We start from the raw sequence: 134,734 nt of genomic DNA, 5'->3' as shown, positions 1-134,734 counted from the left end.
GATGATCTGTCTGCACCACGAAAGGCCTCACTGGATCTGGATGCTTCAGGATAGGGTCCGAGGTGAAGGTGGCTTTTACAGCATAAAAGGTATCCTGCTTCACCTTTTATTTTTTATTTTTGTTTTATTTGGTTTGTCAATTGCTTACAAGATAATAGGTATAAGGCACGCTGGTGCACTTATGCACGCCATAATTATGCACACCTTATTAATTATTAATTATACCATAATTATTAATTAATTGTTAATTATATTAATTACAATTATTAAAATATATCGATTATTAATTATGCCATCATTATTAATGTATTAATTATATTAATTATTAATTATGCCATCATTATTGATTTATTAATTATTAATTGTATTAATTATTAAATATATTAATTATTAATTATGCCATAATTATGCACACCTTGCCCCAGTGGACTTTCACCCCCCTTCCAAAACACATTACATGAACCTGTGATTGTACTTCATAAAACACAGAAGCCATTGTACACCCTTCACCCAGCGTAGGGGCTGCCACACGGCTGCAGCACCTCCAGTTTTGCGACGTTCATTGCTAAGCTCTTAGGGGAGATATGATGGCTGAGGCATTCAATGGTTGTTTTTGCAAAGTGCCATTTCGAAGTGTACATCAAAACAAACAAATGTCCCCAACAAGTATACCTTCCCCCAGCGACTGGTTATATCAATTACCCTTCTCCAGCTATTCCTTGAAAGGAGGGACAAGACTGTTTCCTCACATCAGCCTTGATGACCTTCTCTGCGCCACTCTCCACTCTGCTCTCCTCACCCATGGATTGGGTGGGGAAGTGATCTGTTCCTTGTTGGAAGTGATCTGGAGCCTGTCATTCTCTGCCGGTTCTCTGCAGCTGCTCTTCTCCTGCAAGCAGCGCTCTATGCAGTCAACTGTCCCCGCTCCCTGCCAAATGGCTAGACAGCCCTGGGACTGCCTCATCTTCAGCCCTTGGACTCTGCACTCATTTGGAGAGGATCTTGTCTTCCACATTGTATGGTCCCAGTTCCAATGCCACCTCCTCCTCCTAATCAGGATCTAATGAAGCCATGTCAATTGCTGTTTGTTGTTAATGATTCTTTTCTCGCATGAGTTTTAGATTTTTAAAATGTGTTTCTTATTTTAATATTGCAGGATGTCCAGAATCATTTATTTGAGATAGGCTCTTATATAAAATTATGAAATATAAACACACATACATGCATACACACACAAAAATACATACATACGGAGGGCGGAGCTGGCGGAGCGGGCGTCGCGGCGGTATAGCATGCAATCTTTAAGCTCTAAGATCGCTGCTGATATCTCCATTGCAGGACGGTCCCAGTGGACCTAAACCATCCCGTAGAGATGGTTACAGAGGAGGGCACATCCTGTTGATCCAAGGAACATCACAAAGTCCCTGGTAGATCCAGGAGAAGCTCTTTTTTCCCACAGCGGAGAGGCAGCCATAATGAAAATTAGAATATCTTGTATAAAATGATGAAAAAATATTTTAGTCAAATGAATGTTTAATAATTGATATTACATAAGCACAAGCTATATTGATAAGGTGAGAATTTATATAACTTGTGAGTAATGGTAAAAGAAAAAGGATAGCACAAAAGATTGTAACCAACTGACACACTGTATGTATATAATTGAAAGAGGGTTTTATGTTTTTATGTTTTGTTTATATGTTTGTTGTAAAAAATAAAAACTTTGTTTTTAAAAAAATGCATATATACCTTGGCATCATCCAAAGAAGGTAAGAAATTATAGTTTGGCATTATCACAAAGAGTTTCCTGAGAAAAATTAGACCGAATCAAACCGAATTAAGAACTAGCATACACAAATACTAGATTTCTACTTATTAATGTGAATTAGCAGTTCAGTGCAGCTAGAACAAAACAATCCTATTTATTTAATTTAATGTTCCTTCCCCTCGGGTAGCCCTGTAAAAACTCAAGCAGTACATAGTAATCCAGATTTTTGACTATTACAAGCAAAAAATAATTTTTTTCAACTCCAAAAGATAACTTTAACTTTCAATGCAAGATAACCATGCTTTCTCCAAATAGGAGGAAGATGATTTGTATATTGAAGCTGAGGTACAGACATCTAATGTGGAAATTCCAGAAGGAAACAGATGGCGGTGGTCACGACTACATAAAGAAGTTGAGTTGCAAACTTCCGTTATTTCAGTACCCATTGTAGAAGCAGAGTCATCATCTGAGGCTGATGTTCAGATCCAGAGTTCATTTTCAAGCATACCTACAGAAGCTAATGCTCATGAACAAACTTCATTTGTCTCCCTGCGGAGCCCAACCCCAGTTGATACTGATGCCCAAATCCAAAGTTCATTTGCAGAATTAAGAAGACTCTGTGAGGCTGAAGCTCATGTGCAAAGATTGCTGCATTCTTTAGCAGAAGAAAATAAAGCCCAGGTGCAAACATCTTTTTTGTCATTACATGGAGAAATGGAAGCTCAGGTGCAAACTTCGCTGATAGCATTACCTGAAGAAAAGGAGGCCCAGGTGCAAACATCACTACTGTCTTTACCTGATGAAAAGGAGACCCAGGTGCAAACATCACTGCTGTCTTTACCTGAAGAAAACGAGGCCCAGGTGCAAACATCACTGCTGTCTTTACCTGAAGAAAAGGAGGCCCAGGTGCAAACATCACTGCTGTCATTACCTGAAATAATGGAGGCTCAGGTGCAAACCTCACTATTGTCACTACCTGAAGAAAAGGAAGTTGAGGTGCAAACCTCATTTACTTCTTTATCAGATAAGGAGCCTGAAGAATTTTTGACAGAGTATATTCAGACCCAACCTTTGTATCGAGAATTGTTAGAGAAGATTGCATCTTTGCCAATATTAGTTGAGGCTAAAGTGCAGACTTCACCTACTGATTTCTGCATTCCTTCACAGACAGACATGCAAGTACAGACTTCATTTTCAGACTATATGTTAGAAAAGAAGGATGTATCCTCTATTGAGAAGGAGCACCAGAGTAAGTTGTCATTTCCCCAGCCATTACTGGTGAAACCAAGCAACTTATACCCGGCATATATTAATGCTGAAGTACAGACTTTACCTGTGGAGGCACCTCCTGGGAATGATTGGCGTGCTGCTCGGTTGAATGCTGAAGCCCAGGTTCAGACCTCATTTACTTCAGTAATAGAGTCACCATCAGAGCTTGAATTAGAAAAAGAAGAGTGGGGAGCTCCGTTGCTCAATGAAAAGAAATCTCTCCCATTTCAATTGACTGAAACTTCTGCACAAACATCTGACACTTTGATTCGGCAGTGGGACAAGTGGCGTTTATTACATCCACAAGCTAGTGCACAGGTCCAAACCTCAGCTGTTGAATTGTTAAAGAAGCTTTCTTTACTATCACAGATTGAGACCATGGAATCACTTTCTGATGCTGAATTTCTAAAGGAAATTTCTTCACTATCAGTGGCGGAACCCCTGTTGCAAAAGTCAAGTCATGAGTTAATGCGGAAGGCTTCCTCTTGGTCAGATATTGAAACCCAAAACAGAATTTTCAGTGATGAGCATTTGGAGAAGCGTCCCTTGTCAGCACAAGAGTTATCAACCTCAGAATATGAATCTACAACACCATTTTCTTCTTCATCATTCAAAAAAGAAGCTCAAGTGCAAACATCTGATTTAGAACTAATAAAAAAGCTCTCTTCTTTGTCACAGACCAGACTCCAGGAGCAGGACTCCTCTTTGTCCTTGATTGAGGCTGAGAATGAAAACCAAGAGATAACAGAAGGAAAGGAGTACCTTATTACCCCACAAGTAATAGAAGCTCAGATCCGCAAGTGGTATCAGGAGCTTCCAGACGTTCAGACATCAGCTTCTCAGACTCCTCTCCCAAAAGACCATCTTTGGTCTCCAGCAGTTGACAGTGAGGTACAAACATCATATGTTGAAATACCATTTGGAAATAGGTGGCGGGAATCACGCCTGCAGGCTGAAACTGAAGCTCAGACTGCAGGACTTGAATTAACTACAGAAGAAATAGAATCTCTTTTTCCAAAACAATTGGAATCTCGGAGACAACCCTCCTTGCTTGAAATATGGCAAGCAAGAGACTTGGCTGATGCCAAGATGCATACTTCAGTATCAGACTTACCCAAAACAGTAGAACTTCCTCCTCCATTAGTAGTTGATAGTGAGGCACAAACATCACTGTTAGACATCTGGAAAGTAAAAGAACAAATGGATGCTCAAGTGCAAACTTCTGCAAGTGAATTGTCAAAGCAAGGAATTACATCTTCTGCAGAACAGGTAGACAATTCAGCTCAGACTTCTTTTATTGATATATGGAAAGCCAAAGAATTGGTTAACATGCAGCAGCAGACATCTGACACTAAGTTAGAGGAGGCAAAAATGGAGCATTCTCACCAGTTGAAAGCTGATTTTGAAATGCAGACATCTTTAACAGATATATGGAGGAAAAAAGAACAACTGGACACCCAAGCACAAACTTCCTTTATTGATATACTAGAGGGAAAGGAAGAACCGTCTCTGGTCTCTCAGACTGGTGATGCTCAAGTGCAAACATCAGATATTGATATTCCTTCAGATTTGTATGTTGACTTTCAGCAGGAGACTTCACTTAAACTAGAAGAGCCAGGCCTACCATCACAAATGGATATCCTGCCACAAGCCTCTCTACTTGACCTATGGAAAGCAAAAGAAGAGCCTCATCTAGTGTCACAGATGGATGCTCAGATGCAGACCTCAGATACTAAGGTGCCTCAGGAGGATTTGTGGCATCCATCTCATAGGTATGCTGATTTTCAGCAACAAACTTCACTTGAACTAGAAGAGGCAAAAACTGAAGCACCACAAATGGACACCCAAATACAAACCTCTCTCCTTGACATATGGAAAACAAAGGAACTGAATCATGCACAACAGCAAACATCTTGGATTGATTTGCCAGGATCCACAGAAAAAATTTCTTTCCCCTCTGAATCTGAGATTGAAGTTCACCCATCCCTGGTTGTAGAGGCAGAACCTCTTCCTCCAGGTCAAGTCACTACCCAGGTGCAAACCTCCTCCCTCGATATATGGAAGACAAAAAATCTAACAGATACTGAAATTCAAACTTCCCTATCCTATTTGACACCAACTACTGAGGTATTTCCTGTCTCACAACAGATTGAAAGCTCAAAGCAATCATCTACTCCTGAAATATTGAGAGTGACAGAGCCAATGGAAGAACAAATAAAAACCTGTATGACTGAATCTCCAGATATCAGTGCTCAAATATTCCTGCCTGATATGCATGCTCCAGAGGACCTTCCTAATGCCCAGAAACAATTTCCTGAGAGCCCTCTACTAAGCTCCCCATCATTCATAGATGAATCATCCACCCAATTACATATGGATGCATCTCATGCTCTTTCACACACAGAGGTGTCTTCTCCTCTATTGCATATGGAGGTACCTCTTGCTACATCATACATGGAGGTATCTCCGGCTCTTTTACACACAGACGTATCTCCTGCACCTTTGAGCATTGAAGAGTTTCCTACTGTGTCACACATAACTGAGTCTCCCTTTCTTCCATGCGTAGCAGAGTCTCGGGTTCCATCACAAATTTCCAGTCCAAGGAGACCGTCAACTCCTGCATCAGGATTCACAAAAACTGAGACTTTCCGCCTAGAACACAGTAGGGCTCTGGTGCAAAAATCATTGCTTGAGTTATGGACCATGAGAGAGGAAGCAGTGCTCCAAATGCAAAGTACCAATTTTGGCCTGTCCTTTGAGGAAGATTTGAGATTATTTCCAAAGTTAGTAGAGAGTCCAATGAAATGTGCAGATGTTAAAATACAAGATAGGGAAAAATTAGATCAAATTTCCAGAGTGGAAAGGAAACCAAAAACTCCTCTATTTACTGAAGCTCAAGTTCAGACCTCATATGTTGAGATACCACGAGGAAAGAAATGGCGTTCATCTCGCATATGTACAGAGGCACAGGTGCAAACCTCTTCACATGAAATCCATGTGAAAAACAGGATTCCACCTATATGTGATCATATAGCAGCTAAAAGGTAAGGAAAGGGGGACTGTTCTACTACAGCTTTATGCCATACATTATATTTTTTTACCTTTTTCTAGGACTAACAGATAAATAGATGAACATAAGCTGTAGTGTAGCTTGATTAAGTTATTTGAGACTGCAGATAAAGGATTTAATGTTAAGGGCTCCCTTGTAAAAATTACTCTCAGTGCACATCAAGCTAAAGATAAATATTTTAGATATACTTTCTTCTGACATTTTTGTTTTGAATGTGCAGACAATTTTATATAAGATGTAGAAGACTATATAGACCATATATTGGACTATATATGGCATTGGATTTTCCTTCATTGTGCTTTGACTTTAGAGAAATTAAGGAGTTTGGAACTGGGGAGGAAAGCAGAGTATTATACCTGTATTTGAAAACCTCATCACTCAATTAAGGACCACATTCGGTGATCCAGAATTCTTTCCTATCCACCAAAACCATAGAGAGTCAGGTGCACTGAAGGCATCAGACTAGAAACCGGGAAACTGTACTCTCTAGTTCCACCTTAAGCACATGGGGCCAGCTGAGTGACCTTTGCTCAGTCACTCTCTCTCTCAGTCTTAGGAAGGAAGTAATGGCAAGCCACTTCTGAAAAAACTTGCCAAAAATACTGCAGGAGCTTGTCCAGGCAGTCTCCAAGAATAGGACTTGACTGAAGACAATTTTATATAAACTGTAGAAGAATATATACATTTTATATGGCATTTGATTCCCCCCACCCCACCCCGGCGCCCATTCAGTCAAGTCCTATTCTTGGAGACTTCCTGGACAAGCTCCTGTGCCTAAGGTAGAACTAGAGAGTACAGTTTCCCGGTTTCTAGTCTGATGCCTTCAGTACACCCAACTCTCGATGGTCTTGGTGGATAGGAAAGAATTCTGGATCACTTAATGTAGCCCTTAATTGAGTGAGGAGTTTTCCAAATACAGGTCTAATACTCTACTTTCCTACTCAGTTTCAAACTCCTTAATTTCTCTGAAGTCAAAGCACATTGAGGAAAAACACATATCCCTTTATCTTCTGGAGAAAAATAATAATCTTCCCAGTAACTCTGTATTACTATGCGGTTGGGATACCATTTGTCTTCAGAAGTCTCATGAGAAAGTTGCTGACCACTGTCAGCTGTTAAGTAGATTGTATGATCCCCGATTCCCTTTTCTGCAGTCTTAATTTATACAACCAAGTATCATATTCAAATGTTGATCAATGCTACATGTTGATATAACAAAAAAATACTGTGAAAAATTCCTGTGAGGTTTTCTCCATTCATATGTTAGAGCTGATCCAACATTTCATAATTCATAGTTACTAGATCAGAATAATGGATAATTTGGAATTTAATTCAGGTCTTTCTGGCCACAGTCTAGTATTCATTAATTCTATGGGCTATTTAATAAGTCTGCTGAATTATTTTTGAAGAAATTCAATTATCTCAATAATGAAGGATACTAAAAATGCTAAGAAAGCATATTCTAGTTTTAATTATTGATATGTTTTTTTAAGCTAAAGCAATAGAATAATATTTATACCTAACTAAATATGCAATATGGAATCCATTGATGCAAGTTAAACAACATAATAAACTGGATACACTTTTGTGGCTCTTTAAGCCATTAAAGTTAATATATTCTGTACTTATTTTTATTTATTAAATTTATACACCACCCTTCTCATTTAAATGAACAGTTTACAACATTAATAACACAAATTAATTATAGCACAAATAGCACAAGTAACACAAGTAACTGTCAAGTTGTGGAAATCAGGAGATTCAGGCAGTTTAAATGAGAATAAAGATTTTTTGCAAGCTTAAGCTGTCTATAAGTCTCTGATATGGTCAAAGGAAATGAGCATAAGAAGGTGAGCCAGACTTAGATCTCTTGTGGGGGTGCAGGACCTCAGGAGTTATGGTCATCTCCTACAGTAACATTACAACAGTTACTTGTGTTACTATTTGATACTCATTTCAGAGGGATCCAAGAACAATAATGTAATCTATACTCAGACTAATAATTTATTCTTAAGAGTTCCAAGCAGTATGATAAATCAGATGCTTACATTATATGTAGGAAAGTTTTGTTCAGAAACAGGTTTGTTGAGTGAGGTGATGTTTCAAAACAGACAAAACTTGTTTGATTGAAGATAAGAAATGAACATAGAATAGAGGAAAATAGATTCACTCTAATCTAATTTTAGATTTACTGTGCAGTGTTTTTTTCATTCTAAGACATGAGGGGGACTAAACATTTTCTTTTTTTTCCCCCATTTCTGGAACAGCAGGGTACCTAAAGGACCAAAGCGAGCAGCACCACTGTCTGTGCACTTACACATAAAGATGGCTCCAAAGCATTGACCTAACAGTGAAAAAAATAGTGAATACTTGAATTTAAAGAAATAAAATATTACAAAATACCACAAACATAAGCAGTGATTATGTCTGTAGGTGTGAGATTATACCAAAAATAAAACAACAGACTGTGATAATCAGAATCCAGGATTTATTGATATTGCAATATCGGCCCCCTTTAGCATTCAGACTGCAGTGTGAGAGAAAGGAGACACCCCTATCCAGTAAATACAACCTTATATTGGATTATCACAGTTAAATGATTACATAACACTTCCTGTTTTTCACACACAGCAGTTACAGAGAATCTCATAGGAAAGTTCTGGGTATTTTTCATAAACCCCCCCCCCATGCATCCCTGGAAATTCTCAATTTTCTTCACTTCACCACTTATCCTCCACATCAGCCTTCACCTTCAGCGACCATTTTCAGTGACCAGAACTGTCTCCTGGTTAAATTAAGGGTTTTTAGGAATCTAAAGTGGCCAGCTAGCCTGGAGTCATGGCTGTGTTGTAGGACTTGGAGCATCAGGCTGGCAGAGATATATAATTTGGACCCTTTCCAGGCTAGTATATCCCTTAGGGTCAGGGTGTTCTTGTCACCAAACCACTGGTCAGCTGGGAAGGCAGAATTCAGTGCTGATATAATTTAATTTCCATCCTGGCATTTAGCTTGGCCTCTGGTGGTGATCAGAGGTTTTTGTGATTTGGCCATCCATTTACTCAGAGCCAAGCTGCACTAAAGGCCTCCAATAAAGGAACACAATGTTGCCAGCCAATCAAGACACAAAAAGAGCCACAAAACAGACAGAAGATATTAGAAACACCAATCAAGCAGAACACAGCAAACTCCAAGACCAATAAATAGACCAAGACTCCCAACCAATCAGGATGAAGAAAAAAACATTCTGGCACAGCATAGGCTAGCACCAAATTTAAAACAGAAATGGCTGTGAAAGTCTGACTCACAGACAAACACAATACAGAAGCCTGATGATGGCAGATGAGATTCTGCCAAAACGTTGCTACAACTTTAAAAGCACAACTACAATGACGTGGGAAAATACCCGAACAACGCTGAATACCATACACACACACACACACACATATATATGTGTATGTGTATGTGTATATGTATATGTATGTATGTATATATATATGTTGTGATTCCGGCACCAGCTACAGGTTTTTTGAATGAAAGCTCCAGCGAGGAGGACTTGTATGAATCAGCAAGTATTAGTGATTGCAATGATGAGGAGGAGGCGAATATTACAAGGGAGCTCACATTTGATTTGCAGGACCGGCCTGAACCTTCAACCTCCTCGGCTTCTCAATCAGGTTATCAGCCGGGAACGGTTGTTAATGAGGAACTTATGGAGTCTTCAGGTGAAAGTAATAATTTAGATAATCGCTGGGTGGATGTCAGAAGCAGGCGTCTCCTTACGAGAAGAAACCAACGGGAGCACAGGAGGAGGGCAGATCAGTAATTAGCCTAATTAGTTGCTGCTCAATAAAAGAAAGAGAATGACTCTGCATTCTGTCGGGAACAAATTGTCTGCAAGGAGAGCTGAAGACTTTGACTTGGAGGATTTGGGTCTGAAGTATTTTTGTTGGAATTGAATTTGTTGGAACTATTATTTTGGATTGTTTTGTGGAGGCTGGCCACAGCTGTGATCGGTGGAGACTCCTGGTTGCTGCCTTTGTTTGCGAGGACTGCTACTTTCAGCCTTATCTGTTTATTTTTGAAGGTGGGACATAACATATATATATATATATACACACATACATACATACATACATATACACACACATGCATACATGATACACACACGCACACATATATATACACACACACTTATTTAATTACAACAAAAATGTAAATGCTTAATGATAACAAAATAAAACGTTCCGGGCTGGAAGCCTCCCCCCACCTGGCACCTTCAAAAGAGACAGAAGAGTGGGCAGGGTGTGTGTGTGTGCGTCTGAGCTGAGGGGCCTGGGGCAACTGCTGCTGGGAGAAACAGAGGCAGAAAGGGGGCTTTGCTCTCCTTGGGGGCAGTGCCCCTTGGCTGCCACTCCAGGGGCTCCTCAGCAGGCATCTGCCTGCAGAAGGACTGTTGCTCTTATTGATTAATTGGGGGAGGGGAGGGGGAGAAAGTGGGAGCTCCTTTCAGATCCCAGGTGGAGGATTGAGAGGCTCAGATCTGCACCTGAGGAAAAGCTGGGGGAGCTCTTCGAGCCTCACCTGGTGACAGGCAAGGAAAGGTGTCCCTGGGGGCACTTCTCTCACTTTAGCACTTTGCTGCCAAACCCAGCCACAGCCAGGGATTATTTGGGGGTGCGGGAGGGGAGAGAGAGAGAAAGCATCTCTCACATTACCCGGGGAGGAAAGGAGATGAAACAAAACTTACTCTTTCACTGAAACCTACAAAATACCAATCTACCGTATTCCAGGAGTTCTTCGAAATCATCAAATGCTCCCACTTGCAGTTCCTGTGCCTCCCAGCTCAGGTCTCTGAGATGCACGCTCCCACACATGGCGGTGGCGGCAACAACAGTCCCCTCCCCAGCTCTCCCTGCCAGCTCTCCCCATTAGTTTTCTAGCTTTGAAATTCCTCCCAGCTCTCTCTCTCTCCCCCCCCCCACGTGCAGGCAGGAAACGAAAGGGAGACGATGAGACACTGAGTATTTTATCTATCATTTTAATCACATTTGTTTCATATTTTTAAAGTTCATTTCTATTTCTAATATAACAATACTATCTTATGTACCCTTGCAGAATCCCCCTTTCAATTAAGTTTTCATGCATTATCTCTGTGTCTTGTACGTTTTCCCTGTTTCTCTATGTCCTGTTTCTGTCCTTTATAATTTCTTTTCCTTTCCCTCTTTTCCCTCTTCTTTTCCCTTCCCTTTTTGACCCATTTTCTCTCTAATTCTGATTCTCTCTTCTGTAATTCTCTCTTCTGTTTCTTTCTAATGTTGTAATTACTTTTCAAACTATTCTTTTTTTGAGTTGTGTTTTCAGATCTTAAATTTTTCACTCTCTTCCCCCCCCTTCCCTTTCTTTTCCCACATAGAAATACTTGGTCATTGAAAATGGCTTCTTCTTTGTCCTACCCTTCTTGTTCTACAGGCAATTCTTGTTGTTTCTCATAGTTCAGGATCTCCATTTCTAAAAATTGAAATATGAAGCCAAAAGAACCTCTTCCTTCTTGTGCATCTTCTTTCTGTTTTTTAAGTTCCATTCTTAATTCTTCCAAGAGTGATACCATTTTAAAAACTTTTAAACAACCACCCGATTAATTTTAGTCCTTCAAATCCAATAGCCAATAATCACCACGTAATCCAAGTAATCCAAAGCTGTTTCTTCTTGGTTCTTTTTTCCACTTTCTTTTCCCAGGGTTCTCTTATCTTGTTACAAAGTTTCAGTTAAAATGTATCTTTTAGGAATCTTGTTAAAATGGACTGTTAATTCCTTTCACTTCCAGGTAGTCTCCTCCATTTTTCCAGATACCACCCTTTTGTTTTTTTCCTTTTTTAAAAAGTTTTTGAGAATCCAGAAATCTTATTATCCCTTTGACATTTTATTTTCTGCTTAAATACCTGTTAATGTTGAAGTGGATTTTTGCTGGTTTCTTGCTTAAGTCTCTTAGTTGTCAATATAGGGAAGAAAAGAAAAAAAACCCAAATCCTTTCCCTTCCCTCTCTCATTCGCCGCTTCAAAGTCTTCTTTGGGAACAATGTTGTTCTTTATAATTCAAATTCCAGGGTAACTTGTATTTTTGTTTTTCCAGTTCAACCTGGTCAGCCAAAACTTTCTCTTCTTATCTTCCTCCTGCACATTGTTTTCCAGTGAGTTCTTCTTTGAGGTGGCCATTTCTGACCACCACTGCAACCGCCTTCGGGAAAGAGAGTAAGGCCAGCTAGGGAGGAGAGATATGACTCTCCTCGACCCTACTGGCAGTCTCCCCCCTCTTCACGACCTCTATAGGGTGGCTTAGCCCCGAAACGAGGTGGCTCGGGGTGCTCCAGGAATGAGCACAGATCAAAACTGCGCACGATCGCACATTTTGGTCTGTCGCCAAAGAAGCTCAAACTGGAAGGGCCAGCTCTCAATAGTTTTCTGTCATTCCCTGATGACATCAGCCTCAGCGCAACTGTAACCTAGTGGGCGGGACTCAGCTGGCCTTCGGGAACCTCACCACAGAATCACAGAACTGCTTTGGAATATGCCAAGCCAGCGCCAAATCAGGTATTCACTCTTGCTGTGTTGGAGGTAGGCAGTAGGTCTTTCCACCACCAGACATTGGTGTTGGGCTCCAGAGAATGTGTCTTGGCATGCCCAGAGCCCTCGGTGCACCTGGAATCCAAAACAAAGTCTTTTAAGGATCACTTGCCTTGCTTCATTTCCATTATTTTGTCTTCACTCTCCCTTATTCTGTCAGGGTTTTCAAGCCTAGGCCTGAACAGCTCAAAAAATGCATTGGCATCTTGTAGTTCAGGGGCATCCTCATAGTGTAATTGAGCCACCCACGTGGAAGTGTCCCCCTCATTCATCCTATCTGTAATTGCAGAAACTAGGTCGCGATCTGTTGCATAGTGGTTTCCAAATTGATCTATATGTTTATTCTTTTTATTTATTTATTTTGATTTGTCGATTGCTTACAAGATAATAGGTATAAGTATATACATAGTTATGAATACATGAAATGGGTACATATAAGAAAAATAAAAGAAACAATAGGACAGGGAGGGTAGGCACATTGGTGCACTTATGCACGTCCCCTACAGACCTCTTAGGAAAGGGGTGAGGTCAATAGTGACAGTCTAAGGTTAAAGTTTTTGTGGTTTGGGGAAGAAACCACAGAGTCAGATAGAGTATTCCAGACATTGACCACTCTGTTGCTGAAGTCATATTTCCTGCAATCAAGTTTGGTGCAGTTTACCTTGAGTTTGTATCTATTGTTTGCTCTTGTGTTGTTACAGTTGAAGATGAAGTATTCATTGTCAGGTAGGACATTGCAATGTATGATTTTATATACCATACTTAGATCAGACCAAAGATGGCATAATTCAAGGTTTTCTAGGTCTAGAATTTCACGTCTGGTGGCATAAGGTATTCTACAATGAGTAGAGGAGTGGAGAACTCTTCTTGTGAAATATTTTTGGACTTTCTCAACTGTGCTAATATCAGATATGTAATGTGGTTTCCAGACTGATGAGCTGTATTCGAGTATTGGTCTAGCAAATGTTTTGTATGCTCTAGTTAGTAGTATGATATTACCAGAGAAAAAGCTATATAGGATTAGGTTAACAACTCTTAATGCCTTTTTGGCTATGTACAGTAGTTACAGTGGGCTCTAGCACTTAGATCATTAGAGATGAGTATTCCAAGGTCCTTTACAGAACTTGGGTCATCAACAAGGTCTTGACTATTCAGCTTGTATTTTATTTTCTGATTTTTTTTGCCAATATGTAAGACAGAGCTTTTATTTGTTGAGATTTGAAGTTGCCATTTGTTTGACCATTTTGATACATAGTCAAGATCTTTTTGAAGGGTAGCAGTATTGTCTGTGGTATTGAACAGCTTTACATCATCAGCGAAGAGAACACAGTTGCTCTTAATGTGATCACAGTCATCCAAGTTACCCAGGAGCTTGCTCTTCCTTCCTGAGACCATCATCTGTGAACTCTCCTTAAATATCACATTTTGATTCTTACTATGTTACAGAGCACCTGATTATGACATCGACCATGTAAACAAGCTAAGTTCACTACTAACATGGGCAACATCCTGCCCACATGCTTTTATCTTTCTTGGTGATTTCAATCTACCTCATATTAGCTGGACTCTAAACGAATGTACAACTGAACTCATACATGCAAACTTCTATAATGCTGTTACAAATCTGGGACTGGAACAACTAGGTACCAACAACTGCCTCGATCTCATCTTCTGCAATAGTTTGAATTTAATTTACGGAATACAAACTAAAGAACCCTTTTCCAACAGTGACCACAATATGATTGGCTTTTGTCTCAACAAATGCCCACACAAAAATCTTTAAATCTTGTTTTAAAGAGTTCTTATTGATTGTTAATATGGTTGTATGCTTTCAATTAAAATAAAAACTAGGTCCTTTTTAAAATTTTATGCCAGTATTTTTTTAAAAAGTAATTCTGCCTGTAGCAGAATGATTGTATATATCTTGTGTATGTGTACTTGATAATAAATATTTATATCCCAGCTTTTTATCTTCATCTGCTGGATTTGGGAATTTGGATGGGAAGGAAACTTCAATTGAGGGAATATAACTATAGATAGGTTTGGGTTTTTTTAAAAAAAGTTTTATTGTTTTTTTAGACAAACATAAACAAATACAGCATAAAAACATCAAGCCATCTTCCACATATGTACATACAGTGCGTCGGTTGGTTTACAAATTGTTTTGTGCCTCCACTTCATAGTCATCACTTACAATTACTTGTATATATTCTCATATTATCCATCAAATATTCCTAAGTACATTGATATCATTATTAATCAATCATTTGACTATACTATTATTCATTCATGTTTTGCAAGATAATCCATATTTTAATTGATTTATTTTATGACAATTCATATTATCATCCCAAATCTATCCTATAATTATGATTATGCTAAAAATAATACATCTTTATATATTCTTTATATTCTAAAAATCTATATATTTCATTACCATGTTTTATTGTCTAACCATTGATAAAATAAATCCCAAATCCTATAAAATTGTTTATCTTCTTGTTCTCTGATTTCAAATGTCAATCTACTCATTTCAGCACATTCCATTTTCTTAATAACTTCCTCCTGCGTTGGTATTTTCTCATTTTTCCAGTTTTTAGCAAATACGATCCTAGCCGCTTTTACATTTTTTACATTTACATTTACATTTTTTTTTACATTTTTTACATTTACAATCAAATATTTCAATTCCTTACTGTATGTTTCGGGTAAGATTCCCAATAAAAATATCTCTGGTTTCAAGTCTATATTTTTTTGTCATTTTTTCCAACCATGTGTGGATTTTAGTCCAATATCTTTTAGCATCCGCACATGTCCACCACATATGGTAATATGAGCCAGGTATCTGATGACATTTCCAACATTTTTCAGATTTGTTCTTGAACATTCTTGCTATTCTTGTTGTGGGAAAATGCCACCTGTAAAACTTCTTATACAAATTTTCTTTATATGCCATTTTCTTTATTGTCATTTTATAATTTTGAGACCACAATTTTTGCCATTTCACTAAATCAATCCCATATCAAAAATTTTCCCCCAAGCAATCATTGTTTCTTTGACTTGTTCTTCTAGCTTAATTTCTAATAAATATCCATACAATTTTTTAATCACCTTTTCATCAGTACCTGTCAAGATCTTATCTAAATCAGTCACTTTATCATAGAAACCTTCTGTTTTAGAATCTTTATCATACCTTGAATGTATTTGCGCATATGAAAACCAATTCATCTTTATACCTTGTTTCTCTAATTTTTGCATAGATTTAAGTTCACCCTTTTCATTCAATAGTTCACCATATCTAACTGTTTGTTCCTTTTTATATATTATAGGATAAGAAAATGCTTCAATAGTCGATAACCAGACTGGAATTTGCAAGTAACATTGTCTTTTAATCTTTTCCCAATTTAACCACAGAGCCTCCCATATATAATGTCTTCTAAAGTACCCCTGTATTATAGTTACTTTATACCAGGGGTGGTCAAACTACGGCCCGCGGGCCACATCCAGCCCATTGGTCTGTCCAATCCGGCCCGCCCTTGAAAAAAAATCGCTGGGCGTGGCGTATTGCCCTGCGCCGTGTGGCCCCCAAAGCTGCAAAACAGTGCGGAGAGCTCTCGGGGTAGGAAATAAAAGAAGTGTGCAAAGGCCTCGGCTGGGAATTCAAATCACCTTCGAGTTCGACCTCTCCGAAGGTGAGTCCCCGCCGATCCCCCTTTTTTTCCCGGGGCTTCCAGGCTTAAACTTTGCAAAGGCAAAGTTTGCAGGCGGGAGCGTCTTCCCACCGAGGAGCGGGAAGGGTTCTGCCCGGCGGGCAGGCTGCTTGGAGCGGGCTGCTTGGAGCCACCTAAAGCTAGGCCACTGCTGGTGGAACCTTGCCCTGCCTTGGTTCCCCGTTTCCTGGCTCGGCAGTCCTGCTCGGGCGGCACTTTAAAAGCCTGCTCCCAGCACCCGAGCAACTTCCCAGCAACTTACTGCTTTGTTTTTCCTCATGGGCGCTCGCGCCTGGCCCCAAGCTGCGCAGCAGAGGGGAAACCCGGAGCGCCACCGGCTTGCCTTCTCCAAGCAGCCCGCCCGCCCGCTGGGCAGAACCCTTCCCGCTCCTTGGCGGGAAGATGCTCCCGCCTGCAAACTTTGCCTGTGCAAAGTTTAAACCTGGAAGCCCCGGAAACCCAAGCAACTTCCCAGCAACTTGCGGCTTCCTTTTAACTTGTGGGTGCTCACTCCTGGCCCCGAGCCGTGTGGCGGAGGGGAAGCCCGGAGCTCCGCTGGGTCGCCTCCTCCAAGCAGCCCGCCTGCAAAGGCAAAAGTTTGCATGCGGGAACATCTTCCCACCAAGGAGCGGGAAGGGTTCTGCCCGGCGGGCAGGCTACTTGGAGGAGGTGCTCTGGGCTTCCCCTCCACCACGCGGCTCGGGGCCAGGTGCGAGAGCCTGAGAGGAAAAAGCAAGCTGCAAGTTGCTGGGAAGTTGCTCGGTTGCTGGGAGCCGCCGTCGTGGTGAGCGGCTCGTCAGGCACGTATGCAAGGAGGAGGGCTTTTAAAGTGCCACCCGAGCAGGACCGCCGAGCCGGGAAACGGGGCACCAAGGCAGGGCAAGGCTCCACCAGCAGCGGCCTAGCTTTAGGTGGGTTTGGATGCCCCTGAGGACAGTTTGCTGTTTGTTCTCTCCTGGGACTTGCGTTTGGAAAGCGTGGAAAGTAGCAGCAGGAGCAGCCGCGGTGTTACTTTTTCTTATATATTATATATATTCTTATATACCGGTAAAATTTGCTGCATTTTATAATGGGCCCTTTATAATGGCCTTTTATAAAATTGGCTCGGCCCTCGAACGCAGATCTGATTTTCCATGTGGCCCCCGACAGAAATTAATTGCCCACCCCTGCTTTATACCATAGAAAGGCATGCCACCCTCATGTCCTCCTATTGTCAACAATCTAGTATTTCTTAATGTTATCAATTCCTTAACCCACATCAGATTTGTAGCTTGATAGTACAACTCCCACTTAGGCAAACCAAATCCTCCTCTTATTCTGGCATCTTGCAAGAGAAGTTTTATTCTCGCTTTCTTACCCTGCCATGTATATTTCAACACAATTTTATTTAAATCTTCAAAGTAATCTTTTCCAAGCCTAATTGGAATTGTTTGAAACAAATATAAAATTCTGGATAATATATTCATCTTGATTGTTGATATTCTCCCTATTAATGATAATTGTAAGTTTTCCCATTTTGCCAAATCTATCGCTATCTGTTGCTTGAGTTTAGTATATTCTCTTTGAGTGTGCTACATCTTGCTGTCAAATGTATCCCCAAATACTTGATCTTATTTGTGACCTGAATTTTCAGAACATCTGCCAATTCTTCCTTTTGTCTTGTGGGCATGTGCTTATTTGGCCAACAGAGGCCAGTCATTGGCTAAATATTAAAATAAATTCAGGAACTAATAAACAGAGATCATCATGTCAGCATTCTGGTTCTGACAACATCTCTCTTTATCACACCTGGAGATATTGCAGCTGCCAATTTTGAAGTATTTTCTGTTCCCTTAACAAAGGAAGAGTTTAATTCTTTGATCACAGATCTGATAAAGTTGTGGTGGAATAACAAACCATCGATGACAACCTTTTATAGGTTTTATCAGAAACTAGGAAAATTGATGGAAAAAGCAAATAAACTCAGTAGGCAAATGTGTGAAGCAGTTCTATCGAATCAAGAACTCGTGTCTAAACTAAAGAACGCAAAATATGATGTGCTTCTTTCTGATCCTGTGACGCAGTGTGGTGATTTGATTGCTTTGAAGCTGAACATCCCATTCTTATACACTCTGAGGTTCTCCCCAGCCTCAATAGTAGAGAGACATTGTGGGAAAATGCCTGCCCCTTTTATTTATGTTCCAGCTGCTTTATCTGGGTTCACAGACAAATTGTCTTTTGGAGAAAGGATACAAAATATTATCTTTTACTACGTTCAAGACTATGTTTTCCAAAAATATAGTGGGGAATGGGTTTCCTATTATAGTCAAGTTTTGGGTAAGTCAGTTTTATTTATTTATTTATTTCCCTATCATTGGTGAAGCTTTCAGTACTGAAAGAAGACAGTTGGATTTGAAAAAGAATTTTCATAAAGCAGAATTAGAAAAGTCTCTTCTGAAGATATAAATTAAAAACATTGCTGCAGGTTTGAATAGATACAGTATGCCTCTGTCAATCCTATTTGTGTTATATTGGCTATGATTGATGGAATTGTAAAAGATGGGGGGGGGGGGAGTTGTGTTTTTTTTAAAAAGGAAATGATTTTTTTTCCTGCCATCTGTTCCACTTGCTGTTTCCTTTTTAGGTTTATCCATATTGTCAATTGCCCCATCACCAGAATAGACAAACTGCTTCACGAGAGCAGAAACAGAGGGCATCACCTCCTAGTAATTCCTCATGTATTATGAAAGTGACTTCAGGGCATATTTTTACTTATCCCTTTGGAAGAACACATTTCATTTTGGGCTACCTTAAATGTTAATGTTTGCAGAGAGAATATGAGTCATCTCTTTAAAGAAACCAGTGCTTAGCATGATCTTTGACAGCTTTCATACTTTCCTATAGTATTTAGCATTAATAAATAGCAGAAAATCTTTGCAAAGCACAGAGAAAATTTTTGGTTTGAAACTCAGCAGGATTTTTAATATTTTCCTTGAGTGGTTAGTTTCCAAAAAAACTTTTTTGGGGGGGTCTAAGGCAGGGGTGGGATTCTACAGGTTTGCACCTATTCTCTAGAACTGGTTGTTAACATCCCAAGCAGTTCAGAGAACTGGTTGTTAGGAGAAATTACTGGCCTAATCCTGTAAGGAAGGCAGAAAGGAAACATTCTGGCATTGCTTACAGAAACTGCCTCTCTATTAACCCTTATACATTCTTGGCAGGACTAGACTTCCTGTCTCAGGAACGTCTCTGAAGTTTTTCCCCCCTCCTTTGCTGGTACTTTGCTTGTGTGGAGTGACCATTCAAAGTTATAATGGCACTGAAAAAAGTGACTTATGGCCATTTTTCACACTTATGACTGTTGCAGCATCTCCACAGTCATGAGAGGCCAGGCAAGGAAATGCGTGCCTCGATGTGAGTGATGTTGAATTGGCCATGCTCAGCCAGTCACATGACTACTAAGCCACACCCAACAACTAAGCCATGCCCACAGAACCGGTTGTTAAAAAAATTGAATCCCACCCATGGTCTAAGGACTTACTGTTTTTATTAATCTCAGAAAGTAAATTCCACCCCCAGTACCCAGATAGCCCGAAACAAACATTATTATTTTTAGCTGCTCATTGTTTCTGTACTATATGCACATTTGAAGTTACGCTTTATGATTGCATCACTTAGCAATGGAAATTCCAATTCCAATTGCTGTTATAATCTAAGGATCACTGATTAACTAGCCCTATCACAATTATGGTTTTTCTGTTCATCTTGCTGAGTGGACCATTAACCTGCCTTCAATGTTCCTGAATACTTTGTTTTTTGCCTTTTGTGAATAAGACTTCAGAAATTCCTAGTTTTGGAATACTTCCATCTATATGTAGAAAGAAGAGCTGAAATTAAGAAATTATAAGAGATTTATAGGAGTTATCTATATAAAAATGCCTTCTTCACTGTAGAATGAATGGGGATTGTTCCTTCCATGTTTTCCCACCTGTCTTAAATATTATTCTTCACAATATTTTTTCCCTCTTGTATAAAATTAAAAAGTGGTTCAGCATAACTTCTTCCTACTGAAACATATGCATCACTCAAAAGTGCCAAATCTTCAGAAATAGAATCTAATCAGTTCCTAGTTATATGAATTCAGTATGCTCATCCTAGAAGATTGTTTTTCAAAAATTACCCAATGCTAGTGGAAGATTCCCCATCAAGAAGGTTGGTCTATTTTGGCCTCCAGTGAACAAATGCATATTTTTGGGAAAGTACAAGTTTTGCTCAGCCTTGTTAAGATGCTTTTTTAAAAAAACCGTTGAGTTTACCTGAAAACATAATGTATAGATTTGAATATTTCTGAAATCAGCATCATTAAACCTATTAAGTACTAGTGCAGGAAAAGCAAACAGTGCATGAATGTATTTGAATATAAGCAGTATATAACTTCAATACTTTCTATCTGTAGGGAGACCCACAACACTGTGTGAAATAATGGGTAAAGCAGAAATATGGTTAATCCAAACCTACTGGGATTTTGAATTTCCACGACCTTTTCTACCAAACTTTGAATTTGTTGGAGGTTTGCACTGCCAGCCAGCCAAGTCTTTATCTGAGGTAATTATATCCTTCACCATTGATCTGGTGATATCATGTTTCCTTGAAAATAAGACCCTGGCTTATATTTTTTGCCACCAAAAAAGGCACCAGTCTTATTTTCAAGGGATGTCATCCACTGACTAACCTCACTTTCACGCATTGCCCCTGCTGTCAGAGGCCTTCAGGAACTTCTGCGACCAGCAAGGCTTTCCTGAAGGCCTCTTGAACAGATAACAGAGCTCTGGATCAGTCTAGATCTTTGTTATCAACTACAGAGGCCTTCAGAAAAGCCTTGCCAGCTTTGCCAGCTGCAGAAGAAATGGACCAGCAAGGCAGGTATCGGGGTGTGTGAGGCCTGGCTACAAGTATCCAAAGGTAAGTAGTAAGGCGGTTCCACCTCCCCATTCCTACCCTAGCTTAATTTTAAACTGTCCACTCTGGTGTGGGAGATATCTTAATTAGGGCTTATTTGAGGGTAGAGCTTAAATTGGGCACTTGTGTAAAGAAACAAACTAGGACTTACTTTCAGGGTAGGTCATGTTTTTGGAGAAACAGGGTAACAAAGCTTTTTCAAAGGAAGTACAACAGGAAAAAATACCTTAGAAACAGCATTTTTTTTCTTTAAATTGTGGGCTTTCTTTCAATATAGGGAGCCATAGAATTTCAGAATCTGAAATTACATTAAGTTTGGGGGACAGACAGATATGTATTCTTGAACTGCAGCTTACATTGTAATGATTGAAAAACAGAAATGGATTGTAAAAACAGACCTCGGTAGGGAATCAAAATGAAGGAAGGTCTTGTTCATTAAGAGTTCTTGAAGACCTGAAAAAAACATGTTAGGGACAGATCATCATAGAGAAAATATATTTATATGGTTGCTAAGAGTCAATACTGACTTGACAGGACATAATCCCCCCTTTGCTTAGATTCAAAGACTAACACATTCTTTGTGTTAGTAAATCCCATTTCTTCATATAACTCAAACTCTGATGCATTATTATTTACTGATAAATCAAATAGGATGACCTGCATGTAGTTCTGCATTACATGTAGTTCTTGACTTACAATAGAAGTTCATTTAGTGACTGTTCAAAGTTACAACGGCACTGAAAAAAGTGACTTATGACTACTTTTCACACTTACAACTGTTCCAGCATCCCTATGGTCATGAAATCAAAATTCAGATGCTTTGCAAGTGACTCATATTTATGACAATCGCATTGTCCTTGGGTCACGTGATCCCCTTTTGTGACTTTCTGACAAGCAAAGTCAATGGGGAAATCAGATTCACTTAACAACCATGTTGCTAACTTAACAATTGCAGTGATTAACTATGGCAAGAAAGATTATAAAATGGGGCAAAACTCACTTAACAAATGTTTCACTTAGCAAAAGAAATTTTGCGTTCATTTGGGGTTAAAAGTCAAAGACTATTTGTGTTTACTTAGTCTGCTTCCAAAACTTTTTTTTCCAAAGAAGCAAGTGATTTATGAACTGTCTTCAATTCAACACAAATGAAGAACTGATATAATGTACGTCATAGGATGTAAAATAAAACCAATCAAAAATCCCTCTGAAAAACAGCTAAGTCTATTTAAAACTATTTCTGAATGAATAAAGGGTTATTGAGCTTGAGTCAATAGTAATTAAAAGCTAATTGCTTTAAATTTTAGTAGGGTTGAGCTGAGTTGAAGTCTCAATAGCCTTAGATGACCTTTAATTACTGTATATCAGATAAAAAACAGCCTACTGCTGTCACTCCCATATCTAGGAGTTAATTATACAGATCTTATGAATTAATTCTCACAGAGTTAATGAAGAATAGGATAAGAGAAAATTGGGCTTTTGCAGAAACAAATGAGTGATAGAGGTAGTCTAAGGCAGGGGTGTCAAACTCGATTTCATTGAGGACCACATCAGGGTTATGTTTGACCTCGGGAGGCTGGATGGGCATGGTTGGGGTGGCCATGGCCAACTCAACAACATTCATGTTGTGGCCCTGGAGGGCAGGGGAATCCATTGTCTCCAGTGGAAGAAGGCGAGACCAGGGAGAGCACCAAACCCTTGTCTTCCAGGGGAGTCTCGCCATCTGCTGGTAGCCAAGTGCTAAGGCAGGACTTACCTTCCTTCCTTCCTTCCCTTCCTTCCTTCCTTCCTTCCTTCCTTCCCTCTTCATATGGTGGTTAGGTCTTGAACCTGGGCTACTGGTTGTCCAGCTAACAAGCACAGCATCTTAACCGCAGAGCCAGAGTGCCATCATTAGATAGGCTAGACGGGGATGGGTGTCCAACCCACCTTGATTGCAGCTGAATCTTATCTAACAAGTACTGATCATTAGTTGAGCATATTCCTGTGCATGGGAATGGCAATAAATTTATAATTAAAACTTCAAGTGTGGACATGGTCTTTCACATCTGACATCAATGTTCTCAACTTACTCCCACCTTTCAGTGAATGTAACTGAAGAAAACTGGAATGGCCTCTGAACCACAGGCTGGAGCAGCAGCTGACCAAACCCTACTTAGGCTCTGCTCTGTGCCACCAGGGTGGTTTGGAAACCTAAGTGCAGTATATGCCAGCTATGATGCTGCAGTTGGTCCCAACAGAATTTGGTTCAATCTTAGCCTCCATTATCAGTAGCCCAAGTAACTGCTCTGACAATGCCACCGCTTTTACAGATAACTTATGGCAGCTTGCCAAAAAGATTTGGAGCAGAGCCAGAAAAAATATTTTTTTTCAAAGTGCAATGTGAGTTATTTATGGGAATACAAGTGCCAGATTTATGAATTACAACAAAACTATAGAAGAATCCGGTAATGCATAGCAGAATTTGACCTGTTTGCTGCAGACTTGGTTTGGAATAAGACAGGAGTCTGAAGGACCAAATTGCTGATGAGCTCATCAGGCAAGAAGTTCCACAGACTTTAGACCAAGCCTACAGAGGTGCATTATTAGATTTGAGCTCAATCCAGCCATTGCCGACAGTCAGTCAGCCCCTCTATCCTGCTTTCAGTCCCTTGATGCTAACAAGACTGAATGAAGGGGGAGAGGAGCCATGCAAATAGGAGTAGCTAGATCCTTATTGGCTGCAGAAGAATGACAGAGATATAGAGATTTGGACCTCTGTTTTTACTGTGTTTTGGCACATGGCCAGAAACTGCCTTCCCAGAGCTTCCAAAAAAGGAGAAAGGCATCCCAGTCACAACTCCAGAGGTGGCTTCCTGAATGCAATCTTCAAAGCCAAGAAAATGGCAACAGCCCCTTGTGAAAGCTTGCAGAAGGTTCTTCTTTTTTTTCCAAAGATTTTTTATTGTTTTTTGACATACAAACAAACAGACAAAACATAAAAACATCAGCTCCCCCATATTTATATACAAACAGTGAGTCGGTTGGTTCATCAGTTTTGTGCACTCATCTCATAGTCACAATTACAGTTACCTTGTATAATAACTCTTATTGTCAATACAAACTTATAAATCATAATATCACTATTAAAAAAAGAAGTTTGACTAGACTTTTGTTCGATCATGCCTTTGTGAGATAACTATATTTTAAGTAATTTATTCTAAAACAAATCATATAATCGTGCCAATTCTATCCTAAATAAGAGAGAAAAAAAGAAACAGAAAAATATTATATAAATATAATATCCAGTACCAAAAAAGAGAAAAGAAAAATAAAATCAATATTATTCCTTATTATCTAACATTTCTATTTTTGTATTTCATCATTCAACCATTGATAGAAAAGATCCCAAACTATATAAAATTGTTTATCTTCTTGCTCTCTGATTTCAAAAGTCAATCTACTCATCTCAGCACATTCCAATATTTTCTTTATGACTTCTTCCTGCAATGGAATTTTCTCATTTTTCCAATTTTTGCAAATACAATCCTAGCCGCAGTCAATACATTTACAATCAAATATTTCAGCTCTTTACTATAAGCATCTGGTAAAATTCCCAGTAAAAAAAGCTCCGGTTTCAAGTCTATATGCTTCTTTGTCATTTTTTCCAGCCACATGTGGATTTTAGTCCAATATTTTCTAGCGTCCTCACAAGTCCACCACATATGGTAATATGAACCAGGTTTCTGATGACATTTCCAGCATTTTTCGGATTTGTTCTTGAACATCCTTGCTATCCTCGTCGGGGGAAAATGCCACCTGTAAAACACCTTATACAAATTTTCTTTAAGGGCTGTAGACATTGTCATTTTATAATTTTGCAACCATAATTTCTGCCATTTCTCTAAGTCAATCCCATATCCAAAATTCCTCCCCCAAGCAATCATAGTTTCTTTAACTTGTTCTTCCTCCAACTTAATTTCCAATAAGTAACCATATAATTTTTTAATCACCTTTTCATCAGTACCCATCAAAATCTTATCTAAATCAGTTTGTTTATCATAAAATCCTCTGCTTTGGAATCCTCATAATACTTTGAATGTATTTGCAAATATGAAAACCAATTCATCCGTATACCTTGTTCCTCTAATTTTTGCATCGATTTAAGTTCACCCTTTTCATCTAGTAATTCCCCATAGCTAACTGTTTGTTCCTTTTTATAAATTATAGGGTAAGAAAACGCTTCTATCATCGATAACCAAACTGGAATTTTCAAATAACATTGTTTTCTTGTCTTCTCCCAATTTAACCACAGAGACTCCGTATATAATGTCTTCTAAAATACCCTGTGTTTTGGTTCCCTTATACCATAAAAAGCATGCCAACCCAACAACAAATCATGACCTTCTAATGTCAACAATCTAGTTTTCCTTAATGTTATCCATTCTTTAACCCACATCAAATTTGCAGCTTGGTAGTACAACTCCCAATTAGGCAGGCCAAACCCTCCTCTAAATCTAGCATCCTGTAAAAGCTTTAACTTTATCCTTGCTTTCTTGCCTTGCCATATATACTTCAAAACAATTTTATTTAAATCCTCAAAATATTCTTTTCCAAGCCTAATTGGTATTGTTTGAAACAAAAATAAAATTCTGGGTAGAATGTTCATCTTGATTGTTGAAATCCTTCCTATTAATGACAATTGTAGGTTTTCCCATTTTTTCAAGTCTTGGGCTATCTGTTGTTTAAGTTTAATATAATTGTTCTCCTTTAATGTACTACATCTTGACGTCAAGTATATCCCCAAATACTTAACCTTATTTGTAACTTGAATTTTTAACAATTCTGCCAGTTCTTCTCTTTGTCTCAGCAACATATTCTTTGACAAAATCTTTGTTTTATCTTTATTTATTTTCAGACCGACCACCTCCCCATATGCCTCTATCTTTTCCAACAGCTTCAAGGCTATTTCTATAGGGTCTTCCAGAATAAAGACTAGGTCATCTGCAAAAGCTTGTAATTTAAATTCTTCCTTTTTAATTTTCATTCCTTTTATAGTTTTATCTTCTCTGATATTTCTATTCAACACTTCCAAAGTCAATACAAATAACAAGGGAGAAAGAGGGCAACCTTGTCTTGTGCCTTTTCTTATATTAATAGGATCTGTGAGTTCTCCCTCCATCATTACCTTAGCTGTTTGTTCATTGTAAATTGCTTCTATTGCTTGAATAAATCTTCTAGCAAAGCCCATCTGTTCCATTAAAAGTAACATAAATCTCCAATTTACGTTATCAAATGCCTTTTGAGCATCTAGAAATATCAAAGCCATTTGCTTTTCAGGATGCGCCTCATAATATTCCAAGGTGTCCAGAATTACTCTCATATTATCTCTAATTTGTCATTTTGGCAAAAATCCATTTTGATCTGAGTGGATAAAGTTATTCAGATATTTTTTAAGTCTTTCTGCTAATATTGAAGCAAAAATTTTATAATCTGCATTTAATAAGGAAATCGGTCTATAATTCTTGATTTGAAGTAGGTCCGCCTCCTCTTTTGGAATAAGTGTAATATAAGCCTCTGACCATGTTTTAGGTATTATCTTTTTAGCATAACTTCATTCATAACTTCTAACAGTGGAATACACAATGATTCTTGAAAGGTTTTATAAAATTCTACAGGAAACCCATCTGGACCTGGTGCCTTTCCATTATTTTGTTTCTTAAGTGCTTGGCTTAACTCCATTATTGTTATATTGCTTCCTAACATTTCTTCAATCTCTTTAGGTATCTTAGGTAAATTTGCATTCTGCAAGTATTGTTTAACTTTCTCCTCATCAATATCTTCTTTCTTATACAAATGTTTGTAAAAGTCATAAATAATTTCTTTTTCTCTTTGCTGCCATGACAAGTTTTACCTTGGTCATCTATTAACTGCAATATTTTCCTCGACTCTTTCTCTTTTCTCAGCTTATATGCTAGCCATCTACCTGGCTTATTTGCATCTTCAAAATAATTCTGTTTGGCACTCCTAATTTTCTGTGCCAGTTCTTCTTTGTCTATTAAGTCCATTTTATGTTTAATTATATCCAGTTTCAATTTAACGTCTTTTTCTGTGGCATTTTCTGCAGTTCTTTTTCGAGTCTTTTATATTCATCCTCCAAGGCTTTGAAAGCTTGCCTTTTCCTAATATTCTTTTTCTTGTATAGTCAATTATCAGGCCTCTGGCATAAGCCTTCATTGTATCCCAAACATTCTGTATTGAAGTGTCTTCTTTTCTATTTTCTTTAAAGAAAAAGGCCAGTTCTTTTCTCCATCCATTGTGTAAATTCTTTCTCCTTTAAAATAGTATTATTTAACGTCCATCTCGATCTTTTTTTTTGTCCCTTCCATTTAATTGTCAATGGGTTATGATCCACCCAAGTACTTGTTTCAATATTTACTTCTTGAACGCTAGATATTAAGTCTGTTGAGATCCAAATCATATCAAGTCTGGACCATGATAAATGTCTATTTGAATAGAAAGTATATTGCTTAAGTTTAACATTTCTTTCTCTCCATATGTCTTTTAGAGTTAATTCCTCTGTCATTTTAAAAAAAAGATTTAGGAAGAGTTTTTTCTATTATACTTTGCTGCTGTTGCAATATAATCAAGTTTATTATCCACAATTCCATTAAAGTCTCCCATCATAATTATATTAGCATAGTCCAGTCCAGCCATCTTGGTATGTAATTTTTATAGAATTCTTCCTGTTTATCATTCGGGCATAAATTGCAGTCAAAAGTATCTTTCTATTATTGTCCATTATTTCCACCATTAATATTCTCCCATCATCATCTGTATAAATCATTTTTGCTGGAATAACCTTTCTTTAATATATAAGACCACCCCTCTTTTCTTACATTGAGTCAAAGAGGTAAACAATTTCCTAATTTTGGTTGTAATAACAATTGTTCATGTTGCTTTTTAATATGTACTTCTTGTAGACAAATTATATCAAACTTTAGTTTCCTTAATTTATGGAAAATCTTCCTTCTCTTAGCAGCTGAATTCAGTCCATTTATATTCATTGTAATCAGTTTTTCTCTTCCATGATTATATTTTATATTTAGATTTAACCACTCTCGTGGGTCTTGATTCACGCTGATCTTTAATATCCACTTGTCCACCTACTGCACCTTCTTCTTTTTCCAATCTCCATTTGTTCCTCTTGGGATTCAGTTAATGGAACCTCCTTTTCTGCCTCTCCTTCTCTCTCTCCAAAGACTTCTGCATAGAACAGTTCTGCTTTCTCAATTGAATCAATTCTATGTCTCTGTTCCTGCCACGTAAACATCAATCCTTCTGGGATCAGCCATCTGTAAGTCACCTCCTTTTTCAATAACATTTTGGATATTCTCTTCTCATCTCTCTCTCACTCTTCTGGGTATTTGTTTTAAAACCAAAATTTCTTTACCTTTGTGTTTCAATATCTTCTCTCTGCCACTTGTAATATTTGTGTCTTCATGGATTTTTTAGTAAATCTAATATGGACTTCTCTGGGCAGATTATTTCTCATCGCATATCTTGTAAAAACTTGATATATCTCATCTATTCCATCCATCATCTTCTTTCTGTTATCTCCAACGCATCCGCCAAGATTCCTACCATTATCGCAGCCAAATCTTGTCCTTTTTCTTCTTCTATATTTTGAAATCTAAGATAGAATTCTGATCTATCCAACTCCCACTTCAACATCCCACTTTTTTCTTGTTCAATCACTGTTAGTCTATTATCAATATTTCCAATCTTCTCTCTCTTCGCTTTGCCCCCTTTCTTTGACTTTTGAAGTCTCTCCTCATATTTTGTCATCATCTGTTGAATACTTTCCACTTTTCCTCCGTCCTCCCTGTTCTTTGTTCAATGGTATCTATTTTTACCTTAAGATCTTGAATTCCTTGCATAATCATCTGAAAAGATGCTCTTTCTTGTTCTTTTTCTTTATCTTGCTTTAACATTGTCTGAATTGAACGCTATCCAGATGGTGGGGAGGCAGAGAGGTAGACATAGAGGCACCGAAGATATAAGTTTCTTACTCATTTTAAATGGTTCCAGCTCTTCAAATTCTTTCAAATTTTAATCCAAAAAGAGTAGCCAATTATAATCCAAAATGAGAAGGCCAATAATAAAAAAAAATCAATAATGAGAGAAAAAGAAGAAAAACATGAAAAGAAAAAGGAAAAGAGCAAAAGAAAAATTCTTCAAATTCTTCCTGACCTTAATCCAATTAAAAAAATAGTCCACAAAAGAGAATAAAAATAAAAATAAAAACCCAGTAAAAATAATAATAAACAAAGTCAAAGCCAAAAAGAAGGAAAAGAGAAAAAGAGAGAAAAACAAAACAAAAAACAAGAAGAATAAATTTCTTCAAATTCCACACCTTAATCCAGCCAAAAAAAAATCTCAATTGAAAAAGAAAAAAAATAGTCCATTGATATACATTAAAAAAAAAGCAGAATCCAAATAGAAAGGAGAAAAAAATAAAGTAAAATAAGTCAAAATAAAGTAAAAATAAAAAAAAAATTCAGAGGCTTCCCTTTGAAAATAAATCAAACTTAAAAATAAAAATAAAGACCTTAATGCTGGTGGAGGGGGTGGCGGAACTAAAAAAAAGAATTAGAAAAAGAAAGTAAACAGCAATACACTGCACTCTATTTAATTGTCCAAGGCTCTAATTATGACTCCCTAGCTTGCAGAAGGTTCTTAAGCATTCCCTTAAAGTTACTTTGTTGTAGATTTATGTTGCCATATCCCTATCCCACCAGAGGTAGGAAGCTATTGCTGTGTTGGTAGATTAAGGGTCAATGACCAATTTTATAGATTTATTGACTTTCTGATGAAGTGACTTTCTAATGCAAGTCAAGACAATTGACAACCAGCGTTTGAAAGCAGATATGATTGCACCCTTCTGCAAAAATTTTGGCTAAACCGTTTATCTTACATGCGTATAGACTACATGGTGTTCCTGAGCATATAATTTCAGATGGGGGGGGGTTCAATTTGCTTCAAATTTCTGGAAGAAATTCTTAAAGTTATTAGGCTCTGCCCAGGGCTTAAACTCTGTCCAACACCCCAAAACCAATGGGGCATGTGAGAGAACTAACTCGGTATTGGAACAATATTTTAGATGTTATATAAATTATCAACAGGAGGATTGGTCTGACCTATTGCCTTTTGCAGAGGTGGCTTACAATAACTCTGTTCACAGTAGCACTGTTTCACCTCATTCAAGGTAGCTACAGGTCAGGATTTTGTATCCATCCCAGAGGTAGCACAGGAGAAACCCAAAATCCCATCATTAACAGAGTGGATAACCCAACTCTAGCTTACCTGGCCAGTTACCCATAAAGCATTGGATGATGCTCATCAAGCTCATAAAAAACAAGCGGACAAGAAGAGAGTTCTAAAAAAAACCATACCAAGTGGGTGATAAAGTCTTCTTGTCTACTAAGTATATACGAACAACCCAGAAATCTAAAAAATTGGGACCTAAATATGTGGGACCTTTCCCAATTGTACAGGTTGTGAATCCTTTGCTGCAATTGCCAAAAAACCTTAGAAGGATCCACCCTGTCTTTTATGTTAGTTTGCTGAAACCTGAATATATGTCCCACTTGTGACCTGACCAGGCTGTCCCACCAGTTCCTCTTCTGATTGAGGGCTAGCAACATTTTGAAATCAAGGAAATTCTAGATTCCAGGAAATAGAGAGGAATACTCCAATATTTAGTTGTTTGAAATCATTGCCCTTCTTCTCAGTTGGAATGGGTAAATGAATGTGATGTTAGGGCCCCTAAGCTTATACCAGTGCTTCATTCAAAATATCCTGACAAGCCTTAATTTTGGGGGGGTATATAATATTGTGTTATGACTCGGAGGCTTTAGCCTGCTCTGTTAGAAGACACAGGCTCGAGTAATGAGGAAGAGGAGGATTTGGCCTTGAGGTTTGAGCCTGCTTTACTGGAAGATTCGGAATCATCTTCCCCCCCCCTTCCTCCCTGGTTGTGCCTCAAGTGTTGGCAGATAATCAGGAGAGAGTGCCGGAGTCCTTGGCTGAGGATCAAGCTGAGGAATGCTGGTTTGATGCAAGGCAAAGACGCAGGCAGAAGAGGGAAATGCAACGTAAAAGGAAATGTCAAATCAGGGACTGACTTGAGAGACTGACACGCCCTCAGGAAATAAAAGAGGGCGTGTTAGCTCTGAATACTCGTTCGGGACAATTTGTTTATTCGGAATAGCAGCTTGACAAATCCTCTGTGAGGCGTTCGCCTTTTGATTTATGGTCTTGTTTGTTATCGGACTTGGCAGGCAGCTTCTGGAAGACTGCCAAGGACTTCTCCAGTCAAAGGAATTTAACTCTATCGTTCCTGGTCCTGTCTGTTTATTTATATTCCTTTGGAGGCTTGGACTCTCACCTCATAGTCACAGGTGAGACAGAACAATATTGTATGTGGAATGTTTATTTTCCTATTGTTTTATTCTCTTCTCTTTTCTAGGGCTAACACCTGTTTTGCAGGAGGGCCGAATGTCAGCCTCCAAGATTCCTTCTTCTGCTTGACTATTTGCAGCTGCCATAGAAATGTGTGTGTGTGGGGGGCAATAATTGGGACTCGTGTGGGGAAGAGTGCTGGAGGTTAAAGATGTATGAATTGTAAAAGTTGGGATGCTTACTTGCTAACTGTGCCAATGCAGCCACTTATCTTTTCTAGGCCAAGGTCAACCCTCTTGGCATAACAGATGTGTGAGACACCACCTGAAGATGTAACCACATGACATTATACACACCTCAGATTGGATGTCCAGTTTGAATTGTTGGGGTTGAGAATAATGGAATAACTTCCTATATGTAATTTCCACACCTTTTGCTTCAGATCTTGTATTTCTGTTGCTACCACTTCATATTCAGTAAAAGTCCTTTTCTCTATAAAAATGGAGTCTAAGGTTTTCTTTCTTGGATTTTCAATGGAGCCACACGTGACATTGTGCTTCCAGCACCTGACCTCACTGCTAGTGATTGTGGAAAGAGAAAAGGAATGTGAAGTGATAGAAATTATAGACTCCAGAATAAAGGGCAAAGGAATATAGTATCTGATGCATTCGAAAGTATAGTCAGAATCTGAACACTCTTGGTAGAAAGCCAGATATGTCCATGCTCCTGAATGGATTCAATAGTTTCACTATTTTCCTGTTAACCTTGATTAAGTCCTGGCCCACCGCCCTACCCTAAGAATCAGTAACTGAAGGGGTTAATCAGCCTCTATGGACCTATTCAGGGAAGGTTGAATGGCTGAATACGCCTTCACTTCTGGTCTTCACATCCCAAGGGGTGGATGGGAGACTAATAATTTTTTTCAGCAAGCACCAGCTGGATCAAAGTTTGATTTGTACATGGGAAAGGAAGATTCCTTTGGAATGGCTTTACTGCCTCCCCTGCCAAGTTCACATGACAACTCAAATTCCGAAGAAACCATACAAGAAGGGGAGGGCAGCTATAAAGATGACATGGAAGAAGGGGTGATTTGAGAGAGAAGTAGTGGAAGAGTGGAAGTAAAAGAAGGATCAGACTCACTATATAGCCACAAATGCAATCAGTACAACCCACTGTAAATTCTGTTGACCCTTATCATAGCAGGCTCTAACCATTAGTTGAGAATATTCATTAGTTGAGAATATTCTTGTGCATGGGCATTAGCAATAATTAGCAACAATCTATTTAATTGGAACTTCACATGTGGTTCTAGACTTTCATGCCTGACTCTGGGTCATGAATTATACCAGTTGCAGGAATTCTATTGTTTATGAATTCCTAATTTTTTCAAAACTTGTTACTTATCGTACATTCTTTGATTTTTTTTTTGTGAGCTTGCCTGCCTTGAATCATAATCTGAATAAACCAATACTGTATAATGGTTAAAATTGTAAAATGAAAGCCGCCATGTTTCTAGTTCAAATCTTTATCTAATCCAATGTACATAAATATAAATAAGTGCTCTTAGTTCACCCTATTGGGATGTCTATGGAAATTCTCAGTCATCCTGGTCATGGTTGTCCTAAATGTTTTTTTCCATAGGCAACTGGACTTTTATGATTTTCTTTGAAGACATTTCGCTTCACATCCAAAAAGCTTTTTCAGCTCCGACTGGATGATGGGGAAATGGAGTTATATTCCTTTCAAACAGCTGACTATTTGCATTCTTTTAGAGAGTCATTGAGGCCCCTTGGAGGTTTATCTGTGTTCTCAGGGTCACCTGCATAGTGCAAATGGGTGTGGAGCTTTCTTGGAACTGCTGAAAGGACTGTCTTGTAGGCTGGACATAGATGATGACATATCCCTCTCCCTCTGTTGAGAGAGGGCTGTTTCAATTTTGACATAGATGATCTCTTTGACCCCCTCCCCTTTTCAAACCTGCAGTCCTCTCTATTATCTAAATGTGAAATTTGCTGTCTTCAAAAGAGTGGTCTTTGCTTTTTAAATGCAGATGGACTGCTGAATCTTGTCCTGATGGATTTGTTCTCCTATGTTATGCCATGTGTTTATGAAGTGGTTGTTTTGTTTCCCCAGTGTAGAGCTGTGCACGTCTCACTGCATTGTACTGCAATATACCAGGATGCTCAGTTTGTGTCTGGGTGTTTTATCCTCGGGGTGAACAAGCTTCATTAAGGTAGACGCCCATTTGTTTGAAATGGTACAGTCTTCTCTTTGAGCAAGGAGTTGGATTAGAAGATCTCCAAGGTCCTTCCAATTTATTCTGTTATTCCATTTCTTCTGCTTCCTTCAAATGCAAATTACTACATGCAATTTTTTTTCCTGGTCCATCATCTGCTTGCATTATGATTAAAAAGTATGTGGTTTGAGCACACCAATCATGGCCAACCAAATAAAATGTAACATTTCTTGCAATGATAAAGAGGTCTGATTCTTTGCTTTTAACAGGAAATGGAAAAATTTGTAGAGTTCAAATGAACATGGCATTGTAATATTTTCCCTTGGTTCACTGGTTCAAAACTTAACAGATGAAAAAAATAATATAATTGCATCAGCACTCAGCCAGCTTCCACAAAAGGTTAGTCTCCTATGTGTTAAGTCACACGCACAAATTTCTGTGAGGAAGAACACTTTATGGATATTCCAGAAATCTGTTCATTTTCTTCTTCAATAAACTGCTGATTTACTGATTTACAAAGGATGTTTATATTTCATAATTTTCATTTAATTGAACAGTGTCTAAAATTTCCTTATCCTGATAACTTTAACTTGTTTAGAGTTTGACAATTTAAAACACGTGCATTTTCAATTGATTTTATGTAACTTCTTTCTGAAAATTCCCATGCTATTAGGGAAGGGATTGTAAATATTTTTTGTTAAAACTCATGTTTTTTTATGGACTTTATGATAAAAGACACAAGAAATACAATAAGCATCTATTAAATTTTAATTATGCAACATAAATGTTGTAAATGCAAGTAGAATTCAAAACAAGAATTACTAATAAAATGATTTCATTATTTTATTGTCATTAAAAAGAATGGCATGTAATTTTATTTATTCATTGCATTTAAATTATCTTGTAATCTCTTGGAATTTCAGCAATTTTACAAGAATGCAACATTAAAAGATCCATGACCCAATTCAAACCCAAAACCCAGACTAGAAAATCAGAAACTCATGAGTCAGGAAAAATTCTAACATTGTTTGCAATTTGTATTACATGGAATAGCATTCCAATTATTTTTACCTTAGGTTATTTGGTGGTATAAGGGGGAAAAGCTAGAAATGCTTGGAGCCAATACAAGGACCTATGATTGGATACCACAAAATGATCTTCTTGGTAAGGCACTTTTAGCTCTTTTAGATTGAATAAAAGTCATTTTGCTCATATCCTAAAGGATTTTGTGAGAACATTTTCATCTTTCTCTTCCAGGTCATCCAAAGACCAAAGCATTTATAACAGGTGGAACAAATGGAATTTATGAAGCCATTTACCATGCAATTCCCATAGTAGGGATTCCCCTATTTGCAGACCAGATTGATATTACCGGTATGAAGGCAAAGGGAATGGCCGTGGAACTGGACATCCACATAATGAAAGCAGAGTAAATGCTTTGAATACTGTCATTCATAATGCTCTGTGAGTTGTTTATAAACTCTCTTCAGAAATTGAGATACAGATTGTGTCTAAGATATTCATAGTAATCAATTTGCTGGTTTTTCTTTGATGTCATGACTATTTTTCCAAAAATAGAATTCTGATTACTTTTCCAGTTATGATATTTTATCTCAGGTAGGCCTAATTTTTGTCTGTCTATAAAAAGAGAACAGTAGAATATGTACTTTGAGCATTTTACTGGATTGGGTCCCTTCCAATTATCTGTGCTACTTAGGACTATATGGAATTTGGAGCATCATCCTTCCCCTGATATAGAAGGCATTTGTGCTTTGTTCAGTATATCTAAATGTATTGTTTAGAAAAGGATATTAAAATTCTAGCCAACTTTTTGATATTTTTTATACATGAAAATGAGTCATTGTCACAAGTGTCATTGAAGATAAAATAGTATTTGACTAGAGTATAAATAAGCTAGCGGTTGGTTGTGATAGCAGTGGAACTTATTTTGAGTGAGAAACTACTGTGTTTCTCACAAAATAAGGCCGGGCCTTATTTTCCTTTGACCCCTGAGAAAATGGCTAGGCAGTCTTTTTGGGGGTGACTTAATTTCCTCCCCCACCTAGAGCGCCCCATGCGCACTTACTTCTCCACAAGGCTGTTTCTATTGGCCAATGAAAGCTCCCCAAAGGCAGAGTCACCAGCCGCTTTTGGGCAAGGTGTGGCTGCCTGTGTCCCCTCACCATGAGGCAGTGTCTTTCAGGCAATGGAAACTCCCCAAGGGCAGTCACCAGCCACTTCGATCGGCTGGTAGAAGTGGCCTCAGGGCGAGCACCCACGCACGTTCCCCTCATAAGGCCACTTCTATCGGCTGATGAAAGCTCCCCAAAGGCAGAGTCACCAGCCACTTCGGGGTGAGGCGTGGCTGCCTGTGGGGCACTCCTGACAGGAGTGCCGATGCACACTCGCCTCGCCATGAGGCAGTGTCTTTTGGGCGATGGAAGCTCCCCAACAGCAGTCACCAGCCACTTTGATCAGCCGGTAGAAGCGGCCTCGGGGCGAGTGCCCACACTCCCCTCGCAGTAGTTTCTCCTGTCAGGAGCCATGCCTTGCCATGAAGCAGCTGGTGACTCTGCCTTTGGGGAGCTTTCATCGGCCGATAGAAGTGGCCTCACAGCGAGGGGAGTGTGCGTGGGCGCTCGCCCTGAGGCCACTTCTACCGGCTGATTGAAGTGGCTGGTGACCCTGCCTTCAGGGACCTTCTATCGGCTGATGTTCTATGGGTAGTAGATCGGGGTATTCTAGCCTAGGCTACCTGCAGGGCGCTTCTAAAGGCAAGTTTTCTCCCCCCCCCCATTTCTCTTCACCTCATGTAGTTCTAACAATGTGAGAAATGGCGGGGAAACGCATGGTTTAAATAGGCCTAAATTTTGGTGGCGGGGCTTAATTTCACCTCATGCCTAGAAATCATGCTGGGCCTTCCTATTGGTGGAGGCTGTATTGTTGGAAAAACACAGTATAACAGGCGCTAAGCCAGTTTGAATTTTGACAAATCAGTAGATTGTTTGATGTAAAGTCCGTTAAGTGCTTGAAGACTGAAGTTCTTAAAAACAATAGAAAGCTGATTTCTGACTCTTTTCTAATTTGTTCTTATTCTTTTCCTTGTCCTTTAATTTTTCCTGTTTTAAGAAAAATGCGCTTAAAGTATCAGAAATCCATCATGCTCAACTAATAAAGCCACTGGACCGGGCTATCTTTTGGATTGAATTTGTCATACGTCACAAAGGTGCCAAGCATTTGCAAGTAGCTGCCCATCATTTGACTTGGTATCAGTATCACTGTCTGGATGTCATAGCCTTAATTGGCTGCACAGTTGTTTTTGCATTCATCGTTTTTAAATGCTGTTCATACTGCTTTGAGAAATGTGGCAACATTTTACAAAAATAAAAAACAGAATAATTTTTCAAGGAATCAGTCTCCAACTCCTGAGTTTATGCGTATTATTAGTATGCTAAGATTTATATTGTTTCCATATAATTAGATTCCATTCATAACGTTAATTTTTTTGAATAAATGGTTAACAAATTTAATTAGTTTTGATTTAGTTAAGTGATTTTGAAGTGGAAAATTGAGCTATGAGAAATAATTTTTTGCAAGTAGTATCTTCTCTATATAATTCTTTCTCCAAATCATTACTTTATTTAGACATTCATATGTATATATTTTTTTTCCTTAAATGCCAATCACTTGTTTAAAAATGTTTATGGAAGTATCTAAGAAAATTAGGTAAAACTAAACTAACTTCAGTTGTCATAACACAAACATAAAGAAAAGTCACATTAAACAGTAATTTATATAGAACTTTTGGTTCTGTGTTGTATTGTAGCTCTTCAGATGGACAACATCTTTACTACTGTATTAAGAGTAACAAGAGTTAACAAGTTTCCAAAAGTTGTTGCTTTCACAATACAATTTTTATAACTTCTATCTAGAAAATACTTGATCTTAAGCAAAAAACATTCCAAATATCTCCCAGACCTTTCAGTAGAATTCACTGCCTGTCTTATGCAATATTCATATCAACAAATGGGCTTTATCAGCTGTAAAGTCTTAGAAGGAAAATGCCAAGATTTATGTTTTCTCAAGGTTTAAAATATTTTTAAAAATGGATTATGCATGTCATGGCTGCTGTTCCCCAAGCCAAACTTTGTAAACTAACAGCCTGACATTGGGGGGGGAGGGGGGAATCTAAGCATGATGGCTGAGGAATGAGGCAAATACACCTGCTGGCCAATGTCACCCATTGGAGTGCAAAGCAGAAAAGTATGTAAAATCAAAGGCCTATTACCCAAACAATATACCAGCACTTAATTAAATGTTTGATGATAACAGTGGGGATGGCCAAAGAAAAGGAAATGTTAATTGTGTAGAGTGTGCACTAAAACACCAGGACCAGCTTCACTAAACTTCTGTAATCTTTTAAGCTCCAGTAAAGTTGTACTTTTGATCTGCTGGGTGAATGAATGGGATGGTTAACTGCATTATTTTCTTACAATTGTGCACAAAATTTTTAAGACAAAACACAAAATCTTTTGCCTCCAGCAACCAACTGGCTCCTTTGCCTGTAATAAATTTACAATAACTCTCACAAAATTATCTTCCTTTTCTGTGCAGGGAAAAAAATAAAAATAGTGCTTTCCTTGATATCCTGTCCTTGAGAGAGCAGAGTTTATTTCTATCCTCTGGGATATCCTGTTAGAGGAGAGAGTCTATTCTTCTAGATACAGTATTTTCTTTCTGGAAGAAGATCGTTTTAAATTAAGGTGTATCTTTCTGAGTACATGCTGTATTGAGTTAACCAATTGTTTTATTTGTTCTAGGCCTTGTAAACATAAATGCTTCGGAAGAAATTCTCTCTGGTCTTTTCATGCTTTTATTCCATAAAAGAAGAAAACACCACAAAAAAAAGTTAAAAGAAAACACTATTTTTAATAGAAATACAAGGGTTTTGAAGTCAGAATATTAACCCTTTCATTGACCACATCAATGTATTTTCTATATAAATAACTGATATCTAATCTCATAGGTTTGTTTCAAAAATACCCAAGCACACTTTCAAATTGGTTAATCAATATTGATATTATATTAAAATGATTTTATGAGCAATCATACATAAACTGCATTATATTCCTATGGTGACAAAATAACAAGATTGGTAAAGAACACCAAGTATTGCTATTTTTTGTTTTATTTTAGAATAGGAAAAAAGGAGAAATGTTATTTGTGGAACCAAAATGTCCAGAAAATGTATATTTCTAGCTTTTTAATTAGATAATGACTATAATTTGCTAGAATATCAGACTATTCCTACTATAATATCAGATAGACTATTTGCTTCGTCTCAGGCATGAACAAGCATTCTTACTGGCAGTAAATTGCATTAAATAGCATGGGACTTGGTTAAATAAATTAACATGAAACTGTTCACTGGCCACGAATTTCCAAGTTTCCTTTTTTTTATAACAAAACTATGCACTTTCCTGAGTCAGAGATTCCCATACTTTATATTTTTATGGAGTTGTTAATATATATGCCACAAATTTAAATATATTAGATAGGAATAGCAATTTATTTGGTTTGTCATCATGACTTAGAACACCCTGACAGTACCTCTATATCTGTCTCATGCTGAGGCCTGAATGCCTGAAATGACATTGACAAAATAATCATTAATCATTCTTTTTTTAGAAGCCAGAAAGCATCAAAGTCCATGGAATTTAACTATTAGCAATTTATTATAAAAAAAAGAAATGGTAGCAATGTAAAATACAACAGTATTTGTGCTCACGCATATATGCCCACACACATACAATGGACATTCTAAACAGTATGGTTAAACTGGAGAAAAAAGGGTGCAAGTAAGGTGATTAGACGAGCATTAAACAAAATACAATCAGCACAGGTTCAATAAAATATTACTATTGCTTCCATTATTGAACAAGCTTTGTCTTTACAAAAATTAAAACAGAAACATAAAAACAAAAGGCGACTGCTTCAATACTGCCATACAACCAACTATCACACACCCAGTATTTTTGCGTTGATAGTAGCATTCCATGCTACCCCCCTAAAAAATATTAAAAGCTACATGTCAAAAAAAAAAACAGAGCAAAAATCATGGCAGCTAATAACTCGTATTCAAAGGAACATATAATTAAATTATTGTTAAGATAAACATGTTGGGAAAATTCATCTACATTCTTTAAATGTTGTCTTCTAAACTGCTTAAATTAAAATATCAACTGAAGAATCAAGCTTTGCATGTTTTTGGCCAAAATATGTATTTCGGTTCACAGCTCACAGCATGCTTGGAACAGGGGCAATTATAAATTCATCTACACAATCAAGTATGATGACTTAAGAAAATAAAAGTTTACTACTTGTAAACACGCAAATATACAAGCCTTTGCTTCCTTAAGTAATTGTAGTTTCACAATACATTATCTTCTGTATCTTCCTCTTTCACCTCTGTCTCTATCGCGATCACATATTCTTTCCCTCTCCCTCCCTCGTTCCCGATCCCTGTCTCTTCGGTTATCTCGAGGCCGATCTCGTTCCCGATCCCGTTCTCTCTCTCTCGGCCTGCTTCTTCGGCCACTGACAACTGCTTGTGTCCGACGTAGAAAGTCATCTACCCTCATGTCATAGTCATGCTATGGAAGACATAATAAGTTTAAATATCACTGTTTAAAATCTCAACTTCTGACAACTTTGAATTACTAAAAATCACTTGGATCTAAAGGACTATCAATTATCCAGTGATAGTTCACTGTTGTAATGTTCATGTATTTAATAAACGTTAGTATATATTAAAGACTACTCTGATTTAGGTAATAAAAATCTTGCAAGTCTGAATTGTGTTACCTCTCCTCTCTTATAACCATGTGATTTAGGAAGATGTGTGTCAAGAGTTGTTTCCTAAGTTTCTACATATCCTAGACTTAATGTATGTTTATTCTTGATTCTTTGGTAACTGTCCCCTCTCTCGCTCAGGGCAATCCTTTTTACATTCTACAGATTCCACATGCTGATCTTCTTTTTTAACTGAAATTTTTGAAATATGCTGCTTGAAAATCTTACCAGTTTTACAAATATGTAAATATCTTTCTCCCCTTTCTTTTCAATTGTGTCTGATTATAGGAGATTACCTAGACAAGTCCCTGCAGTATTTTTGCAAAGTTTTTGGAAGTGATTTGCCACTGGCTTCTAACTTGAGCTGAGAGTGACTATTCCAAGTGACTATTCACCCACCTGGCCTTCTATCTAAAGTGGGAGTTCATGATCTCCTGCTTTCTTGCCTGATGCCTTAGCCACTACATCAAACTGGTTCTCCTGTAACTATCTAGTGCTAGATATTTAGCCTTAGATATTTTATAATGAATATAGTGATTTTCAACAAAATCTGATGTGTGCATTTTCTACCAGTGATCCAAGCTACACTTACCACTCGCTTATCCCTGTACCGTGCATCATGTGGCATGGGATGGTGTCCTGAGTAAGGAGGGTGAGCCTGTGGAGGAGGAGCGTGGTGCTGATAGTATGGGTGATGGGGAGGCTGTTCTATACCTGGGTAAGGAGGCTAAAAAAAAATTCCTTATTATTCCAGTAATCTGCTACCCCAGAACAGAGCAGCATCAACAGGAAAATATAATTCAACATATGAGCAGTATCACAATATATATCTAGGGTGGTATTTGAATTCTCATGCAATTAAACATTTCTGCAACAAGTACATTTTCACAACTGACCTCAGGAAAACTGAAGTTATTTAGAGCAATTTCTTACAGCTATTGCTAATAAAAGATATATTAAAAGATTTTTTTTGTAACAAGATAGAATAAGATTCAATAAATAAGAAAGATCAATTGTTCAATAAAAGTTTTAACTGAAATAACTAACGATAATTACTACATGAGAACTATGTATCAACTAAAATTTGATTTTGGACCAGTCTGGACATTCTAATCAATCAATTTTTATTACAATCACAGACCAGCATTACAAATAAAAGCATTAAGAAAAACAATGATAAAAAACCAGACAAAATAATACATTACAGTGGGCAGCTAAAATTTGCCTAATGTTGCATATAGTTTAACAAAATTTGGCCACATTTAGGGAAAATATTTTGTGCTGATCTGGTAACAGTAGAGATCAGTATTTCTCAAGTGTTTTATTAAATAAGGTGTTATAAATTGAGGTTGTGAGTCCTTGCAGAAGATGCAGAATAGCAGGCCAGGAGTTATGGTTTCCTTTTCTACTGGGGCACAAGCTCAGTTCAAATGTACTTTTTTATATCAGCCCTCCCAAATTGCTGTAAGAAGTGCATTGCTACATGCCAAGGTGTTAATACTCTTCAAATTTTGGGACAGTTATTTGATATGTATCTCACTGCTTTAAAAGGGAGAAGTTGACTGCTCAAAAATAACCAATTCGGTCATTTAAAACAAGTTTTGTTTTGGGATAATTCAAAGCATATTCCTCTACTTGGATCTTGTTTAGAAAATCCACACCCCCACCACCATCTCTCATTATACTGAGAAATAACTATTAATGTTCTTTAGTTTGATGCTATCCATAATTTGTTTCTGGAGAATCCTTTGTGTTCAAAATTATATTGTACATTAATAGGTTTTCCAGAATTCAATTTTTTTAAAGGACAGAAACTGTGAGGAATTAATTTCTTTGCAGAATAAATAAATACTGGTTGACCATTTTGACTGGATCTGCTAGGTTTCCTATGAGTTTGCTTAAGGAAGCTGTGCAAAAGTATATTTGCAAAATAGACTTTTTGTGCCTAAGTTTAATAAAAAAAAGTAAAAATTAAGCTATTTCAAAATATTCCATATATAAGTATTACATATATATAAGTATTACAGGTCAACAGTGCTCCAACTGGATAGGGCCCAAAATGGTCCTCTGGATCTGCAAGCATGTGGAGGCAGGAAAGCTAATGATCAGAATGAACAAGACATGCATAACTAAAACAAAATACCAACCAATAGCCTGAGCCTGCAAGGATAGAATCAGAAAATTAAGGGTCAGAATGAACTAAGATTTGCAACAAATGCCAAAAATAATTTTTAAAACTTTTTCCAATATGTTAAAGTCAAGGAAAATATAGGTCTATTAAAAGAGAAGATGGCAAGATAGTGACGGACATTAAGAAAAAATGGAGCTGTTTAATTCCCCCTGTGCATTTGTCCACACACAAAAGGAAAAAATACTCTATCAAAAATAGCATGGTGGGAGACAGAACATGAGGGGACAAAATAGTAAAGAAAACACCTTTCCACTTTAGATGAGTTCAAATTGCAGGACCAGAAGTATTACATCCCAGGATTCTGAAGAAACCAGCAGGTTGGTCTCAGAACCACTGAACAAAAAAAAAAAACTGAGCTTCTGGAATAGAGAGAGAACTGGTAAAGAGGATTGGAAAACCCCATTGAGATTGTCGATGGAGATTCTCAATCATCTAGGTCCCGGTTGCCCCGAAAAAGTTTTTCAAAAGGCAAATGGTCTGTCTTAGAATTTTTCCTTGAAAACGTTTCACTTCTCATCCAAGAAGATTCTTCAGCTGATGTGGTTCCAATTCTCAAAAAAGGGAAAAAAGTAGAACCTGAAAATTACAAACCAATCACCAATCAACCTATCATCAATACCAGGAAAAACTTAGAAAAGGTAATCAAGCAGCATATCTGAAAGCTCCTAGAAATGAACAAGACAATTAATGAATGCTAGCTTGGGTATTATAAAAACAGATGGCGCCAAACAAACCTTACTGCCTTCTTTGATAAAGTGATTAAATTAGTGGATCAGGAAAAGGCTCTTGATATAATCAGTTTCCCCCAAAATAAGACCCAACTGGAAAATTAACCCTAGCATTTTTCAGGATGCTCGTAATTTAAGCCCTACTACCAAAATAAGTCCCAGTTAAGATTGTTAGCCAGATGGACGCATTTAGTACTTTGTATTTCGCTGAAAATAAGACTTAACCAGAAAATAAGCCCCGATGTATCTTTTGGAACAAAAATTAATAAGACCCAGTCTTATTTTTGGGGAAACATGGGTACTATATTTGGACTTCAGTAAGACATTTGACAAAGTAGATCACAGTCTACCCTCAATATAGGATAGACAGTACCACCACCAGATTCACAGTTGGCTGACCAATCACACTCAGAATGTAGCTCTCAATGGAGCTACAACTACATAGAAAGAAACATGTAGTGTGATTCTGTCAAGGTTCAAGTCTGTCTTGTACTCTTCAACAACTTCATAAACAATCTAAACAAGGGAATAGAAAGACCTCATCAAATCTGCAGATGGTACCAAGCAGGGGGGAATTGCTAACACTGGAAAATAGAGATTCAGAAGGATATTGACAAATTAAGAGAAATGGGCTATCCAACAAGATGCAGTTCAATAGATCTTAGATGAGGGAGTTGATTTATTTTCTAAAGTATCAGAGGGCAGGATAAGAAGCAATGGGTAGAAACTTGTTAAAATCCCACCTATTAAGGAGAGATTTCTTGACAGTGACAGCAATTAACTAATGGAATAGCTTTTAAAGAAAAGATTGGACAGTCAGTTGTCTCGGATGGTATAAGGATTCTTGCCTTGGGCAGGGGATTGGCCTAGAAAATCCAATCCAAAGTCCCTTCCAGCCCTAATGCTTCAATTATCAAATAAAACATGCATTTTGAGTAAACAAATAAATATAAATAAATAAATTTATGGAGAATGAGAAATATATGTTGGTGATATGCAAGAGGAGATAGGGAAAGAAAGGAACTGGGAAGATGGAGAAAAAAGATCAGTGGGTAGAGCAGTTGGATATGTTGCTATATAAAATTATGTAACATTGAGAACCTGAAAAAATTGCACTTAATGCCTGCAAGGGCTAGGAATAAAAAAAATTTGAATAAAAAAAGTGTGCGAGTGTGCATGTATTTAGACAAAAAATTTTTAAATGCATCAAAAGAGGGTGGATAACAGATGTGAAACACAACAGAAATCTATCTGGCAGGTATTTTGGAAAATTGTATCTTTAGCATAGTGTACCTAAAGGTGAAGACTAGATTTTCATACCACTTCCTATCAAAATCTCAATACTATGAAAAGCTCAAGAAGGCACATGCATCATTCTCCCTAAATTAGCTTCAGTAGCTGTTCTAGAAATGACTACATTGCTACTTGTTTGAGATATAAATGCTAATTAATCATTAGCAAAGCATAAAATACCCTTGAAAACCTTTATGGCAAATCAACTGTTCTAGTTATATTGCTGTCATGAGACCCACTTAAAAAAACAAACTGCAGTAATAAATGGAGGTGATTGACATGAATTCTCAGCTGGTCTTAACAGGAAGTTTTTTAAAAGTTTTTGTTTTTAAAAATGTATTACAAAACCAAAATTACTGAAACTATACAAGCAGTTGTGTTAAAACTGAATGTCCTGGAATATTCCACTTCTTTAACAATGGTAAAAAGGTTTTGTGGTACCGTTGTATGGTAATCTTTTTTTAAAAAAATCTTTGTAAAAACCAAAATCTGTGTTGGACACTAGGTCATTTTCAATTTTGGAGAATTAGCTTCCCCAAGAAAACAGCTGGATCATTCCAGAACATCTGGAGAAGAAATTGAATATTCTACAAATGTTCTGGAATAACATAATTTATGTCAGCCTTCTGACATAACCCAGACAGGAAATGTATCCAGATGAACTAATCGTATTTTATTATAGATTTAACATAATTTTAAGAATCTGAAAGTATATTTCTCCCCTGGTGCCTTTACAGATCAAGAAACTAAGGGAAGCTCCCTTCTGAGACGTTTCCCACACCCACATTCCTGCTAAGTTGCCTGTCATCCAACTGTTTCCCAGCTGCATCTCTCAAGGTCATTTTCACATACTACTGCTTCTATAGCCTCTTATTGACTAATTGAGGTCATTTTTCTTTTTCCTCAAATTCATCTGAAATGTTACTATTTCTATCATAGCATTTCTTTGGAGAGAATTTAGACCTGTGTTTCAATTATGGGTTTCATTATAGCTGATCCTTATGGCTGGGTTGCTTAATAACCATCTGCATTTATGATGGAATGGGAGCTATAAGGTCCATAAAGCATCCCTGGCCAAAGTAAAAATCTTGTGCTGCAATCTGGTCACATGACCACAAGTTGGGTACTTGTCAAGATGTCATATCTATGAACACTCGTGATGTTCCATGGTCATGTAACTTTTGTTGGCTTCCAACAAAAAAGTCCAGTGGATTCAGTTACAACTGTGGATTTGCCTAATGAATGCTGGTAGATTGTACAATCACTTCTGTTCATATGAGCACCTCAACTTATGACCAAAATTACATGACCAAATTTCCAGTCCCTTGTAGTCATAAGTCAAGGATTACCTGCATTGCTTTTTCTCATTTATTTGCTAATCATGGTATAACTCTTTCACTTTGACAGTGTAAGCTGCTTTAGTTCAGTTTTTCTTTTCATTTCTATATTATATGCAGAATCTTTTCTGAAATGTTTTACACAGGGGTCCCCAACCACTGGGCCACGGACCGGTACCGGTCCATGGAACATTTCCTACCGGGATGCCGGTTTGCTGGGCGCCGCCATCTTGTTTGACGAGAAAGTGCTTCCGGGTGAGCTTTTCCAGTTGGAAAGCGGCATTTGGGTCCTGAAGGAATCCTCGCGCTCTAGTTTCATCGAAGGGGTGGGGCTTCGAATGAAACTAAGGCGCGAGGATTCTTTTAGCACCCAAGGCAAGGCGAGCTGAGCGACCATTCCGAAGCCATCCTGAAGCGAAGCCCATCGACAAAGGCACAGAGGAGCTGAAGGTGGCGGGGAGAAGCGGGCGACGGCTGGCTGGCCGGTCGCTCGCCTTGCCTTGTCATGCGTGCTGATGCCGGTACCGGGCCGCGGATCATTTTGTGATGCCAGTACCGGGCTGCGGCACAAAAAAGGTTGGGGGCCACTGGTTTTACAGGTTGAATGTGCAACTCTAGATTTTCAGGGGGATTGCTTTGTCTGTAGTTTGGCAGCAACAACAAATCAGTTCAGTATCAAGAGCTTTAATTTCCAATTACTTCCCAATCATTGTTTACTGCTTAGTTCAAGGGTACAAAAACACAGCCTCTCTTTCCAAAGCCCAAGGGACAAAACAGAGGGCTGTTTCTTTTGCTCGGGGGTGTCTATGTCTGTGTGTGTATATTAACTCCTACAATAACTTATGATGATGCTTAAAACACTTGTTTTAATGCCTGAAGTTTTATCAAGTGCTCTGTTATAATCCTTGATGTAACAGATATTCTGTAACCCTGATGTAGTTCTTTCCCACTAAGATCATGTATAATTTTTAAATAAACTATGGCATGAAAAACATTATGTGAACCTTAGAATTACCATTTGGATCTTTCTGATTTAATTGATGAAAACTACTATGCCAAGAATGTATTTTCACAGGTACTACTTCTTGATCAGACACTAGTCTTCTCATTTATGTAAACTCCTTTGACTAAAATTAATAATTAAAATTAGGAAGTTACACCATAAAGATCTAAGAAAATCTTCAATTCAGTCTTAAAACCATAACAAAATACTGTGTTCTACATAAATGAGAGGACTAGTGTGTTTAGCAATATTCTCTTATAATATGATGGGTGTACTAAAGTCAAAGAATACAAAATTACAAACCATTCCTTGCCAAGGCGGTGGTGGTCCCATGTTATGAAATTCTCTCACATAATCATTGTAAGACTACAAAAAACACATATACAAGAATGTCAAAATCAAGTAACATTAAAATAATCTATGACTACTACCTATGAAAGATCATAAACTTACCCCATTTAAGAAGACATCTCTCCGAACTCCTGAAAATCGTCTGTTGAGGATAAGATTTATTAAATTAGAGACAAATATTCAGATATCTTATATTAGAAAATGGCATTGTTAAACATCTCTTACCTGTCCATATCTTGATATCTGGGGTCTTTTAAATACCCTGTTTAAAATCAAGCAGCATTACGTATCATATTATATTTGGCAACATAAATAGCCATTACCATCTTTAAGCATGCTACTGCCTTGCTACTCATAGGAATGCTCCTTCTCTTCCCAACTGGCCATGAATTTCAATTTTAAAATAACTACATAACACTTTATTGCAAAGGTGGTAAAAATATTGCCCTACGGGAGGCTGAATCTCAACTAATACCATCTTGTATCTTTAGGCAGGCTACCTGGGACTGCTGGAATCTATTCAGCCATATACTACATGAAAGGCCACTGTTCCTATGTTCCCTCCCCACTACACACCAAGACATTGTGTGAAATTAAGTGAATGCCTGAACTACTCAGAATACAAGTCAGTTGATGTAAACTGATTGTATTGTATAACTTTTGGTTTGACTTACAGATTGACAAGAGGTGGTACATTCTTTTGAATGCCTCCATATTACTGCTACATCCCTCTATTTGTTCCAAAGAGGACAAGTTATTGCATAACTATTTTAGAATTTTATTAGTGATAGTTATTCCAAGAAAGTCCCCTTACTTATATGTATTGTTATATTCTCATATTTCTGTTATCATAATCCGAGCCTTTATGACCTTAAATTTAAATAATTTATTTAATATTCACATTCCCACATGACTACTGTAATACACAAATCTGTAAATTTGTGCATATACATTTAAACAGTAAGATATTAACCTGGTCTTTGGTGAAACTCAGAGGGATAATCAATCCTTGGTTTCTTTCTGGTGTTATGAATATCATAATCCTCTGGTCGACGCCTACATAAATTAGACAATAATTAAGTACTGTTTGGAACAACTTATGTAAACACAACATCTTTAGAAGGGCTAACCGGAACAGCCCACAACTTTTTGGAGCTTTTTGTATGTGTTTTCTGTAATTCCCTATATGAATTTCCCAGAATTTGTTACAAGGAATTTGTATTTGTGGTAGCAACAAAATGTATGTTGTTAATTAGACTATTATGATTTTAGATTCTTAACAGGGAACTTCATCCAACCATACCTAGTGTAAATGTAGTCATAATATGAATTTCTTTACAAGCCCCTCTGAGTTTTTGTGGTCTTTGTTCTCTTTTGTCCATAAAAATTGCAGCATGAAATCTGCTTGATGCTTACACAATTTCTATATTGAAGCTTACCCTGAAAGCATAAGCTACAAAATTTGTGAATACCATTTTATACACTTGATCTGATTAACTGTCTTACTTGGTCTGTAAAAAACTTGATCAATTTCCAACATGCAAATCCCATCCTGCATAGACACAATTACTTGTTACTGTACAGGAAAAAAACATTTAAAGCATGTATATTTTAACAAAATCATAATCTTGGAATCAAGTGCCCATTATTTTAGGCTTCTATACATTTTAATAAAATGAATTTATTTTTTTTTTTAAAAAAATTGATCTTTTAAGAGTTCTTGCTCTAGTTTGCTTTTCACTCATTAGCAAGTTACCTGTGTTCCCTTCCAATGCACCTTCACAATTTCTATAACAAGGAAATATGAACAGACCATAAAATGATTCCACCCGCCTCCCCACATTATTTAAATTATCATTCTTAAGAATAAGCATCACATTCTGAGAAAATAAAGCAACTGTATGTACAGCAAAAAAGTTTAGAAAATAGCTGGTTTAAAAAATAAACATACCGCTTTCTTGTAGTTTGAGTGTGCACTTACGACCGGTATAATATATGATAGTAACAGTTCATATAGTAGTCCAACTACTGACTTTAAGCTGAAAGCCACATATATAAATGGAGGCCCTGGCAGGCTTGAGAAGGTGTGATGGTGTTATAATGTATAGTTTGCAGTCCATTGCAAAACCTTCACTTGTAAATACTTTATTGCACTGGAAATCTTTTAGGGCTTAACTTCAAAAGCCATCTTGGTGCTCAGTCCATTTATGCCCAAAGAAAAGGGGGTTGCTGCCAGGATTCCTCCTACCTACAGGTTACAATGTCCTTTAAGAGCAAGGATATGGGGACTCGTTGGATATCTTTACCTACCACAGGACATTTCCACAAACTGGAAAGTCTAACCAAAAAGGTTTCAGCCCAAACCACACAGTCTTTAGCAGAAATGCTTTAGATTTATCAGAAAACAAAGTGGCTACACAGGGATCAGGGAAACGTGTTGGATAGGAGGAATTATTATCAGTCCTTTGCAAAGACTCCTCCAATTCTGTAACAAGATATACCCTTCTTTCTGGGGAAGGTTGGTAAGTTCATAGAGTAGTGATCAATAACCATGGCGATCCTCTAAAACAACTTTTAAGTCCACGGGTGCTGCCAGCATCTGGAAAGGTTGTATACACTGACACAGCAACAGCCATTCTTTTTGGTTTGTTGCCGGGTCTCCAAGGGCTACTTCCTTTGGAGAGAACCTACGGCTTCCAGAAACACAGCAAGATGTAAGAGAATATTTGGCAATGGGCATAACCACAGCACGGTGATACAATTTGAAACAGTCCCAAACACGCTCTTCTTGAACAGCAAAATATTATAAATATTTTATCCTCAAAATGAGGCGACCATCTTCTGCAAAATTATAAGTGATCCTGATAAAAGTCCCATATTTGACAAGGCTTATCCAGAGATATACCTGAAAGAAAAGGCTTTTACAAGATATTAACACATTTTGGAACACACAAACTTGATTTTCCTCCATCTAACCTGGTCTTGAAAAAAATTGGCTTACCTACAATTGACTAAAAAACTAGATTGACACAAACTTTTCTGTGTAAGCAAAATGTCCCCATTTTCCTCTTGAAAGTGACAAACTGGGGGAGAGGGACAATGTGAAATCCTCAATGAAGCCACAAACCCGTCCATGCAGCTTGATGTGAGGATTTTCTCTCTTCTTGATTGCAGGGAAAGCTTTTTGATGAATCATATTCCTCCATCACGTTATTCTGACACATGTGCCTATTATCAGTCCAAAGAATGTTTCTAACCTTCCCACATCTCGGAGTGGCTCTCGACGGGATGGACGTCCTCTTGACCGGGGTTGAGAGTGCATTCTTCTCTTATGACGCATTTTATGAATGACTTGATACAAGTCAATACTTTCATCAGGAGGGAATAGGAGACAAAGTTGGGTTCCACATTCAAGCTCAATTTCCTGTAACAATTAAATACTGATGTTATAAATTCATATCAGAGCCCACACAAAGGAATCATTTTTTAATTATAAGGTTTCGGTCTAAGACTAATTGAATGCTTTGTATGAATGCTAATGCCTTATTTAAGGAACATGTGAAAGCTTACCAGGTTCATAAAGTTGCATATGTTGTAGTGATTTTAGTGAAATTAACAAAAGACATGGATCAAGGCAGGTGTATAATTACAGGTAGTCCCTGACCTATGACCAGTCAGTAATTATTTTAAGCCATGACAGCGCTGAAAAATGATGGTTACAGCAATCCTTGGAGTTTTGGCTATCCCAGAACTTGAAGATATGTGATCACAATCTGAGTGCTTAGCAACCCATTTACATTTCTAGTTGCCAAGTACCCTGCAATCATGTGACTCACATTTGCAGTCTTCCTGTCCAGCTTCTCCAGAAAATGAATGGGAAAGGCAGAGAAGGTCACAAGTTGTTTGGCAAGTCTCCTCATTTAGCTCCTCTGTCCTAACACTGTGCCAGCCTCTCACACAATTCTAGACACTCTCCTTGACCCACACTTCCTCCTTAACCCATATGGAACCTTTTGCACATCCTCTAACCTGCATAGTGTTTCTCACATATTCTTGTACATGCTCCCCACCTGCACCTTGCACACACACACTCCAGCCTTCACCAGTAACCCCATTGCCCTTTCCTTCACCTAATTGCTGCCACTTATCTGTTTGCAAGCCTGAAACTTGCAACTTCCTGCCAGCTTCTCCAGTGACTTTGGTTGAAAAAAGTTGGTGGGAAGTTGCCTCATCTAACAACTATAGGATTCATTTAACAATGGCAATTGGAACTGCAGGGATTTCTATCACTAATTGGTGTGGTCATGCTTTGAGTGCAGTACTTAGTTAAAAAAAATCTATTAAGAATATTTTAAAATACTGGGGTTAATGTTTTGAAGAGCAGTCAAAGACAGTTGACAAACCTGTCCATCACGTCCAATCTTTACAGGCTTATGTTCATTCCAAGGATTCGTCAGGTGAGCAGATTTTGTGAATGGCAATTCACGCCTAAAAATATGATGACACACTTTCTCATATAATGAAGTATAAATTAAAAATACGAGAATCCCATTAGCAATGGATCTAATGAATGAAGCAAAGTTTAGAGGCTATCCCATGGGATCATAATGTTCACCTCAACAAAGCAAATATTACAATCTCCAAAATTTGTCTTCAGTTCTGATTAAAAAATTCTTAAGGCAGGTAATTTAAGCTTTCCTTTATTTTTCCTTCCTATCCAATTTTCACAAATCCCTTCATCCATATCCTTGCTTTGGCAACAAAGGAAGCAGAGTGATAAAAATGTAATTTTCCCTATATGAATTACATAATAATAGGGCTGGAAAACTTTTTGATCCAGTGCTCCTCATATCTGCCACCCACAAAGTTAAACAAGGCAGGAAAAGAAGGAGAAAGTCTAGACTAGAATAAATTGGATGCTATGGGAGAAGCCAGGAAATGATCAGTATTGTTCTTCTGTCAATCTAATCATAATCAATCATGATTATGTGCCATAAAGTTGTTGGTTGTTGACCATTAATGAACTTTTTCCATAACAATCAATCAGAAAGGTTAATATTCTGAAATAGGATCAGGTTTGATTTTCAGAGAACTAAACATTCTACTTGGTTTGGAGAAAGTCTATGAGGCATTATTTTTTAGAATCAAATTCCAAGCTTACTTTTGGCAAACTTATTTATTATTACTAATAAAATCCTCTACACAATTTTTGAAATCTGGTTCAATTAGGTTGCACTATTTTCATTTATATTTCTAGTAAAAAAAATGGAAGTGATTCCAGGCTTTGGAACAAAATGGAAGGCATTCTAATCCTTACTAAACTGAAAGGGATAAAACACACAATATTTAATTTTTAAATAATGTTTCTTAAAATCTCAGAGTCACATTTCTAGCACAACTTCCCATTGGAAGAGGAAAAAGCAACTATTGGCTTCTCTTTCCATTTTACACTTAATGTGATTTCAAAATCCAAGGAAAGGAAGCCACCCATGATCAATAGAAGACACATAAGACTATAAGAATAATCAGTAATTTAAAATCTGTAAATATCTTAAAACAAAAACCACAGCAGAAGATTTATATGGAAGAAAAATAGGATATTGGAATCCCTGAATTTGATGCATCAAAATATGGACCTCCAGGTGATTGAAATAATTTTATCTTTTAATATTATACTCAAAGTCAAGTCTCTCTTGAGATAGACTCAACTCTTGGCACCTACATTATCATATCTACATTGTTTTCCTATATCATATTGATATCAATAGATATTTTTCACACCACTGTCTTCTAAGATGTTTCTCAACTTCCCATTTGATCCTATAGCACAGAGGTAAGCAATTAATTTTTCCAAGGGGCCAAATGAGAAACTGGGACTGTTGTGGAGGACTCTTGATATCACCCCAATTTTGATACTGCTGCTGTCCCCGTCAATGCCATGGGCTGGACAGGGACAGCTCATGGGCTGGATGTGGCCTGCGGGCCATAAAAGATCCAGGTCTACAATAGCTCTAAGATATATCCTGGTGGTCTCTCATCAAAGTACTAACTAGAACTGACATTACTGTTTTTTTGTTTTGTTTAAGATAAGTCTAATGAGGTTCTGGCATGCAGATATAACTTGCCACATAAATATTATATATCTGTTCTATAACAAATAGCCTATCCAACCACACTTTTATTTTCTAATTTCCACCTATTTTACCTGCATATCCAATCTATCTTAAATACTCCTCCCAGCATTTTTGCATTCATTCCTGCAGGTAGCACCCAATGTATGGGAGACCCTCCATGGTGAGATTCAGAAGCAAGCCTTGCAAATCCTGTAAGAATTTAAAAAGTGTGATGAGGCTACTTATCCAAATAATTTTTGATTTATGAATGCAAGTATTCCTTTTACAGGTAGTCCTTGACTTACAACCATTCATTTCGTGGCTGTTGGAAGTTACAACAGCGTCGAAAAAAGTGACTTATCCCAATTTTTCACATTTACGACAGTTGCAGCATCCCATGGCCACATGATCGAAATTCGCAATGGCTCATATTTATGATGATTGCAGTGTCGTGGGGTCATGAGATCACCTTTTATGACCTTCTGACAAGCAAAGTCAACAGGGAAGAGAGATTCATTTAACGACTGACTAATTTAACAACTGTAGTGATTCACTTAGCAACAGTGGCAAGAAAAGTCATAAAGTGGGGCAAAGCTACTTTAACAACTGTCTTGCTTAACAACAGAAATTTGGGACTCAATTCTGGTTGTAAGTCGAGGACTCCCTGCACTTACCTTGGAATTTTCCACTGTCTCTTACAGAAAATATCAAGATCACACTTCTTGCTGATCTGAAGGCAGCATTGAGCTTTTTCTCATTGACTGGAAGGGTTGACCAAACACCCTATGGAGAAATGAGCAAATAATTTATAAACCAAAAACTATCTGATGTGTTCAAGTTCAATAAGATTTTGGAATATAGTCAACAACAGGATATATTTTCTATGAAGAAGGCCTCAGTTTCTATGCCTGCAGTTTCCAAATCCAGATAACAGATCCAAGACAGATATCTGTCTGAGTCATTAAAAAAGAAAAGCTATTAGCCAAAAGAACAGATAAGTATATATAGTCCATCTAGGAAAGCTTTATATATTAATACATGCAAAACAAAATTTGGAAAAAAAAATCAGAAATACTCACGTTCTCAGTAATCTACAGATAACATTCACTAAATTTAAAGTCATTTTAAACCAGCCTGTTACATTCTTCTTTCCTTCTATACCAGGGGTTCCCAATTCCTGGACCATGGAACAATGCAAGTCTAGGTATTGTTAAGAACCGGAGGTGACTGGTGGGCAGGCACGTGAAACTGAAACAATTCCCCTCCCCCCACCAATCCATGGAAAAATTGTTTTTCATGAAACCAGTGCCAAAAGGGTTGGGGGTTCTACACAGTACAAAAATAAAGACAAAAAATACAACAGACAAGACACTAGTTCATTATTTCTAATAGTTTGCCTGTAACTTCTACAGATCTTTTTTGCTTTCTTCAAGAAAACACACATATTTTTAGGATTTGAAAAATCAAAATTGTGATTTTTTTCAGCAGTACATTTGTAAAATTTAAGCTCTTAAATATGTGTATCATGGCTCTCAGAAGGCTAAAACATTAATTTTGCACAAAATCTACAAAATATTTGGGGGGAGGGAGAACAGGAAAAAAACTTTTGTTATTACTCATTCTGGTAACATTACCACCAAGTTCCCATGACTTCTGGTGGTTGAATGAAGTAATCTGAAGCATGTGGCTGTGGGAAAAATGTTACTCCCATTTTAGATGAGGCAATGAAGAAATAATTAAATTATCTACAAAAAGATACATATATTTTATTTTGCATTTATGTTTTAGTAATTATATTTATATTTAATCAAAAATAAAATTAAATAATTCAAAAGAAAAGCAATTTATCTGATTCTATACTTTGCATATGTAATTGACTTCACAGAAATTCAACATACCTTAGCTTTGGCAAGAGAGACATTTTCATGGTTGTTACTTTTTATAAGAAAAAATCGTGCATCTTGGAGAATATACTTAAGTTTGCTAGTTTGGTCTGGAAGGAAAAACAAAAATAGGTAACTGTGTTAGATAAACTTTACTTGCCAAGGAAACTTAAATACAGATAGTTTACAACTTACAACCATTTGTTAAGTGACTGTTTAAAATTACAATACTACTGACAAGTGTGACTTATGATCATTTTTCACACCTAAGACCATTGTAGCATCCCCATGATACCTGATGAAAATTTGGATGCTTGCCCACTGGCTTGTGTTATGACATTTGCAATATCCTGGGATTATGTGATCATCTTTCATGACTTTCTGACAAGCAAAGGGAAAGCCAGATTTAATTAAAAACTCTGTTACTACCTTAACAGCTCTTAACTAACTTAACAACTGCAGTGATTCCTTTAATAATTGTGACAAGAAAGATAGAAAAAGGGGCAAAAACTCAACTGTCTTGCTTAGCAATGAAATTTTTTGGCTCAACTGTGATCGTAACTTGAGGACTCCCTAAATTATATTTATAGGATCTGGAGTACAAAGTCTAGTAGTTGCAGTGGCAAGAATGGCCTCTATTAGGCCATGTGCAATGTAATCCCATGTATTCCTTCTTAATAAAAGGAAGCTCTAAAGTTCAATCAGACAATCTGTGTGCTTCAAATGAATGAATGACTCAATCCCACCAAATGCAGATGTTCATACCATGCAGTGCTAAACTTTAAAAGCAAAATAAGCTATTCAAGGTAGAAGCCAATGCAGCATTAATAATGTTCTGATATTTTTATTTGTAATAGTCAACATATATAGTCTTAACCAGAAAAAACTTGTTTGTAAAAGAATTAGATTGCTTATTTGCCTGCTAATCCAGTGATGAAATATTGTTTTTTCCATTAAAAACCTCATGCAAATAATTTAAATTATTCACTAGTATGCATTTTACTGTACATCAGAACATTATTTTATCTGCTGTATAATCAACAAAGTCAATACAATAGCTGGCAATAAATGCATGCATTAAAAAGTTCAAATTTAAATTATACCTTTTTGGACAGCACGAACGGAAGATGATAATTTCTCATGCTTCTTTTCTGAACCTGTATTTAGCCAAAGTACATTTGTTCAGATTGAGCCTTAATAGAGATACGATACAAATTCTACAATCTTTTAACATACTATTTTCATTCATGATAAATTATTCCTCCTATGCGGACCCCCACACACAAAAAGAATGCTTCTCAATGTGCACGAGAATTTAAATTTGATTTTTTTGTTTTAGTTGTCCATTTTTGGGTTTCATTTGTTAGGCCAGTTTTCTATAGAGAAAACTAGTCAATGAATCATCATCTTCCAAGTTTAAAAAAGTGAAATTTCCATTTAAGCAACATAATAGAATTAACATAAGAAAGCCCACTTTATCAAATTATTCACACAGAACATGCCAGAAAAACTAACTATATCATTTCAGCTCTATGTCCCACACCTATTATGGCCTACAGTTTATTTTTACCAATGTATTTCAAGGGTTTGCTACAGATCATATCAATAAAGATAAGCAATTACAAAATACCTGCATATGATTCTGATGCAGAGCTTCCACTTCTATCAAAAACAATTGGAGAGATGCCTCTAGCTCTTTTCCTGGCCTTCTTTTTCTCATCTAAGATAATAAAAATAAGCAATAGCAGTATTTTAAAGGTTCAAATGAAAAATTACTATATATACACGTATACATATATACATATACATACATACATACATACATACATACATATATAAATATTTAGTATATAGTTGACTATATTGGGCCAGAATTCAGACAACTGTGACAATAGTTCCCAAAGTATCAGAAGTTTAGACATCTTGGCCTGAACAGAAACACTGCCTGTCAAAGCTACTGTATTATCTGAAGCTCAGGGAAATCTCTAGGTCTAGAGTGTCTATGTGAGGGATGCTGCTCAAAGTTTAAAAAAAGAGACCATTAATTTTCATTTGGAGATCAACAATACAGTGTTTCAGTTATAAATGTAATGCATGCTCTTATTTATAAATATAGTTGCAAATCTAAGTTAGGTCCCAATCCATACATACTAATTTACTGTAGTTGCCTCATTTGCATGACTAAAAGAATAATTGGCAATATCTGAATAACAGAATCATATAGGAAAGTCCTTTATCATTGCTGCAGATTCTTCATCAGAAATATTTAACAAAACAAATATTTTAGAACGAGAGTATAGCAGATGTCTATGTAACCTTTCCACTGTAAACATTTAGATCTTTTCTCTGCAAAGCAAAATTAATGATTGGTATATTAAACTGCATTCAGCTAGCTGAGACTAAATCCCAAGAATGCAACCAAATCATTTATCATGTGTGATTATTCCAATTATATTGTTTATATAAAATAGAAAGGGGTAAATGCATGTCCAGAACAAAGTATCTAGTAATGGTCACTTAATGATTGTAACTATTTTAAAAAAAATTCTTTGCTTTACAGATTTTAAAACAGCTAGATCTTTGCTATTTGCTTTCTTTTTATTCTCAGAGACCTTTACTAGTCTGTTTACTGCTGGAAAATGTAGGTTTAAGTTCCATTGAAAGTAATGCAGTGGTAAAGTGTAATGTCATTTGACTGCATTGGTAGTCCTGGTAATCCCCATTGCTATCATTAAGTGAGGACCATGGGTCGTTAAACAAGGATCTTCTTGTAACTTCCTGCCAGCTTCCAAGATGCAAAATCAATGGGGAACGGTAGGAAATTACAAGTTCCAGATGGTTTGCAAGAAGGCTGGTGGATAAGTATGTGGCTGCTGCTGAGAGGGGCAGGGTTCGTGGATGGCCAGCAAAGTATGACACGAGCACAACCTGAGTTGGCTGTTACTGGATTGGGGAGGTTTACCAGGGCAGCTGAAATAGCCAGAACTTTGGGGACCAGTTATACATTGTTCAGCACTGTAGTAACTTCAAACGCAATTCTCTGAATTAGTGATCATTAACTGACTGTTATATATATGACCAATAGACTGAACAAATCTAATTGATTCAGGATTAGATGTTCAGGAAAATATTTAATGCTCCGTTCTCCTTGGGACCATATTAATTTCGCCCCCAAAATTTACAAATCCAATGCCTTCTGGAAGTAAATCCTCCAAACTGGAAGTAGTTCTGATGACCTTGAGAAAATGTTCCAAGACTACACAAACCCGATTTAGGACCAGATTTACTCCCAAGTTATATTGGAACTATTTGGTTAATCTTTATTTTCACTGAAACCTTTACTAACTTTTATACTGGTGGAAAATATAGATTTCAATCTTAGCTCATTTTGTCTGTTATAGTATTCAAAATTTGGACTACATTCTGATTTGAAGAATTTTCCTTGCTAATAGAAATTCTTTAAAAGATAGAATTATGGAGAAAATAAGTAACTGCACCAGCAGAATCTTATGCTTTATGCTTCATTCTTCAGACTGGCTTGTAAATCCAGTTCTTGGATGGAAAATACTGAAGTCTGCCATTGTGTTATCCATGTTTTTCTGTCCCTACTATTCATAACAAACTTAGTATTTTAGCTCAAATTATTGAATTGAACTGACAGGATATAAAGAGATAACAGCCTTTCTTACCTGATATATCTGAGCCTGAACCTGTTCTGACTGATGCATCAGTAAAAGATGCAGATTCAGAATCAGAGTCACTAGCTTCACTTCGTGTATCATAATCATTTCCCTCCTTCTGATCTCTTTCATCTTGATCATACTCTTCTTCCTCATCATCTCCATCTTCTTCTACTTCCTCTTCTTCCTCTCCATCATCATCTTCCTCTTCTTCCTCCTCCTCTTCTTCTTCCTCCTCCTCCTCCTCCTCCATTCCTTCCTCTTCCTCCTCCTCTTCTTCATTTTCAGTATTTCCTGCATCAGATGAACCACTACTGCCTGTTTCACGATCTGAACCATATTCCTCAGAATTGACTTCTTCCTTTGAAGAATGGCTTGATCTGCTTGGTCGTCTCTCCACATCATGCCTTAGTCTCTGTTTATAGAAAACAATCAGCAATCAAGACCAATTATTTTGAGAAAGCGCACTAAATACTTGCTATAAACACTAATTTAATGTGACTGCAATGTAATATTCATTCAGGTTCAAAAATAAATTTCTGTTTAAACCTAGGAGAAAACTGATTAAAAATTAAAAGCCAAATTGCTTAAAACTAAATTTTAGTTCTGCATTTAACACAATTCTTCCAGACTAGTGTCTAAACTTCTGGACCTTGGCTTTTCTTATTCAATCTGCCTTTGGATTATAGATTTCCTGTCTGGCGACAGAGGGTCAGATTTGGTAATCATACCTCTTCAGCCCTTATTCTTAACACTGGTACACCACAGGGTTGTGTGTTGAGTCCCTTACTCTGTACTCTTTATGTACAGGACTGCATTTCCACTCATGCTAGTAATACTATTACTAAATTTGCAGATGATACAACAGTGGTGGGACTCACCTCCAGGGGGGATGAGTCTGCCTACCGAGATGAGGTGGACCTGTTGCTTTCGTGGTGTGGCGACAATAACTTGGTCCTCAACGCTAACAAGACCAAGGAGCTTATAGTGGACTATAGAAGGAACAGATCAAATATCCAGTCCTTGCTTACCAATGGAGACCGAGTGGAGCAAGTGGCTAGTATTAAGTTTCTGGGTGTTACCATAAAAGAGGACCTGACCTGGGGTGCTCACATTGCAGCACTGGTCAAAAGGGCCCAGCAGAGATTATTTACCTGAGACTTCTCAGAAAATAACAACTGAATGAAAAACTGCTGCTGACCTTCTACTGCTGCACCACAGAGAGTATTTTAACTTACTGCACCTCTGTATAGTTTGCAAATTGCACAGTGGCAGATAGGAAAGCACTCCAGAAGGTTAATGTCATTGCCCAGAAGATCACTGGTTGCCCTCTCCCCTCTTTGGAAGAGCTTTATAGCTCCCGCTACCTTAAGAAAGTTCAAAACATTCTCAAAGATCCATCTCATCCTGGGAACCCTTTTTTAAAAAATCTATTACCATCTGGCAGACAGTATAGAATAATAAAAACAAGGACAAATAGGCTGAAAAACAGCTTCTATCCCATGGCAGTAGCTCTTTTGAATTCTGCTATATAGTGCAGTATTGTTGCGGTGTCAGGGGCTCAATGTGTGGAAGATGAAGGATGTGTGTGTTTATTTTCATGGTCATGGTCATGGTCATGATGTGCACTGAAGATGGCGTTTGATTTCATTGTACGAGGTGCAATGACAATCAAGTAAACTAAACTAAACTAAAGTAAGCAAGGAAGTGAAATGCTAAAATTAATATCTATTTATTTAAGTACAACTAGATTTACAACCCATTACTTACTGCAGAAGCATCTGGAGTAGAGGACTTCGCTCTTCTGTCAACCTCCCTTTTCCTCATACATGCCTTTTCAGGCTGTCCCTTATACGGATCTCTAGAGGTGCTGCTTGACAAACGTATCTTTCTATCACTTTCTGGACGTTTACTTCTGTCAGACCTTCGATAATCCTCACTCTTGTATTCTAATGCTGGTTTTCCTTTTGTGCTCACAATTCTTTTGTTGTTGCTAATGGAAGAGCTTGGAGGTTTTGGTAAGATCTGCCTTGAGGAATGTACAGATGGCTTTTGTTTTTTAATTTCAGCTACGTCCATCTGCTCACTTTTCCTTTTGGATCCTTAAAAAAAAAGTTATTAGTTACTTAAATGCTAAAAAATGTATTGCAAACATTTTCTCATTTAGCATAGATCAAAGCATAAAGAAATATTCAATCTAGATTTTTGATATTAATAATTCTGCAACTATTAACTTTTAGCCAGATAATGAAAATCCTTGGATTAAAGCTTGGGGAGCTAAGGTATAAATGTGAAAATTACTGGATAAAGATGAAAAATATAGGAAATATCTGAAGTAGAATTTTGCTTCTTGTTTCCATTTTGTAACAGAAGATTTCCTGTTTATCTGCCTTCAAAGACTTCAAATTATTAGCCATAATAAATTACTATCAAATGACAGTAATTACTTACAAGAAATAGTAATTATGTACTATTTTGCATAAGTTTGAATAACCATTTCATACCTGTTAAAGATAGAAAGAAAGAGGATTGAAGGATGGAGATACCATACTCTTAATCAGAGGTCTCCAAACTTAGCAAGTTTAAGACTTGTGGACTTCTACTCCCAGAATTCCTCCTCCAGTCATGTTAGCTCAGGAATTCTGGGAGTTGAATTCCACAAGCCTTAAACTTGCAAAGTTTGGGGATCCCTGCTCTAAATGCTGTAGATTAAGCAATGTTTGAAAAGCCAGGAGTGATGGGGTCAGAAAATATTTCACCAGGAATTTGCTACACAAATTACTTTTAGGAAATGAAGAAAAGAAAAACATTCAGCAAGAACAAGCAAAACTTCCTGCATATTGAGAACAGTTTTCAAACTTGCCAAGAGGCCACTTGCAAGGCCTTTTATACAATGGTAAATTTTCTAGTAGGCATCGTATCTATTCAGCTCCAAAATCCAGTTATCCAGTTCTCTGGAAATACAACCAAGTTGTAAAGTAACATACCTTTTTTTTCACTTTTATCTTGTTCACTATCAGGGTTGTACAATTCATCATCATGGTCTGGTGCATCAGTCAAGATATCATCAAGAACATTCAATTCACCATCTATGAAGAAACAAACATATTATTTAGAAATGATACAATACTTAAAAAAAACTGAATGAAAAGGTACTTGTCAGCCTTCAAGATTTTCTTCCTTTGCTTTGCATCTTTCAGCTGTCATAAGTAACGGGGGGGGGGAAGGGGAACATGATTATGGGAAGCGAGCTGGAGGTGTTACAAAACAGAATTGTATAAGTTGGGTGGGGGAGTTCTTGCTTAGGCTTCTATCCTATGCTATACGCAGCCGCAACTCTTTATCAAAATATGTCAAGGTCAATGGACAGAGACCTCATCACCACCTGGAGATGCCCAAATGATGCCACACACAACTTTTAATTGGATGAGCCAACTGAACTGTTGGGGGTGGGAACGCTGCCATCACTTTGTATATGTGATTTACGCACCCATTTTCTCAGATTCAAAATTCTTTTGTTGCTATCACTTGACTTCCAGTAAAAGATATATTTTCTCTAATTAATGGAGTCTAAGTATTTCTTTCTTGGATTTTGAATGGAGCACTATCTGACAGTACTGCAATACCACAAACATTTCTATCATGGGTGGGATTCTACCAGTTCAGGCTGGTTTGGGTGAACTGGATGTTAAAGTTACAGCTGGTTCACCGAACCGGTATTTCACCCGACCAGCTGGCCCCACTCCTCCTACCCACCCCCTTCCAGGAGTCTCCACATGGCCCATTTTCAATGAAGGTAAATGCAGGCACTGGGAGCAGGAAAATGGGCCTTCTGGAAGTCCAGAAATGGGCATGTTTCCGACTTCTGGAGGGTTTCCAGAGCCCAGGAGAAGCCGTTTTTTCCTCCCAGAGGCCCGGGGGAGGCCTCTGGATTCTTGGGAGGGCAAAAATGGCCCTCCCAGAAAAACCGGAAGTGGCAAACGGGCCTATTTCTGGTGGGCCTCCAGAGGCTGGGGAGGCTATTTTCGTCCTCCCAGATGCCCAGGGGAGGCCTCTGGACCCTTGGGAGGATGAAAACAGCCTCCCCCAGACTCTGGAGGCACACCAGAAGCCGGAAACAGTAAGTTCCAGTAGGCCCTGCCCACCATGGTCACCCCCCTCCCAGCAACTGGGCAGCAAACCAGTTGCTAGGATTTTTGAATCCCACCTGATTTCTATTAGTACCATTCCTTCTCTATTCTATTCATGATTGTCTAGAATCAAAGTGGAAACTGAATACTAAGTTCTTTCTTTATATATAAATATGTTGAACAAAAAGGAGGTAATATAAGCGAGAAAATAAATAATTGCATAAAACTTTGTGTCAGTATCCTTCCAAGGGTAGTGTACTTCCCTGTCTTTGCTTATCTCACTGGCAATATCTAACTGTCAGGTGTGGCAATGAATAACTTCTTGCTATGCCTAGAACAAGAATTCAAGCTCCTTTTGCCCCAAGGTTATATGATATCTGAATAAAGAATAATTGTTAAAGAATAATTATTAAATAATTTTATCTATTCTAGAGAGAAATTCTGAGTCTGCTCATTATTAATATCAATTGTTTCTTTGTACTATGCTACAGGTAGTCTTTGCTTAATGACGCTTGCTTAGCAACTATTCAAAATTAAGACAGGCCTTGTTACGACCCTATTTAAAGTTCTGACAGCAACCCCACCTCATATTATTGCATTTGGGGCACTTGGCTCACCTTTATGCTCATTTAGGGCATCCTGTGGTCAACTGACCATGATTTTTGAATATTTTTTGTCATTTTCCAGTGTTTACTTCTGATTTCCAACAAAAACTACCCATAGGATGAAATGATTGCAGCAAAAAAGCTTATAAAATAGGACAGGGTCACATGATGACCGGCTTAACCACAATGACATATGACTAATTTCATATTCAGTTTTGATTATAATTCAAATACTACGGACACAGTCAGGTTTGTTCATATTGGTTGACTGCTTGATTTGTCATGGACTAATGAGGGAGTAGGTCATACCTGGACATGAAATTGCTTGTCAACCATTTGTCCCATCATTTATGGGTTTGGGTGTGTTAGAATGGTTGTAATTCCTCAATGGTTAATGCCACACTTTTGTCCAAGCCCTTGAATCAAAGTTAACAGTTTTCACTTTGCTCAACAGCTTCTATCCCAGGGCAGTAACTCTATTGAATTCTGCTGTATAGCGCAGTGTTGATTTGGTGTCATACCTCCGGTTCAATGTGTGAAGGGTGAAGGATGTGTGTTTGTTTTTATTTTCATGGTCATGGTCATGATGTACAGTGAAGATGGTGTTTGATTTCATTGTACAAGGTGCAATGACAATAAAGTAAACTAAAAACTAAAACTAAAACCATCTTCATTTCAAATTCAATGTGTGGAGTACAGAGACCAAAAGCCAAAAAAACCTATCATTGTTCTAATATGAATATAAAAATGTTTGGGAATAATTTTCAGCATTCTTTTTAGGTGTTTAGTATTTATTTATGGTCAATCTGTCATCAGGACCAAGATATAAATAAAAGCATCATAGAGTAACAATTTTTAAACTACTTTAGAGGTACTCAGTAGGGCTGAAGCAGCCACAACTTTCCCAAATTTAATGCTCTCAGGAATCATGGGTCCTGATTTTTGGACATAAACACACACACTGTAAGTTAGCCCATCTGAGGTAGCTTAGTTCAAAAATTGTTGCTCTATGAGGCACTGTTTTACCAACTGAAAGGTCATGACAATGGAAATTTAATAGTACAGGTAGTCCTTGACTTTCAACAGTTCATTTAGTGTTCAAAGTTACAATGGCAATGAAAAAAGTTACCTATGATCGTTTTTCACACTTACAATCATCACAGTATCTTCATGGTCATTTGATCAAAATTCAGACACTTGGCAATTGACTCATATTTATAATAGCTGCTGTGTCCTGGGGCCTTGTGAATACCTTTTGCAAACTTCTGACATGTCAATGGGGAAGATGGATGCATTTAACAACTGTGTTACTGATTTAACAACAATAATTCACTTAACAACTCTGGCAAGAAAAGTCGTAAAATGGAGTAAAACTCACTTAACAGCAGTCTTACTTAGCATCAGAAAATACTGTCATAAGTCAAGGACTATCTGTATATAGAGAGCTTATATCTGAATTCTTAAAATATCCCCATTAAAAAAATTTCAACAAAGTTTTTCAATTGCTATGCATACTTTGTCAAGAAATTGAAGCAAGTAGTATTTAGTCTCCAAATTTCAATTTTTTTTTTGCAAAATAACTACCAACTTCATTTTAATTAAGATTTATCTGACCATTTATGACACCAAGTAGCCTGAAAAGAATGCAAAAAATCACCACAAAACACCTTTGTGCATCTCAGCTCAAAAAGCATGTTATAGAAGACAAATAGCAAATAAAGACAAATGGTTGACATACCAGGATCTACTGGAAAATGATCAAGGGGAAATTGAAATCGAATCAAGCTAACAATTATTAGCAGAATCAAGGATTCTCTCATTTAGTTATGTCAGAAATTTAAAAGGGATAAATTTATAGAGTTAGGGTATGGAGCAAACTAAATTACAATTTGAAATACAATTACAACATAAACTTGTATTTGCTATCAGATTAACACATGATAAAGTAAGCTAAGAATTTATTATAATAGTAGGTGGATCAATGTGGTTAAAATATTTGGTTAAAATGTTGAAATGTTGAAATTGGGTTATGATCTAAATGGGAATTTTTATAAAATTGATATACTGTTTGCACATGACACCAATAAACTATTTGGAATGTGTAGAGCCATTTAATGTTGGAAATGTGAACATGAAAGTATGTTTTTTCATGCTGATGAACATGTATAAAAATTTTAAAAAATGGATCCAAATAGTATATTTTAATACGGAAGATTTTAAAGATCAATATTCCAATGAAGCCAAAACTTTTCCATTTAGGATTAATAGATAAACAGGAAAAAATATTTCAGTATATGATTGTAACAATGAGACTGCTGTGTGTAGAAATGGAAAGATTCAATAGGCATCAACCAAGTCTCCTGGTACCGTGATATCAATAAATTGTATATTTCAGTTTTTCACAACTGTGATACCCGGCGTATTCCAAATTACGATCCATCTATATTCGAAAGTCCCACAAGATCTTCACCTTTTCATTTTTGATAACTTTTTCCACTTTATGTTCTCATGACTTTTCAGATACAGGTAAGTTGTATTTTTTACATAATGACCAGTGGATTAATTTAGCAACTCAGTTGTGCCTAGCTTTGTAATCAGTTTGTTCAATTTTGCTGCATTCACATATTAAATGTGAAACAGTTTCGACTTTGTCATTGCAAAGTCGGAAGTTTGGATTGTCAGTGGATTTTGGTATCTTCACTTTCATGGCATTACTTAGGTATTTGTATTGTGAGTTAGCCTAGGTATTTGTAACCGTCATCCTTTGCTAATGCTTTCACTATGCTTCAATTTCCCAGTTTTATTTCTTCTATTTTTTGTATTTTTCCTTGCTGCATGGATAATATAACCCATTTTTCAAGTCCAAAGTTCATTTTGATGTCGCTGCTCAATAGTTGAACTGTGTTGAGTATTGATTTAAGTCCAGTGGGGCTTTTCACATACATTTTAAGTCCTCCATGTATAGTAGATGGTTTATTTTGCCATGTTGGCTTGAGATTTGGTATCCCAGTTTTGTGTTTCATAGGATTATTGTCAGTGGAATTAATGCAATGTTGGACAGTAGTGGCGAAAGTGAGTCCCCTTAGAAGATTTCTCTTCTGATGTTAACTTCACCAATGTTCTCCCCATTTGCTGTTAGAACTATTTTCCATTTTGGCATATTTGCTTTCAAATATGTACAAATACTTTTGCTGATTCCAATGTTTTCAAGACAGGTGTTAATCCAGCTGTGGGGTAATGAGTCACATGCCTTTTGTAATCAATCCACACCATAATTAAATTCATTTTTCTTCATTTTGCATTTTTAGTACCATTTTGTCAATGAGCAGCTGATCTTTTGTTCCTCTTGATTTTTTATAATTTCCTTTTTGTTCTAATGAATATAAACTGTTTTCTATCAGATGACTGAATACTGAATTTGCCAGCATTCTTATAAAAAATGTGAACGTTGTTGGCAGACAAGTAATTGGGTGATAGTTGCTTGGTTCTGTGCCCTTTTCTGGATCTTTCATTATCAAATATGTTCTACCAGCTATAGCCATTCTTCGCGTGTTGCATTTTAAAGCATTTCATCAAATTGAGTGGCCATGTGATGATGGATGCTGGTCAGATGTTTTAGCCAGTATCCATGCAGTTCATCCAGACCAGGTGCACTCCAGTTCTTGACTTTCTTTGCTTGTTTTGCAACCATGCCAGTTGTTCACTGACGTGGTCGATCCAGGAGACAGTTTTGTTATATTCCACTGGGTTTTCCCACAAATCTTTCCAAAAGTTCAAAGTTTTTCTTTACATGGATGAACATTAGTTTGGACCCGATTTTCATCAAGGGATCAAGGAGAGGTGTTGGTTTTTTTTAAACTGGACATTTTTATGATATTGTTTTATTCATCCTTTGTATTTTTCTATTTTCTTTGCTGTTGCTATTACAGGTTGTTTTAGTTCTTCAATGATTTCCATTATTGTTTTTCCTCCAGGTTGTATTTTTTGTGTAAACTATTTTTCAGCTTTTTGTTCTTTAGTTTCCCTTCTTTCAAGTACTTTAAATTACTGACATCCCCTTGTAGATTTTTTATTTTATTTTTCAAACCGAATTTCCACTTTGGTATTCCAGTGGGGTTTTTTGGGGCATTTTATAACCCTGTTCTCCAGTTATAATGGTGGCTGTGCTAGACATTGGTTGGTTGGTTTCATATAGTGTGCTAGATGAAATGGAAGTTAAAATGTTGTTCATAGCAGTTAACAGATCTTTCACTTGCTTGCTATGTACTTCGCGAATGGTAGGTAGTCTATTTCTTTCTTTGATGTGATTTTCAATCTTTTCTTTCAGCATTTTTACTAGATCACTTGGCCCTATACTTTCAAGTTCTTGCACTGGAGGATCTTCATCCTGTATGTTGGTTTCTTCCACTGGTTGGTCAGTTTGTTCAGGTGTTGGAGCAGTTTCTTCAGCTTGTTCATCATTATTTGTTGTTTTCTTTTCAGCCAATATTTCTAGATGTTGCATTTCCACATCTTGAAACTTCATTACGGATGATGAAATGTCTTTGATCCATTAATCTTTGTTCAGTTACGTCACTTTCTGGGTGTTTTTCCTTCCACAGCTGCATCTTTCTTTTTTGAAATCTCCTGGCTATTGGTTCTGCCTGGTAGTAATATTTGATTTTTGATGATCCAAAGACGGTAATCCCACAACCGTAGGAACTGCACCAATTAGCTGTCCAGGCCTAGCCATGGCAGGAGCAGGAATGTTGGGGTCGGGGGGGGGGAAGCAACCTAACTCTCTGTTTGGTGGCAGGAAGGCAGGATCAGGAATGGGGGGGAGGATTATAATTATTATTATTACAATTCTTATCTCTTTTATTCATTAAACATGAAACCCAGCCAACTGAACATTTAAAAATGTATCACAAATTGACTGGCGCTAATGGTTGATACAGGTTGTTGCCAGCATCCTAGGTTGTTGTTGTTGTTATTGTTATTATTCAAAAAGTTTTGTGTAGAGTTGTAATTGCAGGAATGTTCCAATTCCAAGCGTGCCTTTCCCATCACTCTGATTCCTCCAGCAGTCTCTCTCACTCCTCCCCAGCCACAGCCGGTAGAGTTGGGATCGATTTAATCACTCAAGAGGAAATTGAGTTTAAATTTCCCATGGAAGTTAAAATAGTTCCATCCCAATTTAAAGGTCCTCTTCCTTCGGGATTAGTTGGCTTAATTTTGCCTCGTTCTTCTGCACACAAAAAGGGCTGTTTTGTTGTGCCTAGGGTAATAGATTCAGATTACACTGGTATCCTCATGATTCAGATTTGGGTGAATCTTCAAGTTCTTCCTTGTAATTCTTCTGTTGCTCAATTGCTTCTTCTTCCATATGAAAATCCATCTCCTAGTATAGGTAATTGTGGGGATGCAGGATTTGGATCAACTTCTTTATCTGTAGGCTTACTTCATCAGCTGAATTCCTCTCGTCCTTTGTTAACGCTCTTCCTTAATAAACAACCATTTTAAGGGTTATTCGATACTGGAGCCGATGTTACTGTCATCTCCTCTTTACAGTGGCCAGTACAGTGGCCAAAAACGAGTTTCTTCATTGTGGGGAATAGGAGGTTCTACAGCTGCTTGGCAGAGTGTTCAAGAAATTAATGTTACAACATCTGCTGGTAAGTCCTTTTTCCTACAACCATACATTCTAGATATTCACACTAATATTTAGGGCCGTGATATCCTTTCTCTTCTTAATGCCCATTTGATTCTTGATAATGGCTCTTCCTCTTAAATGGCTCTGTTCTACGGCGGTTTGGGTGGAACAATGGCCATTATCAAGGGAAAAACTCACTGCTTTACAACAATTGGTTCAAGAACAATTGGCTGCTGGTCATATAGAACCTTCTACTAGTCCTTGGAATACTCCTGTTTTTGTTATAAAAAAGAAAAATGGGAAACATAGAATGTTGTACAATTCCTCCATTCCAATTCTTCCTGAATTACAAGTACAGAAATCATATACATTAGTACAATGGCAAAAATTACTTGGCATTATTAATTGGGCACACCCATTCTTTTACATTACACCTGGTGATATGTTGCCCTTATTTCAGTCTTTGAAGGGAGCACAATCACCAGGAGATCTAGTTGTATTAACTGTTCCTCAAAGAACATGCCTTCAAGAAATATTGAATAAGTTTAAGCATCAATATGTGGACAGGATAACATCCTTAACAATAGGACTTTGCTTAGCTATTCTTCCCACTACATCCTTACCCACGGGATGTCTTTATTCTAATGCGTCTCTGCAAGCGGTCAACATTCATGAATAGATTGTCAGCTACTCCACCTAGAAACATTTATCCTTATCAATCAGCATTAGAGGATTTGATTATTAAAGGTCGTAAACGAGCCTTACATCTTACAGGACAGGATCTCATTAGCATAGCTTTCAACCGTAGAAAAGTTGAACATGAGCATTTGATGATAATTTCAGAATCATATCAGATAGCTTTTTCTCAATATGTGGGAAACTTGTTGTATTCTTTACCTAATGATCCTAATATGTGGTTCTTTTTTGATAAATATGCTACTAATGTTCATCCTCAGAATTATCAATGTGCAACTAGAGGTTATTTTACTCTACCTGCTCAAATAGGTACGCTCCCATCAACTCGACAGCAGCGTTCCTCTCTGGGGCCTACATGTAATAATGAAGTCATTATTGACACACAATTGTCTTCTGGTTCTACATTTGGCCGTGCATTGGCAGGGGCCGTTACAGGAGTCCTTACTCTAGGCTCTTATCCTGGCATAATTGCTCAAGAAAACAGACAATCTTTTCTTGGTCTCACCTGCAGACTTGAAAAATCCATCAATGCTACTGCTACTATTATTCGTGATTTGCAGCATGAAATAGAAGACTTAAATCAAGATGTCTTACAGCAGCGTTTTGCCATAGACTATCTTTTAGCCCATCAGGGTGGGTTCTGTATGTTAGTTGGACGCCGTGGATGTGCTGTACATTTTCATGTTGTTTCTGTTGTTTTATTCAATGTATTCCAAATTTCACCCTGCTTCCCCCTCTCTTAATCCTCTACAATCGCGATACATTCATAAATCTTTGAATCCTCCATTTAAAATATAAAACGAGGATATGTAGAGTTGTAATTGCAGGAATGTTCCAATCTCGGATGGCAAACCTCAGATAAAGAATGTTTCCAAGCAAATACAACTCAGGTAAACAAAGTCACTAATCTAAAGGAGGATTAGAGAAAGGAAGTAAACATATCTTAGACTTTAACTAGAGATAATTAATTGTATGGATTATTGTGCTAAACAGTAACCAAAGTTAAGCAGTAACCAAAGTTAACCAGTGATGGAGGATAACTAAAAATGTGTATAAATGCAAGACTAGACTCCAATAAAGATCATCATGATTCAGTTGTTCAGGATCAAACAACTCGACTGCCTCTTCATTACAACAGTTTTGATCATGAAACCCTCTGATCTTAAGCATTTCCAGTACTCCAAACTTGAAACCAAATATCTGTGGCTCAGTAATTTTGTTTTGAAGTGAAACAAACCTGGTGGTTTCAATCATACTGAATGCTCTGACTATTCTGAGGATTGCAACTAAGCTGCTATTTTGTGGCTTGTGACTGGGTTGTTTTCACGGTCTGTCCACCCTAGCTAGTAGAGAAGCAGAGAGCAGTCATACCTCTGCTGCTATTGGTTTGACTGGATGAGGTGATGTGAGAGATTGTTGAAAGGAAAGGAACAATGAGGTACATGCCCAATAAAAAAGAATTCTTCCAGCTGTACACATGTCTGGTAAGTTATTACTTCTAGTTTTTTTTAAATAACTATCAGTTCATCACACAGACTAACATCTTATATTATACAGGTAGTCATTAACTTATGACCACAACTGAGTCTAAAATTTATGTTGCTAAGAGAGAAATTTAAGTTTTGCCCCATTTTACAACTTTTCTTGCTATAGTTAAGTGAATCTGCAGTTGTTAAATTAGTAACACAGTTGTTAAGTGAATCTAGCTTCCCCATTGATTTTGCTTGTCAGAAGGTCACAAAAGGTGATTATATGACCCAGGGACACTGCAACTGTCATAAATATGAACCAATTACCAAGCATCCAAATGAAAATCACATGACATGGGGATGCTGCAATGGACATAAGTGTGAAGAATAGTGATAAGTCACTTTTTTCAGTGCTGTTGTAATGTTGAACGGTCACTAAGTGAACTGTTGTAAGTCAAGGATTTCCTGTACTTGTATTTTGCAGGTAAGTAATGTTAAAGGTATGCTTCATATGCAAACCTTGCTGAAGCTGTTTAGGCTGAATAAATATGAAGATTACTACTACAGTGTTGTTTGGGATGACTTGTTAAGCTATGGATGTACTCTGTGCACCCTCATGTATCCTCCTGGGTTGAGCTTTAAAAAGCATTGGAAGAAAAATCTAAGTACGGTTTGTTGAAGAGGATTGATTTGTTGAGTTTTGGTATGCATATCATATTGTCTTGTTCTTCTAATGCTATGTTACTTGTGAAATTAGGAATATCAGTAAACAACAATCACGCAAATATGCAAATAGAATAAAATCTCCAATGAACATCATTATTGCTTCTGCTAAACTTTTTCTAGCAGATTGCAAAAATAGAGGCTGCCTAGAAATTAAATCTGAAACTTGAATAACCTGAATTTTACTGAATAAACCCTTTACCTTAATTTGATCATTAGAAGATTTGGAGATTTAATATAATGGCCGTATTTTTAATTTGATGAATCACTACCTTTTTATTTTAAGAGTAGGACAAATAGAAGCTTTTATTGATTTTTATCTACTAACACCAGATAAAGCTTCCCTTGCCAGCACATAAATTCAAATGCAAAAGATATGAGCATTACCACAACCTGTTATCTACAATTCATAAAATTAATGTCCTACAGGTTGTAGAGACAGTGGCGACAGAAGATCCATATTCTTTCTAGCTTTACAGTCAGCAGTATTCCAGGATTTTTTTTAAAAAAATGGTTGGCCTTCATTGAATCATTTAATAACTTTTTCTAAAGAAGGAAGATTGAGATTTTATCTAGAATTTAAATCTCTTGAGGAAAAGATTGGCTATCCATCATAATGTTTAACTGTAGGATTGAATTTACCAGATAAACTCTTTTTTTGCACTAGTCTATATGGTTAATATATCATTAATTGATACAGTGGTTAAAGACGCTGAGCTTGTCAGCTGAAAAGCTGACAGCCTGAGTTTGAGGCCCTAGCTTTGTATCATGAGGTGAGTTCATGCTACTTGCCCCAGCTCCTGCCATCTAGCAGTTCAAAAGCATGCAAATATTAGATACCACTTTGTCTGGAAGGTAACAGCATTCTGTGCACCTCAGTGGGTAATCATGCTGCCATAAGACCATAGAAATGTCTTTGGACTACATGGGCTCCCTCGGCCAAGAAACTGCTCCCTCGAGTTGGACATGACTGGACAGGATAAATCTTTACCTTGTTTATCAATTGTTGATAACTTCTTAACAAAGAAGTAGCAATATGATTCTTTACTTCCATATTATAAAAATTGTTTTCTCTAATGGTGCTCCGGCCTATTGTCCTCACCATTATGAAGATCATGGAATTAATTTGTAAGTTAGTGTTCAATACAAATGATAAACACTTTAACTTTCTGATGGACATAATAATATTACTGGAGCATATAATATGAAGGAATGGGGATCCAGCATCATTACTTATGCCATAATTTTATATAATTTTTTAAAAATTAGTTTCATCCGTTAATACTTTTCTGTAGTTAATATTGAAAACTCTCCATTAACAATTAGCCTAGGTATCAAAAGAAAGCCATACAGTTAACAGAAAATAATCTACATAGACAAAAACAACTCCAGAATGAAATGATCTGCAAAAGTGGGGAATTTAACTCAAGCCTATTTAATTTCCAAGAAGAGTCTAGTGTTGCATAACATTTTAATTTAATATGCACCAATCGTGCCCACCGTCCCTGTCCTATTGTTTTTTTCTATTTTTCTTATAAGTATCTATTTCATGTATTCAAAACTATATTTATTCTTATACCTGTATCTTGTAAGCGATTGACAAATCAAATAAATACTAAATAAATGGACACTGCCAGGCAATCTTCTATTTCATGACACAACCCTGGTTTAACTATGGGTGTATGCATTAAAGGCTAACTTACCAGAAGCCTTTAAAATTAACAAATCTAAAAATTATTCACACAGCAAAATTTTGAATTTAAAAATACAGGCTGTCTTGACTTACAGCTATTCATTTAGTGATAATTTGAAGTTAGAACACTGTAAAAAGTGATTTGTGAACACTTTTCACTTACAACCATTGCAGCATTCCAAAGGTCATGTGATCAAAACTTGGGTGCTTGCAACTGGCATGTATTTATGATGGTTACAATATCCCAGGGTCATCTGATCATCATTTGTAGCCAGTCAACTTATTGGGGAAAGTCAAATTTGCTTAATGACTGCCTGATAAACAACTAGTTATCCGCTTAGCAACTGTGGCAAAAAAGATAAACATGGGGCAAAACTCACTTAACTGCCTTGCTTAGCAATGGAAATACAACTGAGTTGTATATGTAAGTCAAGGACTACCTATATGTATTAAAGCTTAATCAAAAGAAAGAAAATGGGTGCCACTTATCTAAAATTATGTAATTTGACTAATTTTTAAAAAGATAGTGGCTTCTAGATTATTGTAGTTTTTATGGAACAAGGAATTCTTACACACCTAATAAAATAATAGTCAACACAAGAAAGAAACTTGTGGTGAGTTATTTTATGGTTCTTCCCCTAAATCTTTATTTCCCATCATTGCAGTTCAACAGGAATCTAAGGCGACCTGCTCCTCACTTGCCAGTATCATAGTAGTTGTCTCTCATACCCCCAAACTGAACTAATAACTTAAAAGTGGAAAGCCTCTTTTATGATCCAATTACCCATTTTCTATGAAAAAGAATACAGATTGCAGGCCTCAGTTCTGGCATCTATCTTTACATGCCTTAATGATATATCTAAGACTTCTGTACATTCCTAAGAATTGGAGCTACATTGTATGACTCCCAGGAAGAAAACAGGAAAGAAAAAAAAAACAACAGGACTGATCCAGTCTTTATTGTCTAAATATTTTTGGTCACTGTAAATAACATCTATAAATTTCTTTGACAGGGAGGGGACTTCTGGATTGACTTCAGTGAGAAAAAGTTCAGGAAGATGAATAAACAGGTTCTAAAAACTATATTTTATACCTTAATTTTATAACTAGCAATATGTTCTGATAGAAACTGACTCACTCCTACATTAAGCCAAGATGGTTACACTCAAGTTAAAAAGCTGCATTAAAATGCTCCCATTCTAGATAAGTCAGTAAAAGCCAGTTATCTGTTGAAATCTTCATATAGAAATATTTGAACCAAGATTATATTCTCACTTTTAATGTTTAAATTCTATAGTTTTAGCTCTAAATTTTATTCTCCTTTATTAGGTAACAGCCAGGTAGGTATCTGTTATATTATGCCGGTGACATCATTACCCTCTTTTTTTTACTGTCTGGATTCAGAAGTTTTCAAGCCTTTAGACCCCTTATGATGAGGAAAAGCTAACTACCTCAAAAGTAAACTTATGATTTAGCAAAGAGAGCCTCTCATCATTAGTATTGCTAGCAAATAAACAGAAGTTAAGATAACAAGCTAGGTTTTTTAATATCTTGCAATATTTTTTCATTTATCCATGATGCTGGAGAGAACTAATTAGGATAGTTACTGAAAAGGCAACAGGAGTGCAAAAGATTGTATGGAAGCTACTAAAGGTGTTAGCAGTTTTAAGGTTTCAAAGCAAAAACAAGTATACTACACACTATAAGGCTTACAGGTATGTGTTTATAAAAGGTTAAATCTAATGGAAACTATCCAATCCAAATTTTTATGAGTTTAATTCAAGACCTTGCTTAATTTTTAATTTATCTATACAACTGAATTTCAAGCTAACAACCCTTTCAATGAGTGCCCATATTTACTGATTCAAATACAGATTTAAAGTAAATATTCAAGCTGCTCAGTGAGTTTCAGCTGAACTTCAGCTGAGATCTGTACAATCTGAAAAGGGGAAAAAGACTTTAAAAACACTCTATAGAGATTCCTACTAGGTAAGAACACAGATAGATTACTATTTTTTCCTCTGAGAATTAATTCAATGTTTGAAAAATGTTTTTTTTTAAATAATCCCCTCAGCAAATTTTCTGGAATTTGGGTGGTTGGTAACTTTCAGCCAGGATTATAACTTCAGTTTTGTACTCATGATACAAGGGAACATAGGGATGGTCTGAAGAATTAGGGCAGGCCCAGAGACATTTTTCCCCTTCTGAATAGCAGCAAAATGGCGCGAAGATAGAGAATGTACATTTACAAATAATCAGCTCAAAACAGATTTTAGAAATCTGTTTAGTATGTAATAGTCACATATATATAGGAATATCCTAGTAGCTAGGCACTGGTTAAAAATATGGGACTTCTCTTATTTACTATCTGTACAATTACTGGAAATTCTCTCTGTAGAAGAGATTCATTCAGATCCTACATATATTAGAACAGAAGATGGCACTGGAATTATAATAATCCCCCAATGAAGTATAACATCAAACAATTTTAAATAATCTTGTTGAGAATGCATACCTTAAATCAATCTTTAATGGTATGCCACTTACATAAAAACCTTTAATTAGAAGGAACATCATTAACTAATTTGAATGTGCACAATATGTAAGATACAGGTTGGGTATAGCTTGAGGGAAGAATTTTATATAATTAAGGACATTTTTGCCATGCATATAAGAGCTTGCAAATTATGAAAAACATTGCAAGAAAAATATTTGAAATTCCTAAGGGACAGATCAATTTTTGATAGAATTACCAGGATTATTTCATACTGTGTGTCTTCTACCCCCAATAAACTCTCAATTTTAAGAAACTAATGACAGAAGTTACATTAAACCAAAATGTTTCGGTACTTGTATGATGTTAAGTCACTTTTATGAAATAGATGGTCATACACATTATTTAAATAAAATTCATAGTGTATGGGAGTGTAAATGCAGCTCCTGTCAGCAACTACTTAAAGCAGACTACTTTTCTCTAGGTCGTGTGGTACTTGCAATGGACAGTCACATGATTGAGAAAACACATAGTAGAAACAGTTTCTCTGCTTGTACTCCATACCATTCTCAATTTCCAAGGTAAAACTGCAAATTCTCCAAGAAGATACTGGCCATCACCAGCTAGTCTACTGTATTATCTAATTCTGTGATGTCATTGTCACCTGTGATGTCATCTGTGTCCATTTATCCTCACAACAACCTAGAGAGTGATTCTCTGAAAATCACCTCTTGGGCTTCAGTGGGCAGAGGTAGTGTTCAAGCCAGGTTTCCCCAATCTTAGCTACATACATAGATGTCTTTCCCTATGTTTCAGGGAAGCCTTTTCCTACCATGTAGTTATTGAACATTAACAGATGGGGTGAACATTTGAAGTTTCCCCAAAAATTGTACATGAAATCAAAAATCTAATATATCACAGCAGCTGCATATGCAAAGTTATAAATTCAGATTCTTGTATTCTAAATCAACCTCAAATAATGGCTTTATCGTTTCAGCTTCATACATGAATAGGACCTTGAGGGTGAATTGCGATTATCAAAATACAGATAAAATAATAAAAACCAGAATCAATAATACGTCCATAAAAGTAATTCACACAAATTACGTCCTACATATTTTAAGAGAAAAGTTTAACTCTTTCCGAATCCATCCGTGCTCGCCCCCGGCTGGATCCCCTGTAATGAAATCAAACTCTTTTCGGCCTTCGATCTTGGTTTCCTGACCTGAGTTTTATCACTGTTAAACGCTCAAACCCTCCCCTAGCCTGACCCTTCCAGGAGACGGAAAGCAGTCATTAGCGTGAACTCTTAAACCCCGGCCGACATTTTCCAAACGAGGGAAAGGCGTGGTTTACCTCAGGGCAGGGACCGCCTGTCCTGGGCCGACTACGCGTCACACCCACCCACCGCTAATCGCGCTTTCCCACCTACTTAGGGGCAGCCCCGCTGCCATGGCAGCATGCAGTATAGGAGGAGGAAGGGGAGGAAAGGGGATACATTCCATACCTTTTTCTTCCCGACTCTCGGCCGCCATCCTTTTGCCGCAGCCGCTCCCGGATATAATAAGCAGAGCACTTGCCACACGGAGAGAGAGGCAACCTCACTTGGTGACGAGGAACGAGGAAGCAAGCGGCAGACAAGATTCAACAACGACCCAGCAAGGAAAAAAAAAATATTCTCAGTGGCTACCCAGCCAAAATGGAGGCTCCCTTCAGAATCCACTTCCTCCTCCTCCTCCTCTTCCTCCTCCTTTCTCTTCTCAATCCTAACTTCCTACGCGACAATTATCTCGCTCCCACAATGCCCTTCGCGATGGACGCCACACGTCACAAGACGCGGCCTTGGCGTCGGCGGAAGTGGCAGCTCGTCATCCTAGAGAGGGAGCTAGAGAAGTTAGTTGCCGGGTTGGGTGTTCCTTTCTGAGCGGAGACCCGGAAAAGCTACACATTCCTCCTGGTATGATGGGGAAACCCGCCTAGAGAGATCATGCCAAACACTTCAGAGGTGGGAGCTGGAGATAAGGACCTTCTCTCACCCGTCCCAAAGCGGCACTGGCAGTTTCTGGCACTCCTGCCTTTTCGACCCTGAATGAGCTGAATAATTTGTGTCGCTCAGTTGAAAAGCCGTTTTCAAAGGCAGTGGGTTGTGTCTGCCTTCCAAGAGCTGGGGAATTCGTGGGAGCAGAGGCTGAGAGGGGAAAGGAGTTAGATAAACGTGCAATTTATTTGAATCCGACACCTTTTTTAGCAGAATGCCTGTTCAATCACAAGTATATTATTAAGATGTTGTTTCTCTCGCGGGGGCGGGTGGGCTTTTCCATTTCATTGAATAGAATAAAATAACAGTTGGAAGGGACCTTGGAGGTTTTCTAGTCCAACTCTCTGCTTATGCAGGAAACCTTATATCAATTCAAATAAATGATTATCCAATCTCTTCTTTACAGTTTCCACGGTTGGAGCATATTACAATTTCTGGAGGCAAGTTCCACTGGTTAATTGTTCTAACTGTCAGGGAATTTTTTCTTAGTTCTAGGTTGCTTCTGCCCTTGATTAGTTTTTCCATCCGTTGCTTCTTGTCCTGTCCTCAGGTGCGAATAGGTTGACTCCCTCTTCTTTGTAGCAGCCCCTGAAATATTGGAACGCTGCTATCATGTTACTCCTATCCTTTTTATTAAAATAGACATACCCAATTCCATCAACTTGTTCTTTGCCTGTTTTAGCCTCCAGTCCCCTAATCATCTTTCTTGCTCTTCTCTGCACTCTTTCTAGTGTCAACATCTTTTTTACATTGTGGCGACCAAAACTGGATGCAGTATTCCAAGTGTAGCCTTACCAAGGCATTATAAAGTGGTATTATCACTTCACGTGATTTTGATTCTATCCCTCTATTTATGCAGCCTAGAACTATGTTGGCTTTTTTGGCAACTACAGCATATTGCTGGCTCATATTTAAGTGATTGTCCATTGTTTAATGCCTTGATGAAATCTAAATATATTATGTTCACAGTATTTTGCTGGTCTACTAATTTAGTCAGTATGTTGAAGAATGAAATAAAATTGGTTGGCATGATCTGTTTTTAACAAACTCGTGCTGACTGCTAGTTATTACTTCACTTGTTTTTAGATTTTGGCAGATTTGTTTTTTTATTATCTTTTCCAGTATCTTCCCAGATATTGATGTTAGGCTGATTGGTCTATAGTTTCCTGGGTCTTTCCCCCCCCCCCCTTTTTTGAAGATATCTCCAATATCTCTCTCACAGTTGCTACTATTGAGCACGATACCACATATACTGTACTTGTGCATTTGGTTTTTCTAAATGTAGAACCTTACTTTTTTCACCATTGAATTTCATTTTGTTAGATAGCGCCCAATGTTCAAGTCTGTCAATATCGTTCTATATCAGGGCCTGACAGATTAAATCCCAGAGTTTTAAAGGAGCTGGCATAGGTCATCTCAGAACCACTGCACCATATCTTTCAAAAATCCTGGAGCACTGGAGAACTACCAGAGGACTGGAAAAGAGCTGGTGTAGTTCCCATCTTCAAAAAAAAAGGGGGCGGGGAAAGACCCAGGAAACTATAGACCAATCAGCCTAACATCAATATCTGGGAAGATACTGGAAAAGATAATAAAAAAACAAATCTGCCAAAATCTAAAAACAAGTGAAGTAATAACTAGCAGTCAGCACGAGTTTGTTAAAAACAGATCATGCCAACCAATTTTATTTCATTCTTCAACATAGTGACTAAATTAGTAGACCAGCAAAATACTGTGAACATAATATATTTAGATTTCAGCAAGGCATTAAACAAAGACCACAATCTACTTCTTAGTAACCTAGAAAAAAATGAAAGAGATAGCACCACTACCAAATGGACTTGCAACTGGCTGACAAACAGTACTCAACAAGTAGTCCTTAATGGGTCCAAGTCTACATGGAGGGAAACAAGCAGTGGAGTGCCACAAGGTTCCGTCTTAGGCCCAGTACTCTTCAATATCTTCATTAAGGACTTAGATGAGGGAATAGAAGGGGAACTTACAAAATTTGCCAATAATACTAAGCTGGCAGGAATAGCTAACACGCAAGAAGATAGGCTCAAGATACAGATGGATCTTGACAGACTAGAACACTGGGCCATATCTAATAAAATGAAATTCAATGTAGAGAAAAGTAAAGTCCTCCACTTAGGCAAGAAAAACCAAAAGTACACATACAGATTGGGTGAAACCAGGCTCAATAGCAGTATCTGTGAGAAGGATCTTGGAGTCTTAGTGGACAACCAGCTAAATATGAGCCAGCAGTGTGCAGCAGCAGCCAAAAAAGCTAATGCAATCCTAAATTACATTAACGGAGATACAATCGAGATCAAGTGAGGTACCACACATAGAGTATTGCATCCAGTTTTGGTCACCACATTATAAAAAAGATGTTGAGACTAGAAAAGTGCAGAGAAGAGCAACCAGAATGATTAGGGGACTGGAGACTAAGGTATATGAAGAACAGTTACAGGAACTGGGCATGGCTTGTCTAGTGAAGAGAAGGACCAGGAAGAGACAGGATAGCAGTCTTCTAATATTTGAGGGGCTGCCACAGAGAGGAAGGGGTCAAGCTATTTTCTAAAGCACCTGAAGGCCAGACAAGGAATATTGGATGGAAACTGAACAAGGAGAGATTTAACCTGGAAATAAGGATAAACTTTCTGACAGAACAATCAACCAATGGAACAGCTTGCCCTCGGAAGTTGTGGTTTCAAAGTCTCACTTGAGACTTTCAAGAAGAGATTGGACTGCCATTTGTCAGAAATGGTGTAGGGTCTCCTGCTTGGGGGTGGAGTTAGACTAGATGACCTACAAGGTCCCTTCCAACTCTGATTATCTGTTATTTTAAGCCTATCTTCTGGAGTGTTGGCTATTCCTGCCAGTTTGCTGTCTTTTGTAAATTTGATGAGTTCCCCATCTATCCCCTCATCCAAATCATTGATGAAGGTTTTGAAGAGTACTAGGCCTAAAATAGCCTTCAGGTACCCCACTGCATACTTCCTTCCATGTAGATGCAGTCCCATTGAGGACTACATGTTCAGTGTGGTTGGTCAAGCATAATTCCATTATTGAGAGTGCAAGATGAGGATTGTAGTACGCTATATTGTTGTAACTAATGTTAATTTGGCCAAGGAATTAAGATATCAAGCTAGACTCTGGGAGACTAAGTTCTAATCCTACCTTAGACATACAGTAAAAGCCAGCTGAGTAACTTTAGGCCAGTCACTCTCACTTAGCCCAAACCATCTTTTCGGGCTATTGTGAGTAAAATAGGACAACTATTTGTTTAATGATCACTCAATAATGCGCTGAAAAAAGTGACATGACCAATTTTCATACTTTGCAGCTTCCCCACAGTCATGTGATCAAATTTGGGGTGCTTGGCAACTGGCATGTATTTATAATTGTTGCAATATCCCAGGGTCCTGGAATTGTCATTTGCAACTTTCTTAGGGAGCTTCAGACAAGCAAATTTCATGGGGAAGCCAGATTCGCTTAACAGCTTTAGTGATTAGCTTAACAATTATAAAAAAAAATAGTTCTAAAATGAGGCACAATTCACTTAACCACTGTCTTCCTTAGCAATGGAAATTTTGGGCTCCACTGTGGTTATAAATTGAGGACTTCCTATTTAAATATAAAGATAAATTAATTAATGAAATAACATATCTGGATTACAAAATAAACAGTGGCCACTAGATGGTACTGAAGACTTAAGAGTTTCCTGTTTCTTTTCTTTTCATGGAGAAAGAGTGACTATGACATTGCTTAAAAGCTTCATTGTTCTCACTGTCGGGAAATTTCTCCTTAGTTCTAGGTTGCTTTTCTCCTTGATTAGTTTCCATCCATGGCTTTGAAAAATAGATTGTCCCCCTTTTCTTTGTGGCAGCTCCTCAAATACAAAATGAAGGCCATGGGAAGACAGTCAATCCAAAACATTTTCTCCCAGAAAGAAATATCTCTCCAGTTACAACTACCTTCTCATGATGCACTGTATCATCCAAGTTTAATTTTGTCTTCTTGCTGATATTTCTAAATAAAACAGTGGCTTGCAGTCATATAAACTGCTTTATTTTCTAAAGGTACCAATTATATCTATATTATATCTACACTAGGGCAAGATACATTTTGGAAATAACATTTCTAGATTTTTATTGTAGGAATCTACAGAATAATAAAGGTAGGCAAGTTGGTAACCTGATGGACATCATGACATGATGGGTTCCAAGCCATTTATTTCTGCATTATCTTTCTATCCTGTTTTTAGCACATATAAGTTTATTTATCATTATCCTCCTTACACTTAAACTTCATAATGAGATATAATATATATTAAGGACATGTTGTATAATTCTTATTCCTTCCCTAGTATATATTTGGGGTGGGGGGGATATATGAAGGGATATATGTTAACTCAGTTTTTGATCAGAGAGGAAGGAGAAATCCACAATAGTTGTAGATGCAATCACAAGCTAGTTGAGGCAGAATATTCAATTTCCAAATACCTTAAACTTCTGTGATTCTTTCAGGAAAAGTAAGAAAAACTACTAATTCTGTAAACATTATGTTACTAATTATGTTACTAAGATCAGTCAAAGAAAGAAAACTCTGCCAGCTTTTAAACTGTAACAAACTCTTCATCAAACTACATTAACAGCTACCTCTTATCCGCTCCCCTCAGTCCTTTGGCTCAATTTTATCTTTTTTTATGTATGCACCATTGTGTGATGTATGTCCAGTCAGTCTAATAAAAGTACTAGGGACTCAAATTAGGATGCTGGATTTTTTGACTAGCAAAACTCCCTTTGTTTTTGACATAATGTAGAAATTTAGATATTCAACAGCAAGATCCTGCAGTAAGTGAGGACTTTACACCACTGGAAATGAGAACAACTCTGTAAAGGTATCTCCTATTCTACTAGTAATTAAACGAGCAGGGTTCCTAATGAATGTATACTGAAGTAATATTTGTTCCAGCTATTTTATAGGATGTTAGTTTTCAAAAAGTTTTTTTTTTTCTGGGGGAAAAAAACATCCATTACAGATATAAAATTAGGCCAATTACATTAATATAAACTTAAATTTACTGTAATATATTGCAATAGCACTTAGACTTATATACCACTTTATAGTGCTTTACAGTCTTTATAAGCAATTTTACAGTGTCAATCTATTTCCCCAACAATCTGGCTCCTTATTTTACCCACCTCGGAAGGATGGAAGACTGAGTGAACCTTGAGCCTGGTGGGATTTGAACTGCCAAATTCAGGCAGTCAATAGTCAGCAGAAGTAGCCTGCAGTAAAGCACTCTAACCACTGCACTACCGAGGCTTTATATTTTCTAACCACTTACACATAAATTTGTATGATTTACCTAAAGAAAAAGATATATCAGTGTTAATAGATTTTATATTTTTTTAAAAAAACGGGAGAATAACCATTTATCTATTAGTTTCAACAGCTTTGAAGAATTTTTAGCACAACATAATAAGTCCCAGCATCTGATAGAACCTAATGTGAATGTAAATGCAGTCCATGTATCCAGATTCTGAATAACCATGGATAGGACTATAACTAAATGTAGACATGACAGCTTTTCCCCAACATATTAGTGCATAGTATTTGTCAACTAGGAGTGAATGAAAACTTTTACATGAAAAACGGTATTTTGGAAAAACAGTTTCCAAAGATAAACATCAAAGACCTTCACGCTGTAATGGTATGAACAAAACTCTATCCCTCCCTCCACCCCAGAAAACAAAAACATAAGTAAAAGTTGCTAGATGGAAAAATATCCTTTTTTTATAATAGTGTCTCTCAAGAAGTTAAACTATAGGCAACTCAAATTGGCTATTAGAGTATCATTCTATGTTAATAACAATAAGAAGAAAGGTAAAAAAAAGATTAAAAAAAAAAGATATTTTAAAAAAAGACAAAAGTAAGTTCCAAAAAACCCAAATCCCAAATGTACACCAAAAATAAATAGCTAATGGGGAGGGGGGTAAGTAGGGAATAAGACCAAAGCAAAAAAAAAAAAAATCAGCTTTCTATCAAAAAGAGAAAAACACACGGCACCTGTATAATATCTAAGGCTTTTTGTTAAGTTCCAAACAATTTTTATAACTCTCTTCTCTAGGATCTTGTAGTCTTCTTTCTGTTAATTCCAAACTTTCTTTCAACACCAGACTCCAGCCACTAATAGAAACCCAGAAGAGCATCTGTAATAACACTCTTCCATGCTCTTCCCTCTATCTTATCAAACAGGCTCAAAGTCCGTGAAGAAAAGCCTCTGTACTTTCTCAGCTTTGTCTAGTCTCAGAAAGTGAAAGAAAAACAATGTTCCCAAGCCTCTGGGTGGCAGTGTCACGTATTTTCCTCTACTTTCACTTCCCCCTCCTTTTCCAAAACAAGAGTTAAAAGTATTTTAAGAGCAAAAAATTAATTAAAAAACTTAAGAGAAAAACTATTTTCATTTATTTATTTGATTTGATTTGTCAATTGCTTACAAGATAATAGGTATAAGTATAAACATAGTTATGAATACATGGATACATATAAGAAAAATAAAAGAAACAATAGGACAGGGACGGCAGGCACGCTGGTGCACTTATGCATGCCCCCTACAGACCTCTTTGGAAAGCGGTGAGGTCAATAGTAGATAGTCTAAGGCAGAGGTTTCATTCTCGTGGCCCGCGAGCCAATTGCAGCCCGCAGGACGATATCCTGTGGCCCCCACCATGACATGAAAGTATATTAGTGTGGCCTGCAGGGGGAATGGACCTCTGAAGGAAGTCCCACCCGCTGTTCCTCGTCATGGCTGACATTTGGTGTAGGCTAAGCTACACCGACTTCATGCACACACTTGTAACAACAGTGTGGTGGATGACGAACAGTCCGGTAGCAGTCGCCTTTTTTTGCAGTCGCCATTCCGGTACTTTCTACCATCAACAAATGCCATGATCAAACGCAGAGAAAGGCGACTGCTACCGGGCTGTTTGTCATCCGCCGCGCTGTTGTGACAAGTAGAAGCGGAAATGACGTCACGTGTCGAGACGTTCTCCATGCATTGCTAGTTGGCTAAACACTTCTATGAAACGTGGAACAAGAGCAATGCCAAGTGGAATAAAGTAAATTTTGTCACACCCTCATCATGTCTTTGTCAAAGCCTGCAGTGAAGAGAAAGATAGGTGACGAGCACAGACAATTTCAGCAAAGGTGGGAGACGCAGCATTTCTTTGTTGAGCACAGTGGCATCCCGACATGCCTTATTTGCACTGAAAAAGTTGCAGTGCGCAAGGAATACAACCTGAAATGTCATTATTCAACTAAACATGCTGAGGAATGTGCAAAATATCAGGGGGATGAGAGAGCCAACCGGGTTGCCAGCCTTAAAACATTCTAGTGAGGCAACAAGATTTCTTCAAGAAAGCAACCAAAGAGAATGCTGCAGCAGTCGAAGCTAGCTATATGGTTAGTGAGATGATTGCTAAGGCAGAAAAACCATTCATAGAGGGTGAGTTTGTAAAAAAAATGCATATTACAGGCTGCAAGTATAGTTTGTCCGGAAAAGAAAAGTCAGTTCAGCAACATCAGCCTTTCTGCCAACACAGTGGCAGAGCGCATTTCTGACCTATCAAATGACATTTATCATCAACTCTGTGAGAAAGCCAGATGTTTTGATGCATATTCAGTTGCTCTTGATGAGAGCACAGACATAACTGACACTGCTCAGCTCACAATTTATGTCCGTGGTGTTGATCGCAATTTTGAAGTGACAGAGGAATTGCTCAGAGTAATTCTAATGCATGGCTAGACCACCGCTCATGAGATATTTCACCAGCTGTGTGATGCCATTGAGAATGCCGGTTTGCCATGGAATAGGTTTGTTGGAATAACAACCGACGGAGCGCCATCAATGACGGGGAGGAAAAATGGACTGGTGGCATTTGTTCAGAGAAAACTTGAGGAGGAGGGTGTAGAAGAGGCTATTGCTCTGCACTGCATTATCCATCAGCAGGCCCTTTGCAGCAAATGCCTGAAGTGTGACAACGTGATGTCTGTTGTTGTGAAATGCATCAACCACATCAGATCCAGGAGCTTAAAGCACAGGAGGTTCCGTGCTTTTTTAGAGGAAATGGAGTCAGAATATGAAGATGTGCTCTATTTCACCAAGGTACATTGGCTCAGCAGGGGAAATGTCTTGAAAAGATTTTTTGAACTGAGAGAAGAAGTGAAAGCCTTCATGGAGAAGGATGGGATGGCTGTTCCCAAGTTGAATGATCAGAAATGGCTCACAGACTTAGCTTTTCTTGTTGACATCACACATGAGCTGAATGTACTGAACAAGAAGTTACAAGGCCAGGGGCAGCTTGTCAGTGCTGCCTATGACAACGTGAGAGCATTCTCCACAAAACTTGTGTTATGGAAAGCCCAGCTCTCTCAGACAAACCTTTGCCATTTCCCAGCATTCAAGGCACTTGTGGATGCAAGCACACCATTCAGTGGTGAGAAGTATGTTGATGCTATTTTGAAGCTACAGAAGGAATTTGATCACAGATTTGCAGACTTCAAGATGCACAGAGCCACTTTTCAAATTTTTGCAGACCCCTTCACCTTTGATGTGCAAGATGCCCCTCCTGTGCTTCAAATGGAGCTTATTGACCTGCAATGCAACTCTGACCTCAAGGCCAAATTTAGGGAGGTGAATGGAAAAGCAGACAAGCATGGGCAATTTTTGAGAGAATTGCCCCCCAGCTTCCCTGAGCTTTCCGGAATGTTCAAGCGGACCATGTGCCTTTTTGGGAGCACATATTTGTGCGAAAAGTTCTTCTCCACCCTGAACTTTAACAAGTCCAAGTACAGGTCCAGACTTACTGATGATCATCTTCAAGCCATACTGAGGGTCTCAAGTGCCTCCTCTCTCAAGCCAAATGTGGCTCAGATATGTGAGAGGAAGCGTTGTCAAGTCTCTGGCAGCAAGGAGTAAGCTGGAGAAGCCATGTTCTAAGGAACTGTTCATGATCTTCATTCAATGTTCCATTCACGTGTTCAGGACAGTTCATGTATTGGAGAAATCATTAACTGTTGATGACATTTGAGGATATTTTTTTTAACAACGTCTTTTGTGGAATCCCTTATGCGGTCCAGCCTCACCCAGCCTCTGCCTCCAGTGGCCCTCAGGTAAATTGAGTTTGAGACCCCTGGACTAAGGTTAAAGTTTTTGGGGTTTGGGGAAGAAACCACAGAGTCAGGTAGAGTATTCCAGACATTGACGACTCTGTTGCTGAAGTCGTATTTCCTGCAATCAAGTTTGGTGCGGTTAACCCTGAGTTTGTATCTATTGTGTGCTCTTGTATTGTTATGGTTGAAGCTGAAGTATTCATTGACAGGTAGGACATTGCAATGTATAATTTTATATACCATACTTAAATCAGACTAAAGGCGACATAGTTCTAGGTTTTCTAGGTCTAGAATTTCAAGTCTGGTGGCATAAGGCATTCTGTAATGAGTAGAGAAGTGTAGCACTCTTCTTGTGAAATATTTCTGGACTTTCTCTACTGGGTTAATATCACATACATAATGTGGGTTCCAGACTGATGAGCTGTATTCAAGTATTGGTCTAGCAAATGTTTTGTATGCTCTAGTTAGTAGTGTGATATTACCAGAGAAAAAGCTACGTAGGATTAGGTTAACAACTCTTAATGCCTTTTTGGCTATGTAGTTACAGTGGGCTCTAGCACTTAGATCATTAGAGATGGGCACTCCAAAGTCCTTGACAGAGTTTAGATCATCAACAAGGTCTTGACTATTCAGCTTGTATTTTATTTTCTGATTTTTTTTTTGCCAGTATGTAAAACAGAGCATTTATTTGTTAAGATTTGAAGTTGCCATTTTTGTGACCATTCTGATACATAGTCGAGGTCTTTTTGAAGGGTAGCACTATTATCTGTGGTGTTGAATAGCATCATCAGTGAAGAGAACGCAATTGCTCTTAGTATGATCACAGAGGTCATTTATGTAGAGTATGAAGAGAGTTGGTCCTAGAACACTGCCTTGGGGGACACCACTGTTGACAGGTACAGAATTTGATAGGACACTCCCAATTTTGACCATTTGTTGTCTGTTTGACAGAAATGCTTCAATCCAGTTATGCAGTTGTCCAGAGATACCATAAGATTTTAGTTTTAATAGTTGTTTTGTCGTGTACCACTGAATCAAAGGCTTTACAGAAGTCTATGTAGATTGCATCTATTATTTTGCCCTGATTGAGTTGTGTAGTCCATATGTTTTTGCAGTGTAAGAGTTGCAGATTACAGGATAGTTTTTTTCTGAAACCAAATTGTTTATTAGAGAGTAGGTTGTTTGTCTCTAAGTGGAGGATAATGGATTGGTTAATGATTGATTCCATGACTTTACAGGTGATGCAGCATAAGGAGATTGGTCTGTAATTTTCAACTAGGCTGGGGTCTCCCTTTTTGAAAATGGGGATGACCATGGCTAGGTTTAGCATAGGTTTGGCAAGGAGCTGGTCCTGAAAGATTTTTCAAAGATTATGCTTAGAGGTTCAGCTATGGCAGGGATAGCTTTTTTAAGAAGTAGGCACATATTCCGTCCAGTCCAATAGATAGAGATGGTTTTAGATTGCGTAGTGCTTTTCAACATTGTCTTCTGTAAAATCGATATGTATTAGATCATTGTAGTTGTCTGTCGTTCGACTATGAAATACTGGGCATGATCCATTGCTATTTACAAATACTGAGCCAAAGAATGTGTTAAAGAGGTTTGCTTTAATGATGCTATCATTACAGTCATTGCCATTAGGTCCTTTCGGGGGTTGGGTGGTCCTTGAGTCTTTTAGTTTGTTGTTTACAAAATTGTAAAAAGTGTGGGTGGAATTGGTGCATAGAAGATTTTCCTCTTGTTTAATGTGATAATTGGTGCATTCAGTCTTTATCTGGTGGCATAAATTTTTGTATCAACTTTTGAAGTTGGCAATGACCAGATTTGTTTTTCTGCCAAAGTGATTTCTTTTTGGATTGAAGCTTCCTTATTGTTTTGGGTAATTTGTTTTTTCTGGTTTTGGGAGTTGTTATTGGTACATATAGTTTGATGACTCTTTTGACTTCAAGTAAAAATATGTTATAATGGTCTAAAAAGGAATCTCTAACATAAAGTATTATAAGAGAAAAAAAGAAAAAAGAAAGAGAGAAAAGAAAAAGATAAAAAAAGAACCAGTCCAATTTCAAAGTAAAAAAGTATACATAAACAATCTAGCAGTCGAAACCCCCACACACTAATTTTGACTTCCTGTTTAAAATCACCACTTAGCCACTTCTGTCTTCAATTTTACAATTTCTTTCTTTTCTTAGGTATTCTCTCAAATAATAAAGTTTTAAAAAACCATCTCACTAAACCAACACACTTTCTTTTTCCGTTCTCTTCCGTTCGGAGCTGTCCCAGCTTCAGCAGCTTTCATGGCTGCCTCTTTGCTGCCAGCAAAAAGAGCTTCTCCTGGATCTACCAGGGATTTAGCAGTGTCCCTCAGATCGACAGGATGTGCTCTTTACTGTCACCGTCTCTTCAGGACGGTTTAGGTCCAAAAAGACTGTCCAGCAACGAAGATTTCGATGGCGATCTTGGAGCTTCAAGTTCACACGTCATACTGCTGCAATGCCAGCCCCGCCTCCCCCCCCCTTTGTATATATATTCCATCTTCTAGGTATGAAATGCCTGTAATCTTTCAAATAAATTAATATATCAATATTTCAATGTTTTATGTTATGGGAGAACTGTTGTCCTGTCCACCTACTGTTTTCCCCTTACAAATCAAACCAGTGTTAAAGACTTACACAGTTGAAAACATATTGTGTTATCTTGATGCAAGCTCTCCCTTTTTTGTACATGTATACATTTTCCTTGTCCCCTTCTGCTTACATATCCAGGAGGATAAAGTGAAGCCTGCAACTCTGTGTACTTTTATGTAAAAGAAACCTGTTAATTGCAACAATACTTGCTTTGAGACATAGGCATTATCTCTTTGACAAGATACACTGGAGTTCTTTCTGCATGTATGTGAACATGTGAAATGTATGTGAACATGTGTATGGGAGTGTATATGATGGGAGAAAACAGTTTATTTTTATGAAAAGAAGTTGAAACATCAAGGAGATACATTTTTTTCTGTTGTGCTGCTCCCTATTTCATCTTGTCATCTGGAAACAATCAGATAAATTCATTTTCAGTCCTTCTTCTGGCAGATGAGTAATAAGCTGCAAAGGGCAACACCTAAACAAAACATAAAACCACAAAAAGTGGTTTCATTGAGGGTGTTCCTGGTTGTTCTTTACTAAGAGTATAATGGTGGGCAATTATTTAATTTCAAAAAAAGATGTTAGGTGATACTTGGATGGCTTATGATGGCATTGTGTCTCGTGATATCTTCAGTACTTTTTCCATAATATCAATGATAGTCATTTCATCACCTATTATTCCATTTTCTACTCTCCCTTTACTGTGTCAAATCTAGATATTCTCTGTAAGAAATTTGGAAAAAAACAATTAAAACAATCTACAATTCTGTATCCTGGGAGATGCTGTTTATGTCAACATTTTCAATACAGAGACAAAATATCAAAATAGTCCTAATCTAAAACAAATGGTTTTAGATTAGAACTATTTTGATATTTTGTCTCTGGGTCCATGTTTTCCTCTCCATGTTTATAATATTATTTTCCATTTTAATATTTTTATTAGCGGGTTTTATATGTTTATATTGCTAATTGCTTTGAAGAACTTTGGAGAGAAAGGTGAGGTCTATCTTCTCAAATTAAAGTATAAATTCTTATATATGAGCCAGACACATTTCTCAATTTCTTGACAAGTCATGTTCCTTTTACTAGTTCTCAGTAATAATTCCATAATTCAGGACAAGTCTTTTGGTATTATAGAATGAACCAGGAAATACGTTTGAAAAAAAAGTAATCCATTCTTAGAAGCAAAGGAACCACTGCTGGCTTACTGAATCTTCCTTATCGTCAGTATCCTGCCCTCCAGACCAGCATGGAGCTATTCAGTTCCACATACAAATACCTACACAGGCCCATTTATAAAGAATTATATAAAGAATCAAGGCCCAGCTATTAAGCAACAGATTTTAGAAACTTGGAATTGTTTGCAGCACACAGTTCATTGTAGTCAATTATGTTCACTAATCTAGTTATTTAAAAGGCTTGAGTGAATCATCAGGTCTTTGAGAGTTCACTGCAATATCTGCTGTTATGAGGCCACTACCAAATCATAATAGATATTGTTAAATTCAGTCTTCAATTCAGTGGTTTCCAAGTCAAAGTAGCTCCACACCTTGTTCATTTCTCATTGGATGTTGACAGAAGGGTTAACTGCTAGAATACATACAGGATAGAACTTGTTAAGAACATTCCTTTAAACTGTTAATGAGAACACATGTATCTTAACATTTCTTTTTTCCCTTGTGAAACAAAAGATAATTCTTAAAGAAATATGAGGTATGTTTATTAATTTTCACACACATATTATTTTTATTGTGATTGATAAAAGCTAAGTTTGTATCAGATCGCTCTAAAAATAAGGTAATGACTAGGCAAAGAAAACAGAAATTCATCCCATTTTATGTAGTATATTTATAGAGGAAGGCAAATTCATACTAACTGAAAAACTACTAGCAGATTACAAACAAACAAAAAAATACTGTATCATAATGTCATTTAAGACAGTACTCAAATTCTCAGTAGCATGCAAACTATAGCTCAAGAATGTAGAATAAAATCCAAAGTGCTATTATTGCAAAGATTAAAAGCCCCAGAGCTACGAGAAAAGCCCTTAAAGGGAAAAGATGAAAGTATGTAGCCAGTATTGGAAGTTAAAATCCACCCCTCTCCTAGGAAAATGAAATATTTTAGGATATGCTAAAAAGGCAGAATATTTCCCCTAAAAAGAAAAGTAGAAATTCAGAGGCAGAAACTCAGCTCCCCATCTTTGCTAATGGGCCATTACTCTGGCCTGGGCCAGTCTATTTTACATAACAAAAATCTACTCCACATAGAGCCATAATAGGAATTGCACAAAGCCCTTTCATTATATCATCATCCAGCAAGGCTCAACCAAGTCTGGGACTCAGGACAGCCTACAGAGTTGCCCCTGCATGACTCCATGGGAATTTGACAACCAATCAGAATATAAGTTCAAATTCAAATCCCAACAGAGTCACAAAACCAAGGGTCTCTCAATATCTTGACTCTTCTTCTTTTCCTTCACCCAACATTTTGAAGCATGTGATCGTCCTTTTCACTTTGGAGCTCCAAGCCATGTGGTCCTGTCCACCATTAAGCCATCTTTCCAAGCAGTCACCATGTTTCCAGTGTCTTTCTTCCCCACTTGAAACTGAATCCAGAAGGATATTTCTCCCAACACCAGAAATGAGCTTTATAAGATGCTGAGAACTCTATCCAAGTGCAGAGCATGGTTCCACAGCTATTTAAATTAGCAAACTAACAGTACTGTACCATTGATGCTGGAATTTTTTTTTAAAAACTACAATGTGTCCTGAGATGCTGTTCTATAACTATAATAAATTCATACAGGATCACAATTGAACCCCAAATTTCTGTTGCTAAGTGAGACAGTTAAGTGAATTTTACCCCATTTTGTGATGTTTCTTTCCACAGTTGTTAAGTGAATCACTGCAGTTGTTAAGTTAGTAACATGTTTGTTTCATGAATCTGTCTTCCCCATAGACTATGCTTGTCAGAGGGTAGCAAAAGGTAGTCACATGACTCCAGGACACACTAACCATCATAAATCTGAATCAGTTACCAAGTGTCTGAATTTTGATGACCTACCCATGGGGATGCTGCAACGGTTATAAATGTGAACAACAGTTGTAAGTGTGAAAAACATGATGACCATTGTCCCAGATCTTAAAAAAAAAAACCTGAAGCACTGAGGAAGTTTCCATCTTCAAAAACAAAAAACAAAAAAACCCAGACCCAGGATACTGCACACCAATCAGCCTAACATCAATACCTGGGAAGATACTGCAAAATCATAGAAACTTGGCTTCATTCACTCACTCCAGATGCAACTGTTGATCTGGAAGGCTACATAGCTCACTGGCAGAACAGGAGTAGAGATTCTGGCAAGAGCAGAGGGGGAGGTTTAAGCCTTTATGTGAATAAAAGCTGGTGTATCAATACAAAGACTGTAGACAACCACTGTTCCATAGATCTGGAGTATATGACTCTTAAATGTAGACCCATATATCTTCCATGGGAATTCAGCATGGTTTTGATTACTGCAGTCTATATCCCACCTGATGCCAATACTACCATAGCTTTGGGATTCTTGTATAATGTTGCTAGTAATGAGCAGAATAAGTATCCTGATGCTGTGCATATCATAGTGGGGGACTTTAATCAAGCTGATTTAAAAGCAGTGCTCCCTAAATTCTATCAGCATGTTAAGTGTGCTAGTAGGGGAGTAAACATTAGACAAAGTATATACCAACATCAAACATGGCTATAAAGTTATACAATTACCACATTTGGGACAATTGGACCATAAGTCAGTGCATTTAGCATACATCCCTCTTAGGAGACGGGCTCTGCCTATAATCAAGACAGTGAAATCTTGGCCAGAAGATGCTTCCCAACAACTTCAGGATTGTTTTGAGAACACAAATTGGGACATCTTTTACCACCCTGACCTAGAGGAGCACACTGCAACTGTTCTGTGCTATATTAAACACTGCACAGATACTATCACTGTGGATAAATGTATTAGTATCTATCCCAATTAGAAACCCTGGATGACCAAGGAAGTCCAATGCCTCTTGCATGATAGGACCAAGGCCTTTAGGTCTGCTGATGGGGAAAGATACAGTGTTGCCAGAGCTAATCTGAAGAAAGGTATTCAGAAGGCCAAGACTGATTATAAGAGGAAGATTGAGGATAATTTTTATAGCAATAACATGAGGCAGGTGTGGTGAGGGATTCAACAAATTACCAACCATCAACTGACCAATGTCATCCCTGCTGAGGGGGATGCTTCATTGGCAGAGGAACTAAATCATCTCTTTGCTCGCTTTGAAGTGACATCAGGGACAGTTAAAATGCAGCCACCAACCACTTATAGCCCCCACCCATTGTGGAGAAACAGGAGGTGAGGAGCATTTTGAGGGCTGTGGACCCTAGAAAGGCTGCCAGTCCTGACGGTATCTCTAGCCAAGTGCTTAAAGACTTTGCTGATCAATTGGCTGGAGTCTTTACCAGGATCTTCCATTGGTTTTTATCCCAGTCCACTAGTCCATCTTGTTTGAAGGCTTCCACCATTGTTCTACTGCCAAAGAAGTCCCCTATCAATAATCTCAATGATTACAGACCAGTGGCATTCAGTCCTATCATCATGAAGTGCTTTGAGAAATTGGTCCGCCAGCACATTATTTCTGGTCTTCTGCATACGTTTGATAAACAGCAGTTTGCATACAGAAGAAATAGATCTACAGAGAACGCTATAGCCATCACTCTTCATGCTGCTCTGATTCATTAGAATAGTGAGGGGGAGCCATGCAAGGATGCTTTTTGTAGATTTTAGTTCTGCATTTAACACAATTCTTCCACATAGACTAGTGTCTAAATTTCTAGACCTTGGACTTTCTTATTCAATCTGCTTTTGGATTATGGATTTCCTATCTGGCCGCTCACAGAGGGTAAGATTAGGGTTGTGTGTTGAGTCTCTTACTCTATAGTCTTTATGTGCATGACTGCATTCCCACTCATGCTAGTAATACTATTACTAAATTTGCAGATGATACAACAGTGGTGGGATTCATCTCCGGGCGCGGGGGGATGAGTCTGCCTACCGAGATGAGGTGGACTGGTTGCTTTTGTAGTGTGGAGACAATAACTTGGTCCTCAACACCAATAAGACCAAGGAGCTTATAGTGGACTATAGAAGGAACAGATCAGATGTCATGCCCCCATTGGAATCTGACTCCAAGGGAGAGGAGAAACAGCCAACAGGGAGTGGAAATGCGGCTCCAGAAGTTGTGGTGGAAACTGGGGAAGGGCACAGGCTGGCTGGGCAGTCAGAGGAAGACCCAGGCCCATCCCCTCTTCATCCTAGGGCACACAGGGAGGAGAGGATAAGGGAGAAATGTGAATGGCATGGCCTACGGGGGAGGAAGGGGCCCTGATCCCCTTCAAGGGCTGCAGCTGTGAGGACTGTTTATAAGGACAAACAGCACATGTCCAAGTGCTGGAAGCAAAGCGTGTTTTATTTTTGTCAGAGCTTATCTGTATTTTGGCTTCCTCCCAACTGGTGTGGCTGCGTTATGTGGTAGAAGTCTGCAATTAATCATCCATGCCTGCCATAGTAATTCCTTCAGTGTGGTTTGTGTTTGGTTTTTTATTTTGAATTAACTTTACTTTGGGTTCAGACTGCATTTACTCCCTTCGTAAACTGTTTTCTTTAAGAGTTTGATTTCCAGCTGAGGATAATTGGACATTGGGACCAAGTTGGAGGCATTAAATGAACTTTATTCTATTTTTGTGACTTGGTTATTTTTGTGTCATGCCCCGGGTCATCACATCAGACATCCAGCCCTTGCTTATCAATGGAGACCAAGTGGAAAGCGAGAATAAAATTAAAACTGTTGCCAAAATAAGAGGATTTGGCCTGCCTATCTGGGAATTATATTATCAAGCAACAAACCTGATGTGGGTTAAGGAATGGATAACACTAAGAAATATTAGATTATTGACATTAGAAGGACATGATTTGTTATTGGGGTGGCATGCCTTCCTACGGTACAAGGGAACTAAAACACAGGGGTATTTTAGAAGACATTATATACGTGAGGCTTTGTTATTAAACTGGGAGAAGACTAAAAAGCAATGCTATTTAAAAATTCCAGTCTGGTTATTGACTACTGAAGCATTTTCTTATTCTATAACATATAAAAAGGAACAAACAGATAGATGTGGTGAAATATTGAATGAAAAGGGTGAACTTAAATCTATGCAAGAATTAGAGGAACAAGGTATAAAGATGAACTGGTTTTCATATGTGCAAATACACTCCAGATATGATAAAGATTTTAAAACAGAAGTTTTTTATGATAAACTGACTGACTTAGATAAGATTTTGACAGGTACTGATGAAAAGGTGATTAAAAACTATATGGACATTTATTAAAAATTAAGGTAGAAGAAGAAGAAGTTAAAGAAACAATGATTGCTTGGGGGAAAATTTTGGATATGGGATTGATTTAGAGAAATGGCAAAAATTTTGGTCTCAAAATTATAAAATGTCAATGTCAACAGCATATAAAGAAATCTTGTATAAGATGTTTTACAGGTGGCACTTACCCCCAACATGAGTAGCAAGAACATTCAAGAACAAGTCTGAAAAATGTTGGAAATGTCATCAGACACCAGGCCCATATTACCATATGTGGTGGACATGCGCAGAAGCCAAAATAGATTGGACTAAAATCCACACATGGTTGGAAAAAATGACAAAGAAACACATAGACTTGAAACCAGATATATTTTTATTGGGAATTTTACCTGAAATATGCAGTAGGGAATTGAAATATTTGATTGTAAATGTATTAACAGCAGCTAGGATTGTATTTGCTAAAAATTGGAAAAATGAGAAAATACCAATGCAGGAGGAAATTATTAAGAAAATAATGGAACGTGCTGAAATGAGTAAATTGACATTTGAAATTAGATAAGAAGGTAAACAATTTTATAAGATTTGGGATCTATCTTATCAATGGTTAGAAAATAAAATAAGGTAATGAAATATGTAGAATCTCACAATATAATGAGAATAGAATTATATAGAATAAAATATAAAGATGTATTATTATTGGATAGATTTAGGATGATAATATGAATTGTTATAATATAAACCAGTTTAAAAATATGGAACATCTCGCATAATATGAAGGAACAATAGCACAGTCAAATAAATGATTAACAATTATAATAATGTATTTAGAAATATTTGATTGATAATATGAGAATATGTACAAATAAATTATAAGTGAGGACTATGGAGAGGGAGCACAAAAATTTTTTGTAACCAATCGACACACTATATGTACGTAATTGGAAGATGGCTTTATGTTTTTATGTTTTGTTTGTGTATGTTTGTCTAAAAAAAAAACTTCTTTAAAAAAATGGAGACAAAGTGGAACAAGTGGCCAGTTTTAACTTTCTGGGTATTACCATAAAAGAGGACCTGACCTGGGGTGCTCACATTGCAGCACTGGTTGAAAGGACCCAGCAGAGATTATATTATCTGAGACTTCTCAGAAAACAACAACTGAATGAAAACCTGCTGGTGACCTTTTACCACTGCACCATAGAGAGCATTTTAACATACTGCACCTCTGTATGGTTTGCCAATTGCACAGTGGCAGATAGGAAAGCACTCAGAGGGTTAACATCGTTGCCCAGAAGATCATTGGTTGCTCTCTTCCCTCTTTGGAAGAGCTTTATAGCTCCCACTGCCTTAAGAAAGTTCAAAGATCCATCTCATCCTGGGAACCCTTTTGTTGAACTATTACCATCTGGCAGATGGTACAGAATAATAAAAACAAGGACAAATAGGCTGCAAAACAGCTTCTATCCCACGGCAGTAGCTCTTTGGAATTCTGCTGTATAGTGCAGTGTTGGTGTGGTGTCGGGGTTTCCTGTTCAATGTGTGGAGGGTGAAGGGTGTGTATTTGTGTTTATTCTCATGGTCATGATCATGATGTGCACTGAAGATGGTGTTTGATTTCATTGTACAAGGTGAAATGACAATAAAGTAAACTAAGTTAGTAAACATAGACCACAACCTTGGTAAACTAGAAAAATGTGGGGTAGACAGATGGATTTGACAAACCATACTGAATGAGTAGTCCTTAATGGTATTACCTTGACATGGATGGAAGGAAGGAAGGAAGCTGGTACCACAAGGTTCTGCCTTAGGCCCAATACTTTTTAATGTCTATATATAAAAGCCACACACTCATCACAAGATGGGAGGAGCTTGCGCCGTGGCGATCACGGTCTGCAATCGAGCTCCTCGATTGCAGCCGATATCTCCGCCACTGGCGGTCCAACGGACCCACGCTGTCCCGTAGGGACAGCCATCGTGAAGAGCATATCCTGAGGATTCCGGGATACCGCAAAATCCCTGGAGAGCCCGGGTGAAGCTCTTCTTGCCAGCGGCGGAGAGGCAGCCCCATGCTGCTGAGGCCGGGCGACTCAGACGGAAAGAGTTTGAGAAAGAGTTTGTCGGTTGGGTGAGAACTTCTTTTTTTATTTAATTTTTGAATTTTGAAAGTTTACTCTAATTATCTGAAGAAACCTGTGTGATTTTTGTTTTGTTTTTTGACAAAATTGACTTAGCGCGTTTTTTAGGGAAGCGTCAAAGAGAGAATCCATTTTTTTCTTTTCTTTGCTTCCGGACTCTATTGTTATTTATTGGATAACTGGACTGTTTTCTTTTTTCTATATATTCATATGTTTTATTCTTCTTCTGGACTTTTTTTTTTTCTGGGCTAGAGGCTTCTCTTGACTTTGTTTGATTTTTCGGTTTCTGTTTTGTGTATTGCAAGCGGCTTTCCCTTAAGAGAGGAGGGGGAAAGTGAGAACTATGATACTTTGTAACACTGCCACCTAGAGGCTCGGAAATATTTAAAAAAAAATAAAAAATAGACTCTTCTTCTCAAGGACATCCCCTGATAAGATAGAGGAAAGCACTTTGTGGAATATTATTACAGGTGTCTTTCTGGATATACATGGCTCAGCTTTGAAGCTTGTGGGAAAGAGAAGGGAGTTATAATTAGAGCCTTGGATAATTAAATAGAGTGCAGTGTTGTTGTTGTTTTTTTTTGAGTTCTGCCAACCCCTTCACTAATATCAAGGTCCTTACTTTTAAGCTTGATTTATTTGCAAAGGGAAGCCTCTGAATTTCTTTTTTCTACTTATATTTTATTTTGATTTAACTGATTTTATTTTTCTTTTGCCTATTTGGATCCTGTTTTCTCCTTTTTCCTTTTTTTTTTTTAATGTACATCAGTGGACTATTTCTTTTTCCTTTTTCAATTGAGGTTTTTCTTTCTTTCTTTTTTTTTTTCTGGCTGGACTAAGGTGTGGAATCTGAAGAAACTTATTTTTCTTGGTTTTTGTTTTGTTTTTTGTTTTTTCTCTTTTTCTTCTTCCCTTCTTCCCTTTTGGCTTTGTCTTGTTTATTATTATTATTGGGTTTTTATTTTTACTGTTACTTTTTTTTTATGGTTTTTTTTTTCTCTTTTTATTGGACTAAGGTCAGGAAGAATTTGAAGAATTTTTTTTTTTTTTTCTTTTTTTTCTCTCACTTTTGGCTTTTTTATTGTTGGCCTTTTTACCTTGGATTATAATTTCATATTTTTTTCTCTCTTTTTTTTGTGGATTAAAATTTGAAAAAATTTGAAGAGTTGGAACCACTTAAAATGAGTAAGAAATTTATATCTTCGGGTGCCTCTATGTCTGCTTCTGCCTCCCCACCATCTGGACAGCGCTCAATTTAGACATTGTTAAAGCAAGATAAAGAGAAAGAAAAAGAACAAGAAAGAGTATCCTTCAGATGATTATGCAAGGAATTCAAGATCTTAAGGTAAAAATGGATACTATTGAACAAAGAACAGGTAGGATGGAACAGATGATGGAAAAATATGAAGAGAGACTCCAAAATGTTGAAGAGGGAGGCAAACAAAGAGAGGAGAAAATTGGAAATATCGACAATAGATTAACAGCGATTGAACAAGAAAAAAGTGAGATGTTGAAGTGGGAGTTGGATAGATCAGAATTTTATCTTAGATTCCAAAATATAGAAGAAGAAAAAGGACAAGATTTGGTTGCGATAATGGTAGGAATTCTGGCGGAGGCGCTCGAGATAACAGAAGAGAAGATGATGGATGGAATTGATGAGATATATCGAGTTTTTACAAGATATGCGATGAGAAATAACCTACCCAGAGAAGTTCATATTAGATTTATTAAAAAATCTTTGAAGACACAAATATTGCAAGCAGCAAGAGAGAAGCCACTGAAATACAAAAGTAAAGAAATTTTGGTTTTAAAACAAATACCTAGAAGAGTGAGAGAGATGAGAAGAGAATACCGATTCCTGACTAAAAGGTTATTGGAAAAAGAGGTGTCTTACAGGTGGTTGATTCCAGAAGGATTGATGTTTACGTGGCAGGAACAGAGACATAGAATTGATTCAATCGAGAAAGCAGAACTGTTTTGTGCAGAGGTTTTTGGAGCCAGAGAAGGTGGAGCAGGAAAGGAGGTCCCATCAATTGAATCCCAAGAGGAACAAATGGAGGTTGGAAAAGAAGAAGGTGCAGTAGGTGGACAAGTGGATATTAAAGATCAACGTGAGGCAAGACCCACGAGAGTGGTTAAATCTAAATATAAAACATAATTATGGAAGAGAAAAAATTGATTACAATGAATATAAATGGACTGAATTCAGCTGCTAAGAGAAGGAAGATTCTCCATAAATTAATGAAATTAAGGTTCGACATAATTTGTTTACAAGAAGTTCATATTAAAAAGCAACATGAACAATTGTTATTACAACCAAAATTAGGGAAATTGTTTACCTCTTTGACACAATCCAAGAAAAGAGGGGTGGTTTATATATTAAAGAGGCCATTCCAGCAAAAATGATTTATACAGATGATGATGGGAGAATATTAATGGTAGAAATAATGGACAATAATAGAAAGATACTTTTGATTGCAATTTATGCACCGAATGATAAACAGGAAGAATTCTATAGAAAATTACATACTAAGACTGCCGAACTTGACTATGCTAATGTAATTATGATGGGAGACTTTAATGGAATTGTGGATAATAGACTTGACTATATTGCAACAACAGTAAAGCATAACAGGAAAACTCTTCCTAAATCCTTTTTAAAATGATAGATGAATTAACTTTAAAAGACATATGGAGAGAAAGAAATGATAAATCTAAGCAATTTACGTTCTATTCAAATAGGCATCTATCATGGTCCAGACTGGATATGATTTGGATCTCAACAGATTTAATGTCTAGTATTCAAGAAGTAAATATTGAAACAAGTACTTGGGCTGACCATAACCCATTGACAATTGAATGGAAGGGACAAAGGAAAAGATCGAGATGGACATTAAATAATTCTATTTTAAAGGATAAGGAATTTATACAATGGATGGAGAAAGAATTGGCCTTCTTCTTTAAAGAGAACAGAAAAGAAGACACCTCAATACAGAATGTTTGGGACACAATGAAGGCCTATGTTAGAGGCTTGATAATAGACTATACAAGAAAAAGAATAACAGGAAAAGGCGAACTCTTAAAGCCTTGGATGATGAATATAAGGGACTTGAAAAAGAATTACAGAAAATGCCACACAGAAAAGATGTTAAAATGAAACTGGATATAACTAAACATAAAATGAACTTAATAGAGAAAGAAGAACTGGCACAGAAAATTAGGAATGCTAAACAGAATTATTTTGAGGATGCAAATAAGCCAGGTAGATGGCTAGTATACAAATTGAGAAAGGAGAAAGAGTCGAGGAAAATACCGCAGTTAATAGAGCGACCAAGGTAAAATTTGTTATGGCAGCAAAGAAAAAAAGAGATTATTTATGATTTTTATAAGCATTTGTATAAGAAAGAAGACATTGATGAGGAGAAAGTTAAACAATACCTGCAGAATGCAAATCTACCTAAGATATCTAAAGAGATTGAAGAAATGCTAGAAAGTAATATAACAATGATGGAGTTAAGTCAAGCACTTAAGAAACAAAATAATGGAAAGGCACCAGGTCCAGACGGGTTTCCTGTAGAATTTTATAAAATCTTTCAAGAATCACTGTGCATTCCACTGTTAGAAGTTATGAATGAAGTTATGTTAAAAAAGATGATACCTAAAACATGGTCAGAGGCTTACATTACACTTATTCCAAAAGAGGAGGCGGACCTACTGCAAATCAAGAATTATAGACCGATTTCTTTACTAAATGCAGATTATAAAATTTTTGCTTCAATATTAGCAGAAAGACTTAAAAAGTACTTGAATAACTTTATCCACCCAGACCAAAATGGGTTTTTGCCAAAGCGACAAATCAGAGACAATATGAGAGTAATTCTGGACACCCTGGAATACTATGAGGCGCATCCTGAAAAGCAAATGGCTTTGATATTTTTAGATGCTCAAAAGGCATTTGATAACGTGAATTGGAGATTTATGTTACTTTTAATGGAACACAAAAATTTTTTGTAACCAATCGACACACTATATGTACGTAATTGGAAGATGGCTTTATGTTTTTATGTTTTGTTTGTGTATGTTTGTCTAAAAAAAAAACTTCTTTAAAAAAATGGAGACAAATTGGAACAAGTGGCCAGTTTTAACTTTCTGGGTATTACCATAAAAGAGGACCTGACCTGGGGTGCTCACATTGCAGCACTGGTTGAAAGGACCCAGCAGAGATTATATTATCTGAGACTTCTCAGAAAACAACAACTGAATGAAAACCTGCTGGTGACCTTTTACCACTGCACCATAGAGAGCATTTTAACATACTGCACCTCTGTATGGTTTGCCAATTGCACAGTGGCAGATAGGAAAGCACTCCAGAGGGTTAACATCGTTGCCCAGAAGATCATTGGTTGCTCTCTTCCCTCTTTGGAAGAGCTTTATAGCTCCCACTGCCTTAAGAAAGTTCAAAGATCCATCTCATCCTGGGAACCCTTTTGTTGAACTATTACCATCTGGCAGATGGTACAGAATAATAAAAACAAGGACAAATAGGCTGCAAAACAGCTTCTATCCCACGGCAGTAGCTCTTTGGAATTCTGCTGTATAGTGCAGTGTTGGTGTGGTGTCGGGGGTTTCCTGTTCAATGTGTGGAGGGTGAAGGGTGTGTATTTGTGTTTATTCTCATGGTCATGATCATGATGTGCACTGAAGATGGTGTTTGATTTCATTGTACAAGGTGAAATGACAATAAAGTAAACTAAGTTAGTAAACATAGACCACAACCTTGGTAAACTAGAAAAATGTGGGGTAGACAGATGGATTTGACAAACCATACTGAATGAGTAGTCCTTAATGGTATTACCTTGACATGGATGGAAGGAAGGAAGGAAGCTGGTACCACAAGGTTCTGCCTTAGGCCCAATACTTTTTAATGTCTATATATAAAAGCCACACACTCATCACAAAATCTCTAGAACCATAAACCTTACAAATTTGAAATTTGGCACCTATGTTCCTCTTGGCTTCTAGGTGTTTGCTAAGAAAGGATTTTTTGAAATGATCATCAGATCATTACTATTTCTATTACATATACTACTAATTACAATAATTAACACACACTGATGCTTAAGGAGTTCTACTCTCTCTCCCCACCTAAAAATAACTGTTCCAACTGCCAGTTGCCTCACAAGGTTGTGGAACAGCAGTAGGTAACATTCTTCACCATCACACTCCACCATCACTTTTCCTGTAGCTATAAAAGTGAGCAGTAGACATGGTCTTCTTGAGAGGATCTTGGTCTTTGCATCATACTGAGGTATATTGATATAATAGCCATCTTCTTCACAGCAGAACATCAGAGGGTACTGGAGAGCTCAGGTGTGATCTGGGGCTCCTTACAGTACTAAAAGTTGGTACCTCACCAAAATGTCTACACCTTCCACCTATGGAACTGCTTCCGAACTCAAGGTGGTGGGAGCGATATTCCCTTATGTGTTTCAATCACTGACTACCACTGAGCCAACAGATTGTGAACCAGATTTCTTCTGAATAGCCCAATCACATAGTGTCATTGCAAAGCACGTGTATCCAGCTAGTATCTTTATAAATGACTTAGATGAGGGAATAGAAGGGGAACTCCTCAAATTTGTAGATCACCCTAAGCTAGCAGGATCAGCCAACACATCAGAAGATAAGCTCAGAATCTTGACAGAATTGAACAATAGGCCCTATTCAACAACATGAAATTTAATGTGGACAAAACAAGGTTTTACATCTAGATAAGAAAAACAAATTAGGTGAAACCTGGCTCAAAAACAGTAGCTATGAGAGAGACATTGGAGTTCTAGTGGACAATGTTAAATATGAGCTAGCAGTGTGCAGCCGCTGCCAAAAAAGCTAATACAATAATTGGTTCTATAACAGAGGCATAGAAGCAAAATCATATGAAGTATTACTGCCACTTTATAAATCCTTAGTAAAACCATCCTTGGAATATTATGTTCAGTTTTGGTCACTACATTACAAAAAAAGATGTTAAGACTTCAGAAAAAGTACAAAGAAGAGCAACTAAGATGACTAAGGGCCTAAAGAGAAGAAGAAGAAGAAGAAAGAAGACTAATACATTATCATATTAAAATCAAATATAATTGCTTCTATATTTTACAGTTCATTCAAATTTAAAAATACCAAAGTCCAATAGAAAAGCTTTCTATTATTCCAATCTTAAGTAATATTTGTAAGTAATTTTAAATAGTATTTTTCATACATTGTCTACTGATTACTTGGTGTCATCTATTTTTTCCAAAGTGCATTTTTGCACTGCAAACTAATTATTATCCCTTATTTGCTTTTGCAAAGGATTAGTCTAGTTGATTAGAGATAATGAGTAAGAGCTAGTTGCTCCAAACATGTATTCATCCCTCAGATATACATGGCACTAGTTCCAGTTGGTATTGATAGGAGCAGGCAGTTCTAAGCCAAGGCCACTTCTCTGGAGGGTCCTTCAGGTTCCATTTTTTCTCTGGCCCTATTTAATATCCACAGTATACAAAGCTGTTGGAAGAGTCTATCTTCCAGAATGGGTTGTGTTGATGGCAATTGTACATCTCTACTTCAGGCCAATGAAGTGATGCCATCCAGGACTGTGGGACTCTGGATGTGAAAGAATGAGTTTCAATTCAACCTTAGCAAGACTAAATGGCTTTGGGTTTTAAAGTGCCCAGAAATTGGAGATGTTTAATCTTTATTTCTCAAAGGGATTGTGCTACCTCAGATAAAGCTGGTGCCTAGTTTTGGGTAGTGGTGATGACTTCTGAACTTGGTGCTTCTGTTCAAGAAACAAGTCATAGCCATTGCCAGGAGGATCTTTGCATAGATTCTTCTTGTATGTCAATTGTGCCTTTTCCTGGAACAAGAGGCATTATTAATTGTCATTCATATATTGTTTAACTCCCAAACAGACTACAATGCATTCTATATGTGGTTACCCTTGAAGATAGATGCTGTATGTGGTCTAGAATGTGGTAGCGTTTATTTATTTTATAGCCACCCATCTTATGTAATATAAGCCTGGGTGGCTCACAGACAGCGATAAAGGAATAAAAACAATAAAATGCATAAAAGAAACAAAACAGAACTTTCCTGGTGCCTTAATACACACAATACACACCCAATTATGCATAAGAAAGTGTAGAGTTTCTGTGGCCTCCTGACACACATCATCCCAAAGCTTCTGGATAAGCTAGATCTCCACAGCTTTTTGGAAAGCCATGAGCATGGGGGGCAACTATATCCACTGGGAAATGGTGTTGCAATGGACAGGAGCTGCTACCAAGAAAACACACTACCTAGGTCTTGCTAAGTGGCAACATTTGAGGAAAGGATCTGGAGTGTACCTAGACTGTCAGGCCTAAAGGTGTGGGTGGATATAGAGAGAAAAGAGAATACCTTTATTGTCGTGGAATGCAATGAAATTTGAAAGCTACTCCAGCACAGTGCCCGAAACACCACACCACAATCACACTACAGAGTATTTTAAAATGAAAATGAAAATGATGATGATGATGATGATGATGATAATAATAATAATAATAATAGCAATAGCAATAGCATATTAGTTCTTGTCAGCTGTAAACCTTATATCTCATTGGCATGTAAACACATTTCCCCTGGAGACTGGAAGCTTCTGAAAGCCCTGAACTCATGGGACATCAGGCACACATTCTTTTCAAAAGCAGATGAGTGCCTGATATCCCATGAATTCATGGCCCCCAGAAGCTTCCACTCTCCAACCAAAAAATATTTGAGTGCCTATGGGGTGCTTTGAGGCAGCACTGCCTCAAAGTGCCCAGTAGGCACACAGACAGAGCTTTCAGTCTCCGGCTAAACATTGTTTGAGGTGTTAAAACACTTTTCGTCTGGAGACTGGAAGCTTCTGGGGGCCAGGATCTTGTGCGACTTCAGGTACCCCATCCATCCCTTTGAGGTGTGTTTGGACCACAAAAACCTGGAAGCATTGAAGGCTCCCTGAAAGCTGCCTCCCAAACAGCTCCAGTGGGCTCAGTACTTCAACAGCTTTAACTTAACTTTCTGCTATCTACTGGGAGGGTGAAATTTCTTGCAAGTTGTGGTTTCTCAAATACCACAGTACAACAGTGCTTGAGAAGAGATAACTAATGCCAATTTGCCAAGTAAATAGCAGCACTGGCCCTCAGAAGACAACAGAAAGTGTCATCATCAATATTGATCAAGAACCTAACATGACCACTAAAAGAAGCCCTGCAGGGAATGAGTGGTTCCAACAACACAAGAGTAAACTGTCATTAAGGGATAACTAAACATCCCAGGGAGGCAGAGGACTTCAGTACTGCAGCAGAGCCACGTCACAAAGATGGAGAGGCATTTTGGATTTGTAAAGACCCTGCCTGGCAAGCCTCTAGGATGGTTGCAGACTGTGGCCAGCCCCACGGCTCCCTGGAGGGAGATATCTGTTAGGAATGTAAGTCACCTAACAGTTATTTGGGTTGGAAATATATAAACTGGGATACTATGTCTTTAAGAGAATGCTAAAACTGTAATTGAGTGTGGTTTCTCAAACGGCCATAAGATGGAGCCAGAAACCTGGGTTGTTTAGTCTCAGTGAGTCTCTGTTTCCTTCTGTTGGAGAGTATTGCCGTTCCTCCATTTTTCCCTATTGACTGTTATTCTTGGATTTGATGTAAGTCTGTTACTGAACTGTTTTTTTGATACTGGGCTTTGATATTTGGATTATCTCTGAACTGAACACTGACTGCTTTACCTGTGAATGACTTGAACTGCTTATCTTGGACTTTGCTAAAACATTTATTGGAAGTAAAAGCCTAAATTTACTGTACAGTGTATCTGTGTGCTGTGTGTGTGTTATTCTTCCCTACTCTCACTACATCTCCCTGTATGCACTCATTCTCCTAACGGGGAATTACCTCAACAATATCTATGGATGTTTTCATGGAGCTGCTGGAGAGTGCTTGGAATGCTGTGATCTGGGACATTAAAGACTTATTCTATAAGCAGACCCACTTTGTGGCATTCCCTAGGATTGCCTCCATTTGGGCCATGACTAAACTTTTCATACAGCATATGTATCAGCTGCATGGCATTCTAAAACACATACTCTCAGACCGATGGGTGCAATTCACCTCAAAATTTTGCTTTGAGTTCCTGAGGTTGTTTTCTTAGGACCACTGTAACCATGCCTCCCATGCCCCGACACCTGTCATGCTGCTGCCCAAATAAATTCAGCTGTTATGTCTATTTTGTTGCCTTCTCAATTAATTTATACAAATAGCATCTCTTATTTTCCTGATAGGTTATTCAACAGTTGTGTTTGTCCCTTTCCTCAGCTGACATGCTTTGCTTATCCCATTCTAACACCTGAATCAGATCCTGTCCCCAGGATTAGTGTATGAAGACTTGTTACCCAAGGTGTTTGAAGGTGTAGCCTTAATTAAGCCTTGGGCTGTAATAGCTACTTGAGTCCCAGTCTCCCTGGTGTCTTGAATAGCCAGAATACAAGGGAGGGGTTCAACAAAACTCCTGTCACAATTTGCACTAATGCAACAAGCAGTTCCACCCATGAGCTACTACTGTACAAAATTGAGATTATGCCATTCCATAAAGGGACCCTGGGATAGCAGTGAAGCTTATGGCCCAACTGGCTGAGGAAGGGTAATTTCACAGGTCTCAAAGGCAGGAGGATGTTGGGATTCAACTTCATGAATTGTTGAGATTTGGAGGGGACGGGATAGTAGTGGTAATGAACGACCACCTTTACAGAGGCTAATCACTAAAGAAGGATTTAAGTGCAATATTTGTTGTGGGAAATATATACACACCCAGAAATTGGAACAATTCAAATAAGTTTCATACCTTCACTGCTGTTTATTAAAACATAACAGGTACAAATGTTCAATATGTCTGTATTAATCAAAGTCATTTTCAATATGAATTTAAAATAGCAGAAAGGTTAAGTTCTGTCTAGTTTGATGATATTATTAGGAATGAATAAGTTTCTAAGTAAACAAACATTCAATGGACCAGCATGGCAGGTTATGGTCTATTCCTTCACGTGCCATTACAACCTCAAAAATGGCCCTCATTCTCCGGAGGATGTAGGACAGTGATGGCAAACCTTTTCGGCACTGAGTGTCCAAAGCACACATTCGTGCGTGCATATCCAAAATGCAATGTACACACACCCTGTGCATGCATCCACTGCATGTGCTCCCTGCGGCACAGACCCAAGGACCAGCTGGCTGGGGGAGGCATGTGTGCATGCACGGCGAAACAAAGCTGGGGCGACAGTGAACATGACCACAGAGAGGGCTCTGCATGCTGCCTGTGGCATGCTTGCCATAGATTTGCCACCATGGCCTAGGGCAACTACCCTTGGCTGTGGGAAGCTGTGACTAAAGAGTGCTAAGAATCACTGGGTTAAATCAGGCTGCCTTTAGACTTTGGTCAACATTCAAACAATGGTCAACATTCAGACAACGAAAGCAATGGTCAACATTCAAACAATGAAAACTGATGCTCAACTTCAAGAACTGCTGATTGAACTCAATAATTTGCATTGAGATGGCATTGGATTATGTGAAGCATGGTGAAAAGCTGAAAATTTAGAAGTACCAAAGATGGTTGATGTAGTGGAATTGGTTTTCTCATTAACCAAAAGCTGAAATTTTACTCTCTAGTAAAATTTGAAAGTATATCAGACAGAGTAGTCCAATGCATCATTCAGTTGAACAAACAAACCTTTAAATTGTCCAAGTTTATGAGCTAACAATAAGCTACAGTGATGAGGAGGTCGATGTGGCCCTCCTTCAAGACAAAGAAAAATGCCAGTACAAAATACTAATGGGTGACTTTAAAGCAAGAATAGGAAGAACAATAACTGGAGAAAAAGAAGCCATAGTATAAAAGTATGGAACTGGCGAATGAAATAATAGAGGCAACTGACTAAAATATTTTGCTGAAGAACAGGAACTTTATATCATGAATTCATTTTACAAGAAAAAGGCTAGCAGAAAACAGATATGTCAGAGTACACCTGGGTACACAAGCAAAGTTGACTACATCATGTAAAGTGATAGAATCATACTCTGCAACTGTGCTGTCCTCAATTGTTTTAATATTGGAAGTGACCGTAGAGTGGTATGAGCTAAAGTGAAGACAGACTGTTGAAAAGAGCATATGAAAATGATAAAGACATCATGAAAAACAAAAATAAAGAATGAAAAGCTGTTAGAGGAGAACAGCGATTTTGAGATTAATCTATCAAGTTGCTTTGCTGTATTGAAGGATTTGGAAGAGATTAATATTTTGGACCAAAATGAACAAATAGTCAAAAACGTCCTTGAATCTGGTATATAGATAGCACCGCCAGAAAAGCATTTTGTACAGTCAAAAATCTCTGATGAAACTATTGATTTAATGAAAAAAATGATGGACAATGAAGAATACCAGACATTTCACTAATAAATTGGAGTATGTTGAACTTTGCAAGATCATCAGAAAACATATCCAAGAAGAAACATGTCAGTTTAACATGAAGCTTGCGAAAAAGGCAACTGAAGAAAACAAAAGGATTAATAGAACAAAATGCAAGATTATAAATACAAGAAAGAAGCTTTTTGCATTAAAATGTGAAGAATGTGGCTCTGTGTGTGTTGAACAAGACAGGAAATTTTAGAAATAATTGGAAAATTCTATTTAGAGCTATACAAAGATGAAGGTCATTCAAAAGTAACACCTATGAAAGGAAATGCCAGATATCTAGTGCAGGAAGTATCAAGTGCCATAAAATCAATGAAAAATGGCAAAACTTCAGGAAATGATTGTGTTACAGTTAAAATGCTGAAAGCTGGTGGTCACAGTTTACACAAGACACTAGCAAAACTAACTTGAGATGCCCAAGAGAAGAAAAAAAAACCCAATGCATGAAAACTTCTGAAGTTATTCTTATAACTTCACAAGAAAGGGATCCAAGATGATTTAAAGAAGTATCACCCAATAAACCTTCTTTCAGTCATCTATAAGAGAATAGCAAAAAGAATATTGAGAACATTAAATGATGCACAACCAAAGGAGCAGGCAGGATTTAGAAGTGGATACAGCCCAATGAATCACATCCAGATTGTTTAGCAAATCATTGAAAGCACAACTAGTACACCATGTCTCTGTGCATGGCTTTCATTGACTATGAAAAGGCATGATTCAGTATTCCAGCAAGCAATACTTAATGCATTGCTCAACAAGGGCATAGATACTGCTTACATAAACTTACTACAATCAATATATGAAAAAATAATGGCAACAATTTGCTTTAATGATCTTAAATGAAAATTAACATAGAACAAGGTGTACAACAAGGCAATACAATATCACCTCAAATGTTTCCTGGAACAACCGGGTCTGAATAGGTGTTCTGAATTTTTTAAAGGTTGGGCCTTTTCTGATTGCAGGAAGAATGTTGTTCCACAGGAGAGGGCTGGAAACTGAAAGGGCATGGTTTTAAGGTCTCTGGCATGTTCATAGAGAAAGGACCTGAGAAGAGTCCTTCTTTCATATCATCACGTAACAGAAGTTTCCAGAGATAACCAGGTTCTAAACTATGTATGCCTCTTGTCTACAGCAACTTGAAGTTTACCTGGAAGTCTACTGCTGCAACTTTTCAAATAGTGATATGTGGGCAAAATAAAGATTGTCCATAACTACTGAAGGCCTGTGTTCTGAAAAGTTTCTTAATGAACTCCAAAGATAGACTCAAGTAGAGCACACTGAAGTAGTGCAGCCTAGAGATAACCCAAGCATGACTGACTGTATGAATGTCTACTGGTCCTGAAAGCTTGGAACTGGTGTATATGATAGAGTTGTACAAGGGCTGTTTTGCCTATAGTTGTCATGTGATCAGGGAGTGGGAACTGGAAGGTCAGTACGACCACTAAACTATAATTTTTAATAGGTGAGGACAACCCCACTGAGAGACAGTGTTGGAACATATCCAGATACAGCCATTCAATATTTTGAAGATTAATTCTGAGTTTCTTCCACCCCATATAGGCCTCAACAGTCTCCAAGTTGTGAGGAAACACTCTGGCCACATCTTCTGTTCAGCCCATATATACTTGTATAAGGGAAACAAATGAAGATAATTAGCAGTGATAAAGCTTGCTTGCATACCTGTCTCATGACCTGTCTCAATGGCTTCATATAGAAAATATATTGCAGAAAAGAGAAAATCAAAGTCTGCATAACACTACAGTAAATGGTCATTCAATTATTAAAGGTATGGAGTTTTCAAGAAAAGATTGGACAGCCTGGATTTGTCCTGGATGGTATAAGGACGCCTGCCTTGGAACCCTCCAAGGGCCCACCCTATAATTCAATGTTTCAAAATTCTCTTCTCCTACCTCCACTGACTGGAACCAACTTGGAAGGAAGGAAGGAAGGAAGGAAGGAAGGAGGGAAGGAAGGAAGGAAGGAAGGAAAGCCACTTTGAGGAAATTTCTTGACCTTTGTATAACGTCAAAATGACCATCCGTGAAAGAAGAGCCTTCAACTGTATTTATAGTGAAAGGTATAACTTTACTAAAGCCACATGGTTACAAGCTAGGGAAAGCCAGATCTGAGGTTTGTGCACAAAATCCGCCCACTGACTTTTTCTTTTTTTCAGATTCCCTCCCCACATTATCTGTTTACTGTCCAATGGAATTCAAACAAATTGTTTTGGTAACAGTCCTATTTCTTGGTGGGCTCCATGATGCTCCCCATTCCATGCTTGCCAATGTCTCTGTCAGGCATTTGGTGTAATTTTGGTTTCTGGCTTTTCTCCCTCTGTATTTTGGCTTCTCCTCCCTGCCCACTTCAAGGTTATGGCAATGTGGGCCTTGAAAAGGAAATATTTTGGGAAATATTAAAAGAGGCAGAGTGTTTATTTCCCCTAAAGGAAAAGAGGAGAAATGTGTTCTTAAAGGCAGAAAACAGCCCAAGGCTTCCTGCCACAGGAAAATAGCATCAAGCAGAAGCTAGAAGAGGTTGAACTTTTGGAATGGAGATTTTGTAACCATTTAGAAAGACTGGGCCAATCTACTCATGAGCAAAGAGACTCCAAATAAGCAACACAATTAGGCAAGATTAGCTCAGACAAACAGCTAGGATTTCCATTTTCCCTTTTGCCTGAAGAGCCAGCCATGACCCCCTACATGACCCCATAGGAAAATGGCAGCAGCAATTAAAATATTAAAGGACACATTATTACACAGGAACAGGCATCTTAATCACAAAACCATAAAGAATGAAAAATGGTCTACAAATGACGAATTTCTCTATAAATACTACCAGAGTTTTGTAGTACTTATAGGGAACTTGGTCCTTTGTGAATGTGAATGCTTATTCTGCTGGCTATGCAGCTCCATAGTTTATTTATTTATTATTTAATTATTTAATTTGATTTGTCAATCGCTTACAAGATAATAGGTATCAGAATAAACATAGTTATGAATACATGAAATGGATACATATAAGAAAAATAAAAGAAACAATAGGACAGGGACGGTAGGCACGTTGGTGCACTTATGCACACCCCCTACAGACCTCTTAGGAAAGGGGTGAGGTCAATAGTAGACAGTTTAAGGTTAAAGTTTTTGGGGTTTGGGGAAGAAACCACAGAATCAGGTAGAGTATTCCAAACATTGACCACTCTGTTGCTGAAGTCGTATTTCCTGCAATCAAGTTTGGTGCGGTTAACCTTGAGTTTGTATCTATTGTGTGCTCTTGTATTGTTATGCTTGAAGCTGAAGTATTCATTGACAGGTGGGACATTGCAATGTATGATTTTATATACTATACTTAGATTGGACCAAAGACGGCGTAGTTCTAGGCTTTCTAGGTCTAGAATTTCAAGTCTGGTGGCAGAAGGTATTCTGCAACGAGTAGCGGAGTGTAGAACTCTTCTTGTGAAATATTTCTGGACTTTCTCAACAGTGTTAATATCAGATATGTAATGTGGGTTCCTGACTGATGAGCTGTATTCAAGTATTGATCTAGCACAGCGGTCACCAATCGGTGGGTCGCGGCCCACCAGTGGGCCTTGAGAAAATTTTGGTGGGCTGCAGAGAAATCTCACTCCAGAGCACTCTCACCAAAGCAATTAATCCAGGCTGTGCAGAAACACAAGGCTGCACCACCCACATGGCCTGCGGGAACCCTCCCTGCCCACTCACTCCTTACTTGGTAAACTAGCCAGCTAAAATTTCTATTTTTCCTTTTTCCAACCATCATCTGTTCTGCTCTGCTGGGGGATTTATATTAGCTAGGAAGCAGGAAATGGTTGGATTTCTTGCTTTCTAGCTAGTCTCCAGATTTTCGGCTCTGCTTCCCTTAGGACTGAAGGTTTGCTTGCAAGCAAATTCAGCACAGACTCACGGCAAGCAAATTTGAGAGACTGAGCTATCCGATGGCAGATAGATAGATCACTGAATGATTCTGTGAGCAACTCAATCTGCCTGCCTGTTTTGCCTGTTTTGGGGTAAAATTTGCTCTCTTTTTTATAAAAAATTCAATATTTACATACGTGGTGTGTTGTGAGTTAATTTTGTGAGTTTGCTTGCTAGCAAATTTTATGAGTTTGTTTGCAAGCAAATTTTATGTGACAGAGCTAGCCAATGGCAGATAGATTTCTGAATGAATCTGTGATTCTGAGAGCAACTCAATCTGCCTGCCTGATTTGCTTGATTTTGGGTAAAAGTTGCTCTTTTTTATAAAAAAATTCAATATTTATATAAATATTTATAATATTTACGTACAACCCATGCCCAACCAAGCCACACCCACAAATTAGGCCACACCCACAGAACCGGTTAGTGGTCCCTGGGATCTAAAATTATGAGTTTGGTGGTCCCTGAGGTCCAAAAGGTTGGCGACCCCTGGTCTAGCAAATGTTTTGTATGCTCTAGTTAGCAGTGTGATATTACCAGAGAAAAAGCTATGTAGGATTAGGTTAATAGTGTGGGGGAGGGAAAACATCTTTATAGTACTTTGTAGAGTTTGTGGATCTTTTTCTTTTTGCCTACAAGCTGAATATGGGGCACCACATTTGTATGAACAGGAAAGCTCTATATCTTAAGGGGTTTGGGGTTTTATTAGGTTTTTATTAAGTGACTTGTTTGTTGCTCCAAGAAATAGATGCAGTTTTATCAATTTCAATTGAAAAGAGCTTTAGTGCTCACTCATAGCATTGTTTGCTGACTTGCAAATTTATCACTTTTGGTTTCAGCTTGGTTTTTGAATGGTGGGGGATGTGAAGAATGCTAATAGGTTTTTCCTTTTCAAACTATCTCCCCAATTTATTTGCAAATTCAACACATCTATGCTTTGCATAGTTCATCAATCTCCATCTAAGGGAACCAATTTTTCCTTTAAAAAATATATTCTCCTCAGAAGGTCTATCTTTATATGGCGAAATCACTCCATTACTATCCCCCAGGACAAACCAATTTTCATGTATAAAATGCAATAATTTATCTGTGTCCTTTCTAAAATGCTGTTTTAGCTTCATTTATAGCATACATTCCCAATATCAAATTCAGTGTATTAACTTCCACCCAACATATCTGCCATAATATCTTATAACTTTTGGATATAATTCAGTGGTGGGATTCAAATTTTTTTACTACTGGTTCTGTGGGCATGGCTTATTTGGTGGGTGTGTCTTGTTGGTCATGTGACTGGGTGGGCATGGCCAACTCAATGTCACTCATGTCAAGGAGTGCCTCACCTGGCCCCTCCCCCCCAGCCATTCCTTGTCACACCCAACCTCAAGGTATCTATAGTTCTGTAAAAATATTGTTCACCTTTTTTTGACTTTATTATCTATATATTACAGATGTACTTTCATGGATCACTGAATGGAGGAAATGGCTCACATGCTTTGTCCAAGAGTGTGATAGGCAACAGGTTTTTAAGGGGCTGTCAGAAAGAAGGGGGGGCAATGTATTTTCCAAAGCACCAGAAGGCAAACAAGAAGCAATGGATGGAAACCAAATAAAAAGACAAGCAACCTAAAACTAAAGAGAAAGTTGCTGACACTGAGAACAATTAACCAGTGGACCTGCTTGTCTCCAGAAGTTCTAGGTGCTCAATCACTGGAAGTTTTTAAGAAAAGACTGGACAGCCATTTCTCTGAAATGGTATAGGGTTCACCCCAAGGTCCCTTCTAAGTGTTATTGTTATTCTGACACCTTTCCCAGGACCTCTACTCAGAGTTTGGCATCCTCAGTTTTCCTGCCTTAGCAGGGGGTTGGACTAGAAGACCTCCAAAGCCCCTTTCAACTCTGTTAAACACACATGTATTTATGCTCTGGACTATAGACATTGAATGCATGTATTGTAAACCCTGAAAAATACCTGGGCAAAGAAAGGCACTCAAAAATCACTCTAGGTGTAGGGACAGTGTAAAATATTAATATATAATAAATAATGGAACAATTAAAAATATTTTTTTCTTTCTCTCCCTTCCTTCCTTCCTTCCTTCTTCCTTCCTTCCTTCCTGTTTCTCTTTCTTTCTTTCTCTTTCTCTCCCTTCCTCTTTCTTTCTTGCTCTTCCTTTCTTTCTTCCTATTTGTTTTTCTTTGTTTCTTTCTCTTTGTTTTGTTCTCTTTGCTTCTTCCTCTGTCTCTGTCTCTGTCTGTCTCTCTCTCTCTCTCTCTCTCTCTCACACACACACACACACACACACAAACACACACCACTCTCTCGTGATACACACACACCTTGTCTGGAACGAGCTGATCTGTCAAGCTCCAGAGCAGCAGGAGAATAAAGAAAGCTCTCAGAGGTGCTCCAGTGGGTGGCGGTGGTGGCTGGGGGCGGGGCTATGGGAAGACTCTTTAGAAAAAATCCTTAATCTGGCAACTGAAGGGAACATTGCTTCCAATATTCCGCTTTTGGTAAGAGGTAGCATTGATTAATATTTCTATTAATAGTATCAGGAGTAATAGTTGGCATTGATGGGTATGGTGTGGTTTGCATTATGCTGTTCGAGACAAACTGTCATTTTAGTACCAACTCATGGCTTTTCAAATATTCCTGAATATGCATGGGAGTGTATGTGAATATTTAATTTAGCATACCAATGTCTGCACTTGGAAAAATTCTCATTTTTCATTTTATATTCTGAGTTGTATCTTGATTATTCTTCTCCTACTCCATTCCACAATATTAATGGTTAATGGCAAAAACTTTTGGGGTATATGGATTAGAGCTGGATGTGCTGATTGAATTATTACAGGTCAAGCAAAAGAAAAAAGAAAAGAAAAGAAACACTTAGAAACAAAACTTTTAAATTGCCTGTTTATTTTTTGTATGTACACTGAGTGCTTATGCACCAGAGTCAAATTCCTTCCAATCATACTCTGCCAATAAACCTATGCTATGCTATGCTATGCTATGCTATTCCACTCTACTACACTACACTACACTACACTGTTGTCATCATCATCATTCTTGTTGTCATTATTATTATCAATAATAATAACAATAATAATAATAATAATATACTGATCTATAAGTGTGAAAATTGTCACTTTTCCCTGTTCAGAAATTTGGAAGAACTTTATCCTTAAGCATAAAGGAATTTCAGTTTGTAGTTTATTTTTGTTGTCTTCCTCACAAGTACTTCAGGAGGAACAGAACAAGGAAGATTATTTCTACCACCAATAGAACTAAAAACAGGAAGAACCTGAGTCTTTTTCATCGATGAATATTTGTTAAGTCCCTTCCAGATTTGCTTATTAAATGATAGGGATACAACAGAACACCCCCCCCCCACTTTTAGGCCACTCTGTTTATTGTGTAGTCCTGTTTCTGCTCTAAGGTGATTTGCTTTGACTACTATAGATTACTTATATAAATGGGTAAAGAAAGCATCAACTTAATTAGCCAGCATTATATTTACAAGTGGCTCTAAGTACCAGCTTCAAATTTATTGTAGTTGAGGTAGATGAAAAGTCTTCTTTAGCAGCATCTGGATTCAATTAAAAACTTTCTACAACATATGAACGATTGTCAGAAGGGCTGAAAGTGTACTGGCATTGCTCACCTAAATAAGATCTAGTTCAACCTATGACTTTTACTGAATTTTGAAAGTTTTAACCAGTTATTTTCTTTAATAAAGACGGCTAAAAATAGATCCCAATAGTTACATGAATGGATGCATCATTAAATACCATTTTTAATTTAAAAGGGATTAATTATGCACTGCTTATATAATGTTACATTATAAATGCTATTTTTGTATTTTCTTTAAAAAAAACTGATAATTTTCTATTGGTTTATTCCTGTTCCTTATGTTTATCTAACCTTTATAGGTTGTTTTTTCCAAAATATATTTATTTTGTAGCAAATTGGATTCTGCATATTGTTATTTACAGCAAGATGTTCTTTGATTAAATTGGCAAAAGCAGCATTTTATTATACTTTGGGTTTGAAATAATAATGAAAATCATGGGGTTTTTGTTAGTTTCTATTGGGGAGAAATAGTGGCTTTCATTAGCCTTCTAATTTGAAAACCTTCCTTGCCGGTGAAACTTTGTTCTAAAATAAATTTGTTTCTGTTGCTGCAATTCGGCACATGTGACAGCTGTTGCATAAGAAAGTGTGTTTTGTGTGTGTGTGAGAATAACTTCTTTTAGAACTTCTGGTCAATGAAAGAACACCAATCTCTTTCTCTTTCCCTATCAGAGAGTGCTTGGGGGCAAGGGACCCATATTGTGGCTGGGATAAAAAGCAAAAGTGATACACAACCATTGAGGACAGCTCCAATATGAGCCTCTGGAGTCAAAATATTACTGAGTAAAAACCTAAAACCAGAAATATAAAAATGTATGACCCATTTTGCTTTGAACCAGTCGTCATGAAATTGCTGCAGCATTGTTGCATCCGTGACATGTGGGTTAGCTGACCACTAGAATTCTAATATTTTCTGTTCATCTGCATGAGCATTGATGGGGGAAAACCTAAATGCATGCCATTTGTTTATTGTGTGGAGACCCAGGCATAATGGCAAACCTTGCTGCTGAGATTTGCATAACCTTTTTGTCAAACATAAAAAATAGCTACCTGTTTAAATTTGATTCAAATTACAGAAATGAATTCAGTGTTGTTCATGCAATTACTTTTGGTTCATTTAATCATTTTTTTTTAATCGATAGGAAATGAATTTCTGGAAATTAGTATGGGATAGGAGGCTCTTGAGTTCTCATCCAAGGTTTTCATGGGGGTATCTCTGGCCCAGGGCCTCTAGTATAATTTATTGTGGTCTTTTTGTCTCCTTCGGGGGGGGGGGAACCCCAAGGCTTCTTAATCTATTAGCACATTTTTGTAAAGATAGCTTGATCATTTGGACTGATAATTGGTTTCCAACAAAGTGCTGAAATGGCAGAGTGGCATTAAAGTGATATGATTTGCATGGGGCCTCTGAACCAGTGGTGAGATTCAATTTTTTTTACTACTGGTTCTGTGGGCGTGGCTTAGTGGGCGTGGCAGGGAAGGATAATGTAAAATCTCCATTCCGCTTCCCATTCTAGGGGAAGGAAGGCAGAGAGTAGATGGGGTGGGGGCCAGTCAGAGGTTTGTATTCTAAACTACTCAAAATTTCTACTACCGGTTCTCTGAACTATTCAAAATTTCCTCTATCAGTTCTCCAGAACTGGTCAGAACCTGCTGAATACCACCTCTGATATAATTGGGGATTTATAAAATAATTCATTTTTTTCAATCCTGCTTAAATAAATAGTTCCCTCAGATTTTTGTGATCTAAATATTTTACATTTTTCATAATATGTGTTTTTATAAGCATATTTTAATTTTTTTAATTTTTTTTTGTCTTTGGGGGAACATTTGCTTCATTTATATGTTTTATGTTCGGCTAACATTTTAAAGGAGCCAATATCTGTGGTGCCCAACACAGAATCCCCTTCAGTGTGTTGAATATGTTGTAACATTTGTTTTGTTTTATCTTGTCACTGTTATCATTGTGATATTTTCATTTCCATTTGTATTTCCTCCAGTTAAGAACACATTGTAAATTTCTTCTTTCTTCTTCATTCACAAGAAACTGAATTGCTATTATTTCCTTATTAGAAACAGCTCTTCCAGATTGCAAGTGGACAATCCAAAGTATCTCTCCTTATGTCCAGAGAGATTTTCATTTTACACTTGGCCATTTCACCACAGTGTGATTGCCATTTGCGGAGTTAGTTCCCAGACTTCTAATCCACCATCAATCATCACCCAGAAGGAAATGTATCTGGCCTAGATGAATTGTCAGCTTCTTACTGTAAATGTTTGCGGATTAGTTGTTACAATGTTTATAACAAATGGTGACTATTATTTTATTCATGAAGCTCAGTGGGGGATTTTACCTAAAAGACAATGATGAGATTAGAAATGTTATGAATATTTTGGAATAATTGGAGCAATATAATGAAAACTAAGATGCACTGATATTCTTAAGGTAAAGAGAAAACCTTTGACAATTGCATTCATTTGTTTAGGGTTTATATAGAAACCTTGGGGATGTTATTAAATAGGTAATTTATACTTCTCAGAATGCAAATAATTATTAATGGAAAGCTAACAAAACCTTGTAAGATTAAAAAAAGGACAAGACAAAGATGTCCACTGTTTTAATTTTTGAGATACTGTATAGAGGTCTAAGTTAAAATGAGAGAATTAAAATTAAAAAAGAAACATAAATTAAGAACATTTGTGGATTGTTTTTTTCTTAGTTTTATAAGATCCACCAGAGGATATAGAAATATTAGTGGGAAAGTTATAGGACTTTATGTGTTAGCAGATTTTAAAATTAATAACTGAAAGACAAAGATGTTAACAAAAATATGAAATTAGAAGATCCAAAAGAACTGATGGAGAAAACTGGTTTCTAAGATTTAGAAAATAGTAAAATTCTTAAATATTACGTGACAAGCATGAATTATGTTATTTCAAAATAATATGAAATAAGTAAAGATGTGAGAAATTAAAATTATCACTGTTGGGGAGAATGTCTTTGATTTTTTGATTCAGAGAATTTTAAAGATTAATATTCAGTTGAAGCTAGAACTTTTTCTTTTAGGACTAATGGATACAAACTTAGAAAAAAGCCATGGAAGATTCTTTCGCTCTATGATTAATGCAACAAGATTATTATATGCACAGAGATAGAAAAACTCACCAAATTGATGAAGTCAATGTGCTTTATGTGATGCTGCTGTTGAAAACTGCTTGAAAACTGCAATTGATGCAAAATGCAGCATTTGGATATTTCAAGAACTGTCCATGTGTTTCTGTCCATTTATTTCAAGAACTGTCAGGGTGCTAATTATCACCGTTAAACTGCTTTGTGTCACAGGTCCTGTCTTTCAGACTGCCTTCTTTCAATTATTTTTGCTCTCACATAAGATAATGTAGAAAGGGATTTCTTCATAGCTCTTCACTCACAGATTGCCATACTTAGGGGCCTTGAATGTGGGTTTTATAATTGCTTCCACTGTTTATTTGAAATGGCATTCTCCTTGAGATCCAGATAGCCACTACTCTGCTGAGGCATACCTTATGAGAATATGGATGAGGCCATGGTTATCCCTCTGTATGAATACAGAATCAGAATAGGGCTGGAAGGGACCTTCAAGATCTTCTAGTCTAGCCCCCTGCTCAAAGAGGGGACCTTTGCTTTTCTCCACATTAAATTTCATTTTATTGGATAGGGCCCATTTTCAAGACTGTCAAGATCTTTTTGGAGCCTGAGCTTATTTTCTGGGGTGTTGGCTGTTCCTGCCAGCTTAGTGTTATCTGCAAATTTTTTGACTTCCCCTTCTATTCCCTCATCAAAGTCATTTATTAAGATACTGAAGAGTATTGGGCCTAAGATGGATCCCTGTGGCACCATGCTGTTTACTTCCCTCCATGTAGATGTAGTACCATTCAGGACAACTCATTGAGTACAGTTTGTCAATCAGTCACAAATCCATCTGGTAGTGATGTTGTCCCATATTTTTCTACCATAAGTACTTTGTGGTCTTCTTTTATGTCCAGTCCACCACGTTTTGCTGGTCTACTAATTTAGTCACTTTGTCAAAGAATAAAATAAGATTGGTTTAGCATGATCTGTTTTTAACAAACCCATGCTGACTTTTAGTTATAAATTTTTGTTTCTAAATGTTTGCAAAATCTTTTCCAGTATTTTCCCAGGTATTAATGTTAAGTTGATTGATCTTAGTTTCCTGGGTATGTTTTTTCTTTCTTTTTTGAAGTTGGGAACCACATCAGTTCTTTTCAATCCTCGGGTAATTCCCCAGTGTTCCAGGATTTTTGAAAGATATGGTCCAATGGTTTTAACATCTGCCAGCTCCTTCAGAACTTAGAATATAGGAAATAAACTTAATTCTGCCAATTACAGATCTATTAAGTGCTTCATACAATGGGAAAACTATATGCAAAATATCTTTATTGAAACTATTGGACTGTGTCCAAAGTGAATTTTTTTGTTTATTCACTTTCTGGTTGAGAAACAAGTAGGATTTAGAGGGAACCATTCAACTTCTGATCTTGAACCATTTAGCTGAAATATATATCTTGCCACCCAAATACATCTGTTTTCTTGTCTTTGTGTATTTCAGATCAGCTTTTTATTTGATTTAAAGGCAAAAATTGCAGGGATAGCCAATCAGTAATTGATAGCACTTTCTTATACATATGTTTTATTCTAATTTCTCATACAGAGTCTGATGTTTCCCCTGGCAGCATCTTTCTGGAGCTATTTTTGCCAAAATTATATTCTACCTCCCTTTTCAGTCTGTACATTAATTCAATAATTTATCTTCTTTTATCTTCTAATAAACACTTTCCAATATTAGCAAACTGCAATTCCAGCTTTGTTGATTGCAGATAATGTAGTAATTTTCTCTGTCTCCTAAGTCAGAATAAATAGGGCATTGAGGACAGTGTCCTTTTTTTTGCCTAAAAGAACAATGTGTAGTAAATTATCAAGAAAAAAGGAGGAAACAGGTCACAACATTTCTACCTCAAGATTTGTTGAGAAAGCCAGATTCTGATTGCCTTCTAAGTTATTTATGCACCTCCTTAGCATACAGTGTTAGCATATCATACTGTACATGGATATAATATGTATTGTATATTCTAACCTTATTTCAAAAATAAGGGCTTAACAGCACAAGGAAACAACAACCAATTATCAGCCATCAACACATCAATCAACCAATTTGTTTGGCACCAGATAAATATGACTTACAGAATAGCCCACAGCACATATTCCAGTAGAAAAAGGTTCCCTGTAGATGAAGTCTAGCATGAGCCTGAAAGCTCGGAAAAGTAAACCTCTGGTCCTTGTGTCTGACCTAGATTCAATCTTGCAATATTATCCTGGGACATATATATTTGCCTTTATTCATGAGAAAAGTAAGTTTTACACTTAGGCAAGAAAAATCAAATGTACAGGAATAGATTAGGTGAAATCTAACTCAACAGCTGTAACTGTGAGAAGTATTTTGGAGTCCTAGTGGACAATCATTTAAATATGAACCAAAGTGTGCAGCAACAACCAAAAAAAGTGAACGCAATCCTAGATTGCATAACGTTCTGACTCAAACCTGGTTCCAAGAGAGCAAACACGAGACAAAGGTAACAGCACCACCTTTTAATGTTTCATTTACGAATCCTGTTTCTTCACAGATAAAAGGCTGCATCCAACTAATCAGCTCCGATAAGATAGAGCCTTGCCAAGTTTTTGCAAGGCTGCCAAGAACACCAGGTAAAGTTACTAAACAGTAAATCAAAGAGTCTCCAAACACCAATACGGATATTCTAATGTCCACCAGGCTCCAGTATCAAACTTCTTTGCCTTCTGCAAAGAACTTCAGTTTCTCAGCTGGCTTTTATCTTCTCAGGGAGGGGCCATTACCTTGCAGCCTTACTCCCGAGTAGCCCGTGCTGCTGTAGCTGCTCTTTCCTTCAAGCAGCTCTGCATGCATGTGTGCTGGGCACGGGTTCCTCAGGGGCCTCTTCTTCACTGCTGCCAACCTCCACAATCTCCAAAGGCAGCATTCCACTCCCCGATGGTCCTGGCCCCATCCCTGCATCACACACAGGCCTCTCATCTGAGTCATCACTCTCTGAGACCTCAGTCATCCACACCTGCTGCTGGTGAACCACAACACCTAAACAGAGGGATAGAATCAAGACCATCTGAAGTATTAGTACCACGTTATAAAGCCTTAGTAAGACCACACTTAGAATACTACATCCAGTTTTGGTCACCACATTATAAAAAGATGTTGAGACTATAGAAACAGGGCAGAGAACAGTAACAAAGATGATTAGGGGCCTGGAGGCTAAAACGGCTGAATATGAAGAATGGTTGGGGAATTAAGTTTATCCGTCTAGTCAAAAGAAGGACTAAGGGTAATGTGAGAGCAATGTTCAAGTATTTGAGGAGCTGCTACAAAGAAAAGGTGATCAACCTTTTTTGCAAAGTACCAAAGGCAAAACAAGAAACAATGGATGGAAACTAGTCAAGCAGAGAAGAAATCTAGAGTGAAGGGGAACTTTCCTGACAATGAGAATAATTAATCAGTAAAACAACCTTCAGAAGTTGTGGGTCTGCCATCATTGGAGGGTTTTAAGAAGAGACAGGGCAGCCACTTGAGCAGGTGGTTGGATTAGAAGACTTCCAAGGTCCAACTCTGTTATTCTGTTCTGTTGAGAGAAACTTGCTTTAGTACGTGATATTTTAGTGCACAAGTTTGTATTCTGGGAGGGATCTTGCACCTTGTCTCCCCATATATCACACCTTGCTCAGAATTTTTATTCCTAGATCCTTTTGTTTCCACCATGGGCTGGATTGTGCTACTAGGTGCCCTGCCCATTTTTAGGCAGGCTGCAACAGCAATACTGCCCCACCTTGAAAGAACTCAGTCAGGAATTCTGCTGTAGGGTGTTCCTCCTTAGGCTATTTGACAAAAGAAATCTACTCCCACTTGGAGCTGATGCACTCCCACTTGGGGAGCAGAGCTATAGCCAGGAGCATGATAAATTGGGAGAGACTTTTCTTGAGCTAAGGAGAATGTCAGTGCCTATTCCATCCCATAGAGAATACCTGAGACTCAGTTTAAAATGCTAGCTAAGTTTACTCAAAAGTCCTTTTATTTTAAAAAAGGCAACTGGACCTTGAGAAAGAAGATGAAAATACTTTGCTTTTCATCCAAGAAGTCTGCCTTGTCCCCACCATCAGAAATGATGAAGTTTCTTGGATGAGAAGCAATTTTCTTCTTCTTCCTCAAGAAAAAAAAAATACAGTCCAGTTGCCTTTTGAAGAAAAAAGCACCTTTGAGACAACTATGGCCTAGAAGATGACTGAGAATACCCACAGACATTTATCTATAAGAGAAGGGGAGGAACATCTCAAATGTTGCTAAATAACAAATCACAAATTCTTTCAACTTTGGCTAGTGTTGTTATGAATTAAATGCCCATGAATTGTTATGAATTAAATTCCCTATGAAGGGAAGGTTGGAGACTGGATAGAAGTTATCCAAAACCATAGAATTCAAGGATGGCCTCTTGAGGAGTAGGTGAATCAGTATTTCTTTCAGGGCTGGCTGAGCCACCCCTCCCACAGTGGGATCTACTGCTTGAACCAACTGCATGTACCTCATAGGAGGCTTTAACCATCCAGGAGAGGCATGGGTTCAGACTAAAGGTAGAAGGGCTCAAAACAGTAAAGATCCTGACTACTTGCTTATGATTGACCAACTCAAATTCTTCCCAAATATTTAGTTAGAATGTGCCTCAAGCATATCTCAGGCTCCAGCAGAGTCCATCTCCAAACAATATTGAACAACAGATGCCTAGAGTTGCCTCACTGTGACCCTATAAAATAAACCTCCCCTGCTCTGAAACAGAGCTTCTGGGTAGCCATCTATGGATACAATAAGAGTGGAGAAGTAAGTTGCCATTCTTCCTGCCACAAGATATGCCCTAACAATTAACTAGTACTCAGTTGGCTTCATCCCACATCTTCCTCTGGCATTTCTTGTGTCGTTTCTTTCCCCTCTGCCTGGCCACAAACTAAGGGGCCTCAGGGCATCTGGGTTTGCAAAGTTCAAGGCCTTTGTTTCAGTTTTTCTAGGGCAGGACTACAGTTTCTTAGAAGAACTGTTCATGACTTCTACTTAAGTCTTTGGTGTCCCTGGAAAATTTGAAGAAATTAGAAGAGGTTTTGTTTAAGGCCTCCCTAAAAGCTAAAGCCAATCAGAAAAAACAATACTGGACGGACCAATACTATGATTCAGTAGTAAGCAGGTTATTATATTTTTAGAGAACCTCACCTGTTCAGAAATGTGACTTTACCACATACCATGTTGTTTGGGTCATTGTTACCTGGAAAATGCTATTTCCTTTATGATATCACATATTTTTACCTTTGAATTGCTGTGTATATTGTAGACAGTCCTATGGATATTTCTGGATTTCTCTCATCAAGATCCTTACTGTGTGTCCCACTTATTTCTGAAGTCATTTTGCAAGTGGATTGAAATTTTTATTTTTAATTTATATTTGAACTGCTTAGATATTTTGGACACAATGCAAAAGCCAACAATCATTGCAGAGAATCTGATACTTGGAAAAATAAACAGCAATTGAAAATGAGGTGAATACTAAACAAAAGAATTAGGTATTATTACTAATGACATAAGCATACATTTACATGAACTCAAAGAAGCAGATACTGGTATACTAACTTGTTAAAATTATGTCCATTTTGACACGTATTAAAAGAAACTGTAAAATCACAAAAAGCTCATGTGTAAGAGCACTCCTGTTTATGTAAAATCAGCTCCTATTCAATAGAGTGCTTTATTGTTTTATTATTACTATTTTATCCTTTAAAAATAGATCTATTTATCCTTTAAAAATAGATCTACATTTCCTGTTCTCGTTTGTCTGCAAACAAAACCACAAACTGTTGGCTTACTTATATATCTGTATCTTCATTATGCTATTACCATTTGAGATAAGCAATGTTACGCAAAGTTTAGAAAGGACAAACCCAAGGAAATTAAAGGCAAAGTTAAGAAGGGAAAAGAAAGAGATCTAAATCTAATTTACATGAATACAATTCACTATGACTCTGTACATTTTTTATTGTTGCAAACCAATCTTGCTTTCATCCATATACCAATTTATAAATTGCTTTTGCTGCTTAAATTTTTTACCTTTTTATTTTGAAAGACCTCTATCAACTTTATCTTTAACTCCCTTTTCTCAGCCTTCCCTTTCTTCATGACTTTTATATGTTTCATCAATAATTTGATCCTCATTTATTATTTCTATTTGAGCAATGTCATCTTTCATATTGAAGGCCAGCTCTAGGCTAAAGCTAAGTAGCAATGACCCAGGCTTGCCAAATTTTAGAAGCTCCCAATTGAAAGGACATCTTAAAATTTAAAAAAGTGAACAGCACTGGAGCATTCCCTGTGATAGACTGTCCATGGGAGGGTTAAATGTAATTTAGCAGAATTGACAACAATGGCTGCTGATATAATAAAAATTATTTATTTTGAAAATAGGGTGACAATGCCTGAAAAAAGAAAAGAAAAAAGAAAAAAACTCTCTACAGGATTCAAAAGCATGTGTTAATCTCACAGACTCAGAAAAAAAAACAGACAAAGCAGACAGAAAGAAGAAAGAGGGTGTTTTTTAAAAAAATTCCTAATGTTGAAAGAAATATCCAACCCAGTTCCAAGGTGGAACAAAGACGCTAGAAATAAAGTGGAGGCTGCCTACAAGGAAAGAAGGTCTCAGTTTATTTGATTTCCAGAAACTTCAGTGACAGCAGCATGTTTCCACCCCAGAATCTATAACAATCCATTCGTTGACTCACCACAAAATGGGTGAGTCAGTGAATGGATTGTTATAGGTTCTGGGGTTTGGTGAGTGAGATGCCCAGGGGGTTGTGCAATGTAATGAGCATTGTGTCTATTGCTATTCTAATGGTCATGGATAAATGGTATTATGTCCTAAAGGTCCTGTCTTGTCCTTAGAATTTGGGTGGGGGAATGTAAATTCTTAATCCCATCAACTCCAGCCTTCTGTGGGAGCTGTGGCTGAAGCTGTTTTGTTTATGAATAACTGTCTCAGTCTTTCTTAAAGGAATGAAATATCCATCTCTAATGACTTGAGGCTTCAGCTGGAGGCTGTGGCAGGAAGAGTGGGGCTGCTTCCTGCCTTTGTTAAGATTTTTCTCTATTTCTCCTTTGGGGAAATATAATATTCTGTCTCTTTTAATTCTGGGGAGTGTGGGTGGGGAGCTTCTCAGACTAGCAAAATTGAAAGGTAAATTATAATGTTGCCTAGGGTGCTAAATGTTTAAATCTGGCCCTATTCATACTGATACCTATTCATTCAACTCCATTCTAAATCTATTTCTCTTTGCTTTATTACTTACAGTACTTCTTAAATCACTCATTTCCATGGCATTGAACTTATTTTTATGTTTTCCTTGACATATCCAGCTCTTCTTTCCATATAAATAAATGAATTAAGGTACACTATTCTACCCCGATATTTAGAATTTTCAACATTCCACACCTTAAAATTGCATAATGAGTGGGTGGACAATCAGACATACAAATTGAAAAAAACAACAAAAATAGAGCATATACTTCCCGTGACCCTTATATTTGCATTTGCATATTTTAAAATTGCTTGATAAAGTTCTCCTTATTTAGTAAACATTCTATCAAGGTATACTCATTCTTACCCTATTTTATCAACACTTGTGCATAACTGCAATTGCTCACTACATTTACTGTAAAGCACAAGTACTTTAATCTTTGATACATTAATTTTCAAATTTACCCTCCTTGTTGTATTATAAAGATTTTTAACATTTGTGATATATCATTTGTTTTCATCCAACAAGATATTATTTGCATATAAAAGAAGACATACACTCATACTTCCAAACAACATGCATTCAACACCATAAATACATCAAACAATCAAGGGAATACCAAACACCCTTGTCTTGCTTCATATTCAGTGCTGAATCATTCACTAAGCACTCAGTTTATTATCGCACATCCTTTACTTCCATCATAAACTGTTCTTATTGCATTCAGCAATCAAATATTATTCATGCAAAACAGTCCATAATTTAAGTTTATTCATTCAACATATATTTTCTCTAAAGCAACAAATGCATAATAATGTTCTTCCTTGTATTAATATAGTACTCTCTAATTTCAGAAAGGCAAAAATCTGACCCATACCCCAACTTCTGGCATAAACCTACACTGCTCCTCCTTCATGTACTTATTATTTCTTGTACCCTTTTCAGTCAGATATCAGCCAAACAATTTCCCAGAGACACCCAACAACATAATCCCCTTCTAGGTGTGCATTCAATCTTGCTACCTTTCCCTTCTTAAATGGGAATAATAATAACATTCTTCCAATTATCAAATACAGCTACAAAGACAATCTTAGCATGCACATTAAGTAAACTGGACAATCCTGATGTACAAACACAACCATATATAGAATAGAATAGATTTCTTTATTCGCCAAGTGTGATTGGACACACAAGGAATTGATCTTTGTGCAAATGCTTTCAGCGTACATAAAAGAAAAGATACATTTGTCAAGAGTCAAGAATCATAAGGTACAGCATTTAATAATAGTCATAGGGTACAATAAGCAATCAAATAATACTATTAAACAGCCAATATAAATTGTAAGGATTCAAGCAACAAACTTATAGTCATACAGTCACAAGTGGTAGGGGATGGGTGATAAAGAGTGGTGAGAAGATTAATACTAATGCAGACTTTATAAATAGTGTTGAGGGAATTATTTAGCAGAATGATGGCGTTTGGGAAAAAACTGCCCTTGTGTCTGGTTGTTCTGATGTGCAATGCTCTATAGCATCATTTTGAGGGTAGAAATTGAAACAGTTTATGTCCGGGATGTGAGGGGTCTGTAAATATTTTCACAGCCCACTTTTTGACTTTTGCAGTGTACAAGCAGGTTGGTAGTAATTGTTTTTTCTGCAGTCCTAATTACTCTCTGGAGCCTGTGTCTGTCTTGTTGGGTTGCAGTACCAAACCAGACAGTTATAGAGGTGCAGATGACAGACTCAATAATTCCTCTGTAGAACTGTATCAGCAGCTCCTTGGGCAGTTTGACTTTTTTTTCCATTAACAGTTGTAGTATTGTTATTTTTTTATCATTCTGTTAGTATCCCTGCCTCCTTTTTCATCATTTTTTTTGGACATCAACATTTATAGCATGTGCTTCAGTCACACTCTTTAATATTTTGCTATCATTTCCATACTAAGCTTTAAAGTAGCCATTCCAACATTCCCTTGTTGCAGTTCTGCATCAGCTTCAACCCCTCACTTTTATTCTTAATTCTGTTAATTCCTTTGAAGGATCCTTTAGCTCTCCTTACTAATTCCCCCCACAAAATTTTATTTTTGCCAAAATTGCCTCTTTCAGTTGTATTATTTCTTATTCTCTTTGATTACATTCTTTGCAAATATCCTTCTTTTGACACATTATACATAATTTTTCTCTAGTTATTTTTCTTTGTATCAACTTCCAATATATTGTAATACTTTTCAATTTACTCCAAAAAACTTATATTTATGTCCACTTTCCATTCGTTCCATTAAGATTAATCTGTCTTCTGATATCTTCTAATAGAGATTTCTTAATTTTCCTGTAATTATTCTATTTTTATTCTAGATTTCTTCTCTTTTTTTCAGTGCTCCCTTTCCCCAATCTTTTTAAAATTTATTTTTATTGTTTTTAAATTAATGATAAAAAAGGAAAACAAGTCCAAACACAATGATAAAATTACATATACTGTCAAAAGGAAAAACACATAGAAAGTACGTTTATTTTTTTTAAAGTGGAAAAAGAGTATGATATTCCACTTTAGCAATGAATAATTACAATTCTATATATAGTTATCTAGTGAAATTATTATTCAAATACATATGTTTCTAATACAGAACAGCTATGTTTTTAATCTACTCTATTTTCTAAAAATTGGTTCTGTATTTCATTATATTTTGTATTCCATACAAAATTTATGTCTACAGCAGTATTTCTTCAGCAATTTTCAGGTGTATATACTTCAACTACTAAAATTCCCTAGTCAGCATGGTTGGGTAAATTTTTATTTGGGGAGTAGCTGGTTGACTGTAAATGGGTGGCAGGGGAATTCTGGGAATTGAAGCCCACACACCTTAAAGTTGCTGAGGTTGAGAAACATTGATCTATATAGGTAATTCACTCATAGATGGCAAGTGCAATTAGGTCTTTAACTGATTTGTGTGAAAGAGACGATAATATCTTTCCAATGGTGCAAAATTAGTCTTTTGGCCACAATAAGGCACATAACATCCATTCACATTATCCAGTTGCCAAAGTTGAGAGAATATTACCATCTGAAAAAATTTGCTTTTGTTGCACAATTATATTTATATATAGGTAGTCCTCAACTGACAAGCACAATGAGCCCACAATTTATGTTGCTAAATGAAGCAGTTGTTAAATGAATGTTGCCCCATTTTATGACATAACGAAGTCTAGTAAACTGTGAATATTATTTTTACTGTGTTTTTTTTCTGTATAAGTTGAGGTCTATTGACACACTTGGTAGAGAAATTAAAACACTCTTCCATCGTCTAGGCAATATAGTAACCTCTAATTCTTTATTCCACTTGTTTCTTAGAATCTGCATATTTATAACAAATAGCTATAAAAACTAATAGGTAGTCCTCAACTTACAACAGTTCATTTAGTGACTGTTCAAAGTGACAATGGCTCTGAAAAAAAGACTTATGACCATTTTTCACACTTATGACCATTTCCGCTTCCCCACGGTCACATGATCAAAATTCAGACCTTTGGCAACTGGCTCTTATTTATGACAATTTCAGGGTCCTAGGGTCCTGTGACCCCCTTTTGCAAACTTCTGACAAGTAACGTCAGTGGGTAGCCAGATTCACTTAACAACCATGTCATTAACTCAACAACTACAGTGACTCGCTTAACAACTACAGCAAGAAAGATCATAAAATGGGGCAAAACTCACTTGACAAATGTTTCACTTAACAGAAATATTGGGCTGAGTTGTAGTTGAAGAGTATCTGTAGTAAGGTTTTTTTTTTCAGTTTTAAGAAATTTAATCAGTTGTTCTAGAATCTCAGGTCTCTCAAAAGTTGAGAATGATGCAGGTCAATTTGTTAACAAATGTTGTACTGTAAATATTGCCATTACATCTGATAGTTACCTCCTAACACAGCATACATTAAAAATTATCTTAAATTCAGATGCCAGGTTGATTCTTAACACTTCCTCCCAGACGGTTTGTCCTGCATTCATATCCTCTCATTACCTTTGCATTCTTAATTATTTCATTTTTCTCAATATTTCATCATAAAACGTCAAAAGAACCACACCTTTGGAATGATATTCATTACTTAGTAGATCAATGTACTTATGTTTACACAATGTACAGTATTCTAAAGGAACATATTTTCCCCCCAAAGCAAATCCTCTAATATCACCATTCCCTTTGTCAAGGGGTTTGGGAGGCTGTCCCGAAATAGCCTCTTGTCTTGCTCCTACGCATTCATTCCACTGAACAAAATCACATTTGCATTCATTTAAAATGTTGCACAATTTCTCAAGTTCTTTAAACAACATTTAATGGAGTGTGATATGCAAGCATTAATAATGCATGGACTCTATGCAGACAAAAGAGCCTGTATGCTACCAGTCCATACTTTATGTCACACACTTTAGTTCCTTCATTTATAATTAAGAATCAGACTACCTTTGTTCATCCATATACTCTTCCTCTTTCTCCTAGTTTCAGAAAGTACATTTATTTTTCTTTCTTTCATTTAATTTCTTCCCTATTACTCTTGCTTGCATGCCCTATGGAAAATGTGAACATCACTAGCTCAGATATTGAACTCTGCTGCCCATCGTGGCTTTGGTCATTAGAGACTTTCCAAATGAGATAGAGAATGTATAAACTAAGTACCCAACCTTAGTTACACTTTTACTGCTGCAACATTTCCTGCTAATAGTAACTGCAGTATTGATAGGTTGGACACATTCTGGCCAACATGCCACAGTGTAAGCTAGAGCCAATTTCATTGTATTTATGCCCATGAAGCCAGGATATCAAATCTAGAAATCATCTTGTAAGTCAAAATAACAAGACACTACAGTATATGTACTATTGTGGACTGATAGACACTCAGGGGGAAGGATGGATAAGTTTCTATCACTATTTCAGGGGTGGGCGGGAGATTTTTTCATGACTTGTTTCTTGATTGCAATATGGGTGGGGCCAAGTCATTCATATCGCTTTACCCATTTTTCCAAAGAGATTATGGATTTTAAATGCGAGATGTCTATTTAATTTCCACGTATTTCTCACCTCACAGTTGGCAAACAACTGTGTTGTTTTTATAATCATGATCATATAGGGCTGTGAGGTTCATTTAAAAAAACTACTGCAAAATTCTGTGCTATTGGGGTGATTGCTAATAGAACATTCAAAGTAATTATGAAATTAATCTAGAAGGGGAAGTTACTTGTTTTCATATTATATCAGCTATATATTTTGCTCAAATACCAAATTCTTTTCAGGTCGATATGCTTTCTACCTCCTCATTAAAATCTGCCAATGACAAAAAATTAAACAAGGAATGAAATAAGTACTGTAAATTTAAAGCTTTTCAGTTAAGTGCTAATTATATAGTCAACAACCACTCGTCAAGGATTGCATTTATAATATATTTAATACATATAATCTATAAGGCTTATATTGCTCAATTTTTTTTGTCATATAATTGAAAATTTATTCAATGGAATTGGATAATTTAAAGTAATCTTATTTTGGGAGGCTGTTACATATGCTTATATAACAATGCATTTTTTAAAACAACGGTTGATCAAAGAAACTGCAATGGACTGATTGGGGTATAATGGTAAACTATTTTCACACATTCTTCTGAACTAAATACCAACAATACTTTTTCATTGCTGTTAATCTTTAATAAATGTCAGCTCATGCTAAAACATGCTGTTGCGGCAACTCCAGATAAATTTTCAATGGACACCATATATGACTTGTTCTTCTGATATACAACCCACAAATATATTAGTTTACATAAATGTGTGTCATTTTTAATAGCAGCCTCATATCAAATGCCTTGTCTTGCTCTGCCAAATTCTTTTTCATTTAATCATAAACAGAAGGTTTATTCTTCCTTGCAAAAATTTTC

The 134,734-nt window shown here is 37.3% G+C and overlaps 3 protein-coding genes across 4 annotated transcripts in view; 2 read left to right on the top strand and 1 right to left on the bottom strand.

The window, feature by feature from the left end:
* The window catches only part of LOC113448802 (uncharacterized), a 17,956-nt gene extending 9,461 nt beyond the window's left edge, over positions 1–8,495 (top strand). Inside the window, 3 exon segments of the mRNA XM_087917182.1 lie at positions 2,084–4,549; positions 4,724–6,081; positions 8,378–8,495. Coding sequence (XP_087773308.1) covers positions 2,084–4,549; positions 4,724–6,081; positions 8,378–8,495 — 3,942 coding nt within the window.
* Positions 8,496–18,026: 9,531 nt separating this feature from the next.
* Positions 18,027–37,439, top strand: LOC113448801 (UDP-glucuronosyltransferase 2A2-like). Its single transcript, XM_026719601.2, is given in 9 exon segments — positions 18,027–18,154; positions 18,156–18,754; positions 20,874–21,022; positions 34,322–34,341; positions 34,343–34,451; positions 35,129–35,216; positions 35,310–35,481; positions 36,748–36,764; positions 37,150–37,439. Coding segments are annotated over 9 exon segments (1,572 nt in total).
* Positions 37,440–39,768: 2,329 nt separating this feature from the next.
* YTHDC1 (YTH N6-methyladenosine RNA binding protein C1) lies at positions 39,769–78,770 on the bottom strand. 2 transcript variants are annotated; one of them, XM_026719604.2, is made up of 17 exons: positions 78,433–78,770; positions 62,471–62,572; positions 61,254–61,585; positions 59,493–59,898; positions 57,434–57,523; positions 56,907–56,960; positions 55,819–55,913; positions 54,595–54,703; positions 54,013–54,130; positions 52,211–52,295; positions 51,065–51,231; positions 48,781–48,863; positions 48,033–48,069; positions 47,910–47,949; positions 47,760–47,822; positions 41,497–41,631; positions 39,769–40,705 (listed from the first exon to the last, which is right to left on the bottom strand). In XM_026719604.2, exons 1-17 carry the CDS (start codon positions 78,458–78,460, stop codon positions 40,493–40,495), a joined length of 2,157 nt encoding a protein of 718 aa, XP_026575389.2. In that variant the 5' UTR covers positions 78,461–78,770; the 3' UTR covers positions 39,769–40,492. The 2 variants fall into 2 exon arrangements, with proteins under 2 accessions (XP_026575389.2, XP_026575390.2); XM_026719605.2 differs by lacking the exon at positions 56,907–56,960.
* Between the last annotated feature and the right edge of the window lie 55,964 nt (positions 78,771–134,734).

The sequence above is a fragment of the Pseudonaja textilis genome, chromosome Z (genome assembly GCF_049901715.1).
Source record: "Pseudonaja textilis isolate UNSWEBS1 chromosome Z, rPseTex1.2, whole genome shotgun sequence".
NCBI classification, from domain to species: Eukaryota; Metazoa; Chordata; class Lepidosauria; order Squamata; family Elapidae; genus Pseudonaja; species Pseudonaja textilis.
Note: the sequence above shows the minus strand (reverse complement) of the source record. Positions and strands in the feature narration are given on the sequence as shown.

Excerpts from the sequence above, each read along its gene's own strand:
- YTHDC1 (XM_026719604.2), bottom strand. The coding sequence starts at position 78,460 with ATGGCGGCCGAGAGTCGGGAAGAAAAAG. Across the intron at positions 61,586-62,470 it reads AGATAAAAGTGAAAAAAAAG|GATCCAAAAGGAAAAGTGAG; the intron begins GTATGTTACTTT and ends TTTTTTTTTAAG. Across the intron at positions 59,899-61,253 it reads CTACTCCAGATGCTTCTGCA|AGACTAAGGCATGATGTGGA; the intron begins GTAAGTAATGGG and ends TTCTATAAACAG.